This window comes from Emydura macquarii, unplaced genomic scaffold (assembly GCF_026122565.2).
Source record: "Emydura macquarii macquarii isolate MOO-44397 ecotype Brisbane River unplaced genomic scaffold, CSIRO-AGI_Emac_v2 contig_1348, whole genome shotgun sequence".
NCBI classification, from domain to species: domain Eukaryota; kingdom Metazoa; phylum Chordata; order Testudines; family Chelidae; genus Emydura; species Emydura macquarii.
This window is the reverse complement of record NW_027131485.1, coordinates 19,750,583-19,857,503: the sequence shown is the minus strand read 5'-3', so window position 1 is coordinate 19,857,503 and position 106,921 is coordinate 19,750,583. Positions and strand designations below refer to the sequence as shown.

Sequence of the window (106,921 nt, the reverse complement as noted above, 5' to 3'; positions counted from 1 at the left end):
ACCAGTAATTTCAAGGCTGAGTTCTCTTACTCTGGTTAGTACAGTAGGTACTACTGCATGATGGCAGCAGACTGGGAAATACATGTAAGACAGCCAAAGAAGGTGTGGCTAAAACCCATTTGAGTATAAACTCAGCTGTAGCCTTTGGGAGTTGAAGATCCTTTTGGCATGCAGTCTCATCTGGGAAGGGACGTATCTGTGCTTGCATGCCATGGTTTCTGACTTGAAAGAGAAATTCTTGTATATGGTTACACAGATGTTAATTAGAAATGTGGATACAGCACTTACTGTATCATTTCTTGGGCGAGAAGGGAAGAGAGATCACAAGAGTCTGGTCATACTTCTCATTTTTGTCTGATTGCAACAAAGCTGTCTGCCTCTCATTTTACATCTAACTCCACAAACCTGGTGTTCTCATTGTTTATCTTATACAGTGATACCACAAAGCCCAAATATATGGAAAACAAGATGAATGTTAAAGAAACATTCATGAGCTTGCGTTTCTTTGGCTGTTCCCTTTTGGGGGCATTTGTATCCTATACTTTAGAGGCCAGTTTCACAACCTAAGACTTTGACAAGCCAAGAACAAAGGCTTTGCCTTTCACCAGCTTCCTCCATTTCCTTGTACAACTTCACCCTTTTTTGTGCCAGAAGTGTTGTGTAAGTAAGTGTGCATCCCAGCTCTTGTAAGATTTCTTTCCCACTTTCTCAGACTCCTGTGTCCCTCAAGGCTGTCCCATTAAAATTAGTTTAAAAAAAGTCACATGGGTTTTAAACTTCCAATTTCATTTTCTGTGTGGATAGGTATTGCTGCAGGAAGCGTCTGTAACAGAGCTGGGAGACTGCAGATTCCTGGTTGTAAGGTTTGGTGACACAGTGCTACTACTTCTAAAAAGTGAAAGATTTAAGTCTGTATTACAGGTGACTATATTTTTACTACAAGTGAGTTTTTTAAAAAGGATGCTTTTGGAGACAGGCCCAAAACTGAAACACAAGGTCCCAACTTTCTGACTGGTGCCCAGCTCTGTAACAGACTGAACCAGAACCCTAGATACTGCTTCAGTTGTGGGGAAGTTCATATTTTAAATCCTGTTTCAAATTGAATGAATCAGGATCCTGTTTCTAAATTATATTTTTCTATTCGTCAAAGTATTGTAATGAGTTTATAAAGCCAAGTGCTGTGATCGGGTACCTACTGACTGAAATTAATAAATCAAGATTTTTAGTTTTGCCAGGTCTAGACTGTATCCTATGGCCATTTTAGGCCTGATCTATACTTACTGGGAAATTCAACGGCAGTCAAAGGGAGTTGCACAAGCTAAGTAGAGTAGCTTGCATAACTTACATCGACTTCCTAAATTCTTTTCTGCGCGCTGTCTTCATTACGCTGTGCCAACAGGAAATGTGTACCCATTGACGTAGCACTTCACTATTATTGGAGGTGGTTTTATTGAATTGACTTCCAGATCAATTACGTGGGTCTTCACTTCTGCTCAATTGATCCGGATAAATCGATCTCACGGTGGCGAATTTGCCACCATCAGTGAAGACGTTCCCTTAGAATTTGTGGAGAATCATGATTAGGTCATGGGAGTTAGAACTTCTGGGTTATATTCCTGGTTCTCCCATTGACTTGTGTATGAATTTCAATATTGCAGCATCACAGAACCTCTCTGTACCTCAGGTCCCCCTTCACAACTGTAAAATGGGTACAGTAATATCTACTTCACTGAGGTTATAAAGATTAACCTAATGTTTTTAAGTGCTTTGACATCCTTAAATTAGAGGTGCTATTAAAGATGTAGAAACGGAGAGAAAAACTCTCTGATAGGTTCAGTTTGGGATACAGGGGGTTAAGTGAGACAGTGATGATTCTGGGGGTTTGCTTAATCAATAAACCCTTTATTTTACAATAAACAATCCTATCCTTATAATAAAGGAGTTCTATTTCTATAATAAACAGTTTCACAGCAAGCAATTGCACAGCAAACAGTGATAGCAAAGGGCAGGAGAACTCCGTGCACGAAAGGACAAAATGTGCCACCCAAGAATTTAGCATTTTGTGATGTCTCCTGGATCAACGCATGGCTGCTAGCATGTGACACTAGGGTGCCCAGTTTTGGAGTTTCCCAAAGAAGTTACAAGACAAACACAACAGAAAACAGTTAATCCATACTCACAAACTTTATATACAGGTATACCATGCTGGCCAAATTCAATTGCCGTTTGCTTTAGATACTGCAGATGGGAGAGAGCCACTGTGAGTGATCAGTTCACAGCAAAGCAGGCTGGGGAAAATGTATCAGCCCACCACAGCCAAGAGATACACAGGGTGCTAAGTAGATTCAATTCCTCTCTACTACCTGGGTTTGAACTTTTATAGTTTCCCACGGTCAGCAGAGGCTGAGCCCCATTGGTTGCTATTTGCTGCATGACCTTCTAAGGTCATGGCTCGGAGTTTAGCCAACCAGGTGCTCCTGATTTCCCGGGCAGGTATGAACCAGCCAACCAGGTGATTACAATTATCCTGGGCAGTTGCTGACCATGCACCAGCAGGTGGGGTCACTTCATTTCCTTATAAGGAGACAGGTACATGCGGCTCATGCTGCTCATTCAACCCTTTCTAGGCTACCTCTTTATCCACATGGGGAGGCAGTGCATGTGGTGCTGCAGATGCCACTATGTGATTCAGTCTCCACAAAAGAGACAAGGTGGGTGAGGTAATATCTTTTATTGGACCAACTTCTGGTGGTGAGAGAGACAAGCTTTCGAGGCATCCAGAGCTCTTTTTCAGGTCTATAGGTGCTATTAAAATGCAGACTATGAAAAAAGGTCTAAATTTTGTTAACTTTAAAACTGCACTGTGAATGCATTCTGGCTGGGATGATTTAGCTGGGCTTGGTCCTGCTTTGAGCAGGGGGTTGGACTAGATGACTGCCTGAGGTCCCTTCCAACTCTAATGTTCTATGATGCCACATGCAGAGTCATACAAATCCATAATGATGAGTGGTTTCATTGTTTTCAGACTATGCACATAAAGTTGTGCAGGATCATGTCCTAGATATTACTTATTACTAATACCTTAGATTAACATTGAAATGTTTTTAAAATCAATTTTCTGTATTCTGTTTACATAATCTTTGTACTTCTCTTCCCTTGAATGAGAGGGACAGGCCAGTTACTTTCTAGTCTGATTCAGTTTGAAATTCGTATGCAGTTGCAGCAGTGCTACAATGTTTGGGCTGTAAACACTGCAAGAGAATGATTTGTGTTTTTTAAAAAGCTTTGGAATAAAAAGTAATAGAAATACTTCCATGTAGGTTTTTAGTGCTTGTTTGTAAAAAACAAACAAGCCACACCATCATTTGCACTAAATTTGATCTGACAGCCTTCCCTTGCTTATAAACAATATAGTGTAAGAAACGAAAACTATGTATTTTCTCTTTTACCCAGAGATGCTATTCAGCCAGAACCTAGACATACTGGTGACAGTTGTCCTTTGTTACTTCAGTTAAACACAGATGCCAACCAGACAAGTGAAACTAATAATGAATGAGCTGTAATTTCTGTAATGCTTTCACTCCTTCCACCATACGCATCAGTACAGAGTGCTTCCTAGAAACGCTAACAAAGTTAAGGACACACGTTTGCAAGCCCTATACTTCTCATTTCGGGCAGTTTATGGCTTTGTTTCTTCAGCTCTGCCAGGTAGCTTTTTCTTTAAAAAAATTAAAAAGTTGAAGGTAACAAAAAAACATGTTCAATCAAACCAATATGAAACATTGCTTTTGAGTTGGTCTCTAGTGGTTAGAGACTCAGGTACCTCTAGTATTTTTGATAAGTTCAAGCAGTTTTTTGACTGGGAAAGAACATTTCCTGGTAAAATGCGTGACTCAGCTACTGTACAGGACAGTTGTTTACTTATTCTGCTACAGAATGGCAATGAGGTGTGGGGAAATCAAGAGGACTCATGACTCCTTTTGCTGAGTTAAACTAATTTTGATTTGTCAAGATTAGTATTTGTGATATCATAATCCTACTAGTACTCCGGTGGTCCACAGAAAGAGAACTGAGTAGATGTGACCTGAATATCTAATATGAAAAACAAGCCAGGAGGGTGCAAAAAATTCCCTGAAGTTTAAAATAAGCTGCAGCCACCTGCCATCTCAAGTCTTTTTCTTATACCAGAAGGTGTAAACGAGGTTCCAGCTTTTTTAGAGGGGGCAGGTCATCTTTAAAAGCAAGGCCAGAATAAGACAGCATGGGCATTCAGGTCATAGCAGTTTAGTAACTGTCAGACTTAGCACCTGAGGAAAAGCTGCATACCTCTAGAACCCAGGGATTCTGGGACACAGTCCTCTAAGTTTCACTCTTTATCCATCTTTCCTTAATCTCTTTTTAGCTACTCAGATTGGATGTGTTATTCCCACTGATATTAAGCCTTGGTGGGTTTCTAGAAATACGGGCTGATACATACTGGACATTTCAGACTGGGATTAAGCCTTTTATCTTTTAAGTGTATGTTTGTTTTAAATAAAGATAAGTTTTAAAAAAGAATTTACCGGCTTTAGTATCCTGGCTTGATTTGTGCAAATAACCAAAGTGCAGTAATCTGAGCTATTAAAAACATACTTTAGTTTAAATGGTGTTGTCCTGACAGACCTGGAAGATGAAGTCCCCTCTTTAGATACAAAAAGAGAGGCTACATGTTGTGTAAGCCATTCCAGCACCCTCTAATTCTCTCTGCTTTGCTCCCTTCTATGGTGTTCAATAGAATAGGACATTTAGGCCCAGATCCCAAATGTCCTACTTAGGTCTGAACCGCAGACTTAAGCACCTAAGTCTGAAGTTTGGCTCTATTGAGATCCACAGAACTCCTGTAGGTGCCTAAACTCTCTCTGTGAGTATGTTTTGAAGATAAAAGTTACCTGGGTGCCTAAGTTTTGGCCTCTGGGCACGTACACTGCTGCCTCCTTCTAGCCATCTATCTGCCTAACTCCTGGGACATAGATCTCCAAATGCCTATCTGAGGCCAATCTGGTAAATGCCCTTTGAGAACAGATGGGTCCCATTCAAAATCTCACTCCTGCAAGAGGAGAAGGTGCCACCACTAGCCACCATATAAGTTTTAGCCCATTGTTTAGCGTACTCACCTGGAACATGAGAGACCCAGGTTCAATCCGCCCCTCTGAAGGGAGAAAGGATTTGACAAAGGCTTGGTCTACACTGGTGGCTTAATTTGAATTAAAGTCCCTTAATTCAAATTAATTACTCCCATGTCTACACTTGCGCATTGTTAATTTGAATTAATTCAATTTTAAAGGCTCCTTAATAAAACCACCTCTGCAAGTGGATTAGTGCCTGAAGCGCATCAGTTAATTTGTATTAGTGTGAGTGTGGATGCAATGGGACTTAATTCGAATTAATTGGCCTCCAGACTGTATCCCATGATGCCCCATTTCAGTACCCTCCCCCAAAGCAGCCCCAGGAAGATTTAAATCTTCATTTCCTGCGGTGAATGGGTTTAAAATCCAAGCTGTGATCACCTCCTCCACACACACACACACACACAAACAAGCCCTTTGCAGTTTGTCTCTTTAAGGATTTGAAAGATTTCACAACCCCCCTCCCTGCGGGGTGAATGAGTTTTAACTGCCCAGCAAGCCCTTTCTCCCTCTCAGAAGGCTGCCTGAAGTATAATCTAGACCTGTTTGGGGTAGGGTTAGACAATTTGCTGGTTAACACGCTAGCTCCTGGTCTACAGTAATAGTTCCACTAGTAGTAGCACTGGTAGATAGTTTTACTAAAAATTTTGTGTAGAAAACATACAGACAAGGCCAGGCCTTACGACACAGAACTTTGATTGTTAAAACATGGGATGGTGAAGGTAGTCATCTGTGGGAGCTGAAAATTATAACTAAAGGAGAAGGTCCTAGAGGAATTGTGAAGTGTGGCTTGGAAAGGGCCAAAGAATTTAGAGTGAGAACATGTACAGAATTGGTAGGGGACACAAAGAGAATGTTAGAAAGCCTGGAGGAGCAGGGAGGTGCTCAAAGAAGCTAAGGAGCACACAGCATTGGGGGACCATGACTCAGTACCAGCCTACCAGCCTTTGGGGTTTGATGAACGATGTCCAGAATCGATGATAATCCCTTTACATTTTAAGAGTCCGTTTGGCATAATAGTTTGTACTGCGCTCTCTAGATGCAGATGCAGTTGAGCTGTAAGCTACAAGAAGTGAAGAAATTCTGAATATAGATTGCTGGCAGTAAATAAATGATTCTGGAGCAGAAGAACATTTAGTGCTTGTCTGGACTATAAAATTAAGTCAACTTAAGATACATTGATGTACAGCCACCGCTGTCATTAAATTTACATGTCCACACTATGCTCCTTGTGTCGGTGGAGTGCATCCACAGTAGCAGCTCTTGAATTGACACAGCAGTGCACTGTGGGTAGCTATCCCACTGTGCAACTCACCACCATCTACTGCAGGGTGTTTTGGGAAGTGTTTGCAGTGCCCCATGGAGGCAGATTCAGTGTCCCATGATGCAGTTTTCTCTATCCCATCATTCTATGGGCATGCTAGTACGTTTCACATAGCTTTTCAACAGCCTCTGTGACCTGAACACCCACCATCTCTGTCAGAAAGCATGGATCCTGTACTGCTCTCCAGTATTGTGCTGAGCATTATGAACACAATGTGCCTGATCCTGCAGTATTTCCTGAGCTGCGAGTCTGATGGTGATGCCTTGGTGTCTGCCTTGCTGTGTGCCATGGAAAGAAACAATTCAAGATTGTTGTTGGCATTCATGGAGCAGCTGCATACTGTGGACTGTCAGTTCTGGGCTCGAGAAACATGTCCTGCTGATGGGATTGCATTGTCATGCAGGTATGAGATTAAGAGCAGTGGCTTCAGAACTTTTGGATGTGCAAGACCACCTTCCTGGAACTGTGCTTGGAGCTCCCCCCAGCTCTCCAGTGCAGCAACACCAAAATAAGAACTGCACTCACAGTGGAGAAGTTAGTGGTGATTGTTGTGTGGAAGCTGGCAGTACCAGACTGCTACTGATCAGTTGGGAATCAGTTTGGACTAAGGAAATCCACCATGGGGGTTGCTGTGAAGTTCCTGTGCCTGGAGTGGAGCTGTGCCTGCACAGCTTCATCTCCCCACAAACCCAGGAGATCCACCAGTTCCAGTGTACTCCAGGAAGGAGTGCACGTGTTTGCTGAAAGGAGCCAGCATGGTCAGCTGGGCAGTTGCTATTTTAGCTCTCCACACCAAGCAAACAGAAAGAGCAACTTCAAAAATTCCCAGGGCTCTAAAAGTGGAGGGGTGTATACCTGTGTACCTGGCTGCATGGCAGTGGAGTTCAAAATGGTTATGAGAGCAGTCATGGATGGCATTGTGGGACACCTCTTGGAGGCCACTTAGGTCGAGGTAAGTAACACAGTGTCTACAGTGACACTGCATTGCCCTAACTACATTGACCTAAGTGCTATGCCTCTTGTCAAGGTGGTTTTATTAGGTCGGTGTAGCAGTCGAGTTAAAGCGGCATGGGGAGCATTGTAACGTGTACACCTCCATAGTTAGATCGATGTAAGCTGCTTTATGTCAACCTAACTCTCTAGTGTAGACTAGTGCGTAACCTGTTCACTCTTCCTACTCTGAGGTACCCAAATTGGCAGGTTGCTAGTTTTTTTTTTTTTTTTTTTTTTTTTTTTTTTTTTTTGCGTTGTGTAGTGTGTGGTTTCCCATGTAGCTGATTTCTCGAGAGATGGCTGGGTGGGTTTGTGGTTGGTCCAGTGAACAGGAGTTGGTATTTGCATTTTTAGTAGCTTTAGGCTATATCTGTTTGCTGGGGGTGAAGCAATGTAGCCAGATCAGTAGATTTTTTCATTTTATGTTTTTAAGTTCCTAAATGGTCTCTTATCCTGGATCTATCAAATTACTCTTTGGTTGCTCAAATATAATATAATGTTGAGCAGCACACTTTGGTCCAGTGTTGCTCATCCATACATGCAGGCATGGATTTTAATCTTGCTATGATTCTTGGTGATGTAACTGACAAATCTAAATGAACTATTTTGATGGAGCAGGATTTACAGTGTACCACAGTGCGGTAGATATTTGCAGACAACTTAAACAGTTCTAGCTGGCTTGTTTCCATGGTGCTTTTGTGCAGGAAACATGTTGGTATGTTTTCTGACTATTCACAGTTACAATCATGAACAGAGCATTGCTTACTAAGCACCGGACACAAGTAGTAGCTGAGAGATCCAGAATGTCCATCAGAGTTGCTAGAAAACCAAGGTGGATGTGGTAATATCTTTTATTGGATCAACTTCTGCTGGTAAGAGACAAGCTTTTGAGCTTCAGATCTTGGAAGTCTACTCAGAGGCCTGGTCTACACTAGAAAATTAGGTCAATATAACTACATCGATCAGGGGTGTGAAAAATCCACACCCCTGAGTGATGCAGTTAAACCAACTGAATCCCCAGTGTAGACAGCGCTAGGTTGACGGGAGAATTTTCCCGTCAACCTAGCTCTCAGGGAGATAGATTACTTATGCTGATGGAAGAATCCCTCCTGTCAGCATAGGTAGTGTCTTCACGGAGGCTATGTACACACTACACTTTGTCAGTATAAATTATGTCGCTCAGGGATGTGAATAAGCCACCCCCTAAGTGACGTAAGTTACACTGACCTAAGTGCCGGTGTGGACAGTGCTGTGTTGGTGGGATAACTTCTCCCACCAACATAGTCACCCGTGCTCATGGGGGCTGGAATAATTAAGTCGATGGGAGACCTGTCCTGCTGTAAGCTCTAGTGTAGCCATAGCCTCAAGCACTACAGTGGCACAGCTGCAGTGGTCCAGTGGGGATGCAGTATTTTAAGGGTAAACAAGCCCAGAGTGTCAAGCTAAATACAAGGTGGAACAGATTGTTTAGCATATGAAGTTAACACACATTTCAAGGGACCATTTAAAATGAAGTGACCCATTAACACCTCTGCAGTCATAGGCTGGGAAATGGGGGGGAGGGAGGGAAACTGTGAAGGTGGTTTAAGTTGGTTATAAATTGTTGTAATAAGCCATACATACAGTATCTAGCAAAGTTATGAGTTTAACTTCTCATGCTTATCTTTTCAAGGTGTTATGCAAGTTTCCTTTGAGGATGAAGACTGAGACGTCAGCTATAGAGTGACTGCTTTCTGAAATTGTTCACCCACAGGTGATGTGGTGTTTTTTTTTATCATTTTTCTGTGTGAGTTTATTTGAGAACATAATGTTTGTCTCATTTCACCAACATAGTTGTTGTTGGGGCATTGAGTGCACTAGATGAGGCACAGATATAGGACCCATGGATCTTGAAAGATGAGTTGTGTTGATCATTGTAGCAATAGAGATATGTCTACAAGTTTTACCTCTGTTCTGGTGCTGCTTTGAGTTGGTGTGTGGGGTGCTTCCTTATGATGATGAGCTTGGAGGATTGTTTGAAGGTCAGAAAAGGGGGTTCAGGAAATATTTATTTCAGAGTGTGGTCCACATTGTGTATGGGTTGATACCGGATACGGGTTCTAAGTGACAGCTACAAGTGAGTGGTTTATTTCTGTATTGAAGCAGCTTCTCTCAGGGTATTTGGGTAGCCCATTCCATGGTGCAAGTGTCAGGAAATGTGGGTCTTGAACTCTGGTCTTCAGGGCGCTTTAGCACTAGCATGTTCTAACCTGCGACCACAGGACATGCTAATTAGTGTCAGAGTAGGAGTTAAACTCAGACAGAGAGCTCCAGTCCTGGGAGCTGATTGCCAGAACAATGGAGGCCCTGATTGATCCACAGCCCCTATTTAAACCCAGCACAGGAACAGGAAGTTGTCCATGAAACTGAGATCAACCTTGCTCTGGAGTATGTGCTTCCAGTGGCTTGAGCGCCTGGTATCCTGAGCTGACCTCATTCTGGTTACTGATCTGTGGTTCTGCTCTCAAGTTTGTCTCCTACTTCTAATTTCCTGGTAACTTGACTCTTAGTTTTGCCCTCTGGCCTGTTCTGGACTTAGGCCTCATTAGATACCAGGAGGTCAAACTTCTTCTTTGACCACATCCTGGTTGTGACCGCAATGTACTTCTCTGGTGATAGTGGTTTTAAGTGTGTTAAGGTGTATAACCCAGACTTTCTCCTTGGAGAATATTCTGTGGTATCTGAGTGCCTGGCTATAGATAACAGATTTCTTGGTGTATATGGGATGTTGTTCCATGGATTTCTTGTATATACTTGTTTGCAGGGACCCCTTGTTTAAGCTGATTGCTACCAATCTGACTTAGATCAGGGGTTCTCAAACTTTTTTTTTCCCTGAAAATATTTCAGTCTGTAGTGATGACCCCCCCATGCCATGCCACCCTTACTGGCGCATGTGGGGGCTGACAACTCGTGACTCCCTGTAATAACCTTATGACCCCTGGTTTGAGAACCCCTGACTTAGCTAAATGCAGGAAGTTGATCAAAATGACTTAGGAGCACTGAGTGGCCAGGGCTGGAGCATTTGAGGGAGAACCTGGACTGGTAAATTATACAATCATGGGTGTTTGCAAAGATAAAAGAAATCCAGTCCAGAATCCACATTATGCAAATTTGTCAATCTAAATTATATTAGGATTACTTTTTAAATAAATTGGCATTTCGAAATAGAAACTCATTCATTATCTTTAAGGTAGCAAGGAGACATGTGGCTCTGCAATTAGTTCTTAGGCTAGTGACAGAACAAGTTAGAACCTCCAGTTCTAAAAAAGATCAAATTGGAAAGGATAAGAGGGACACACAGCTTTTAGACCAGGGTTCTTACTACAGTCAGGACCCTACAAAGCCTCCCAGGCATTCCTCTTTAGAAATCTGGAAAGTAATGTAAATAGATCATTCTAACAGAGCCAGTTCCTGGCTTTTGGGTTAGTTCAAAGGATCTTGCAAGTGTAAATCTGACAGACTGTCACTTGCAGACATCTTTATAATAAATGTGCCAAGAATGGTAGTGTGTGTTCTGCCATAATAGGCATCAGACAAGGCAGCTAGTCAGTGCATATAAAATCCCAGATTATTAGGTATAGTAGGTACAAATTACCTTCTTCCTCATGGAGTGCAGATTTATGGCATATGGAGTGCTATTTAGCTCTATCAGTGTCTCTGGGAACTTGTGCTTATGGTAATGGGGAGCTGGGAATGCTGCAGTACCTAGCCCCACTTTTCTCATTTGTTGATGAGCCATTTCTCATCCCGTAGCATATAAAGACTTTTCTGTGCACATTCACTCAGGGAAGTTAAAATCAATTAACTACAGGTGTGAAATTAGAGCAGATTAACCCCCTCTGTGGACACTCTTATTCGGAAGCAAATGAAGGCCTCTTTACTTTAGCTCAATCCTCCTTTCATAAATGTTCTTGTGTAAATAAGACCTGAGTGTGTCAGGGCCGGTGGGAAAGGAGGAGTTATTTCCACTCCAAGTGGTAGGAATGCAAGATACTTAATGCATATTAACTTTCATTAGAGCTGGAAGGAAATATACCAAGTAGAATCCATGACTATGTCCTCTGTTTTGCCCTGGCCTCCTCTGACCCATCTACTGATCTCCTGTGTAGCATCAGCAGAGGGGGAAAAAAAGGCAATTATGCAGCGAAGGGTGAGCATGGGGAAACATAGTATGTAGCTTACCTTGCCCCTCTTGATGGACTCCTTCCTCCACCATGGGATTTGGGATTTTCATCTACCCTCTGCATTGAGTAAACTGAGAGGTAAATGTGGCTCATTCTTATCTGATGGTCTGGAGGATGCACATTGCTAGGAGCCGCAGTATCAGGTAGCAGAAGCTGACCCTCTTATGGTATCTACATCACAACTGTGATATTCTAACTGTCACCGTTCAGGGCACCTGCACTGGTATTTCCTCTCAGTGGTCCAGCAAGAGTACCCACTCTCAGACTGCCGGCCCCCAGCCTATGCCTCTCGAGTGGAGATACGTGTCTCTTCTGATTGGGGTATCTCCAGCTACACAGTTCCTTGCCATTAGTACTTTATTCCCAACAAAATACGACAGCCTGACCTAAGCAGCCTTGCTTGCTTTCTCTTTAGAGATTAACAGCAATGTAACTGCCCCCCAGTTAATTTATGTGCAAGTTTATTTGTGGGTAAAAGCAGTCCAGAGAAAACACATTAAAAATGATGATTTTTATTAATAATAAATAAATTATAATACAAATAATTTACATGCATGCTAATAAGTTTACCCGAGATCACCCAGCTCTGACCTGGGCTCTGGCAGGTGATTAGTTCTTCAGATCATGTAATGGGTTGTCTCTTATGGTCACAAGTTCACAGCCATCTCAGCTCAGAACCAACACACTGATGAAACGTTTGATCCATTCTTTATACAGTTCAGAGGTCTTTGAAATGGCATTTCCAGGAGTCTGTAACTAATAGACAAGGGGTTTTTCTAATCCTTTCCAGAGATTGCATTAATCAGTCTCCTAGAGAAGTTGCATGCAATAACATATGCCCAGTTGCATTTTTAATACAATAGACCCCAAAAGTATAAAATTTAATTCAATAAATTTAATCTTAATTTCACAAGGTTTGGCCAGGCTATTACAGGATATTGTCATAGTTGTCACACTAACCCTAATACCCCATTTTACATATTTCATCTTCTTTCACTATCGCACAGACAGTTCTAACCCTTTTATCAGTGACTTGCATACACAGGAAGCGTTCTTCAATTGCAGCAATAGGAAAATAATAGTTGCTGCCACTGTAATACTTCACTGCAGCTAATATGTCCATTTACCAGCATCTTCCTGTTTTGAGTTCTTAACCCTGATAATCTACCCTTGATCTTTATGTAACAATAGCACTCATTGTTCAAACACTGCAAACTCCCGTTAATAGGTGTTAATATATATTTTTAGCCTTCTGCAGTAATTCCAACAAATCTCATGTCACTTACAGTAGCATAGAGTATGAACAGAAGAAAACAAACATGTCATTTCATAAGCAGACAAATGCATTATTGTGCAATAACTTCAGAGCAAGACTTTGTGTGGTGCCAGCTTTGTTGTAGTGTGTTCTTAAACAGGTTTCCAAGGATAACCTAATGAAGACAAGAATTCCTCCCTTCCAGTTCTCAATGAGCAGAGAGCTTCTGGGTCACACGTGCAAATCTCATTTCTTTTGCACACAGAATGTGAATGTCAAAATTGGATGCTTGTCTGCTATTGCATTCTCTAACCTGCTGTACAGTGATCTTGGCTAGTTTCATTTTTAGTTGTTGCTGTTGTACTTCTTAGCCATGTGTACACATTCACACTCACAGCTTCTTTGCATGTTATTTTTTCTGAGAGAGAGCTTCCTGTATCTATTTGCTTTTAAAAAGCCTCTTACAAAAATCAGTCTATATATTGTAGGGGTCATTTCTATGCTCTGGTCACACGTGTGCATGGCCTGTAGCTATAATCAATGAAGTCAGACCTGACAGTTACCCAGTTTTAGATTATTTTATCTGGTTATGGATAGCTGATATCCTTCTCACTATCCAATTATTATAAAGCAATAATTCATACTTCTACAGTGTCTGTCATCCAAGGAGCTTAGCGTTTATCACCGTTATTGTTAAAAAGACAAGTATTATTACCTCCATTTTAGATGAGGGTATGGAGGAAGAGAGGATAAGACCCCCATTTTTAAGCATCCACTTATTTTGAGGTTCCACAGGTTTGTTTTGTTCCCAACTTGATAGCCAGGCACTGATTACCAGAGATACTGAGCACTCCAACATAAATATATCTGAGAGCTGTGGCTATGCAGTACCTCTGAAAAAAGAATCTGAGCTAGGTATCTCAAGCTCCCTGGAGCCACGATGTTAGATCATTCAAAGTCAGGGCAAGGTTCAACATTTTGGCCCTAGCTGCTTGTCCAAGGGGAAGTCCATGTCACAGCTGGGAAGAGAGCACAAATCCCCCAACTCCCACTCTTGTGCATAATACATAAGACCATTTTTTCCTTTGCTTTTTTTATTTGTGTGTTAAATATTTCAGAAAGCAATTTTTAGGCTTCTGTGATTCAGAACTATTAGAATCTTGAATAATGGGAAATGGACAATTCAAGAAATAAAGTGTTTATGCCAGCAAAAGGGTGATTAAAGAGTTTTAGCACATTTTCACTTTTTTCCCTAAGTATTTATTTATACAAGTTGCTGTAAGATTCAGGCTATGTCTACACTATGGAGCCTATGCCGCCATAGCCCCTTACTGTACATGGTCTAGGAACATCACCTCCTTGAATGACATTAGCCTTGTTGACAAAAGCACTCTTCTGTTGACATAGCTGCATCCATGTTGGGGTTTTTGTCAGCATAGCTATGTGGGTCTGCTGTCCCCAGTTATCTGCTACCTTATAGCACACAAGTATGTGACCCTTCTGCCTAGAACTTATTGTGGGAGCCAGGCTGCTGCCTGCCTGCTCCCCTATTACGGCCAGGAGTGCCTAGATCCTTTCCCCTGGATGTTCACTTCAGCCTCCTTTGTAGAAGGTTAACTATCTTCCTTCTCCCCACTCCCAATTAACTCCTGTGCTCTGCATACCAACCAGGCAATTTATTTCCCCTTTTATACGCTCACATTCTCATGTAATCACATCTCTCCAGGAGTGGATCTTCAAGAAAAAAGACAGCAAATATTGCAAAACTAACAATAAGATAGTGAGAGAATTGGCACCACGGGCATGGGGCACAATGTCTGAAACAAGATGGTTACCTAGGTCCAGATCCTCAAAGATGTTTAGGCACCTAACTCCCATTGGCTTTAATCAAAGTTAGAAGACTGACTACCTTTTGAGGATCTGGGCTTCAGCTACCACACTAAATATCCCAAAAGACCCCAGGTCAAATGTGGCTCTGTCCTCCACAGCATCTAGAAGCTCCAGGGAAGTTACGTAGTGGTTTCTCACATCTCATTGGCCAGACCATTGTATAGGCAAGCACAATTTAGAAAAACAAACAGTGAGACACAGGCACCTTTTTAACAATATCTATAAACCTTTGAGCTACACATCAACCTGCACAACCTGTTACATCACTTTATGATCAGCTCTTTGTTTACCCTTCCCCTGAAAAAACAAACTTTCTTTTCTGAGATCAAAGGAGAGAGCTATACTCCCTTTTAAAATTATCTTCCTCGCTAGAAGTTGAGACGTCTGTGTTTTAGGACATATCAAGAATTCAAGGGAAATGCAGAGAATGAACAAAAGTCATTCAGGGACTTTTTTTGGTCATATTCATTCTGCCATGTGATCCACTAGTTATTGGACGTAGTACTTAAAGGAAAAAATGAGGAAACAAAATTGTAACTAATTAGCAGATGTTTCCATGCCCCTGTTACCCTAAAAGCGTTCTTGTGCCAGAAGGCAAAGAACTCCCTGGTGTCTAGCAGTCAGTTTCACCTGACCTACAGCTCAGTGAACCCAACTCACTATTTGTATCTACAAGGTGTCCTGTAATATGTCATTGGAAAACTAATAACTGACTGATCATACTTATATCATGCAATAATAATACTGATCAAGTTACAAAGGATTATAGAGATGTGCTGGTATTATGATTAAAATATATTTAAACCAGGCATGTCAGAGTGATTTGATTAAACTCATTTTACCAGACACAGGAATGTGGTTCCACCAGCTTGAATGCATCTTCCATATAAACTGAGCAAGGTGTGACCAAAGATAAAGAAAAGCATATTTGCATGCCCGGCAAACAAGCCTCCAGGAAGAGCAAGTGGGGGATGGAAACTGCACCCTCAAGCTGCCTTTCTGCCTCTTGAAGCAGGATGAACTTTGAGAGACTTTTTCAAAGGTCTACTAGACAATAAAGAGAGGGGTAGAGACCCCCTAAATTATGTTTCACCTGAGAAGACACAGAAAAGCAGCACCTTGGACTCTGTGGGGATTTTGACTAAGAGCTAGTCAGCCATTCCTAGAAAAGGAAGATTAAACAGAGACTGTAGCTTGTTAAATTAGCCATAAGAGACTGTACTTTTACTTTTGTTTGCTTGTAATCCTTTCTATCTTTATCCATTGTACTTGAACTTACTTAAAATCTCTTTCTGATTGAATAAACATGTTTTACATCTTATCTAAACGCCAGTCAAGATAACAAGCTACTGTTTCTTAACTTCTTTGAGTAGGGTTGGACACTGCAGGGAGACAGTTTTGGGAAATTCAGGACTTGGGGGTGATGGGGTCACTCTGAAAACAGTTACTTGCTGGTGGAAGCCAGGGTGTGACCTGCATGCCTGTAGGCTGGCTGTTGGTGTCCGGACCGTGAGACACAGCAGCATAGTATTTAAGGAATCCAGAGTTGTAGGACAGGCAGTGACACAACCCTTTACTGGTTTGGGTTGACTCCCAGAATGTCACAGCTCCACATCCCTGTCTCTCACTCACCTCTCTTAACTGGCCCATGCAGTGGTATTTCCAGGCTCTCTGGTTTAGTGGGCCATCCTAGCTCTCTAGTGTATCCGCTCAAAGCCAACTAGAGAGAGCTCTTCTGTTGACTTAATCCAACCCCACAAGCAGCAACAGCTATGTCAGCAGAAGTTCTCTCACCAACATAGTGCTGTCCACACTGGCGCCTACGTCAATGTCACTTATGTTGCTCGGGGGTGGCTTAGTCACACCTCTGAGTGACAAATTATACCCACATAAGTGGTAGTGTAGACATAGCCTGAGTCAGACCTGGAAATGGGGCAGTGACATTTTTATTACAAGCAAAATCCCTGGCCTTAGTGAATTTCAACCAAACCCATTGATGGTTGCTTTAAAAATCCTCTCTTATCTTAGGTTAATGTTGACAATTGGTCGGTTGTAGTGAGACAGGGCTGTGGAAAAGTATGTTTGTATAGTTTTAGGAAGCTGATTTTTTTTTCTGCTTTCCTCCAAATATATCACTTCACTTAAGTAAAAAAACCCTTAAATTTGCTTTCCATTGCATAGATATTGAACCTTCACGGGGAAAAAAAAAAAAGGTGGACAGTTGCAGCAGGAGGGAACCTGACTCCAACTAAATTGCAGCAGCAGTGATGGGAACCCTAGCTGCAACTTCCATAGTACCTGATTTATTTCAGTGATGGGAATAACTTAGTCACATTGACAGTCAATGAAGTATGAACCAACAGAAGTCAGTAAATTTGGCCTGTTGTTTCTCTAGAGTTCTCTTTCTCTCTCTTTCCCCCCCCCCCCCCCCATGAGATCTCCCTCAGAATCCAAGAAACATTCCCAAGGAATTCTGCCTGACCCATCTCCAGAATTGTAAATCTTTGCAAAGAAATTGTCCCATGATGCCTGTAAAGACATGGAGTGTAAAAGGGGTTTTTAAAAAAAAAGTGTACTGAGTTATCCCATTTATTTGGCTGACGGTCCTGAAGAATGTGTGTCCTCTTCTCAGTGTGTGTGTCTCCCATTCTCTTAATTTAATGGGAGTTACCTGCTTTTATGGAGGGAGAATTTCATCATTTTGCAGTGAAGAAGGGCTACCCAGTCATTTTTGCTGTGACTGAGGGCTGCTCTATATGGAAAACTTACATTGCCATAGATATGTCTCTAAGGAGTGTGAAAAATCCACTCCCCTGAGAGACGTAGGTGTGCTGACCTAACCCCTGGTGTAGACAGTGCTAGGTCAGTGGAAAAATTCTTCCCTTCTGTTGGGGAGGTGGATTAATGACAGTGATGGGAGAACCCTTCCTGTCACTGTAGTGGGTGTCTACACTGAACTGTTACAGCGATGCAGCTGCAGGTCAGACAATCTGCAATACAACAACTGTAATTTACTAAAAATCTGAAAATAAAAGTCTCTGTTCCTTCCACCCCTGTTGCCAGACTTGCCCGTCATCTGGGGGCATGCTCATTTATTAGGGCTACCTTCCTGGAAGGGGTGTGTGTGATTCTATTAATGTACTGCTTGTGTTACTTGGGGTGTGTGATTCTATTAATGTACTGCTTGTGTTACTTGTGTGTTCGTATGGCTACAAGTCCCCTCCCAAAGGAGCTATCCTGCAGGACCTAAGGTTTTCAGAGCTGGGTTCCTCCAGCCCCAGATTCAAATAAACCTCCCAAAGATACACACACATATTCCAGATTAACCGAGTGTGTCTGAGTGGACTGGGCTATCAGCACTCTCAGCTGATCTCTTATATATCCCTGAACTCAATCAGGCTGGGTCAAACAGCACTTTCAGCTGCCACCCTTATATGCCCCTGGACTCCGTAGGCTAGGCAGAGCAGCACTTCTCAGCTGCCTCCCCCCTCACTCTACAATTATTCTAGCAGTAATCCCCTTGATGAGCAAACCCCATAGGATTTTTGGGCACTCCAGAGATCTTTGGCTTAGGTAAAAGAAGCATTGCTGCAGAACAAGATAGGGAAGCCAAGAACACAAAGGAGGAAATGCAGTTTGGAGAGAGAGAGAGAGAGAGAGGCAACCAGCTTGATTATAACAGTTATTTTATTGCCAGGTATATAAAACTTATGATACTAATAGTAATACCATACAAGGAGAGAAAAACAATTAAACACTTACAATACTACACAATTACAGTTGGGGTATTGGAGAAAGCTAGCCCAGGTTTGATTACAAAAGTAGAAAGTTATACCTGGACTGAGAGAGAGAGAGTGTTGGGGAAAGAAGGGGTGTGTGTCTCACTACTTGGTGCAGCTCAAAGGTTCCCAGGAGACAGGCTGTTCAGCTTATGGTCTGGTGTGCTTGAGACAGACAGAGCCTCCAACACGATCAGTCAGGAAGAGGGGAAGTTCTAGTGGAACTAATGCAGAATTTGGATCCAGGCATCAGAACAGAGGTTTGAACTTGGGTTGGGGGGTTTTGTAGACCACCAGGTTTGTTTAGGGTAAACAATGTCTCAAGGAAGTATCCCAGAGTGGTTTTCTTTATGCTGGACAAAAGGAGCTGATCATTCCTGGCTACGGGCAGTGCTCCTTGAGGGAGCTCACAATGCAACCAGGCAGATTCAGTGTTTTGCATATCAATAACTAAAATGGTCTGATAACTGTGGAGCTGGATGTGTGCAGGTGTGGGTTCATTTACATCAAGAGCAGAGATCTCCCATAATGCAGTGCATCCCTGCTTTGCCAATCCCAGAGTTCAGTGCGGTTCCTGCTTTGGAGGTTGGTTCTCCATTCAGTATGCTAATTCTTGTTCCATCTTTGATGTAGATGAGGCTTCTGTTCTCCATTCGATGTGCTAATTGAGATGCCTCCTTTTTACATCTTTGATGTAGATGAGGCTAGGGGAGTTGTATCACCCTTGTTGGGAGGGTTTTAGATGTGTTTCCACTGCCTTTTCGTATTGAGATGCCTTTGGTTTCTGGTTCAAGCAGGGGCTAGGGGGGTGGGGGGAGATTCATGTGAGCCACAGAGAATAGGAGTTTTGTGCCCTGGTTTCCCAAAAACACAGAGCTGCCAGGTAACACCCCCACATTCAGTATTTCTACAAGGACCACTCCTAGGAGCTGTATACACTGAAGAGAGAATTGGGTGTGCAAGCATGGTGTCAGTTATCTGCTCTACATCCTCTTTCTCTCATCCTCCAAGGAGCTAGCCATTTTTGTCTGGTCTAAACTGAAACTTTTTAACAACTTTCCCATGGTTTGGCTTACGTGTGGCAATGCTAGCCTCTCAGGGAGATAAGCACAGAGGGGAATTGGAAGAACCTTTGGTGGGGAAAATAAAGTATTCCATGGGGATTAATCTAGTTGAGATTACATATGGTTTTTTCCACACTTTTAGTTTTTCCTTAATACGGTCATTACCTGCTCCATATTAATGGAGAGGATGGGCATTAGGGAGGATTATTTGTGATGCTCTGAAATGTAATGAATTCCTGGATTTCTTATTTGTTAAAGTAGTTAAACAGACAGTACGCTGTTCCAGTGCCAATTACCACAACCTATATTTATAGAAAATCCATATATACAAAAAATCTCAGCTGTACAAAGAAGATAGACCCTGCTGTCTCCCAGCTGTGTTCCTCCACTCCCATCTAAGCAAGCTTGATTTGCTAGGAAAAATGGCTATTTCATGCACCGGTCCATACACTACGGCTCTGAGAGACACTGTCTGCCATCCAAGAGAAGTATCGTGATCTCCAGCTGGTTATCCTCTGATCTACACTTAGCATCATATGCTGTTTGGGACATATGCTGCTCCTGTTTAGAATAGCAGCATAGTTTTGTCTTACCACTTTTCCCCTACCATCCTACCTCTTGGAATCCTGTACTGTATTCCTGCAACAAAGGGCATATTGGACAGAGTAGTAGCATGTCAGGGCAGGAATTGGCTCTAAACCCATGTAGGAGTGCTGGCACCATGACATAAACACAGCTCAAGTAGTGTCTAGATCACATGAATAAACCAAGATTCAACTATATCCTAAGAGGCTGGATAGCCATCTGTCTTGGATGGTTTAGACACAACCAATCCTGCATCTTGGCAGGGAGTTAGACTAGACAACCCATGCGGTCCCTTCTAATCCTATGATTCCATCATTCTAAATCTGAGCCATACATGAACAACAACAATAAAAAATCAATTTTGATTATGCTGAAATGCCACGAGGCCCCTTGTGATTTCTGAGACTGTGCGCTCTCTAAAGCCATTAGACCTATCCAGTGGCCAGGTGCACCCCACTGGTGCTGCTGAAAGTTGTTATACATGTGGTCTTCTGCTCAAATTCCCCCATCAGTGTAAGTGATTTAATCAGGTCAATAACCCTAGTTAATACACTGAAATGCTATTTATGCATTACAAATATTCCCTTCCCCCAAATATTCTTCTCCCATCTCCCTTCAAGTGCTCAGAAAGAGCCTCTTAAAAAGAGGATGCAGCATAACTTGACACTGAAATAGCAATGCACTTTAAACAGAACCTCAAATCGGAAACTTTGCAGTGTTGGTCCACCTACTTTTATCTCTTCTCTGCTGACAGAAAGTCAATTATCTTGCAACACCACTTTACATTGGAATATGCATCCCCACTTTATTTGGAAGAAGCTAGTTTTGTAATAACTGAAGAACCAATAGAGGAGTTTTTGGAAGAATTGATAAACGGTACCAGGACCAGATAGTATTCACTCAAGAGTTCTGAAGGAACTCAAATATGAAATAGCAGAATTAAAAACTATGCTATGTGCCCTATCACATAAATCAGCTTCTGTATCAGATGACGGGAGGATAGCTAGTATAATGCCAATTTTTGAAAGAGTATAAAGGAATCCTGGCAATCTCAGGCCAGTAAACATAACTCCAGTACCAGGCAAATTGGTTTAAACCATAGTAAATGATCAGACACATAGGTGAACACGATATGTTGGAGAAGAGTCAACATGGCTTTTGTAAAGGGAAATCATGCCTCACCAATCTATCAGAATTCTTTGAGGGTATCAACAAGCCCATGGACAAGGGTGATCCAGTTGATCCAGTGTACTTGGACTTTCGGGGTATGTCTACATTGCAATTAAACATGTATGGCTGGCCCATGTCAGATGACTTGGGCTTGCAGGGTTTGGGGCTACAGAGCTGTTTAACTGCAGTGTAGATGTTTGGGCTCGGGCTGGAGCCTGGGCTATGGGATCTTCCCCTTTTGAGGGGTCCTAGAGCCCTGACTCCAGACCAAGCCCCAAAGCCTACACCACAATTAAACAGCCCCATAGCCAGAGTCAGCTGACATGGGCCAGCCCCGGGTGTTTAATTGCAGTGTAGACATAACCTCAGAAAGTCTTTAAGAAGGTTCCACATCAAAGGTTTTTAAGCATAGTAAGCAGTCATGGGATAAAAGGAAAGGTCCTCTCATGCATCAGTAACAGGTTAAAAGATAAGTAACAAAGGGTACTATTCCTTGCTCCACCTCTTGCAACTAGTCTCATTAGTTCAAGATGAATGGTTCTGCATGGGGATTAGCAGATGCACTGCTATCAGTCTGAATAGTGAGAATGGCACATGCACAAAACAACTGAACCAAGGGAAAGAGTCAGTTGGAAAAGTGTCCAGCAAAGAATAACAACATGGTGGCAAATGGCTGAAGATTTGAAAATATTCCAGCATGAGCCAGACATTTGTAATATGTCTGTAAACTATGGACCAAATCCTGCCTCTGCTGGCACAGTGAGGGGCCTATGTATTCTCTGCCCCAGGGATCTTGCTGGCCAGAACAGAATTGCAGTGAAAGGGCTTGGTAACCTCTCTAGATATGTGGTGTATGGAGCACTGCATCCTGTACCAGTGCTTGTTCTCTCTAGTGCTACGGTGAGATTTTGCTCTGTTATTGAGGGTGCGAGGGACAATACAAGCCAGATGGGTCTCATTTGCACAAATAAGGGCACAAATTGTAGTATTAATGTTTTGGAGCTCTTTTACACACACAAGGGCCAAAATTTGGCAGCCATAGGTGACTCACTGTCACTGTGAATGATGAAACAGTTTATCTAAAAAAGCAAAACGTTGTCATACTATTGTTAAAAAACATTTGCATTTTCAAGTAAAATGGTTTTCCCCTCTTTGAATGAAAGAGAAAACTAACAACTGCTCATTAGGCACGATCAGGAGCTGCTCAGTCCTTGCTTAAGCTTATTCTGTGCCTTAGGAGTGAACATTGGAACAGATGAATCAATAGAAATCGTACAAACTGTATTTTACTATTAGTGTTACATATTCAATGTTATATTTAGCATCTGAGAAATTTTGTCAACATTTCCATTGAAAGATTTAGGGTACAACAGGAGAAATTCTCTCCGAGGCAGTGCACTGAATACAGCCTCAGGCGTGAAAGGAACTTACAAATTTAGGATGCATATTGGATCTTATGTTCCCCCTTCAGTATCTAATGCTAGGGTAAACCCCCAGTGATACGAGTTTTATAGGAGCTAGATTATGCAGTATAACTTAATGCTATGACCTAGTAATCTTTATGAAAATCTACCGGAAAGATATAATTGATACTTCTTGAAAGCATTTTACATCCCTGCTTGTTATATTCTCTGCCATGCTGTCATTTCCTATCTGTATACAGTTTTTCAGAGCATGCATCTCCTCCTACTGTTGTTCTCATGATAGAGTGGGGTCTATGAGCCTGGAAAATGGAACACATTTATGAAGCTTTGTGAAGCTGAAACTGATGTTGCAAGGCTGGCCTAAATGGGATATATTCCTTGAAATAAGGAGCAGTTGTTAGGAGGTTGTTGTCAGAAGGATTTTATGAATCAGCAGCCAGGGAGGTGGTTTTGGACTGAATAGACTATGATACAAATAGCAACTTTCTGGCAAAATAAAGGATTATTTCATTTTACATCAGTGATCCTATGAACTGGCCAGTTTTATGCAAAGTAACCAAGTGGTCTTGCCTGCATAGCTGTAGTATTTCCTTCTACTTTCCTCTACTTGCTATGCTTAACCTCAGTATTTGCGAGGATAGTAATTTAAGTTCAGTTTAAGGGCCACCACTTTTTTTCTGCTGCTTAATAATGGAATAGTTTATTTGCTATGGATCCCCTTGCAGGATAACACTTTGCAGTCTAAGTGAACCTAGCACTCAGGCTAATAGCTGTTTATTTTGTGTGGAGATTGATCTTTTTTTATGCAAACCACACTTTAAAAAATGTCAAAAACATGTAACAAAGAAAATTTAACTCCCCTTCCGTCACTGTTCATGGCCAAGTCTTGTACCTCTGATAATCCACATTTATTTTAATTGACTCTATTTATATGAGACTCCTGGAAGCATAACAAATTAGACCAACTGCTCCCCTCCCCAAAACCAAAAAATAAGCCTCCCTAGGGATGCCCAGTCAAACAAATGCTTGACCAGAACAGAAGTGCCATGCAGTTGAGTGCAAGCATTTCTTTTTTCAGACTCCTAGCTCGATTGATATTTCTTTCTCCTCTGCTGCTTTCATTTTCCTTCATAAAATCTTTATGAAATGCTCACCATCATTATGTAAACTAAAGTTCTTCTGGGAGATGTTATATTCTAATGCCAGACAAATTATTTATTTAGCAACACTGATAGAAATGGAATTTGCCATATGTTAATGTGCTGAGAGGAATAAATCCTATTTCTTAGATTTACATGCCAGGAATACCAGCAATAGTGTGTTTTATAATCTCAGAATAAAATGTATAGGTTTAGGTTTTAATACATTTTTCTAGCTTCTATATAAACAGTTCATATGCTAGTGTCAGCTGTATAGTTCACCAGTTATTGAAGCAGAAACAGAGGTTTTACCATGCAAGATCAGTTCAAGCACTTTAGTTTGTATAAATAGAAATATAAGTGGCACAATTATCCAGCTATTTATCTTTTAAAGCTCTGCTCCTTTAAGTGTGACTAGAGGCAAGGATTGTGTAGGTTTGGGGTTTTTTGAGAGAGAGGATGTATTGTTTATGGACAAGGATGAGATGCATTGTGCATACAAGTCTGTGGAGAAGTCAAACACACAAGGAACTGTCTATTGTGTAATAACATTATATGGCCTCTTTTTTAATATGAGAGGAGTCATTCCATTTGTAGCTAGAGAATAAGAGCTGGCCATAAGCACACACAAATGAAGCATGTATATATGCTGCTTTGTAGCTACTAAAGAGGACAGCATTTACAATATCGTTATTGAAATAAAGTTACAGTCCTTGTTTATTTGGATTTATTGAGTTATTGGTTTTCATATCAGTAGAAGTGGTCACACTTTTTAATATAAAGTTCCATTTATAAAGGATTGTTATAAGCATGCTACAGATAGCTGTGTATGTTATTAACAGTTACAAGTCTATCATTAGTTGTTTATAAGCAACCTAGCGGGTGCTAATACTAAAAGTTGATTAGCCATTTATTAAACATATATTTATATTAAGGTTCTGTTTATAAAAGATTAAGCATATCTATAGAAATACTGAGTGTACTTCTTTCACCTGCAAAAAGAAAGATGGTCTAGTTGGCCTACACCAGTGGCTCTCAACCTGCGGCTCTTAGGCTGCTTGCAGCCCAATCAGCACACAGCTATGGCCCATGTGACATCCTCAGGGCCTTACAGGTAGTATATACATTATGTGGATATGGTCCACATAACACACAGAGAGCCGCATATGCTGCACACAATGGTAAATAGGTTAAGAACCACTGGCCTAGACTGTAGGGACCCAGATTCAATTCCCTGCTCTGCCACAGACTGTGACACTGCGGGTAAGTCATTTTGTGGCTCTTTGTGCTCCAGTTTCTATAATTATAACCTGGGAGTACTAGTACCACCTCCCAGGACTGTTGTAAGGCTAAATGAATTAGAGGTTTTGAGGCACTCACAAAATGCAGTGTGTGTGTGGGGGAGTGGTGGTTAATTTAGATGGAATATATAGGCTCAAAAAGCCAAATGTGTTAACATAACCCTGTCACTGTCCAGCATTAAACTGTATTAAACAAGGTTTAGGGTTTCATATACAGAGACCTAAGCCTGCTTAAAACCGTGGCAAATACACCATTAAACATTTTTTAGCCTTTTATTAAAGATACAGAAAAAAAGGAAATGCATTTGAAATGTAAGGCATTAAGGAAGGTATTTTAACAATATTCCTTGTTCGCTTTCCCTTTAGCTGGAGAGAATCTTTAGGAAGAAACCCTCTCTCCCCCCATTTGACAGTCTCTTCCATGATGTTAAAGATGGTGATAACTGTCATTTCTGGGGAAAAGAGAAGAAGTTAATTGTAATGGGCTGAAGCTGTAGTTAAAGTCTGTTTCTGAGAATACAAAACAAGACAAACATGAGGGAAAAGAAAAGATCAGTAAAGATAGAAAAGGTGTTGACTGTCACTTGCAACCTCATTGCTAGAAGAACAGAGGCATGTCATGTGGTCTTATCAGGCACTCCAAGACCTGGCAAACTTGTATCAGCGTTGGGCTGTTTGGGGCACTGTATTTAGGTGCTTCTCTCTGGTGACAGGCTTACAGCAGTGCTAAAAAATCTACTTGGCCAGCTGAGCAAGGCTCTCATTAGACAGAAGGCAAATGAGGCAGGGAAGGAAAAGGACACAGTGGCGTGTGTGTATGTTTATAATGCAGCCTCACATCCCAGGCGGTGTTTGGGGCTCAGCAGAAGCCAGTGGAGGTTGCGATGCCATCTGCCTCCCTCCCTCTGGCCTGGTCTAGTCAGGACATCTCTCAGGATTAGGATGAAGAAGGTTCAGTGTTGCCAGGGATCGTAGGGGTGGCATCCTTGATGGCGAAGCTCACTTCTTCCCCTTTCTCTCGTCTTTCAGTCTGCCAGTATTCATGCTAGCCAGCTTTTCACTCCGTCTCTTTTTGAGGACCCCCAAAGGGGCGTGGTTGGTGTAATAGTTAATTCCCTCATTATTTTGTCCACTAATTAGACCTAATTTCTGACACACCAATTTTGGTCCATTAATTCTGGTCCTATATTTCTCTTGTTTACCAAGGATGATCTTAACACAGTACTTAAGTTATATTAGTAAGCCTTCTTGTTTAAATGAATTCAATGTTTCCCTTTGGCACTTTTTCCCATCAACATTTATTGTTTTATGTTGTGACATTTTATAAACATTCACTCACTTTTTACAGTTGAGCTCACAATTAAGGTAAATGTATAGACCCAGTCATCATAACAGCTTCCTGACTGCCTCCTCCTATAACTTTGAGTCTGTTTGCCTGGCGGCGGCTTTCCCCCAATTTCACTTTCAGGTTTTTTAGCTGCTTTTACATTCCGGGGAGGAATCTAAGCAAACTGCTACTTGTGGATAGCACAGGCTACAGACAGTACTGCAGGGCTAGCTGTGAGGCACATCTAGAACATATGCATTGGATAGGATTAGAATCATGGAACACTTGCCAATTTTCCTGTGCACATGAAGAGTGGCCTGAGATACGAAGTGCTAGAGGTCTGCATAGACACAGTATAGGAGGAGGAATACTGCTCCCTAATAAGTGTGACTGTGAACTTGTAGTTGTCACCAGTTACATGATGCATCAAACTTAATGACAGGCGTATGACAGCTCAGAGAAGTGAGATACTTGTTTTAGCCAATAGTGCCTCAGGCTTTAGCACTTGAGTTCCAATAGCGCTTCATCATCTGCTTTGCACCTCCCACAGTTCCCAAGACACTCTCATTGACACACCTCTCCAATTGTCCCAAATCCTTCCCTTTCTGACAGTTTACAACGCTCCTCAGCAAGAGGGAAAGAGTACCGGCAGGCTTATCACACATTAATCAAGGCTTCATGCAGCCTCTATGCAGCTAAGTGGGGAGGATGGAAGAGAAAATGGAAAGAATCAGAAAAATAAACCAAGTACTCCTTAGGCTTTGCCTTATTTGAAAGAACCCGATAAGGCCTTGCATATGCTGAGTGGATGAGTAATCTTATAGCTAAGACTGTCTTCTCCCTCAGAAAAGCCCAGTGCACTTTTCCCTGCTTAGTACACTGTAACTCCTAGGACAACTGGTTAGAAAAAAACAAATATTTTTCACGAATTTTGTGAAAATCCATTTTTGGGTCAATTAAAAAATTTTTTTTTGCACATATGTAGCTCTCAGGCTACGGGCATTCATTGTTATTTCTATTACCACAGCATTTAGGAGCCCTAGTCATGAACCAGGACTTCATTGTACCAAGCTCTGTACACAGGCGGAACAAAAAGATGGTTCCTGCCTCAGGAAGCTTACAATCCAAGTATAAGACAAGAGACAACAAATGGATATAGATAGACAAGGGAGTACATGTGAACAATGAGATAATAGTGGTTCAAAGCTACCAGCACTCTCTGCTTTGCTTACTTCCTTTTAATTTCCTTTTCCCCTTCCTGGATCATCACTGCTAGCTGGAGCATTTCTGGCAGGTGTTAGAGGATAGACCAGGGTCATTAACCCCTTCTGGCACTGGTCAGTATTTCCAACTCATGTTATTTCATATTTTCTTAAAACCCCAGCCCGTGGAGGTATGTGATTATGTGAGAATCTCAGATTTCATTTTTTTAAAAGAGCAAGTTTTTTGCTCTTATGGTTGCAGAGAAAAGCTTGAAAATTTAAAATGAGTGCTAGCCTAAAGGCTCAGACCCAGATCTTCAAAAGTATTAGGTGCCTAATTCCAGTTGAAATCAATGAGATTCAGGCCTCTAAATACTTTGAGGATCTGGGCCTCAGAAACCAGAAGACAAAGAAAAATAACTCCTTTTCTGTAACTATTGTGATCTCATGAGTTTTAAACCAATCTTATGATTTTTGGGGGATAGAGGATGGGGGTAAGTTTGATTAAATGATTTTTGGACAGTGGAGTCATCAATCCTGAGTATATTTAGTCATGTTTCCCTCTAGTGATTTGCGCAATGATGATAGCATGTTATTTACAGGTACGTAACTTCTCTATCTTTAATGAGAGAGGTCTGCATTTTCATTGGTAAATGTCGGGCGGGTTGGATCCCCACTATTTATTATACATGGAAATGAATCAAAGTTTGTCTTTCTGCTTTTTTTGAGTGTATCAGTCCTTTATCCTTAATCTAAAAATAGTTTGCTGCAGTTTAAGCTGTGGGACTTTTTTTTTTTTAACACAACATGTCGACATGGATTAACAATTCCTTTAAAAAACTTTTTTTTTTTAAACTGTGAAGTAGTTTTAGTTAGTTGGTAACTTGGATTTTCCACAAGAGTGTAAGAAAATCATTTTAATAAAGCTATCTTGATTTAATGAATTGTTAATCTGACTCTGACCTACAGAGAAGGGATAATTGCTACAGGAGCTGCAGACAGACTTCTGTGGGAAATGGCGTTGTAACTCAATAAAATATACTTTGCTACAGAAAGTGTTTTTAAAATATAATTGTGATCTCCTTACATGAAAAGTGTGCCAGTTGTACTTTCTTTGGTACTGCTTTATCTAAACAAATGAAATTGTCAGTTACATGTGACTAATACTAGAGAGAAATTAAAAACCAGTATGTTAGACTATGAGAAGAGTGTATATTTTTATGTTTGGAATAAAGACATAAGAATGGCCATATTGGGTCAGACCAATGGTCCATCTAGCCCAGCATCCTGTCTTCTGGCAGTCGCCAGTGCCAGATACTTCAGAGAAAGTTAAAACAACAGGGCAATTTATCAAGTGATCCATCCCCTGTCATCTAGTCCCAATATGTGGGAGTCAGGGGCGTGGGGGGACACAGAGCATGGGATTGCATTCCTGACCATCTTGGCTAATAGCCACTGATGGACCTATTCTCCATTAACTTATCTGATGCTTTTTTTTTAACCTAGTTATACTTTTGGTCTTCACAACATACCCTGGCAATAAGTTCAACATGTTGACTGTGCGTCATGTGAAGAAATACTTCCTTCTGTTTGTTTTAAACCTGCTGCTTATTAGTTTCATTGGGTGACACGTGGTTCTTGTGTTATATTAAAGGGTAAATAACACTTCCTTAATTACTTTCTCCACACCATTCATGATTTTATAGACCTCTGTCATATCCCCTCTTACTCATCTCTTTTGTAAAATGAAAAGTCCCTGTCTTTTTAATCTCTCCCTGTATGGAAATTCCATACCCCTAATCATTTTTGTTACCCTTCTCTGTACTTTTTCCAATTCTAATAATTCTTTTTTGAGATAGGGTGACCAGAGCTGCATGCAATATTCAAGGTGTGTGAGTGCCATGGATTTATATAGTGTCATTTTGATATTTTCTGTCTTTTTATCTATCCCTTTCCTAATGGTTCCTAACATTCTGTTAGCTTTACTGCCACTGCAGATTGAGAGGATGTTTTCAGAGAGCTATCCACAATGACTCCAAGATCTGTTTGTTGAGTGATAACAACTAATTAGAATTTTCTATGTATAGTAGGATTATATTTTCCAGTGTTCATTAGTTTGCACTTAACACTGAATTTCATTTGCAATTTTGTTGCCCAATTATCTAGTTTTGTGAGATCCCTTTGTAATTCTTCAGTCAGCTATGAACTTCACTATCTTGAGTAATTTGATATTGTCTGTAAACTTTGCCACCTCACTGTTTATCCCTTTTTCCAGATCATTTATGAATATGTTAAACAGTACATGCCCTGGTATAGATCCTTGGGGGACCCCACTATTTACAACTCTCCACTGTGAAAATTGAGCATTTATTCCTACCCTTTGTCTCCTATCTTTTAACTAGCTACTGATCCACGAGAGGACCTTTCCTCTTATCCCATAACTGCCTACTTTGCTTAAGAGCCATTGATGAGGGATCTTGTGAAAGGCTTTCTGAAAGTCCACGTACATTATATTCACTGGATCACCGTCAGAACTCTTGAATGAATATCATCTGATCCTGGTGATTTGTTACTATTTAATTTATCAATTTGTTCCAAAGTCTCCTCTACTGACACCTTGATTTAGGACAGTTCCTCAGATTTGTCACCTAAAAAGAATGGCTTAGGTGTGGAAATCTCCCTCACATCTTTTGCAGTAAAGACCACTGCAAAGAATTCATTTAGCTTCTCTGCAATGGGTTTTCTTTGAATGCTCCTTTTGCATCCAGTGGCCCTCCTGATTGGTTGGCAGGATTCCTGCTTCTGATGTATTTAAATGAAAATCTTGCTGTTAGCAACTATCAAAAGACAAAAGCTCTTCAAATTCTGTTTTGTCCTATCTAATTATACTTTTACACTTGACTTACCAGTAGTTTATGTCCTTTCTATTTTCTTCAGTAGGATTTGACGTCTCATTTTTAAAAGATATCTTTTTGTCTCTACGCACTTCCTACATTCACTTGTTTAGCCATGGTGGCATTTTTTTGGTCCTCTTATTGCAGGCATTTCACTCTTGTGACTGTTCCTTTTCATTTCCATTTAACTAGCCTCCTTATTTTTGTGTAGTTCCCCTTTGTGAAGTTCAGTGCTACTGTGGTAGGTTTCTTTGGAATTTCCCCCCCATGAGGATGTTAAATTTAATTACATTATGGTTGCTATTCCTGAGTGGATCAGTTATATTCTCCTCATGGACCAAATCCTTTGCACCACTTAGGACTAAATCAAGAATTGCATCTCTCCTTGCTGTTTCCAGAACGAGCTGCTCCAAGAAGCAGTCATTAATGATGTCTAGAAATTTTATCTCTGCATCCCGACCTGAGGTGATATGTTCCCAGTCAAGATGGGGATAGTTGAAATCCCCCATTATTATTGGGGTTTTCTGTTTTTGTAGCTTCTCTCTTCTCCCTGAGCATTTCAGAGTCACCATCACCCCAGGATAGGAGGTCAGTAGTATATTCCTACTGCTATACTTTTATTATTCAAGCATGGAATTTCCATCCATAGGGATTTTATGGTACGGTTTGATTCATTTAAGGTTTTTACTGTATTGGACTCTATGCTTTCTTTCACATATAGTGCCACTTCCCCATCATTGCGACCTAATCTGTCATTCCTATATATTTTGTACCCTGGGTATTACTGTGTCCCTTTGATTATCATTGTTTCACCAAGTTTCTATGATGCCTATTAGATCAATATCATCTGTTAATACCAGGCATTCAAGTTTACCCATCTTAATATTTAGACTTCTTGCATTTTTATACAAGCACTTATAAAATTTGTCAATATTTAATTGTCTGCCTTCAAGAGATATAGCTGAAGAGGACTCTTTTTCGTTTGACTGTTTTTCTTTGTTCCTACCTGTACTTTATCAACTTCTAGTCTCTCCTCTTTACTAGGATATAGAATATCCCCTTTTAAAAATCCTCTCTTATGGGATGTCTCTGTCCGAATTGAGTGTTCCTCCAGCCCCATCAGCTGTCCTCCAGCTCTTCATTTAAAAACTCCTCTATGACCTTTTTTAACTTACATGCCAGCAATCTGGTTCCATTTTGGTTTAGGGATAGCCCATCTTTCCTGAACAGTCTCTTCCTTTCCCAAAAGGTTCCCCAGTTCCTAATAAACTTAAATCCCTCCTAACACCATTGTCTCATCCACTCATTGAGACCCTGCATTTCTGCCTGTCTAACTGGCCCTGCACATGGAACTGGAAGCATTTCAGAGAATGCTACCAGGGAGGTTTTGGACTTTAATCTTTTACCTAGCAGCCTAAATTTGGCCTCCAGGACCTCTCTTCTACCTTTCCCTGTGTCACTGATTTTTGCATGTACCATAACTACTGCTTCTCCCAAGCACTACACATAAGTCTAGTTAGATGTCTTGATAAGTCCACGATCTTCACATCCAGCCTGCAATTCAACATGCGCTTCTCCCAGTCATCAAAAACCCAACTATCTAATCCCCCATTACTCTTACCTGTTTTTCCTAGTGACAGGGGTTCCCTCTCCCAGAGAGGTATCCTCAGTGTGAGAGGATACCATGGCATCATCTGGACGGAAGTTCCCAACTACAGGATTGTTTCCCTTCACTCCATCTTGATGTTTTCTTTTCATGAGACTTTCATGCTCTTCAGCAGTACAAAGGCTATCAAACTGTGGGTGGGACCACCCTATTGTGTCCCTAAAAGTCTCATCTGTGTACCTTTCCATCTCCCTTAGCTACTCCAGTTCAGCCACTTTGGTCTCAAGAGCCCATGCTCAGACCCTGAGAGTCATGAGCTGTTTCCACTAAATGCGCAAATATGCCAGCAGCCCACAAGGCAGATAATCATACATGCTGCATTCAATGCAAAACTGGATAGCCTTGGATAAATGCCAGTGTAGTCTGCTACGTGAAAGCAACCAACCAACCTATGTTGTAACAAAGTCAGATTTTTCCATAGTTGTTAACTAGTATAACTAGGGAAATAATTACTCATTTATTATGGCAAAATAAGTTCCCTGGCTTTACACAATTTCATACTCATAGTGCAGTTTGCATGTGAACACTGAAGATATTAGTAATTCATTAAGATGGCTGATGAAATTTGTTTACAATTTTATCTAATACAGCAGAATTATAGGGCTGCCTGTGCAACTCCGTAAGGAGCTAAAGCACTGAATAGGTTATCAGAATACAACTACAGTTCGCTTTGCTACCTGCCTTCATGAACCCAATGTATAGGAGCTTCATTATCTTTTTGTGTGCACAAGTAAAAAGAAATATGAAGTTTTCTACTACTTTGTAGCATGACATTTTCATGTAAATGAATGAATGGTATAGCCTGAAATACCCACTTTATAAACTCTCTCCCTCCAAGACACTGAGAGATTGAATGGGGAATCAGCTGTGATATAGCTTTTGATTGAAAGGTGAGGTACCAAAACATGGCTCTGTTTTGGGAGGGCATTGTGCATATAGTGCTTGTCCCCAGGCTGTTCCTGTGTGCACTAATTGTGTGAGAAGGCATTTCCATTGTACATGTGTAAGCAGGGGAATGGTCCCGCTATTGTGGGGAACTTTCCTGGCTTCTACACTACCCCAGTGGAGTTGGTTAGCAAAAGGATCTAAGACCTTGCTCCCACTCCGTTTACCCAGAGGCCTGTCTGACCTCGAGGACCTCCCTCCCACTCTCCTGTGTGACAGGGTCCTTGTAACCCCAACAAGGCTGGGCCCAGGATTCCTGGGGGCTCGACCCCCAACCTTGTCACGGTCACTTAGGGCAGGGGCTAGGATGTCCCCATTCCGGGGTACCCTCTCTGCACTGGACACTTTCCTGACCCACTGATCGATGCATATGGTTCAAAGCAATACAATTTATTAAACAGTAGTCAATAAAAGGATTGGAAAGATTAAAGGAAAACACCTAATGCCGCCTCCTGGCATGGGGGCACCACACACAACATCTCTGTAAGGGTGTAAGGGACATTCACAGTCTGTTTCTCACATGTCGCAGGTCTCCTGCCCATGCCCTGGCTGTGCTGCTGGGATGCTGCGAGTCAGACACTTGCTCTGGCAGTGGCCACATGCCCCCAGGCTCTAGGTGGCAGGACCCTTCTCCCCAGTGTTGGCTCCCCATCAGGGTCACAATCCCCCTCACACTCCAGCCTGCGAGGCCTCTTGGCTGGTGGCATCTCCCTGGTCCGGGTCCTGCCCAGGGTCCCCCTTGCTCTCCCCAGCTGCTCAATGCACCCAGCTCCAGCCCCAGCTGCACTCTGCTTCAGTGTGGCTGCTGCTTTATGTTCCCAGCACAGCTCTGCTCCTTGGGCAGCTTCTCTGTCGCTGGCTGGCTGTGTCTCTTGGTGCTGCTCTGCTCAGCTCAGCTCCCTGGGCTGCTCCTTAGGCCCCTCTGGTTCTGCTGCTGTGGGTCTGCTTAGCTCAGCTCCCTGGCCTGGGCTTCTTCTCTGGCCTCCCAGCTGCTGGCTGCTTTGTCCTTAGCTAGGTTGCACTCTCTGCCCAGGCAGCTCCAGCTCACACAGAGGATTGGACTTCCCCTCCCTTGGTTCCCTCATTTGCCTGTCTGCCCTGTCAATCAGGCTGACCTGGAGTGTTGGCCTCTCCCAACTGGCCCTGGGCACTGTCCATCTTAGGGTCCTGCTTCCTCCTGGACTCTTCCCCTGTCCTTTGGTACTGAGAGATGCCAACCAAAAAGACCCACTGAGTTTCAGTAAGGGGCTAATAGTCTCCTTACACACACACAACTCCCACTGATTGCAGTGGAGCAAGAACAACTATTTAAGAAGAGCATAGTAAAGTATCAAAGCATTCCCATTACCTGACCTAAGTCTTGGGGAGCCATATGTAAGGAGGCCTATGAGGCCCCAATCAGCTAACTCCCAAGTTTTGATTACACCTCACCCCTGGCTGATGGTGCAATTAGGAGCATTGTAGCCAATGGTCAGGTGTGTGACTGTAACAAACAGAGTGTCCTGTGTAATAGTAGAAGGTTAAGGTTGCTGTTGGGCAGGTCTTTCCTTTGAAAGAAAGAAATGCTCCAAGGTCTTCTGAGATCAGGAGCATGTAAAAATATGGAGCATCTTTAAGGGACTGCAGATACATTTTCAGGCCTGACAATGTTCTAGTTAAGTTTTAAGACTGTTTGAAAGCATTTTTCAAAGCAGTTTCAAATTTGTCATGCTGGTAAAACTGCTGTACTAATTAATACCCTTCACCAAACCGCCCAAATAATGGAGGGTGCCCTAAACTGTGAACTTTTTGCAAATAGGCCATTTCTTGATGACATTTGTATTATTCAGAATGAATTTAATAAGTTATTTAATAAATGGGTGCAACTCAGTTGATTTCTGTAGAGCAGGTCTGAATTTGGCACTGCGTATCTAAGTTACATCTCCAAACTGTATTCACTAGGATGGCTGGTGGTTTTTTGGTAGTCTTGAGCAGTTAACATGCAATATATATAATCTTAGGTAACTGGAATAAGCACAAACCTAATGCCATAGTGATACATTAGTATAATTAACCAATGCAAGAGATTAGGAATGGTACCTAGCAGTTCATTGGCACATCTAGGAATAGAATTCCTACTCCAGTGCCCTATCAGCTACACCACGCACTGCCTCCTAATAACCCCTTCTCCCTCTGAGCTGAAAACGGTATCTTCAGATAGCAGACTAGTCACTGTTAGCCACCTTATTTATAGACAGAGGCTGTCTGAAGTCAGGGGGGAAATGACTTGGCTGTTTGAAGTTGTTCCATGGTAGCTGCACTCTGATCTGGAGGATATTTAATTAGAAAACATTCTTTAGAAAAAATTGTCAAAGCAAATACAAAGTATAAAAGCCAATCTGCCACTGAAAATTTGGATCTTGGGAGCTGTACAGTATAAGGTATAGTAGAACAGGTCTGTGGGAGTCAGTGAGTAGAGCCCTTAAGTCTGGGTAGTTGTAACCAGTGACTATTTTTATTTTTAGAAACTGTCTTATGCACACGTTTATCTTCAGAGAGAACTGTCATGCTCAGCACCTCTAGACCCCACAAACCAAGCTTTGCTGAAGAAACAAGGTTTTTTTTAAACATTAAAAATAAGAAAGCATTCTTAACAGTTCTAGTAATAGAGATCTATTTATAGTTTTCTTCTCGGTACATAGTTCCTGATCTAAAGAAACAAGTGGTGTTAAGTCGGTACATTCAAGAGGAACTACATTGTCACCCAATGCCTCCTTTTGGAAGTAGCATTAACTTCTGAGAAACTTTATACAAACTCTGCAAAATCGCCAAACAAGTTTGGGGGTAGGGGAAACCCCACAGCAAGTACCAAACTTCTGTAGCAAAAGGAAACAAGCTAATATATTTGTATCAAGCCACTTAGGGAAAAATCATTTCAAGAAGGATATGAACTTCCATGTTAACTTTGAAACTCAGCACAACAAACAACTCAGAGAGGATTATGAGGATACTCAGCTAGTTGGTTGGAGCCAAACAATTTCAGCCCAAACTTGGAAGGTCCTCCATCTCCACACAAAACAACTACTATAACACAAAGGAGGTGAAGACAGTCACAAATGAAGGCTTGTAATCAGTAAGCAAGCAAGTCTATTATAAAAGTGTCTGTACAAGAACAAAAACCTGGCTACTTAAGATACGGAGAAACTGGGTTTTATAGTACTTACGATATTATCCTTTTCAGTTTTCTCAGTGGAGTAAGATACAAGTTGCATCTTTAAAAATAATTTTAGCTAATTAATTTAGAGAAATCAGGATCTTTTGCTATGTCTGAATGTCATGTGGTTTACAGGGAAATCAGCTTTGAAAGGTATGGTTATTTAACAACCAAGTCATTGTACGAGGCACAGAATGTGAATGAAACAAGTTACGGGGAGTGAGGGAGATAAAGGCAGGAGGAAGGAGTAACATAGGATGTTTTAGCATAGGTGAGCTGTGAAGGTAGTTCTTAGCCGGTTAGTAGCAGTAATCAAAAGCAATAGTGCAAAAGGACAGTGGCATAGACATAGTAGCCTAATTCTGGATTCCACTCCAGCTTCTTTGTGTAGGGCCTGTAAAGGTGACCCCTTGGAACATCTGTTCACTCACCCTGCAGAAAGACTGATTCAGAACTAACATTCAGTTCTGTCTCAGACCAATTTTATTATGGATATTTACTGGTGTTGGAATTGATAATTAGCATTATTCCAGATTGTTGTGTGCTGAAGTAGTGTCTGCAAGGAAGAGCTGAATAGTGTGTAAGAAAATATTAGTAATGTACCTTTATTTTCACTTCATCTATTGTGACTATAATGAACACTTCAGCTTTATAAGCAGGGCTTTAATAATTCTGAAGTATGCCTACCACATCTGGTTAGCCTCTCCTAACACATCAATTACTTTACATGCCGTCAACCATTTTCTTTTAGTTTTATCTGTAGTCTTTGTGGCAGGGCTTGGAGGTATTTTTGCAGCTTCTCAGTCCCAGTTCACCTAGGTAATCTTGACCAAAACAAAACTTGGAACACCAATAGAGTTTCACAGTCCTCACTGGGGGAGGAAGGGGGGAAGGGGGGGGGGGAATCTCCCCAAAAGCATGAGCCAGACTTTAAACAATCTTTAGCTAGAATAGAAAGATGAGCTTTAATAAAAACGTACAAGCAATCCTGGGCAGTTCCTAAAAACTTCAGTCTGATATTAACACTTCTGATGCTTTCTCTAGTGTTCTCAGCCTTGGAATGGGTAATTTTGTACTGTGTTCAGTGTAAGTACACTGTATTAGAAGCAGAGGAGGAATGTAACTTGCTTGGACAAGGAGTCTGAATTTGATGTAGTGCAAAACAGGAATATATCTATGTATGGTGTAATGTTCCAGGGGACTAGACCTGGGTCTGCAGAGCCTGGGACAACTGCTAATTCCCACAGTACCCTGGAGGCTATGCAGAGCCATATCCAAGGTGCCCTCTGATTGACCTATGAGCACTATTTATCCCTGGAATGTGCCCCAGGAAGCTGTCTGGGCAGCCACACACATTTCTGGCCTGCATTCTGGCTACACCTTGCTTTCTGATTTCCAGTCTCCGACCCTAATCTGACTCTGACCCTGACTCTTGCCTCCAGATTCCAGCCTAGTAATTATCTTTGTTCTACATCCCCACTCTGACTCTGACCCTGAGTCTTGCTTATTGATCCCTGCTATAGCGATTACTCCAATCCTTGCTTGCTGACTACCACCTCGTGGCCATCCTTGACTTGTAGGCACCAGCCCAGCCATGAAAACTAGATCAGACCAGCTATCCTCAATCCCTTACATGTTCTGGGATGTGCAGCTGAGCACCCACAGCCCTCATTGGCTTCAACTGGATTTGTGAGCGCTGACACCTTGGAAAATCAGGCTCTATGTCTATAACAGGCACATTTTAACCCCCTGGGATCAACTTTGGCAGCACTTGAATCTGGATCCAAATGTGTTTCAGGCTCATCTCCAGTTTATGGCTGTTAATATTCCATGAAAATCACTTTGACCTTCATGGTATGCAGCAGTGCCTGTCTGCAGGGAATGAATAGTGACATAGGTGTTCTCCAAGGCCTGCCAATTATTGTTCTGATCAAGATTAATGATGCATTTCAGTGCTGTTTGTGTTAAGTCAAAATTGCATGATTGTATAAGAAGGCGTGAAACCACCCTATGAGTCACTGTAAGTGCAACACATCCTCTTAGTGTCATGGTGTGCCCTTGAAAATTGGTTCATAAATAAAAACTAGCTTAAATCGACTGACACACAAAATGGCTGGCAAGATGATTAGTCTTAAAATGTCATGTAATATAGTAAAACATTGAAGATACTTTGTCTAACCTATAATTGTTCCCCTCCATGACTGTTTTCACAAGCTAGTCACAAGGAGGGGCTGTATGAGTTGTCAGAAACCCCTGTAACATGTTTGCACCTTGTCTGAATTACTAGCTGACTTTGCAATGCCTCATCTTTAGCAAATACAACAGTTATGCACTAGAGAATTTAACAGAACATTTGCGGGTGGGGTTGATTTAATACCACAGTTGAGAAATCCCCTCACTTCTGCTCTGCAAAAACACTTCAATAGTGATGAAATATTGCTACTATCAGTAGGTTAAATGCACGTTGATAAGCAGTGTAAGGGGTTCAATTTGCCTAGGACCTGCATCAGATTCTGGGACATCCCAATAGAGGGGTTGATTCAAGGCACCCATAATCCCTACTCTGCTAAAGGCCTCCAGACAGCTGTCAACCCCAATTGAGTGCAGCAATGGCTGGGAAGGGGACCTTACAGGTCAACTGGGGGGGATGGGCTAGTTCAGCATATTCCATCAAGAGAGGACCAGTGGCTGCAAATGAAAGCTACCTTCTCCTAGCAGGATGGATGGTGATGCAGCGAACAGTGCTGGTGATAAACCTCCCTGTGGGGGTGTAGCTGTCCCCATTAGCTCAGCTGGAGGGTGCAGTTTGCAGACATACCCTATATCAGTGGTGGGTGACTCAAACCCAGGGAGTATGTCATTTACAGATTGAATTGGCAGTGTTATAGCATTGTAGCACAAAAACCAGGCTTGCTTTAGGAGGGTGTACCAAAGTAGCACTAAGAAGGAGGCTTCATGCTTTGTCTTATATACCCTCTAGCAGTTGGATACCTTTTCTGTGACAACCTCTACCCACTGGGCATATATATTACTCAATTTCTTAGTCTCATTGACTATAATGGACACCACCATTTATTACCTCATTCTGGCCCATACATTCTAGCAGCATTGTATAAAAGAATAGCCTGGACTGGAATTGAAATGAATTATTTGCTGGGATTATGCACTTACCTATTTAATTATTTAAAGATTTAATTTTGACTGTATTGAGAACTCAGGGTTTGGAATATTGTAACAGGGTGGTCTGCTCCTTTATGGAATGATTACATGGGCAACTGATAGTCTGCTATTTCCTTCCTAACTTTCAAATGCTTGACTTTGCTGTTGAAATAATATTCTTTTAAACTTCTTTTGTACATAATTTAATTTGTACTACATTATGAAGAATGCTCGTGTCAGTCTACTTTGGTTCCAACTCTTGCCAATCTTGAGACAATAAGTATGGAATTATAAACCATTATCTAATCGCTGTACCCAAAATAATCCAAACTGTAGGTGGATTTTCTTTTAACTTCAAAGCCATTTGTAACAGGGTGGCAGACTAAGACCATTCACAGAAATTCAAGGCTCTCCTGTTGAGTCATTCTCATGCTACAGCTGTAACATGGAATTGTGTAAGCCTATTTTAAAATCAGTTAGAGGAAAGCCAGAAAAGTCAGTTCATTATGGATACAAAAGAATAAAAGAGGGTATTTTAACTTGAAGCCCTAAAAATTGACTTAAAAATTAAGGGACCAAAATAAAGGATGGTCTGGTGGGTAAGTCAATGGTCTGTGAGTCAGGAGATTTGTGCTAAAGTCCTAGCTCTGCCACAGACTTCCTGTGTGACTTTCAGCAAATTAGATAACCTCTCTGTACCTCAGCTCCTCACCTGATAAATGGGGCTAATTCTTCCCTTCTTTACATGGGTATAGTGAGGCTAAATCCATAAGTATTCAATGGCACAACACTACATTAACACAGAGTTCAGGTTGCTTGGTGGTATGTTGTCCCCTTGCAGAAAGATGAGTAAGCAAAACTCAAAACTTCTTAAAATCAGGAAATGCAGAGTCAAAAGTTGCCTTAACTCTGCCCTCTTTCAGCAGGGCCCCAGCTCTCCCTTAACACACACACCTTTACTCTGCCAACCTCACAGTTGCTGAAATATACAAGCTCTTCACCTCCTTTTGCAGCCCATTCACTCTCACCCACAGCATTCTGTCTACAACTGTGAAAAGACAATAAGTAAATACATATAAATTGCACGTCACCTTCCCTCCATTCCCCTGGAACTAGCAGTAGCCAGTGGGAATTATTTGCATACTGTCCTGGTGTAGTCAGTGTGTTAGGTGTGTCCCTACATTACATGGTGGAGGCAACAGTTGGGCCTGCTTGGTAAAGGTGTGTGTGAGATAAGCGGACATTTGTGGATTAGGTTGAGGTATGTGATAGAGCTGTGATTATGATATGAGGAAATCTGTTTTGCATCCTCCAATGTGTGGGAGCAAAGGGAATAGCTGCACGTGTATCTTTTAGCATCCAGTATGCATCATTCAGTGCAGAATTGTGTAAGTTATATAATTAGCAGGGCCATAGGGGTTTTATTACAAAGGGTATTGTCAGTAGTGACCTGGGCTATGAGAGCAGTCTAAGCATATATTATCTGCATCCACTCCTGGTAAAATGAGTATGGTTGGTGTCAGGTGTAGTTGTACTGAACAGTGGAGGCAGTAGTTAGCTCTGTTTAGTAGAAGTGTGTGTGTCTGAGAAGTGTGTAGATTACTCTGAGGTGTGTGACAGAAATATGATATGAGGAGATCTATGTTTTGCACCCTCTCATGGGGGTGAAGAAAGGGAAGAGGTATACATGTATCCTTCAGGATGCAGTATTGTATAGGTTATGCAGGGCACAAGGCTTTTATTACAAAGGATATTGTCAGCAGTGAGGTGGAATATGAGAGGATTTTAATGCTTTAATGATAGTTAAGCAAAAGTGTAGGTTGATATGGTGTCCTGTGAGTAATGGTACATCTACATTTGATCATCTGATCCTCTAGAGCAGGGGACTCTGCATCATTGGTTGGGATTACTGATAAAGCCTTTTTGATGTTGCAGGCAGAACAGAGATTCTCCATTTTAAGTAGCTCTGACACAGCCATCAACAGATTTCACAACGTTTAGTTTCTGGGCGCTTTTTGGAAGTGATGGATGCCTTTCTCCCACCTCTCAAGAGAACGCTCTAACCACAGGGCTATGAGTTATTCTGGTGTGGGGCTCCCTCAGTCTCTCTTGTTGAACCTGTTCCACTATGAATAAATAAATAATGATTGGGCCAGAGAGAGGCATGGGGGGAGAAGATAGGGGGCGGATTTTGTAGTCCAGTGTTAATGGCACCCATCTGGGGGGCAGGAGACCATGGGACAAGTTCTCCTGCTTCATTAATTCTTGATTTATCCACAATGGAACGGTTTCAGCAGAGCATTTTCCTGAAAGGTTGAAGATCCCAGCTCAAATGATTTCTTCCTTTCTACTAGTGAGGGACTGAGTTCTTCTCCCCCACATCCCAGATGAACATTCTAACTGCTGGGCTAAAAATTAAAAGGTTGTTGAACCACTACCAGCATGATGTTTCTGAATGAAGCCCAATCTGGTAAGCATACTCAGAGGGCACCAACTGGATTGGGCCCCTTGGGGAGATAGGCGGCTGAATGCCTGTCTTCTCCTGGTTCATGTATTGCCCTGTGGCTTAGGTGGGAGATAGGCACCCGGATGCCTAAAGGAAGGCAGCAATGTGCATTACGCCACTGTAACAGTTCTTGGAGTGCCTCGGGCTTCAAACCACTTTGTTTCTGCCTGCATCCAGTATGAGGGAGTCTTGCCTGTGCCTAGCTGGGTGTCAGCTCCCTAACATGACCAGCGTTTCAGCCACTCAAGCACTCTCCTCTGGTGTGACGCTGAGGCAAAAAGTCCTCTGTTCTTTGCAAATGACTCTCATCTCAGACTTGAACAAACCTCATTACACCAAACACATGTCTTTCTGGATATTTAGCCATAAAGAGTAGCATGTAAAGCAGTGATACTCAGACTTCAGTAGTCCAGGAGCCAAATTAGCAATCAACATTACCTAAAAGAGCCACAGTCGTGTGAATTCATTGTTTCATATACTATTTTTATTTATTTATATATTACTCTCACAGCAAAATGAGTGACCAAGTATTATGTTATCAACTGCACTTGGTTAATAACATAGTAAAAACATCCTGATTGGTTAATAATTACATCACACAGTGTTTCAATATAATGTGCTGCAAAGAGCCACAGGAGACACAATAAAGAGCCACGTGGGGATCGCGAGCCTCAGTCTGAGTATTGCTGATGTAAGGTGTCTACAGATTGCTTGTAACTAGTCAAGATTCAGAATCATTGTGAGATGTATATACAGGTGAACTTCAGGAACAATGTAATGATATTGAGAGTGTTCTTTATGGATTTGGAGTAAAAGTTAGTCACCAGGGGATAATATGTCTCAGTGACAGCCCGTTCAAGTAAAAGGGAATTGTTACCCTGCCCAGGTTAGCTGGTGTTGCAATGCAAGCCTCAGTCGCCACCCTAGCCCTTGCCCTGTCCCAAGACTTGCAGTAGAAAACTCAGACAACTGAAAACAATCAAAACCACTTGGAGGTAAAAAAAAAAAAAAAAAGTACATTACAGCTGGCAGGGGATCACCCAACCTATGCACAAGGACAAGATTGTTTCATTGTAGTAGAGGGTAGTGAAAGACACTGTATCCTTTCACTGAGAAGACATCTTGAGGACAGGGATGTTCTCATGAAAAATGGGATCCTGGTTCCTATGAAGCTAGCCAGCTCTACCACAGACTGAACTTTGGGGGGAAAACCTACTTTATTAGATAGGAAAGGTCACTATGAAGTGTAGTTACAGATTCACATTTTATATTTTTGTTTTGTATTGTAACCATTTGTTTCTACCTCTCGTTTCTAATGAACTCTCCATTCTTTCTTAAATAAAACTACTTTTATGTTGTTATAAGAGCTCACAAGTACTATGTGATTTTACAGGAGCAGTGGTTTAAGATAAGGGGCAGAAGAGTTGGAATTTCTGTGACTAGCCAATATCAGGGCTGGATATCACAGGGAAACAATTCAGAGGGATGTGCAGGCTGGGGTCCACCTCTTGTTAACTTGCAAGGCAAAGGCAGGGTAGACCTAGCCTAGAGGTGAGTGCTTGAGTGACTGAAAGGCTGGTGGTGGTAGAGAGCAGACCCCAGCCATCATGGACAAAGCTACTTCTCTCTAGAGACAGAGGGTAACAAGTGACTTCCAGTCCTGGGTACCCAGAGAACCATCATAGGCAAAACCTTAGGTGCCTAGGGAATTTTTACTCTGGAAAAACTTGGGTACTGAGTGAATTTAGGTGCCTACAGCAACAGCAGTTTTGTGGATCACAGTAGAGGATTTAGGCACCTAAATCTGGGTTTAGGTGCCTACGTAGCTTTGTGGATTCTACTCCTTGAACATTTCAGCAACTGGCAGATTAAAGATTTGTGTGTTAATGGGGTGTATTGGGACATGGTTCGCAGAGGTAAGATTGCATGGGCAACCTCAACTGTACATTTCCTGGTTTTCAGAAATGTGAGTGTTGCTTAGTTTAGCATCTGCATGGGGACAACATACTGCCAAACAACCTTAACTCTGCACTAACGCAGAATTTTTCCATTTACTATTCTAGGTTTTTGAACAGGAAAATCTGTTGTTAGTCGTCATTTAGGCAGTTGTACACATCATCTCCTACAATTAGCATACTGAGCCAGTCACCCCTGTCACTCCCATCAGCTGTGCCCCACCTACCCTGTTTTGGCCCATCTCCTCAGTCATTCTCCGACACAATCAAACCATCCCCCCCAACCTGGCCACCCTCCACTACTGTATCTAGGCCTCCCCGTTGCTAACAGGGAATGTCTCCCCCTAGTCTTCACTCCCTCATATACAGATGTTTCTACTGCTGTTACTTTCTCCTCTTACTCAACTCACAGGGAGTGTCTGAAATGGACAACTATGTTACAGTGGAATAGGGCTCCTGGTTATGTTTCACAGTGGTTGGAGGGTGGAAATTGTGCCAGCCAGTAAGAGAGATTACAAGCAGGGTTTCTGTTCCAAAATACTGGCAGTTTTATGTCTGAGAAGAAAATCTTCTGACCCCTATGCAATAGGTGTATCCCATCTCTGGGGAACTCAGAGGTGTCAGATGTAATATTCCTATGCCATACAGTACACATTTTCTGATCAGCCAGGAACCTGCCAATTTCCCAACTTAATGTTCTTCCAACACTTAATAGCTTTCATGCAGTGTTGGGTGCACTGGCAGAATTGTGGGGTGCAGAGTGCTTGGGGTGCACTGCAGAGCTGTGGATTGCAGTTAGCAGGGCTAGGGCTTCAAGGTGGTTGGGGTGTAGGAAGGCTGGGGATGCACTGGCAGAGTTTTGGGATGTAGGGGGTTGGAGTAACTGGCAGAGCTGGGGGTACCATGCTTCCCTCACTTGAGCCTCCAACCCCTCTTGCCTTCCCTTCCCCCATTTATCCACCTCCCCATAACACCCCTCCTCTCACTGCAGGCCCAAACCCTCTCTGAAAGCATTCATACATCTAATTCCCTCCCCCCAAATACATGGATTACATTCTCCCCAAAATAAAATTGCCACCCAAGAGTCACAAATTACATCAACCTCGAGCCACTCAGTCCAAACCTCCTTTTGTTTTATGTGGGGGCTTGTGATTAATTTATCCTTAGTTATGGTAATTGAAGGGTGAGCTCGCAGCTATCAATAGGTCTGTGATTCATCCAGTCATCTACCTTTCAGTTTGACAGTAAAAAGACATTAGAAGGAAACTTTTTTGGGGGAGGCTGTAATTTGGGAATCCCTTAGCCAAATTACTGCAAATTTGGATTACCAATGCTACCCATGTCGCCATGAGGCACACCAACTTTCAGAGTAATCTGACTAACTATTTGAAGTTTAGAGCCCTTACAAGAATTGAGCTGAAGTATATAAAATGGCAGGAATGGAAACCCTATTGATGTTTGTTGTACTGGAACATGCGCATGTAAAAATTCCCATTCTCAAACAAACACCATTATCCAAAGACTTAGTGGGTATCATATACTACCTTGCATAAAACTCAACAGACCATTTTGACCTGTACCACATCAGTAATTTGATCTCTAGCTCTGGGCAAACCCCGCCAAAAAACCTACCTAGAAGCTTTTTTAAAATGGTTATTTTTTTCCAGGGCTTATATCTCCAGAAATCCTGGCTCAGATGACCCAAAATTTGGGTGATCAACCCTATCCTGTGTCCTCCTGAGGCACACCAAATTTCAGAGCAATCTGGCTATGATTTTAGGGGATTTAGAAGGTCCATCTTTAAAGAGATGTCATGATGTCATCACCTTGGCTATAATGACACTCCCTCACCACAGTAATATGAGAGGCACTCAGTTACTGAGGGTAACTCAGTGAAAGGGGTCAGAGACAGAACTATATGAATAAATACCTGTTCCAAAGAGCCAATTTTACGGTATTAGGCCCTGATCCTGCAACTGACTGTGCATGGGTGCCCCAACAGTCAACTGGAAGATCAGGGTCTCAGACTAATAGTAGGAGTGCTCTCTAAATTGTGCCCTGGATCAACATGCGTCCACTCCGGAGACTAATTTGGCTCCAGCCTCTTGTGGTGTCAGCCAATAAACCCCTTCCACTTTTCCGTGCTGGATTTTTCCTTATAGTTTTTGTATTTTTTGTTTTGTTTTTAACCACTATAAATTCCTTTCTACGAAACACCTACCTAAACAGACAACAAACAAGAATGAGAACAAACCAACTAAAACCACAACTATGTGGCCGTTTCCCACTACTCAACAGGAAGCAGTTGTACTGCATTCCTATCAATTGGTGGTACTCTGTGGGGATATAAACAGCAGCTCTCATATGACTCCAAATGATGTCCACCTGTACTTCTGCTCCTTACAGAGGAAACCTAAAGTGTTTAAAAATACCCTTGAAATAAGATTGCCTGGTCTCTGCTCTTTGTCATAAGGTTAGGAGGAAGGGAGAAACCAGCTCTACTGGGAGCACCCTGTAGTTGGTTTCTCCTATCTTGGGGCTTGATATTAGTTTAACTCCCTCAATAGTTCTTCCCTGCCAATGTGGGGTATGGACTCAGACTCCAGAGGCTCAGGTGCTAAAGTCCTGCACTAAAATGCAGGGCAATTTCTGCTGAGTCATATTAGCTTATGAGTCCAATTAGCTTGAAATCAAGATACAAAGGGAGTGTGAGGAACCTTTTCAGGTAAAACTCTAGAAAAGCCAAGATCAGGGATGAAGCTTAGGTGCTAGTGGTGGGGGAGGGGGTATGTAGGTTTATTGGTAACACAGCGAGGCAGGAAGGGAGTGACTGTGGTAGTGATTCAGGATCTGTCTCCTGGTGTTGGGAAGAGTCTAGTGTTACTTCCCTTTTGCTCTCTAAAGTGTGGCCTAATTACAGGTTTTAAAAACAGCCTCTGTGACCATATTTGGGTTTCAGGTTATAGTCTAGCTGTGTGTGTTTTGTAATTTGTGTTGCTAACCAACACAACCATCTGTGACCTACTATTGTGTTGTAACTATCTATCTAGATACTGTTGGTGTGCTAGTTTTTCCCCTGCTAAAGATGGATCATCTAGTTCATCAAGTGCAACAAATCTATTGGGACATGTAACCTGGAATAAATCTACCACTGGATGCAGCACAACTAATAGTCTCGGTTCTATAAGGAGAAAAATAGGAAGGATCAGAAATGAGATTGGTATAGACTCTGGGTATGTGTACACTGCAGAGTGAAGTCGACTTACTTAAAGTCGACTATCACCTACCAATTTTTAGAAGTTGCTGGATTGTGTCCACACCATGCTCCTTGCGCTGGGCTCGTGCATCCACTCTTGCCACGGTTGTTTCAGCAGTCAAAGCAGTGCACTGTGGGTAGCTATCCCACAGTGCAACTAGCTGCGGTGGCTGTTGGGACGAGATTCATCGTCCCGTGATGCAATGCTCCTTCTCCCTCCCTTCTTTCCCTAAACAAACAGGAAACTAATTTTCACACCGTTTGTTTATGTCACGTGCTCGCCATTGCTGCGGAGACATGGAGCCAGCTCAGCTCTGCACTATTATTGTGAGTGTCACAAATAATCTCATCTTATCATGGAGTATTTTCAAAGAAGAATGGGAACCTGAAGCACAGGCAACCACTATGCCACCGAGGCTGCCCTGCTACAAGCCATGGAGCGGAACTATTCCCGATTGCTGCAGGCCATAATGCATCATCTGGAGTCCATGGAGCGCTGGTTCTGGTCCCGGGAAACAAGCACAGATTGGTGGGACTGCATCGTTATGCAGTTGTGGGATGATGACCAGTGGCTGCAAAACTTTTGTATGCGAAAGGCTGCTTTCCTTGAACTTTGCTCAGAGCTGGCCCCGTTCCTGAAGCGCATGAATACTCGCTTGAGACAAGCTGTAATGGTGGAGAAGTGAGTGGCCATCGCTCTGTGGAAGCTGGCGATCCCTGACTGTTACCACTTGGTTGGGAATCACTTCGGAGTTGGTAAATCTACAGTGGGAGCTGCCGTGATTCAAGTGTGCAAGGCCATTAATAGATTTCTGCTACGAAGGCTAGTGACTTTGGGAAACATGCAGGACATAGTGGACAGGTTTGCCGTGATGGGATTCCCAAACTTGGGGGGGCCACTGATGGTACACACATCCCTATCTTAGCACCTGCCCACCTCTTGACCGAGTACATAAACTGCAAAGGGTACTTTTTCATGGTCCTGCAGGCCCTTGTGGATCACAGGGGTTGTTTTACAGATATCTGTGTGGGGTGGTCTGAAAAGGTGCATGACACGTGCGTATTTCGGAACTCGGGGCTGTTCTCTAACATGCAGGTGGGCACTTTCTTCCCAGACCAAAAAATCCACATCGGGGGTGTTGAAACGTCAATAGTGATCCTGGGGGATCCTGCTTACCCCTTGATCCCTTGGCTAATGAAGCTGTGCACTGGGCACCTTGACAGCAACAAGGAGCATTTTAATAACAGGCTAAGCAGTTGCAGAATGGTTGTTGAATGTGCATTTGGGCGTTTAAAGGCCAGATGGAGAAGTCTCCTCACTAGGCTGGACATGAGTGAAAAGAACATCCCGTCAGTGATATCTGTGTGCTGTGTTCTTCATAATGTGTGTGAAGTGAAAGGGGAAAGGTTCCCCCAGGGTTGGACTGTGGAGGCAGAAAGACTGGCCGCCAATTATGAGCAGCCAGATGCCAGCAATACTCTGAGAGCTAACCGCATATCGCTTTGCATTAGGGAAGCACTGAAAACCGGGTTCTGGATTGAGATGCAGTAATGATTTCTGTTCCTGTATGTTATGTGCCTTTGCTTAAAATCCCCTGTACCATGGATGTCAGTACCCTCCAAATCCCTCCCAAGCAAGATATGATTTAATAAAGAAATGTGTTGAAACAATGCAAACTTTTATTTATGAACATTCAAGTCGATGGGGGGGCTAGTGTTCAAATGGTAGTGTGGCTGCTTGCAGGCCAGCTGTTAGTGGGGCCGTCGCTGCTTTCTACTCGCCTCCACTGGGGTGGAGTGCACCACATACTGCAGCCTGGCCATTCTCCTCCGAGACTGCTTATGGGTGGGGGAGAGGGAGGGCAGCAAAGCCATAGGCTGAGGAGCGTTATGGAGGGGCTGCAGTGAGACTCTGTCTGGCTACTGCTCCTCCTGAAGTTCCACAAGCCGCCGGAGCATGTCTACTTGGTTGTGCATGATTCGCAGCATCTCATGCATGGTACTGTGATCATGCTCCTGCATCGCTCTTTGACTCTCCCGGTCCATGTCCATGTTCTGGGAAAAGGTCATCCGCCATGCTTGGAGCTCTGTCTCTGTGGCTGCGGAGGCGTTCATGAGCTCCCCAAACATGTCATCTCTTGGTTTTTTTTTTTTTTTCCTCTTCCTAATCTGCGATAGTCTTTCCGCAGCAGTTTGAGCAGGCTGGGCCAAGGCCGAGATGTCTACAGAACTAAAAGAAATGCACAATGTTGCCATTGTTAGCATACTCAGGGAAATGAAAGAAATGCAACAATGTATAAAAAACTCCCCTTGCTGTGCACAAGGGTAAAACAGACCCTTATTTCATTCCGCACATCCCAGAAGGGTTGGCTCACTCTGCCTGCCATTGCTGAGATAGTAAGCTTAGGGGGACTTTACTCTGCTTTAGAGAGGATTAAAACTCATTTCAAATGCCCTGTGTGATTGGAGTGCCTGGGCACCATGGTTTAATTAAGATGACCATTTTGTCATGAGGTGGCCACCGGGGATCTGGGGACAGTTCATGGGGGGTTAATAGCGTCCTCTGAAACCATAGCCAAATAAATCAAGTGACTTTATTGGGACAATACAATGGGGAATAAACATGCACTGTTTTCCCTAGGTGACCGTGAGCGATATCAGTCTCCTGAGGGTGACGCACGAGGAAAGGGAAGATTCGCTGCACACAGCGGGGTGTCAGTCTGGCCCTTAGGCCACTATGCTGTGTTCCGCCATGATTCTGGCTCCCTTGATTGCAGCGTGGTGTGGAAAAGTATCCTACCAGGGAGGCAGGAACAAGGCTGCCCTGCCCAGAAACCTTTTGCAAAGAATAACAGATTATCTACATGAAAGTTTCCTTGAGATATCAACTAATGATTCTCGGAGTATATCTCTGCACATAAATAATCTGTTCTGGGAGTAGCCACCCAAGACAGTACGCTAAACCCCTGAAATCCCCTTTCTTCCTCCTTCACCCCCCCTTAAAAAAGAACATAACTGCTAAGAAGAAAAAAAAAAAAAAAACCTCACCAGATGTGCCTTCCCCCTGGGATCATTAGTGCTGTCCTGCATGCTGCTGGACTGCTCTGGGGTCAGGAATAGGTCCTGACTGTCTGGGAGAAGGGACACCCCACTCTCCTGCACCCTGCTTTCCTCCTCTTCCTCCTCCTTCTCTTCCACGGAGTTCTCATAATTGTCCCTGGAGTGGGATGGAGCGGAGGTATTGATGCTGTGTGGCGGCACCGTGGTGGGGTCCCCGCCGAGAATGGCATGCAGCTTCTCGTAGAAGTGGCATTTTTTGGGCAAGGAGCCAGAACGTCTGTTAGCTTCCCTAGCCTTTTGATATGCCTGCCGTAGCTCCTTGATCTTCACGAGGCTCTGCTGCGCATCCCTATTGTGCCCCTTCTCCAACATCCCTGAGATATCTTTCCGTAAATGTCTAAATTTCTTTTGCTGGCTCTGAGCTGAGCCATAATGGACTCCTCACCCCACAGACCAATGAGATCTAAGACCTCTGGCCAACTCCATGCTGGACTGTGTTTGGGCCTTTCAGTAGCCATGAGGAATTCAGCTACAAGCTCCCTCCACACTGGCTGGACAGGAAATGAAAATTGAAATTTTCCTGGCGAATGGGGGAAGGGGCCATTTCCAGTGATCATGACCACGTAACAGCAGAGTGCGAATGTCCAGAGAGGTCACAATGGAGAATTGTGGGATACGTTGAATTACATTACGCTCTGTCTACACTGACGCAAAATCAAACCAATAAAATCGAATTAGTTGCTACGCCACTTGCGGAGGTGGTTTTATTACGTCGACTTTTGCCGCGTGTTAAGTCGACAGGACTGCCGTGCCAGTGTAGATGCAGGCTTGTAGAGATCGATGTGAGTGACGTTATGTCGATCTCCGTCGCCAGTGTAGACCAGGCCACAGCCTACACTTTGGATGGATCATCGCGCTCGTTTTGTTGCTTATAAATACTAGATTTGAATCAAAATTTAAATATCTTCCTACAGAGTCTTGCTAGCTGTTTGCCCTGGTAACAGGTCTATTAAACATCTATCCCATAACAGAAAAAGTCACACAACAAGCTCAGTAATGGCTATTTAAGCAACAGCCCCGAACTGTAGAACATACCCTGTGTTTGATGCCGGGATGATCTGTGGGTCATAAATATCTAAGATGAGAGAGATCAATATCTTTATAAAGGCAATATGCAAATATATATAATAGTGTTCATGTGTATTTTATTATGTATAAGATCCTGATGCTGCAGTGAAAGATCTGACAATTTTTTTTGCCTATATAAGGCATTTTTAAAATGACTTTGGGCCCTTCACATCTATCCTCCTTCTCTTTCCAAATAAGCATTTTAGAAATTAATACAGTTTGAGTCAGCAAGTTCAAAGCAATAATGTGGTAGATCTACAAGAAAAACATGTTTATAAGGCAAAGAGTCAAATGACACATGCTGGTGAGATATGCTTTAAAATGTTTTTTCAAGGGCATAAACTGAAGGAAATGTTGAAGTTTTTGTCTGAATGAGCGTAGTGTAGTACACTGATTAGAGTAGTTACAAAGGAATCATTCATAAATAACTTCTTATGTATTCTGACTGACATGACCCTAGCAGATGTGCTAACACTACATTAAAATTCCATCTTTACAAAATCTCTGCAAAGATACTTCAGTATAGTAGACAATAGATAAAAGAATGCAGTATTTAAAAAATTTGTACAAATTCAATGCACCTGGCCTTTTTACAGAACCAAATTATTTTAATGTCTGTCCTTTTAACACTGTCTCCATTGTTTTATGATCATATTTTAGACTTGTGATAATTTAATCTTCAGTTTTCTTCCCTTTTCAGGTCACTTCAGTTTTAGTACATAGGAAATGCATTCATTTAGCTGATTTCTTTGTGATAGAAAATGGAAGCAGTGTCTCATATAGTAAATGTTGATTAAATGTTTGCATCATAACTTTCCCAAATCCTTTCAGTCTTAATCTTCCAAGATGGGTATTTGCCTGAAGGTGAACTATTTTTGGAAAGCTCAAGCAAAGACAGTTCAGCTGTTCATTGTGAATGACACTAGGAAAAAAAACACTTCACCCATTATAGTCTTGCAACTGTTCAATGAGAAGTTCTACAACTTAAATGGCTGACAGTGGAAAGTTGAAAATTGGTGGGGAAATACCCCCCACTAAGCAAATTTGAGTATTCCTGGGGAAAATTTTCAAGTGTGTGTAAGTGACTTTAGGGATTTAGCACTCTATAAAATTTTACCCCAGAGGTAAATTGATTTGACAAAATCAGTCTCAGGTATGGAAAGCCAGGCTGCACATTTGTGCAGAGCTAATTTAGCTGGGCACTGAAAATTGAACTGAAGGCTTTCGTAAAAAGATGGCCAATCCAGTGGAGCTCTGGCAAAATAAATGAAAAGAATGTTAAAGTTCCTCTTTCACTTGCACTTGCTCTGACCTTTCACCAGGAAACTGAGTTAACGTAATTGATATGCTTAGTTCAGAGATGTGGTTCTACACTCTGCGTATTGGTGGTAGAAGTGGGGAAAACACAGACATTTCCATCAATGGTCTGAATTTTGTGAGCATGTTTGTTTTAATTTATTTGGTGTTTTTGTTTGTACCATGGTAGTGTCCAAGAGTCCCACCCAGGAACCAAGACTAGGTTCTGAACAAACAGGGAACAAAATGACAATATCATTTAAGTAATATCCGACTTGTATTCACTTTCCACAAACAGAAGTGTTTGCAGAAACAACTAACTTAGTAAATGTTACCGAATTGTAGCTGGAACTGAATTTTGAAAAGGTAAATGTGATCATACCAGAAGCCTGAGTCTGTGATTTTCATCCATTCAAGAAACAGAAACATACTATCTAACCTATGTGTTCAGTCAAAACAGTTTGAATTTTGAAAATTGAATGTTCACTCTCATCTGTTAACGAACAATTTAGACACTAAGAATTATTCAGATATTTGGCAAATAATTTTTATTTATGAATAAGTTAAAGAAAATGGCAACTTTTCAGAAGCTTGCTAGCATGATTTAAAGTTAGCTTTCCTGATCAGCATAAACCAAGCATATTTGTTTTAAAGCATGAACATAATCTAGTCTAGAACAAGGTGTTTGCCTTTATTATAGAATACTGTAGTACTTTTTTATAATAGCCACAAACATTCTGCTTACAATAGTGAATACTTATGTTTTTATAAAGGTAAACATGATTTATAAACAGTTATTCCTTGCCTAAACTGGCCAATGAATATTTAAACTATATCAACACTATTTAACCTATTTAAAAATGGTAGTGCTAGCACACTTTATCAATGTAGATGGGATCTTACTGGTTTTTAACCAGAGATGAAAGTTTGGGCAAGGAGATAATTGCTTCTGAACATCAAAAGAGTCGGATGAGCCAATTAGATTATGCAGAGTTATTTTCAGTGTCTGTCTGTAGATGAATGTCGGAATCACATTGATTAGCCTCCTTAGTCATGGATTCCAAGAGTTTGTCGTTTCAGTTTAAATGTATAACTAACACAACACACTAAATATATAGCTTTCATCACACAATGAAAAGTAATGGCCAAATGTTGAAGTAAAGGCTGATGCTCAGAGCCCTGCTTGGTATACTCTCTGGAATTCCTTAGAGTGGTGTTTGTTAAGGAGAAACATAACTACCAAGCAGGGGTGTGCACAGGAATAAAAATTCGGCCACTTTTGGAGGGGCATGTTCTGTGTCCCCTGCAGACAGAGAAGTTGGCTTACTCCCCCACCTCTCAAACCCTGGGGCTGGTGGAGCTGGCTCTCCCCCACCTTCCCCTGCAGCCCTGGGGCTGGAGTAGGTGGCTCTCCCCTTGCAACTAGAGGAACTGTCATCTCCTGCCCTGGTCCTGGACCAGAGGAGCTCACTCTCCCCGCCCTGACCCTGGAGGAGTTCTGTGCCCTGGCCCATTGGGAGGGAGCATACCCCTGCTTGCCCCTCCCCCTTCTTTATGCCCCTGCTACCAAGGATGTCTAGTGAAATAAAAATAATCATTGGGTGCACAGTTCACTTGTACTGATAAAATTATATTTGGGGTACCTACGAGGTTTGGAAAAGAAATTGCTGTTGAAAAGGTGTCAGGCTTTCTAGAGGCAGTTTTCCTACTGGGGCTATGCTTGAGGATAACACTATGTTACAGGGGCCTCTTGATGTTAAGTGAAAGAGGGCAAAGGAGGTGTATAGAGTTTTACAGGAATCCCCTGGGTCAGATATATGTATAATTGTTCATTAAAGAGTGGCATGTGAAGTGTCTACCGAGAGCCGGTAGCCCACTGGTCATCATCAATCGCTGAGAAATGTCTGTACGGATAATATTTAAGGAGTTGTCTACATTGAAAGTTTTGTTGTTAAGGTAGGTGAGGTAAGACTAGTCACCAGAAGGCAGAAGATGCTTATCTCTCTGTCTGGTCATGTGTATTGTATTTCTTACAGTGGATGCCTATTTGCATCACAAGCCTGATACCAGGCATAAGATTGAGAAATCTACAGGAGAGAAAACCTTTAGGGTTAGGGTTAGGGTGACTGCATCGGGATGTTTAAGATCAAAGGATTAGACTAGTGTATAAGGTAATGCAGGTAAACACCCAGTATCCTTCACCTAGGAGACAAACTGACAGTGTGTTTTGTCTCATGAAACAGGAATAAAAGCCTGCCAAGCTGGCAAGTGCTAGCTAGCAATACTTTGTTAAATCTGAGAATATCTTGTTAATTAAGCCTGGACTCTAGAATGAGTTTGGTTTTTATATGTAACCATTTGTTTCCAATATTTCTACTTGCTATCAGTGGAATCTCTGTACTTCAGAAAGTAAACTTTTACTTATTTTCACGATCAACATATATCTAAGTGCTGTGTGTTACGTGGAGTGGTGATCTGAGGTGCAATTGGGAAGCTGGGTGTATGGCTTCTTTGGCAGCAGCAAATCTGTAAATACTGTGAGTGTCCAGTGGAAAAGGGGCTGGATACTCCAGAGAGATCTCAGCAGTCTTGGGGATTGGAGTGTACTTATCGCTAACCTGTAGAGAGAGCGAGAGAGACTGGGGCCTGAGTTCCCAGGCTCCCCACCCATCCCCCCAATGTGCCCAGGCCCCACTGCCTCCCCTCCATTGTACTGAGTTCCCTTCTGCACACCCTAGGTGGACTCCAAACCCTTACTGGAGGCTGTGGATGAGGAAGGGACGGGACTCAGCAGGCTTCCCTGTGCCCCATCTGACAGAATTGTGCTGCTAGCCCTGCTTCCCTGCTCCGGGCACCATTTAGGGGGGCTCAGCAGAGCTTTAGCTGCGATGCCTTTCTCAGGCATGTCCCTTCAGCTGTGCTCAGCCCGACTCCCACCCTGGCTCAGGGGAGGGAATCCTGGGGCAGAGGGCTGGGGTAGAAGCTGGGGGTGGTGGCAGAGATGATGCCCTATGCCCCACCTCACACACACCCCTGGTATTATCAATAAAATTATAAAAATCTAATTCTGCCAAGTCTATTTATAAGCTGTTACTGCTAACAGGAGCCTCACGTGGCACCTTGACCAGAGCTGAGGTGAGAATGGTATGGTAAAACCATGGTATTTGTGTGCTAGGCTAAGTATGCTAGACTTCTGCTGGCATAGCTATGTTGGTCAGGAGTGTGAAGAGGGGTGATCTGACATAACTGTGCCAGTAGAAACCTCTAGTCCGGATTTGCACCGTTTATACCAGCAAAACTGCACTTTTACCCGGGTAGCTTCTTTTGTTCGAGGTGGTGGAATAAGCTATACTGGTAAAAGTGCATCTTGCTAGTCTCAGTTTCATCCACAGTAGGAATGATTTCCTGGTGTAGTTTGCCAGTAAAGCACTCCTAATGTAGATTTGACCTTAGACTAGTATGGTTCCCAGAGTTAAAAAAATCCTGCTCATTCTGGATAGGCTACCTGGTGAGAATCCTGCTAACAATAACATTTAAACAAGATGTAGCTAGCCAGCATGAGCAGCCCCATCACCAGGGCTGCTTTGGAGAGGGCTGTGGGCAGAGGTCCTCGCTGATGTCTGAGAGCTTGTCCTCACTCGTTGGAACTCTAATTTTTTGTTTCAGGTTGTTTAGGGACAACTTTAATTTCTGATTTTTAATAAAAGCAAAGGAAATGAAGTGTTAGATTCACAAAAAGCGAGGAGGAGAAGGGGTTGGTACCCCCATATAACATGTAGCCCAATGGTTAGAGCGCTCACCTGGGATGCAGGAGACCCAGATTTGAATCCCAACTCTAGAGCAGGGATTTGAACAAAGATCTCCTGCTTTCCTCAGGAGTGTCCTAGCCATTAGCCTAGTGAGTATTCTGGGATGGGTCTCTTTCATTCTCTGTTGGAGCTGTGGCCCTTTGTATAAAAAACGTGAATAGTCATTTGGACAGAAGGACAGCATGTGACTGATTCTATAAGCCAGCAGTTAGGGCACTCACCTGCCAAAAAATGGTTTCATCTGAAAAATTTTGCCCAGTTCTATTTAGAATGCACAGACTGTTGTAGCCAGTGCATACTGTCCATCTGGTTCCAGTCCTGCTCTCTGGGTGGATGCCAGTATGTTGAGATGGATCCAATTGCTTTTAAGCACACTGGGTGTGGATAGTGACTTCTTACTGTTCCCAGCTCTGGGTCTCTTGGGTGCAGACCCCATTACTGACATCCTCCTTGGACAGTGAGACTCTGCAGTTTAGCCAGAGTCAATGCCATGGCCCTGTAGGTAGCAAACACATTGTTTCACAGGGCAGAACCATTTAATGTTGATGGCTGTTGATTGCTGTGTTGCAGCTTCCCATTCATAGGCCTGCTCCACACTAGAAAATTAGGTCCATATAACTACGTCACTCATGGGTGTGAAAAATCCACACCCCCTGAGCAGTGTAGTTTAGCCAACCTGAGTCCCTGTGTAGACAATGGTAGGCTGATGGAAGAATTCTTCAGTCAACTTAGCTACTGCCTGTTGGGAGGTGGATTACCTATGCTGAAGGGAGAATCCCTTCCATTCGCAGAGGTGGTATCTACAGTGAAGCACTACAGTGGCACAGCTGTGCTGCAGTAGCATTTTAAGTGTAGAGAAGCCCATAGTCAAGTTCCTGCTACAGAATATTCCCCAAACTGTCATAGCTACTTTCCCAAATCTTTAGGGGAAAAAGGAGCTGGATCTAGTGTCCCTCACTGACATATCTTCAACTTTGTCTGGTTGTGCAATACTTGTTTTCAGTCTCTCTTTCATGTTCATGTAGTAATAGCTGACAAACAAGAAAGAAGTGCTGATCTGCAGTATGTCTAAAGGTATGGCATCAAGTACATGCCTCTTGGGATTGTGTTTAGTTTATAAGTGGGATTCTTTTGTGATCTGAGGCTAATGGATGAAAACCAAAATAATCCAAATAGCTTAGGTTTAAAAAGATTCTGTTAAGTATACATGCTCTTTTCCAAGAGTGGTGTGGTGCAGGAAGATGTTCTGCCGTGCAGCGATAAGCAGTCATGGTGACTTACTGTCACAGTGTAATATCTGGTACAGTAACAAAATGACAGGTTTAAAAAGATCTTCATGTCTAGAGCTTGGTCTAAAAAGAGTGGATCTGTTTTCAGATAAAGAAAGCAGCAGAGCAATAAGGTAACTTGTAAGTGTCAGCTGTAGTTTGCACTCTCTTCTTCAAGATCAGCTCAGATTTCTCACCTCTACTGCATGTTTACCTTGGAATGAGGTAACTGTGACAGGGTGTAAGTGCACTACTTAGTCTCTGGAGAGAAAACCACACAGGGTTGTTGTGAGGATTGTTTAGTCAACACAGGTAAAGCCCTCTTAAGAGGGAAAGCATGACACAAAATGCTACATGTTATTCTCTTTCCTCTTCCTGTCTGTTCATTTTTCATCCCAATGTCCTGTCACATTGCTCTTTCTCTGTTCCTTGTCTTTCTTCCCTCAATTCATTTGTTTTTGCCTTCAATAGCATCTCATGAAACCACTCTGCTCTTGTAACTGACACCTGTCTGAACTGGTGTGGAAATGAGTTAAAAGAAAAATTCTCCTGCAGGTCTCAATGTGCATACATAAGTGACACCAAGCAAAAGAAGATTATACCTCTGAATCTGGCATGAATTTTTAGGAGAGTTATAAACCTCTCAAAATAAGAGTTTAGAATGGAAATGCTGACACAAATGTTATAGTACCTGAACTTAGACTGGGAAAATGAGGAGGGCGGTGGCTGTTGCTACAGTAACACAGCCTTGAGGTTTTCATATTAAATGCCATAACTTAAGCAGCCTGAAATAACTTACGTGATTTCCCTGTTATTACACCATTTGCTTCTCTTAAGTCACTTAGCCCATAGGGCATTTGCAACGATTCACAGCTGCTTAGGTTAACCACATAGGACAACAGAAACAAACATCATGGGCATGGACTGAAATCAGAAGTTTCTGCCCATTGCACCAAAGGAAGCAGCTCCTTTGTCTGCCATTTGAGTTAACTGACATTGTGATGGTGTGCACCTACCTCTCGTGAGCACCTCCTGTTGCTGGGGTGCACTCTCTTCTCTGCTCCTGGATCCGCAGCAGCTGTTGCCCTCATCAGGTGGGTCTGCAGTGATTCAGCCCTCTGGCTAAGTCACACATAGTGAAAAATGGACAAACCCCTTGCAGGGTAACAAAGGTCCAACAAGGACTACCATCGTGCCCTTGTTGGTGTCTGTCTGCAGCCTGTCTTGGGGGTTAGTTCTCAGGCCCTTCTGTGCTAGCTTTGTCTGTTTTAAGCCTGCCTGTTCATCTCTTAATAATTTTGTGTGCCTTGGCATTAATAAATCCGGTTGGTTTCTGCATGTTAACTTATTCTTCTATACCTGTGTCTGTGGCTAGAACAGGCTAGAAGACCTGATTATAAGGTCATAAATTGATAACATTCTGACATTGCCTACTAATCTTCCAAGATGTCTGTCTTATTGTATTGGGGCTTTACAATATACCTGGGGCTTTACAAAACAGTTCCAAACTCAAAGCGTAGAGTGTAAGGTCTCATCCCAGGAGGCTGACCAGATAGCAAGTGTGGAAAATTGAGACAGGGTTGAGGGGTAATAGGTGCCTATATAAGACAAAGTACCAAATACCGGGACTGTCCCTATAAAATCCCAGTCCTGCCAGATGCTTCATGCAGACAGAGGCCCATTGAAGATGGAACTCCACGTGGGTACAGGGGTTCACACACTTGGACTCTCCTTGTTTCTAGCTATTGGGAGGATGTTAGACCCTTGTGCATGGGAGTGCTGGAACAGTTTTTATAGTGGAGGTGCTGAGAGCCATTGAACCAAACTGGAAACCCTGTATATAATGGAAACTACTTCCAGCCTGCCCCCGCACTCCTAGTTCCAGCACCTCTGATTGTGTAACCCCTTTCCTTTTTTGGTCTTTGATTTTGGGTTATCAGTAGTATTGAGACCTTATTAATATATTTACCCATCACATCATTTCTTCCTTCCAAGTCTCCATGAAAAAGGTCTGAGGGCTGAGAGGATAAACTGGGGTCAGTGGAATGGCTATGCAGCTCCACCAGACAAGTAGCTAGGCGTGGGAGGGGGTAGCTGCTGCCATGGAGACCAGAGAGGAGCTGTAGTAGTGTGGTATGGGACTGGGAGGTCCCAGTACTGTAGACCTCTCCCATGCAAAGCACAGTTGCTTTTTACTTTCCCACTGGCAGTACAGATATTCTGGCAGTACAGATATTCTGGCACTACTGAGGAGAGGTGGCAGATGGATCTTATTTCCTGTATAATTTTAGATTAAATATGCTGACGCCATTAAACTCACTAAGGCAATATGACCCTCCAGAGTTTCAAATGACAAGCCTGAAAGTCTATAGGAAGGAACCATTCATGCAGAGGCATTTTGATCCTCCATACTTTGTTGTAGTAAATGCCAAGTTACAGGTTTAAAAAAAAAAAAAAAAATCTTTCGGTGAAAAGAGGCACGTGCTAGTGCAAAGAGAGCAGGGTTTGAAAATCTAAATACCCAAATGAGGACAAAATAGCCATTTTAATCATAAAGTTTAAGAAACTGAAATCAAATCTGCATATAAATCTATGTGGTCATCATTGCTATTCTCTGCAGAGCTTCCGACTAGGACTCCTGTGTGAGACCCGTGGTTAGTAAGATGGTCTTTACGTTACATTTCTGTGAGCTCATCGCTGGCAATCACATCTATTATCCACCATCCACTTCCCTGTTCCCTTAAAGGCTTTAGAATTAAACAATATTCCTAACTACAATGCTTTTTGCACACTAAAGGATTAAACACCCTGTTTGACATTTAATTCACTTCTCATGGTCCCTGCATTGTGGTAACTTTCTGTTCTGAGGGCTCCAGACAGACACCCTCAGATACTTTGGTGAGGAGAGCTTTCTAATGGGAAACTTTGACATTTGTGTAGTTTATAATAGAATACTGAATGATGCTACAACATCATACTGCCAGATTGCCAAGGATTTGACTTCTCTGTGCCACCTCTTTATTCAATATTAAGAGGGCCATGTGAACAAGTTGTTGGCAGAAATAAATAAACAGGATAAAGTTGTTTTATAATTACATGTATATATCAGCTGTTGGCACAAACACAGGGTTCTAATGCTAAGTAAGCCACTAACTTGCTGTGAACCTTAGGCAAGTCACTTTGCATCCTTGTGTCTTAATCACACCATTTGTGAAACTGGATAAAATAGCAGGACGGTGCTAAATAAACCATCCTTTGCATTTAATCTGAGCTTTTTTGGGGACATAGATTACAAATGATACTTCAAAATCAACTGACATGTCCAATTCCAAATTCCTATGCTGAACTTTCTATCCACTCATCTGTATTCTACAAGGCAGAAAAGCCACCATGAATTCAAACACCTGAGCCCCTTCTGTCTGTTCTATAGCAAACAAGTGCACTGGCTGGTGGATGCAGGATAGTATCTCACTGTAATGTAGCACAGAGAAGAATAGAGTTGGATCATCTCAAACCTCCTTTCACGAGGACTCTAATTCAAAGGAAAAAGAAACCTTGGTGCTAACTAAAAATCCCATATTGAAAAATATAAAAATATTGAAAACTCTTTCCATTTGTGCTAAGTATGTACTGGCTCCTGGCATCTTATAAACTGCATAGCAGTTCCCTTGCAACAGGGCTAGTTGGGTAATCTTAATACTGTTGAAACTGCTCCATAATCTGTTATTCCTGATATTTTTTCTCTTCCTCTAAAAACTATTAGTACCATGGACAAGAAGTGCAATGGAAAAGAAAACACACCATGTTCTACAATGGCAAATTGGCCCTTTGGTGATATATTTGTTCTGATCATGGAACTAATAAAGCCAAAGAATGTATAAAGTTTATGTACTTGACTTCGGGAAAAATTGTACCTCTTTTGGCTTTTTTCCCCATCAAGTTAAAAATGGGGATATTTTTCTCAGAGGGATGCTGTGAAGTTTAGTTAATATTTATGAAGCACTTCAGCGGGAAGGTGCCATAGAAGTGCAAAGTAAAGAGTTATGGAAAATATTTGTTCTCACAACATACCTGATTATCTAATGATATAGTCTTAAATTCCAAGTAAAACTAACCGTAGTGACATTTTTGTCACTTGTGGTTGGAATAAAGCACGTTGCTGCCAAAGAAACTGGCAATCTTTTAGTATTTCTATACTTAAATGTGAGATTTTTTCTTAAGGAATGGACCAGATTCAGCAACCAATTACACCTGTCCAACACTATTGTTTTTAATGGGGTTGCACATGTGTTACTGAGAGTAACATCTGGCTCAATGTTTCCAGTCCCCCATGATCCATTCGTGAACACCATTGTGACAGGCACTTTAGAAACCAAAATGGATGGTATCTTTAATCATATAATTATTCTTCTACATGTGACTTGGTTACCTACCAGCTATTAGAAATGATAGACCTTGCTTGGTCTTGTTGCATTTTAATATGAGTTTAATCTACATTCCACTGCTGTGTTCCACTGACATGGCTCTCCCCAATGCTTTAACGACCATTTTCTGACTAAAGCTCAGAACCACTACTCCCTCCTCTTCTGCTACTTGTTGGCTGCCTTCAGCAGTATTGTCCATGATCTTTTTGAAATCTTGATCTCCTCCTGCTTTCATGACTATCTCTCTCTCTCATTTGATTATCATTCACAAACACAAATTCAACCATGATTTCCCAGAATTAAAGAATGATAGCATAATTAATGGAAATCAACATGATTTTATGGAAAATTGGTCTTGTTAAAGATATTGTTTTGTATGAAAACACAGGTTTGATTGATAAAAAGTAACTGTGACATATTCTGTAAGGCATTTGACTTAGTCCTGCATAGCATTCTGATAAAATAATTAACACTAAACAATATCAATGTATTCCATATTAAATAGATTAAAGAATGGCTAACTGATAGATATAAAAAAGTGTTTCAAATTGGGAAACATCCAATGGGGATGTTATTAGTAGGGTCCTGTGTGGATTTGGTTTTGGTCCAATGCTATTTCTTTATCAATGATCCAGAAGCAACAAGTAAAACAGTTACTACTAAAATCTGCAGATGACACAAAATGATGGAATGGTAAATGATAGACACGGGTCAGTTATACAGATTGATTTGGGTCACTTGATAAAGTGATCCTTTGTTCTAATATTGCCAAATGCAAGATCATGCATCTAGTAGCAATAAATGTAAGCCACACTTAGAAGATGGGGGAACTTCATCCTGGAAATCAGTGATACTTCAAAAGGCCTTAGAGTTCATTGTAGATAACCAATTGAAAATGAGCTCCTATTATGATTCTGTAATGAAGAGGCTGGATGTGATCTTTGGATGCATAAACAGGAGACTATAAGATAGAACTAGGGAAGAGGTGTATCTTTTTATACAGCATTAATGAAACTATGACTGGAATATAGTCCAGTTTTTGTGTCCACACTTCCCCAAGGATGCTGGAAAACTTGAAAGGGTTCAGAGAATAATGATTAGAAGACTGGAAAACATGCCTTATAATGAGAGACCTAAGAAGCTCAATCTACTTAGTTTATTGAAGAGAAGGATAAGTGGTGACTTGATCATAGTCTACAAGTACCTAAATGCTGAAGAAATTTTGTGTGGTAGAACTTAATCTAACAAAAAAAGGCATAATGAAATACAATGGCTAAAAGCTTAAATTAGATATTTTCAGACTAGAAATGAGGTGCATATTTTTAGCAGTGAAGTAATTAACCATTGGGACAACTTACCTAGGGACATGGTGGATTCTCCATCACTTGGAATAATATCAAGACTGGATGTCTTTCTAAAAGATACACTGCAGCTCATATGGAAGTTATGGGCTTGATGCAGAAATTATTGGGTAACATTCTTTTACCTGTTTATGCATATGGTAAATCTAGTTGATTGTAGTGTTCCCTTCTGGCTGTAATATCTATGAATTTACCTGTCTACACTGGACCGGTCTCTTTCTGTCCAAACTAAAATCTTGCCCTGTCTTCCTGAGATTTCTTTTTGGATGGACAGCCATCAGTGTAAGCTCAAAACAAAGCTCTTAATCTTCTCTCCCCAACCCCTCCTTTCTTAGTCACTATGGACACCACCACCATTTTCCTTGTTACTCAGACCCATAACCTGGATGCCATCCTTGACTCTGCCCTTTCTCTAGATCCTTGCATCTAGGCTATGTTTCTGATTCTTCCTGCTTAACATCTCTAAGATACAGCTATCTGCACATCTAAAACTTTCATCTCAGTTACTGCAATAGCCTCTTCTTTGGCCTTGATAAATACAATCTTGCCCCAGATAGCCATGCAGAATTCTGCTGCATAGATCATTTTCCAGCCTTGTGGCTTTGACCACATGATCCTTCCTTTGACTCCTCCTCCTGCATTGTATCAAACACGAACATCTCGTCTTCACTTTCAATGTCCTTTGCAGCCTAACCCTACTTCATCTCTCATGATGTCAAGATATCAACTCACACCTCTCTCCTGCCAATGCCACTAGTCTTCATTGCTCACTTGTTACATTTGCTTCCTCTTCATGCATGGGAGAAGCTCACTGCAAACATCTGCAAAGCTACCTCATTGTCCTCCTCCAAATTCCTTCTTGTGATGCCTACAAAAAAAAAAAAAAATCCCAAACCAAAACAAACAAAAAAGCAACAAAACCCATCCAACACCAACCCGCCCAAAACCCCACAAACTTGGCCTTTCGTCCCATCATGCAGTTACAGCAGGATACAATCACTTTACTAGGGACAGAGCCATGGACCAGCAAACTGTAAAAGGGTATAGCAGCACTCAATGTTATATGTGCCTCTGGGGTGTACTTCAGTTTTGCAGATCCTCTTCACATATCTTCTCACCATGGACAGAGGCATAAAGCCAGAGGGCCAGATTCAGTCACAGGGACACAGTCTCATAGACTTTAAAGCCAGAAGGGACTATCATGCTCATCTAGTCTGACCTGCAGATCACATGCCACAGTACCTTACCCACCACTTCTGCACTAGGCCTATAACCTCTGGCTGAGCTCCTGAAGTCCTCAGATCTTAACCAAAAGACACCAGTTTTCAAGGTCATCCAAATCTTCTTGTATGATATTCCAGTCCTCCCCTGTATTGTATCCCCTCTTAACTTTGGGTCATCTGCAAATTTTATTAACAGTGTCACATTTTTGTACTATGGTCATTAATGAAAATATTAAATAAGATTGATCTCTAGACCAGTCCTCGAGGAACTCCACTAGTAACCTCCCTCCAGTCTGACAATTCACCTTTCAGTCTGACCTGTTGTAATCTCCCATTTAACCAGTTCCTTACCCCCCTTTCAGTTCCCATATTAATCCCCATCTTCTGCAATTTAACAATTCTAGTCTAGGCCCAAAGCTACATTCTTGGTACCTCTGAGCCTGCTAGCAATGATATACATGTACTAAAAAGAGCATTCTTGCTCATGCAATAGTGTATAATAAAACTATCTTTATTTCTGTGAGTGTTGGAGTTACCAAAGACTGAATGGAGAAGAGTGAACTAGAGATGGTGTGTTAAGGGAAGATTGCACTGCTACGTGAAATACTGTGCTTATTTTGTGGCTAAACAGAGGCACTTAATCTCTGAGGCTCCTTTCCTGAGTAATAATATCACATACATGGTATTGGGGGGGGGGGGAAGCCCCCAAAGTGTAATGGAATTACAATATGTATATTGTTATAAGGTAGGAAACAATCTTCTTAAATTACCCACCAGCATGGTGCTATTCAGGCTCAAGCAGTACTATTTTTTTTCTCATCATGAACAAATTTCTGTTGCAGCAAGAAAAGTTTGTCTTACAGAATATAAAATGCTCTCAAAGGTGAAGGTGACTCTGTCAATGTTTGTTTGGGATGAGGAGAGATTCTGCTTTGTAGAAGAAAGAAATGACTAATGTGGTAATGCAAAATGCAATAGTTTGCAGTCTAGCCAACTGCAGTTTCTTCAGTTTCAAGAGGAATTTTGCTCTGTGTTTTGCTGACAACAAGGCTTTTCTTCCTGAGGTGGATGTGCAGCTCAGCATGGGTTGGAACTGTTATTTTACACAAGCATGCAGGTATTAGAAATGGTGTTCTAAGTGACTAGTCTACCATGATTTTGACTTTGTTTTATGAAAACATATGCAATGATCTGGGTCAGTTATTACTGCAGTATCCTGAACACAAAGGGTGGAACCACTAATAATTTAATACACAGCAAACTATAACATTATGGCTTCCAAGTGAGATTTGTAAAGTACTTGAGTCATTACTTTTTGATGATGGAGCAGTTCATCCAAAGAGTTAAGTATATTGAATGCAAATAAGTCAAAACTTTAGGACCTATTCTTGTAAACACTTACCATGAAGGATAGTGTTTACTAATTATGAGTTATTTTATTACAATATTGTTCAAAGGCCTTCATAAGGATCAGGGCCCAATTGTTCTGCGGGGTTGTACCAACACAGAGGAAGACTTGGCCTCTTGTTACCAGAGTTTTTTCCAGCTATACAGTATATCCGTTCTCACTCACTATAAATGTACGGAAAAGCACCTTTGAAATGACTTGTCAAGATTTGTGTGTGCATGTATATAAATAAAACCAAGACAGGATACATGATCCAGTGATGTGGTTATAAACATTTTATTGCCATAAGTTTGAGATGGTTGCATTATGCACAAGTGGAGAAGACACGGTTGATTTCTTCAGGTGATTGGAAGAGCACCAATAAATCTTCATTTCTCATGGTCATGTATGCAGTATGTGCAACTTTTCATGGAAAATCAACTTTAGAAATATTTTTAGAGTGACTTTTAAATAGTTTACTTCCCAGTTTTCTGCCTTCTCTTACCTGGGTGTCCTATTTTGTGGTTGCGTTTTCCTAAGCACAAGTATTTATGGGCTCAACTAAGGCCATTTTTATGTCTATATCTGATGATGCTCCCCAGATGAAGAATTGAGAACTTATTTGCCATGATGGATGCAAAACTGGGTTTGAAATTTGCCTCAAAAAATTGCAGGAGTAAAAACAGCAGTCACTGTTTCAGAAATCTGGCAATTGATACTGCTTGTGTTTATACCTTTACCCCTTAAATTCCAGGCATCTTAGTAATGAATCCAAGTGTATAGACCTCACAGGAGCAGAAATAATTAAAGTTTAACAACCCATGAAGTAAGCCGGTTTCCATACCTAATGCTGTAATGTCTGATACATTGGGACTTTCTAGGTCTAGAATCAAGGGGGTGTTCTATTGGAAAACCGGAAATATCCCCTTTCTGGTGAGAAAGCTGCCATTGCTAGCCCTCATTGGTCACAAGAGATCAACCTCTAGTCCAGGACAGAATGAAGGAGATACCTTTGTACTGTGAATGAGCTAAGATCCAGTGCTGCTTGCCTTACTCACAGCAATAGTTATACTGATGTCAGTGAGAATATACACTTGAGTCCAGGGAATGGGATTTGACTATTAGTGTTTTCATTGTTTTTAATGAACCTGGTTACATTATCAAAAGATTGGAGATACTGTTCATGAAAGCTTCTTGTACAGGGAAATAAAGGAAATCTTGTTGGAAATTCCACCTGCTATAGGTGAATGATTTGACCATTCTTAAGACAACTCTGGGCTCTGTTTCTGAATTGCACTTTCATTTTATTTATGACAGAGTTTGCTCTGGGACTATTAAATCTGGTGGAGGCTGAATTGCATTTTACTATTCTAATTATCTCTCTGACAAGCCCCTTTATTGTCTTTCCCGTTAATAGCAGTAAGTTCTTAATATAATGCCATTAGTGATTTTTTTTACACAGTTACTAGTGCATTATGGCTGCCTTCACAGGTTCTGTCTGATTCAAACTGAAGGACTGGACTTTTTTTAGATTCATGAATCTTTTTTGTGTAGAATAATATGAAATATTCAATGTTATTGGAACCACTCTGATATAGTCTGAAAAGTAAAGCTTCCACAGATTTTCACTTAAAAAACAAAACAAAAAAAACCCCAAATAAAAAACAAACAAAAATAACTTTTGTGCAGATCCATTTCTGGTTTGTGGTATGTTTTGTAAAGACATTAGAGTTAATTCACTTAACTATCAGTAGCTCAATGGTATTTTGCATGAATTCATCCTTGTTGTCTAGTTATTCCAATCACTTTCATTAGGCAGTAAAGCATCCAGGGTTAGTTTATACTGTTGCTTCTCTCGTCTATTATGCATCTTGTTGAAGATTTACTTTATTATTTTCTCACTGGTGGGCAGAGCCGCCTGGTGGTGGGGCAAGGCAAAACAGCAATTTGTCCCAGACTCCTGTTTGAGAGGGTTCCCAGAATGATGGAGCGGTGTCTGAACCAAATATGAGCGAATGCTGTCGCAACCTGGTGCCAGCAGGTCTCTGCACCCATCAGGTTTGGTGCCCACCATCGATAGTGCAGGAAGCGACCTGCCAGCTGTGGTTGGGTCCAGATCCTCCCACAGACATCGCTGGCATCCCTCCATTCTATGTGTATAGAAGCAATTGAACACAATCTAGTAATCTGTCATAATTTATCTCTAGGTTTGGCTTGCTTGATTTTACTTGTTCACATGCTGTTGAAATCTATTATTTGTAAGAGATGCATTGTTACATACATATCTACTCTATGTATGACAGAGAACCGGTTAGAGCTAGGTTGATTCTGTTGCTTTGCTTTAGTTTTGTGCAGATCAGTACTATAAGGAAATGTATTAAAATAGTGGTCCCAGTGCATTTCTGGTGTTGTTCCACTGAGTCAGTGGGATTGCACCACAGATGAATGCGGCCCAGTTTGAGAGTCAAATCTTTAAAAGGTAAATTTAACCATCTCTGTCTCTCACAATGATTTGTATAAAGTACTTTAGGGAGCACTATTTATTAAATGGATATCTCCTGTAAAGAGTTGAGATGATCTGGCCTAATAAAGAGCTTCATCTGTTGAAAATGTAGTTGAATTTTTGTGCTGTGTCTAACACTTTCAGGGCATTTCATATCCTTATGAATAAATTAAATCAATTTTCTCCTAGAAAACAAGTGCCTAGTAGCTAAAACTGATCACGGCTTCTAGACAGTGTCCTGGGTACACTTTTCCCTTTCAGCGAGCATTCAGGTGTGAGTTCTCATTTATTCTGAAAATGAATAATTGCTCTCTAGCTGCTCTAAGAGAGGCTGCTGCTTTAAGAAAAATTAAATCCTTACTAGGCACCTTAATTCTGTTCTATTTCTTGCTGCAAGCTTAATTTTGTTGCCTGTTCAATTATAGCATGACACACAGGGTGCTGATTTCAGCAAATGACTCTGACTCATTCCTCCTCATTTGCACTGACCAAATTAAGAGCAAGATAAACAGAGAGGGATGTGTTCGTGTGTGTGTGTGGGGGGGGGGGACAACAATAACAAAATAACCAAATTGGGGTTTACAAATTTTGTACCTCCTTTGCCACTGATTTTGCGTGGCTTTGATCTTAATAGGAGATGTGTTCTTAATAAGAATATGGTCCTGATCCGTGGCACCTTTTTTTATCCTGTTATTTCAAAGGCAGCCTCTCTTTTCTTATCTCACTGCCTCAATATCATTACATCCCTACTGAATTCAGCTTCCTCACTTTTTTCATCTCCCTAAAATACAGCCTTTGTACTGCTTATTTCAGTTAGTCTGGTTTTTATTTTTATTTAGCAGTCAGCTGTACTCATTTCTCTGGCTATCATCATTCTTCAATTAGTTAAATTAGTTTCACTTTTAACTCCACATGTTCTGAATCTTGCTGAGCATGCAAAAAATGAAGTGAAGTGATACACCAAGTTGCAGCTTCTTCTAACAGAATGCTTAATACAAAATTAAAATGAGGCTTTCAAACAGAAAACTGTGTACAGATGTGTCATTCTGCAACAGAATGCATAAAAATGCTTTAACAGCTAAGGACCTAATCATGATACAGTGCCTTCTTCCTCTTCAATCACTGGCTAATTTGATTCATACCTTTAGAACCAAATAATTAGTATCTATCTATAGTCATTAAGGAAGTGTAAATCCTCAGGGTCCTACTAGACATCAATAATCTTGGTAGGAGCAGTAGCGAGTAACAAATTATTTGCCCTCCAGCGTGCTGGGTAATTATGCCTTTTCCTTCTGGCCATAGTGATCTGGTCTTTCTTCAGTTTCATAGTGGACTATTGTAATTCACCATATCTGAAATTGAAAGTAGAGGCAACACTACTCCAGGCTGTGCAGAATGCAGCAGACCTACCCCTTAGCAGAACTGGCCACAGATAATCTGTCACACCAGGTGCTCCCTGTAGGGGTCTGTTTAAGACCCTTACAGGTTTGGGCTCAGCTATATAAGAGATTACCGCTCCATTTATGACCGAGTGAGGCAGCTGCAATTCTATGGGACCATGCAAGCAATTGTCTAGGATGAAGGTTCTGAGAGCCAGAGATAGGGGTGACCGGCATTCACTCTGAATCTGCCAGCAGTGCTTCTGACTGTGGAAACTGATCTTCTGTTCTCTGACAGAGCACTAAGGCAACAGCTGAGACAGTATGTACATTAAAGGAAACTGCTTTACAATATGTGCAGGATTCTTAAGACTACATCTGTACTGGCTTTTGGGGCTAAAGGAAGAGACCACAGTCCAATACTGAAGGTTTGGCAGATCAATTAATCAATAAAATGATCTGTGCTGGATATAGACAGTGTGGGCACTATTCCCAGCTTTACTAACTTTGGTAAATAGATACTTAAGCGGCATCTCCAAATCAGATGAAATCCTATTGTGAAGCTATGATAATGTCCTGTTTTTTTGAAGGTAAAGGTCCTGAGCTGATCTGATCTGCCTGTGCTCGATAATGTCAGTGCATCATTATTGCAGCCTTATTGCTTGTATGCACTGTAGTCAGCTCTAGTTTGTTATACAATGAAGTGGAAGAGGGGAGGTGGGGTGAGGCAATACAAAGTGTCTAATATTTGCAGATAGAATACATGCCCAACTCAGCTAATGTTTAGCCAGTATTCCAATTTTGACCTCTGTTTCATGAAAGGGAAGAAAACTTATTCTTTATCCCTGCCTCCCCACTGAGGTCATTGGAGCATTATTAACTTGGGTATCTTTTTATATCAGCAATTAAAGGGTTAGACTAGAATAAAACAAGGATGCATCTGTCAAGATAACAATTGCAGTAACTGTCCTTTGAAATGAATTACCAGCTTTCTGAAGCCTAATGAGTCAATAATTGCACACTATACTGCGTTCTCATGACATAGCTTATAAAAAGATTTGACAAAGTTAAATGTGCAGCAGACATGCTAACAAGGCTTCTGGAGACAGGCAGCTGCTTTGGGAGAATGTAGCATATGGTAAAGGAGATGTTGAATTAAAGCACTTATAATTGGGAGTGGCAGAACAAAGCAAAGAATTTTTCTTTGACAGCAACTTGAGAAAATATTGTGTGTGTGGGTTTTATTTTCAGTAGCATCTTTTCCAAGTAGAAAGCGTGATTCCTGCCCTGAGGAGCTCATAATCTTGGTGTAATCTCATGTCACTGAAAATGTATAAAAACAAGAACCTCAGTAGTTTCCCTCAATACTCTGATTTACCGTCTCAGGAATGACATTGAACACAATGTGTGAAACAAATCGAATTAAAAATTTTGATGTATTTGCAAATCTTATTCATAACAGTTCATGTCATCTTTACAGTCTAGTCTATCTTTGCTATCTTTCTGGTGTATCAAGAAGAACTAGCAAGCCTTTATCATGCTCTGTTAGCTATAGGGATAAGAAGTTAAGTGAATCTTGTGATCCAGAAATGTCCTAAAGACAGTGGAAAGCATTCAGGGAATCTGATTGGAATTTTCTTTTAATAACATATTATAGGAATAAAATATCCCAAGCAATTGCAAGAATTATGTTTTCTTCCTATTACCAGAGGAAAGAAAAAAAGTTGCTCAAGTTATACTACCCATATCAGAACACAAGTAGATATTTTGGCCTTCAAGAGAGATGTGAAAAAAGAACTAAGAGAAAGGTTGCAGCTGCATACAAATAAAACATGGATAGAAGAGAAGCATAAAAGTCCCATTAGGCTTCATAAAGCTATAAACAGGGATACTTCTAGATCAGAGGCTAGATCCTTCCCCTGCATTAGGGCAGACTCTTGTCACTACACTGGACAAAGCTATCTTTAATCTGGGTTAGCTAGCCCATGGAGGAGCTCTCACGTGCAGAGGGATTCCTGAGTGAGTGGTATAGTGGTATAGTGCTTCTTTCACACAGCCAGTGCACAGTATATGGGTGGGGTGGGGGAAGGGGTAGGATGGGGCCATTCTGGTGATCCAGTGATCAATCTATTTGCCATAAATCCTTTACAGCCATCTCATATGTAAACACAAATCTAACTATTTCTTTATGCTGATGACTCTCAGATCTACCTGTCTACTTTGGACCTATTTATCTGTACAAATTAAAATCTTGGCCTGTCTTTCTGACAGATCCTTCTGAAAGTCCAGCCATCAGTTTAAGCTCAACATGGACAAAGTCTCCATATTCCCTGTTGCTTAGGCCTGTAACCTGCATGTCACTCTCCATTTTTTAATCTTTCTCTAGATCCTCACCCATACTGTGTCTGAGGGAGGTCTACATTGCAGATGAAGGTTTTATTGCAGTGCTGGTAGGCAGACCCACACTGGCTTTAATCTCACTGATGCTTATAATGGTGGTAATGAGACGATGGTGTTATGGGCATTGGTGTTGTCTACCATCCCAGTACAGCACATCAAGGACTCTGGGTATTTAATTGGGTTACTGGCCTGTGCTGGGTCTATGCTGCCACATCTTCACTGCTATTGTTACTTCAATCTAGCCATGGTGGGTAAGCTCTGCTATGCCTACCAACACTGTAATTGTACCTTCATTTGTGGTGTAGACATTCCCTAAATCTTGCCAGTTCTTCCTGTCTAATATCTAATATATAGCCTTTCCTCTCCATCCACACAGCTAAATCTCATCCAGGTGCTTATCTTCTCACATCTTGACTACTGCAATAGCCTCCTCTTTGGCCTTGAGAAATGCAATCTTTCCCCACTTGCATCCATTTATAACTCTGTTGCAAATATCATTTTCCTGCCTTATTGCATTGAACATGTCACCCCTCTCTTTGTGACCTTCCACTGGCTCCCCTTCTGCATTGCATCAAACACAAACTATTCGTCTTCACTTTCAAGGCCCTTTGCAACCTAACCTTACCTGACGTCTCTTATGTTATCACTATGGCAACTCCCACATCTAACCTGCCAGTGCTGCCAGTCTTCATTGCTCTCTTGTTGTACTTTCCAACAAGCACCACTATGCTCTCTCCTATACTACTCTTCACACATGGGAGGAGCTCATCTCACTGTTCTCCTTCAAGTGCCCCCTTACAACTCTCCATTACTGTGATGCCTACAAAAACCTTGACAACCGACCTTAGAGAGACAAGGTGGTGAGGTAATATATTTTATTGGAATACTTCTGTTGGTGAAAGAGACAAGCTTTCAAGATACACAGAATTCTTTTTGACAACTAATAGGCAGTTGATGTGCTGAGACTACTACCTGTCATGCTGACCAGTATTATCTCATTGTTTACTTGTGCCTCTCCTATTGGATGTATCTACTTATTGTCTCTTATGGATTTTAGAGTGTAAGGTCTTGGGGACATGGACTGTCATCTTTGTTGTTGTACAGTGCTTAGCACAACAGGGTCCTGATTTGACTGGGGCTCTAAAGTTCCTACTGAATGCAAATAACATTGTCAGCTTGTTCAAGTTACAGCACCATGAAGGGACCAGACTGGAGCAATGCAGGATTGGTAGGAGATAAGGTGGCCCATGGACCATTTTTTTCTCAAATTACTTTAGAATTTTCCTTGATGTTAGATAAGAATAGAATTTGGCCCAATGTTGGAAAAACTGCCTGTTAGTTTATGTCTCCTATAGTGTTTATCCAGGACCAGGCTGGTCATTTTATAAAATCTTGTGTGTGGTAAAATAGGTTTTGTAAAACACCTAATCTCAGTAGCAAATGCTAGTTTTTCATTTTGTAAGAATCATCCTTGATGTCTAGGTGACTCATCAGTTTTCCTGTAATTTTTAATCAGATGATTTGCATGCTGTAAGTAAGGCTTTTAGTTATTTCCCTTTCAGATTTTAAATTCACCCTATACTTTTCAAATGGCTTTAGTGAAGTGATGGATCATGGTTCTGATGTGTGAGTAGACCATCTGAGACAAAATACTTGTCGCTTGCTGCCAGAGTCTGCTTGATTGCATGACAAGATCATAATGCATGGATTATGTCTTGTTCAAACACTCAGCAATGCCAGGAAGGGTCATCGAGGGACAATCCTGTTTGAAGACAGTCTGATTAGGGTCAAAGAGAATTGATTTATTTAAACAGTAGAAATTGAAAGTTTGATTTTTCCAGCAGAGACTGACTATAAGATTCTTGATAAAACAAAGAATATCTTGGCAATGCGGTTATAATCTCACCTTTCTGTTCATGGCTTTACAATAGTTGGTAGTGCAGAATTTTAATCCGTGTTTATCTTTCCTATTTGTTAGCAACCAACTAAGCCATGTCACTTTAAGGGCTTGGTGCGATGCTTGAGAATAAAAAGTGAAAAGACACAGTTAAGGCATTTGAGGGTCCTTGGTTATATTCCACTGAATAATATACATTTTCCCTTTAAGGATATTGAATAAGAGAATTAGCTACTCTAAAATTTGAGATAGGGATTAGATATTTAATGCCACAGGCATGTGAAATTATTAGCATCCATTCCTTCTGTCATCACTAAAATCCTTAAATATGGTTTACATCAATAAATTAGAAATGGTCACAATAGTTTTTCCAGGAGTTATGAAAAATATTTTACAGCTACCTGTTATGGGAAAAACAGTTAGGAGGGACTGATGTTGTAGTTGCTAAGAAGGTAGAGAAGCTAATCAAGTACGTATAGATTTAAGTGAGATACATAATTTCTTTAATTTAGGAGTTAAAGTAGGAGTAAAATCATGGCCACCTTGTTATATATAATCTTTCTTCCCTGATTTTTCTCTTGAGGCATGGTTGCTGATAGGCAAAAAATCTGCAATGAAAAGCTAACACTGTTTGAGAAAGACCCAGGGTTACATTCTGATTGATTGCAAGGCATATACACAAAAGAGAGAGATGCCTTTGTAAGAGTTAGAAAATGACTATGCACTGAGTAATTGTGTGGGCATTCTAGCTAAAATGAACCTTGTAAATCCAAGTTCAAGTGCATTATAGGGAAAAAATGGTGTGGTTTCTCTGAAAGTGTAGAGGGTATGTATAAACCAGCTTAACTGGACCCTCGTTGACTGGGTAGTATGTATACTGTTGCAAGACACATCTTTTTGTAAAGTAAATCCTGCAGGATCACACACTTCAGGTGAAATCCAGGCAAATCCAGACTTCACTGTGGCCTTGCTTTCATCCCTGCTATTTTTGTGAATGGCAAGGAATTGCTAGGCTGTTTCAGAAGGATTCTATAAGGTTAGATGTTTGCAAAATTAGACAGAGGTTCTACCTGCTGTCTACATTACTATGACTGGGGTTGGAGCTTAATGATATGCATATGCCAGGAACATAAGATGTATGTCTAGAGAGCATTTTGATCATAACTATATGGAAGATATTTAGCGCAGTGTTTCTTTTAAAAAAGACAATATGCAGCCATGAAAAGCAAGTGATAAAGTTTAGGAAGTACATTGGTTTGCATTGTGCTACTTCATGCTTCATGATGTGGCATAAAGTTATATGATACACATTTGCTATTGTTTAGAGACGGAGGCAAGATCTGTAGCATACATTCTGTCAATAGCAGCATATCTCTGTAAATAACCTCTCAATAACTATGTTTGACTTGAGGTAATTATTGGTATTTATTAATTGCATGAATACTAATGGCAACTACATAACCTCTTATATTCTAAAGCTGTTTATAATATGTCCCATCAGTTTCCTACAGATGTCTTAATGTCTTTAATCCAACATGCACTAAATTTTAGCTTTAAATCTTTGTGCCTTATAGATAATCTATTTAACTTGTAGGAATTCTCTATTTATCAAAAACCTCAGAAACTGGCATCGCTGTCAGAAGACAAAGTTAACTCCCCTTAGTTCTTTTCAATTTTGAGATTTTGAAGGGTTTTTCTCCTGTATATGCTTCACTTATGAGATATACCTTGTCACCGTTGATGTGGGCCCTGAATCTCTTTGGTCTGTGAAATTCCAGTCCTTCTGTGGAGCTCAGCCACTCTTGCCATTTATGAATACAGTCTTTCCTTTAATGAAATGTCCTTTGTTTAATGAAGTGTCCATTGTGTGGTATAGAAGCACTGCCAAACCTCTTTCTGGAGTGCAGTGAAAGCAGTTTTACCTACATTAATAACACATTATTGGTTTTTGTGGGAACTTGATTTCTGAGCTTTACCTTTCTGCTTTCTTAAACACTAGAAAAGGCTGAACTATATTACATTTCCATGTTAAGTTTCACAAATGGGTGCCTCTGACCAGTGCTGTTTTACTCAGGTATGACGCACAACTGGAAGTAACAGCACCTAGAGGAAAAAATATATTTTCTAATTTAAAAACCCACTTTTCTGATAAGCAGACCTGGGAATCTTCTATACTTTCTTGGTCCTTCACTCTATGTTGTATCCTTTTTAGTAAGCTCCAGTTGGGTTAACCTGCTGGCAAAAAGATTTTTCAAACTTCAGTACTATGATCAACTGCAGTGTAGCATTTTAAACTCAGGTGAAGCAAATCTCTCCTTGTAGTTGATTTGGAGAAGGCAGAAGGTCAAATACAGTCCTGGTGTAACTTCAACCTTGATGGGTGTATGAATGTCCTTATTTTACAGTAATGGTCCTCGAGTTCCACCATGTTTGAGATCTTTTAGCTGTAATTGTTTAATTTAGATACAAGGGTTTTACCAAGGCCAGACCTGAAGACAGAACTCAAGCCGTGTAAGAAGCTTACTTGGGGCCTGTAAACAAAAGGAACTGATTTGAAAATAATTCTTCAAGGGAACTCTTTGGTCTAACAACTTATTCTAATATTCTATTTGAAGGAGATACTCTTTCCCATATGTTCTGTGCTATTGGCAATTGTATTTATACCCTTTAACTGACAAAATGGAGTATCTATTACCCATTAAAATGACAGGCCTCCCAAGAAAGAGAGCTGTAACTATTTTTGGCTTTACAGTCCTGTTTCCTGTGTTGCTCCAAATGCTGGCCCTTCTTATCCATTCTTTGTAGGTAATGTGAGTATTAAAGACTTCCAGACCTAAACTCTCATCAGCTAGATGGGACCACAACAGGAGGCTATTGCAATGTGTCATCTTGGATTTCTCAGCTTGTCACTTGCCCCGAAGGAGAACAGGATCGTCTATCTTTCTGTTGGTTAATTCAAGGACCGTTGAAGCAGTTTCAATGGATGCATACTTTCCACCCATTATAAAAGAATCTAATGATTGAATTCAATAAATAAAGTGTTGAACTGGACTTGGAAGATAAATTCTGTTGCTGGAACAAATCCATTACCTAAGAGAACAATTTTAATAGATACCACTGAAAGAAACTTTCCTCTAGCCCAATTACTTTCAAAGGGAGGTATCCACTACTCTATCAGCAATGTGTTAGTGGTAATTTACCAGGATGTAATTAACAAGGTCCAGATGTCACAATCAGTGAAACTTCTCCAGCTTTATGCAGAATCTTAACACTAGGTAGGTCTAACTAGGTAGGTCAGTAAATGAAATTCTGCCACTTTGTACCAAGATTATTAACTCTCTGCCAGTAAAATGCTGTGGGTATTGTGTATTCATTGAAAGACATTTTTTCTATTTTTTTGCATGCACAGCATACAAAATAACTTGTCTTTGTCATAATGTTCATGAAGGTTAAAGAATTTATAGCTGTGGCTACCAACAGACAGAACAAATGGGGACGCTATGCAAACATTATCACATGGCTTTACATATGCACCTGCACCATTCTTCCTGTCCAGTCCTGAACCTCTCCTGGCCATATTGGCAAATTTAGCTACAACATATTGTATGATATGAACAAATAACTAGGAAATGGTTGAGACCAGGAAACCACTGGGGATTACACTAGCCTTTTATTCTGGGAGAAACAATTTTAAACTGGGCTTAGATACAAATACCTATGCCAAATTTAAAATTCTTTCTCACAGAATAAACGGCTAACCCCCACTGCAACATCTTTCATTTCCCATCCACATCCTGGGATAACCAATTACTGCATAGTGCAGCCTATGTTTTCTCATGGATCATAGGGTTAAGAGAAACCTTCATCAGGTCAGTTAGTAATTATATTTATTGTAAACTTTTGTGCTTAGGATTTGAATGTTAAGCACGTGTGTTGATTGTGCTGTAGAATACAATGCAGCCTTTGCCTATTCAGCAATGTCATTAATTGGAGTGGGAAGGAATGGCAATTTGCCAGTTTTATGAAGAATGAAGCATAAATAATTTAAATGTTAGGCTGACCATTAATCAGTTCAAAAATGAATTCTCCTGAAAATAAAAGCACCAAAAATTCAGAAACTACTCTGCAAAATTGGACTTTAGATGGTGCACAGAACTTAAAGACCAAACTGTATTGGTTTTTAGTCTTTGATAAACTTTAAGTAACCAGTCTCACTCCAAGATTTTCAAAAGTGACTAATGTTTTTCGGGTGCCCAATCTGAGATGCCTTAAAGGGGCCAGACTTTCACAAAGTGCCTGCTTCTGCAAATGAATCTCAGGTGGGCCACCCAAAGTCACAAGGCGTTTCAGAAAATCTTGGCTATATTTTCTGTCTTCTTTGCCAAACGTACAAATCTATATTCTTTGGAAACTAAGCATAACTTCATTAATCCTTACTGTTTACTGGGTAATCATTACATGTTTTTAGCTTTCCATTTTATTTGATGGCAAGGACAGAAAGCAAGGTACAGAGCAAATATATGATAGGAGTACACTGGTCCCTCAATACCTAGGGAATAAGATTGCCATTGTAGGACTTGGCTGCTGTCCATCTGGTAGGGCTCTCCTTAAGAGGTTCCCTCCTGAGTTTTGATGTAGTCCCAAAACACTGTCCAATGATCCAGTTCCATTCCCTTTCCCTTTCCTTGGGAGTTGGCAGTCGGTTTCTCCAAATTTCAGTGTCTGAATTAGTGAATCTATTGGGATTGGCCCAAATTCATTTTAGTGCAACTCTATTTGATTTTTTGAAATTGGAGTCAATAGAGTTCCACTGGGCATGAATTTGGGCCATTGTCTTTCAAAACAGAGCAGTTCTGTCTCTGTCAGCATTGTAAATGTTGGGTGGTGAATTCTCTTTTTGTATTTAATTGAACTCGCTCTCTCTTCTGTGCATTAGCCCAGCAGCAAAACCTTTGTTTTACTTTCAGTTATCGTTGTAATGATCTTTGGGATGTGGTTCGCAAATCTTGAATTGCAATGGCAGTGTAAGTGCATACCTATATGTTGCTCTCCCTTTCACATGCACACAACTAGCACTCAGCTGGGTAGACTGTAGACTGGGTAGACTAGAAAATGGAACTTTGTAACTCTGCACTCCTCGTTGAGCCTAAGTTTTTAGTATGGACACATTGCTATTGATTTTATACAGTTAAGGCTGTGTCGGGCACAATCAAACTTGCGGAGGAGGCCCTTAGAAATTTCCCCCACAGCCTCTCTGCTATCCCCTAATCTTTTCCTCTGATATTTCGTTGGGGGTTGACCAACCTGCAGTTTAAGACCTGGAAAGCCTCTACTCCAGCACAAGGATTAGCAGTTCTCTCCTCTTATGTGCAGAATAAAAACCCTGAGCATGCTCAGGACAGTTTCTCTTCATCCCTATAGGTGCCTCTGAGCTAGGGTTCATTGCTGGTGGTTGATATAACCAGCCCATTACCCCTGGACATTTGGGATGAACAGTGGTAACTGTCAGTTGTAAGCCTAATAATCATAGTGAATAATAACTGATGTAAAGAAAACCTGCACATGCTTCAGTTTTAATAAGGTGTCAGGGAAAAGTGTCTGAATTAATCTCCTATCTACATGAGGCTTTTGTTGGTCTGTGAACTCCATGGTACAGGATATTTCAACAAAAAGTCCATTGCCAGAAATCCATTTGGGGCACCACTAGATTAGGTTCAGTGCCCATCAGCTATATCATCAGTATATCCCTGTGAGTAATTCAACATATTATATAATTACACAGTTATATAATAAAAACAGGTTACATCAACAGATGTTTTGATTTTTAATGAAGGAAGAAAATCAATTTGATAATCTACTTCGCTTCAGGTTTTTGGAGCTTCCCTTGAAAATTTCAGATTCCAGTGGGTCCCTTGTTTACTGCTGTATGACATGAGATTGGTGAGTTCTGTTTATGAAGACATTTTCTTTGCTATAACCCTCATACTCTTTACATTGAAAGACTGTCAAACCTGCTGACAGATGTCTATTTTTAGTGATCCTTTTATAGGCACAAACTTGTCAATCATTTATCCATTAAAATACTGATGCTAGACTATTTTAAGTCAGTTATGAAAAATGTCTACTCTGTCTCCACCTCCACAAAGCTGAACTACCAAGAGGCTATTTTTACAGTGTTCTAGTATTTTGTAAAAAGAGTAATGCACTTTCCCTATCATTGTGGCAGATGTCAGCCCTGTTATTCTGATATTTCCACAATGTATAGGGTGATATTGGGCTTCAATGAGCCTGGGATAGGGCAGAGCATTTCTATTGACTTCATTGAAGTTACACCATTTTACAACAGGGCTCAGTTTTCCCTGCTTCTTTATCTTAAAAGACCAGGCTTGGAAAATGTCTATTTTTAAGCACCCTGGCAAACATTGGGACAATTGTGTTTAAAACACTCACTGTTTAAATCACCCATCTTCAGCTGCTAAAAATTCATTTCCTGTTGTTTATAAAAAATGTTCATTGCAAGACAGGTTAGTTTTGGCGGATGTGTCAGTTCTGGAGTCTTCTAGACCATTAGGCTACCTGAGAAATCTACCCCTCTTTACTAGACAGTTTTGTGATAGTCTTTGTCCTGAAGGCTAAAGGACTGACTTCTCCTCTCAGGTCTCTGTCAATCAGGAATACCTCCATTTAATTCATGTCTGTAGGAGTGAGGAAAAATCAGACCCAAGGTATTTTAAAAAAAACAAACAATCCTTCATGACTTAGATCTAAGTGTAAGCCAGTTCAGGATCCAAACAAAGTTTGAGAAAGGAGAGGGATGTGACTCTAGATTCATCTTAATGCACAAATCTTTCTAAATACTGCTGGAATATAAATCCCACAAGATCTGTTCTTTAGCGTGGACATGCATTAGCTGTTAGTTTGTAAATAGGGCCTTGAGTATCTTATATGAAAGTAAAATCTATTGAATGAAAAAGAGCCTATATTTCTTTTCTCTTTTCTCTCTGCCTGCACTACCATTAATCAACCAACCTGTTTTGAGATATGGATGCAAGTTAATGTAAACGTTAGTACGTGCAGCTTGTAGCTCTTGCAAACCAAATCTGTCTGGCATTTTGTGTGGATTGGATATACCATAGTAGGAGGCGATCTCAAATGAAATAGCACATTAAGAGGAATTAATATTTATTTTTAAAGCAGCATGACATCATAAAAAGCTAAAGGTATTAGGCCTCTGCCCCAGAGGAATATTGTGTGGAAATGGTACATCACAACAGCAGCATTACAGGGAACTATTTCTATGGCGGTGGTGCTGGTTTGGGTTTAGAACTTATATAGTGCCTTTCATCTCTTCTATTCAGGTTCTTATACGGACTTCACCACTATGGTGTTTGAGTATCATCCAGAAACACATTAAGTACTAGCAGCTCTTACATCAACACTGGAATAAATTGCCTAGGGAGGCCATGGAATCTCTGTCATTGGAGGTTTTAAAGAGCTGGTTAGGGATGGTCTAGATAATACTTAATCCAGCCTCTAGAGGTCCCTTCCAGTCCTATGATTGTGGTTCGTTCTTTCTTCCCTCCCCTTTGCACTGGAAAACTGTAGGGGTTTTTTTTCAACACATGTGCATGCTGTGTTGTGTTATATTTGCAAAGGCAAGGCTGAAGTGTGTCTTGCACTTGAAATGAGCTGAGGCGCTCAAAGTGCTTTATAATTGCCAATGCGGGTGGGTGGTATTCCTCTTTTATGGTTTGGAACAGTAAGGCACAGAAAATTTTACTTTCCCAAGGTCACAGTGAGTCAGTGGCAGTGGGGAAATAGCATTTAGATCTCCTGACAGCAGTGCTGGTCTAACCACTAATGAATGCTGCGTAATGTATTTCCCCAAGGAAGTTACTGTAAGAGCTCTCCGTTGTTGCTAAGGAAGCTATCCCTTGAAAAGCAGCTTGGACCAATGAATAGGTTTTTCAGCAGTTAGGGCTCACACTTCAAAATTTCTGTACAGTTGAGCACACTTAGCAGTGAGCCCTCGGCCCAGGAGACTCTTATTGCCAATCATACAAAAGGTTATTTCAGAGCAGAGCTCAATTTCACTGGCAGAGCTGTGTGCAATTAATGGGTTACAGGCTGTGGCGGTTGTTAGCTTCTTACTTTAGACAATAAAATATGGTGGTGTCTTTTTTTTTTCTTTTTTCTTTTTTTTTTTTGTAAATTGAGTAGATCTACAAATGAGTTTTGGGGAATTAAGAGGGAATTTAAGAGCAGACCTTGATACTGCAAGTAAAATATTTAAGGTTAGGGGGAGTGATGAGCAAGGAGACAGGAAACATGGCTGAGCTGGTGTGGAGGAAGTGTTAAGCAGAAAGGAGTTCTTAAACAATTAAGCCTTTATTTGTAACATGTGGGACAGAATACATCTGAACAGATATTAAATTACTCTATAGTGTAGAGGGAGGGATGCAAACTGAGATTTGATATAAGCTCCATTTAATTGATTAAGTTGCATTTACTTATAGCAGGTGTTAAATTTGGCCCAGGATGTGGGGAGAGTTTAATGACAGGCATCTGGGTTGCGGAAGGGACAAGCATATTGGGGTGTCTGTACAGAGGCCTTTAAAGAGAAGAAAAAGCAGCTGAAATGAAGTGTATTTCAAGCAAAGCCAGGAAAACCTAGTTGAGGAATGATTCCATAAAGTCTAAGGGGAAGAAACAGATTTAAGGAAAATTCAGGAAATAAACCAGGAAACATCCGGCAAGTAATTAGACCATCACATAGGGGAAACTTCCATGGTGTCTGTATGCAAGAGGCATGAAAAAAACCTGGAGAAATGGAAACATATGCATAGAGGGGATTTCAGTATGAAGGGCTTAACTGGAAGAGTTAGAGTCAAATAATCTGAATACCAATCTAGCGTAGGGGAGTTTTAGAAACCACAATAGCAATGAAATAATTACTACAAGAAATTTAAAAATGAAATCAGTCACACGGAACAAAATATATGAGTGCAACTCAGTCCAGAGAAAACTACTTAGAAATGGAGGAGACTGGGGGGGGTGGGGGGAGGAGAACTCTACAAAATTCCCTAAAATCTCATTGATCATTTTTAGTTGTTAGTCAGATGGAAAACATTCTACATCTTGTTACAGGAATTAAAGGCTGGACTGTGACTTGGCCTACATAGTTCTTCACATGAGCAAAGGGGGATGAAAGGGATTCTGTGACACGCTATACCCCATGTACACCGTTATAGTGGTTTGTGTATCATTCATGTTCACCCGTACAGTGTAACGGTGTATTGTCTGATGCAAAGTATGCCATGTAAGGCGTTTCTGGAATGCTCATTATGTACTGAACATTATTGTTATGGTAGCATGTTTCCTGCAATGTCATACATATGTACAGATATGAAACTCTGCTAGGTCATATCCCCAAATGTGTCTCTCTCATGGCTTGAACAGATGCAGACAAACACAAAGCTGAAAGTACATGCCCTGCAGAAGCATGCATACAGGAACAATGGACTGGCCTAAGCACATTTGAGCACTTTGGCTCAAGAGGGAAAAATCATGCCGAACATGGACCATCATCTGACCCCAGGGGGTGTCGAGGAAACTTCTTAAAAAGAAGAGGCATCTTGGTCTCAGGGCTCTCCCCTGGAATCTATCTTCCAAGCAACATCAAACACTGGCAATTACCCCCGGGGCGTGGAGGGGGTGGGGGGAGAGCCTGGTTGCTAGATGCATCACAACCAGCCTGTGTGGTAAACTAATGTCATAGATTGAAAGAGACTGAAATATTATTCTTAGTTTAGGATACGAGTTATCTTTTAGTTAATTGCGATTAACTCTTTGACTCATTATTAATCTTTTTATTTATATTAATTTGACTTAGATTCACTTAAAATATTGCTGTAGTCAATAAACTTGTTTGTTTTATCTGAAACAGTGCATGTGGATTGAGTGTGTGCAAAGACTCAGAGTGACAGAGCTGGTGCATATCAATTTCTTTGATAAATTGATGGACAAATGTAAATTAACTTGCACGGTGCAGTGTGCAGCAACCCTGCAAGATGGCAGTTTCCGGGACTAGGACTGGAGGTATCTAGGACTGGGGGTCTATCCCATGAGTGGCTGACCAGAAGCACTCCTTCACTAGGCCAGGTACTGATTACTCGCAGGAGGCTGGGTATGGACTGACCCAGGAGTGGGTGGTTCACACAGCAAAGCGGAGTAAGTTGGGGCCCAGGAGTGAGGAATTGGGGTGACACAGCTACACACCAGTCCAGATTGCAGAGGGGGAACGTCATAGACTCCCCTTGTATTCCTGCTTGGACTACTTACATGTTGGGCCAATGGCAAGTAGGTGTAAGTATGCTGCAAGCTGTTTGTTGGCTGACTTCCTATCTATCTAGAAATAGGTGGGTGGGGAATGGGCATAGCCTTGACTCAACCCTTCTTGCTCACTGTCTAGCTGAGCTGATCCACCATAGTGGGGGTACTGTGTATGTGGTAATTTGCTGTTGGTAATAGGCCAGCAGCAAATAACTACGCCACTTCTTTGAGCAAGGAAGAAGTGGGAAAAGAATTTGGACAGAAGTGTGAATTGTGTTGCCCAGCAACTGCTCTGAGAGTGGTGCACATGGGATGTATCTAAAGTCACAATCTAGCCTTAAAGCTCTGTGGTGCACACCATGGATTTGATGAGATGGAAGAAGAACCTCTCAGATTTATAAACAATAGTGCAGGCCGACTGATTTTACAAGTATCAAAATAAGTTACTTCTAACAAAAACCAAGCACTATCCTGCAACAAATTAAACATTCTCTTTAAAGCTAAACATTTTTCCTCTGTATTTTATATTCCTTGATGCCTTATTTTGTACTTAACCTACTGGATTCTGTTTATTATGATCAAAGTTTCTGATGAAAAGGAGAATAAAAAAGGAATAACAATAATAAAAAATATACTCCTTTTGACAAAACTGTTCTACCCTTCTCTTTTTTTAAAAAGGTACTCTCAAAAATAGTCCTTATCACATGTAATTGTTGTGTCTTCACATCTGTATTTTTTCCCCTCTTATACAGATTTCTCTACTCTGAAGGATTTTTCTCCACTGGAAGCTAAAGCAAAGGTAAAAATTAGAATTAAAAAAAAATCTGAGTTCAGGTACAGCTGCTTTGCCTAAGGAAAAGCAAGATGCTTTGCAACTCACAGGCTACCATCAGCAAGGTTCTTGTGCAAATTATACAAGGTACAAAATCATGGAGGGGGAAGGAGGGTTTTGGGACTAAAGTATCGGACCAGATGTCAGAGGGTCTGGGTTCAATTCCTGGTTTCACTATTGGTTCCTGTGACCTTTGTCAAGTCAATATTTCTCTCTGCCACAGTTTTCCTATCTCAAAATGTGGGGATGTGAGGTGTTATTCTGTTTTGTAAGGCATTTTTAGGCTGGCATTTGCCATAGAAAGTAATTTTAGGATTGGGGCTTGATGAGCTAGTTTGGAAAAAATCAGAATTGTTGCCCGGAACTGAGTTCAGAGTTGTATGGAGGTTCAAAAAGCTGGTTAACACTTCAACTAAGGCCTTATCTACACTATCCAGTTTTGTCAACAAAATTCAGCTTTCGTCGACAAAGCAGTGGAGGTGTACACATTGATATAACTTCCCTGCTATGCCGACAAAATAAAACCGCCTTGATGAGTGGCATAGAGCTTTTTGTGACATAGTTAGAATTACACAATGTCAGTGTAGACATCACACTTAGTCATGTTGCCCTAATTGACCTCCAGGAGGTGTCCCATAATGCCCATCATGACTGCTCTGGTCAGCAGTTTGAACTCTGCTATCCTGAAGGTACACAAGTATACGCCCATCCCCCATTTAAAGGCCTGGGAATGTTTTTAATTCCTCTTCCTGTTTGTTCTGTGTTCACACAATATCTTCCCAGCTGACCATGCTGGCTTTACACACCAGAACCTCTCCTGCGTGGAGCACAGCAGAGCTGTTGGATCTGCTGAGTATATGGAGAAGAGAAGGCTGTGCAGTTGCAGCTTTGCACCAGCCATAAGAATTTCTATACCTATAGGCTGATTGCAAATGACATGCACGACAAATGGCTCAAGAGAGACACTCAGTAGTGTTGTACTAAAATCAAGGAGCCAAGGCAGTTGTACAAGAAGGCAAGGGAGGTCAATTGTGGCTGTGGTGTGGTGTGGTGCCGAAGACATGCTCCTTCCATAAGGAGCTGCATGCCATCCTTGTTGGTGACCTCACCTCCACCACCATGAGCCCTCTGGATACTTCAGGCAGACTAGAGGTAGTGGCCAGCAGACTCAATCCAGACGAGGAAGTGGAGCTGGAGGACGGTGGGGCACACACGACAGGGTTGTATGGTGGTGTGGTGAGTCAGGACCTCTTCTCCACTCTGGAGGGGTCTAACCAGTCCCAGCACTCTGGCTCTGGCCCCTCAGGATGCAAGAGAGGGAAGCTCCGGCAAGTGTTCATTTTGCTTTGATACTGCAAGGTGAAAGGAGACTGAGCTTTCATGTACTTTGTTATATGGTACAGGAGGGATAAGGGGCAGAAATGAAGAACAGAGCCTGTCAATCTACACAGTGGAGTCATGGTGTAAACATTTGTTAATGTACATGGGGATGTCCCAGGAATCCTCCATAGAACTCTCTAGGAAACTTTCCTGTAGCTATTATGCAATCTTCTGCCAAAGGTTGCTTGGGAGAGCTGCCTTGTTTCTTCCCCCACTGGAGGAAACTTTGATGTGCCACCCAGCAGGGACCAGAGCAGCACGTAGGCGAGCAGCATACGGAGCTGGCCAGAATCCACACGCATGCAGGAGATGCACCCTTGCATCTTGGGTTACCCTTAGGAGTGAGATATTGGGTTCAATTGCCCTAGCTTGTGGAAGAGGGTACCAATATTCAGAATAGGCTCCCAAACCCCACAAAGCACCTTTTGTCCCTTCTTGCCCATTCCCCCTTGCCCACCCCACCCTCCCTGTGAACTCACCATATTTGGGACTCACATGGACCTGTGTGCTGGCCAAGGGACACTGAGAAATAGATGTGTGTAATAGATGTGTGATTCATTGTTGTGACTGCACTCACAATAATGTCTCTGTTCATTGTTTTACTTTGCCTTCTGCAGATGTGCCATTAAAGACCCACTCCTCCACACCGCCAGAGCACCTCCAACAGATAAGATACAGATCTAAGAGGAATAAGGAGGATGTGTTTTGCGAAGTGCTGCAGTCAACAGATGCAGCACATAGCAGAACAAGAACGTGGAGGGAGACAATCAACGAGAGACTCTGGCTGGATAGCTAGGAGAGGACATGGGCTGGAATGGATGATAAAGTTCCTGGAGGGCTAGACAGAGATGTTGCAGTCCCTCATTAACCTTCAATCCGAGCACATCCGTTCCAGACCACCCCTCCAGCCACTACAGAACTGTGGTCCATACCTTCCCCAAATTCCCCCACCGCATTCCTCACATGTTCCCAGTCCCTCACAGTACTGCCATTCACTCCATGCCTGGGGAGTGGTTTCTCAATGAAATCTGGAGTTACACCCAGCTGTGAGAGCCTTGACAGCAAGACTGTTTTTCTTTGTCATGTCCCCTGTTTGACTAAAAGTTTGTGTTTAATCCTGTTGTTAAACTTGAGTCTTTGAAATTAAACAAATCTTTACTTGTGAAATTCATCTGTACATACATTGCCCCATGCTAACATTTAAACACAGTGGCTATAGATAGGAATATTTGCTCCTTGCAATTAACAATCAGGAAGCAAGCATTCCAAGAGTAATTCAAGGCAGCAAGTAAACATTGCCTGGCCCACTGCATCACATAAAGACACATTACTGGGAATTACTGTCAAAATGCTCCTTCAAGGCCTCCCTTATTCGAATAGCCTCCCACTGCACCCCTCTAATTGCCCTCGTATCTGGCAGCTCAAAATCAGCAGCCAGCTGATCCGCCTCAGCGGTTCACCTTTGATTGATTTGCAAATATTATGGAGAGTGCAGCAAGCCACAATGACCATGGGAATATTTTCCTCACTGAGGTCTAACTGGCCAAAAAGACAGCGCCAGTGCCCTTTTAATTGGCCAAAGGCACATTCAACTATCATTTGGCATCTGCTCAACCTGTTGTTGAAGCTCTGCTGCTGATGTCCAGGTTCCTGGTGTAAGGCTTCATGAGCCATGGGAGCAAGGGGTAGGCAGGATCTCCAAGGAATTCTATGGGCATTTCCACATTCGCCATTGGAATCTTCTGGTATGGAAACAAAGTTCCAGTGTGCAGCTTTCTATATGGTCCAGTGTTCTGAAAGGTGCGTGCATCATGCACCTTCCCTGAGCACCCCACATCAGTGGCATACCGAGGAGGGATGGGGGGGTCCAGGCCTCTGGGCACCAGCCTGCAGGGGGGCCGCGCCGGCCCTTCATGACACACAGGAGGCAGGGGGTGCAGGAGGCTCTGAGAGGTGCAGGGCCTCCTCCGCCCCCCGCCCTCCGTGAAGGGCTGGCTTGGAGCACACTTCCCTGCTGCTCCAGACCCGCAGCCCAGTACTGGCTTGGATGTAATCTTGAATTATTTGTCTCCATGGCAGAGAGCAGGGCAGGCATCACCAATTCACTCTCGGTCTCTCAGCTCTCGAAATACTGCAGGACCAGCCACATTGCATTCATAATGGTCATCGCCACAATAGTGAGCAGCTCAAGATCTATGATGTCAGGCAGAGATGCCGGGTTCACAATCTACAGGAGCTGTTGAAAAACAGTGTGAAACAAAGTTGGAAGCCTATGGAATGATAGGACGGAAAGAACTGTATCACAAGACAGTGAGCATGTCCCCATGATGCACTGCAATCCTTTCCTACAGCTCACAGTCGCAGAGGATGACAGAGGGTGTTGAGTTGCACACTGGGATAGCTACCCATGATGCAATGCTCTCTCTGTTGATGCAAGAGCAATGACAGTGGACACACTCAGCTGATAAAAGGAGCGATGTGTGGACGTGCTCAACCAATGTTATGAAAGTGATTTATGATCGTCGACATAACGTAAGTCAGCTTAACTCTGTAGCGTACGCATGGCCTAACTCTCTCCTGTTTTCACAATGCCATCTAGGTGCCTGCTGAGGAGAAAGGAAAATGACAAAATATCAAGAGAAACAACGATCCCTGTATTTCTGTACTTACCAGAAGGAGGAAACACTGGAAATCTAAAAAGTGTCTGTTCTTATCCAAATCAAACAGAAGCTTTGAATTTTGTGTGGTTCAGCAATTGCTTTGTGTGAACCAACAGGAGTATATGCCACTTCACACCTGTCCTCTTTAAGAGCTTACTTGTAAATTCAAATAAATGAAAAAAATTAATCCATGTTGTGGCTTTAGTAATTCATCAGCTTCACACCATGGATGGGTTTGGCCTCATTCAAAAAGACTCCTTAGAATACACTATCAATAGCAGTTAAAACTGGGTGTTTCAAATGAGTTTAAGGGCAAGAAATTCCCTTAAACTCCTTAGAAAATCCCAGTCTAAACCCTTACATGTGAAGTAACCTTAATTACAGTAATAATTGATGGAAGGGCTAAAATTGTATGGATTGAGATTTCCAGAAATATAATGGAATGGACAGCTGTTGTGTACATTAGTGTAACTGAGTTGGTAATATATTTTCAAAAGGTGGAGGTGAACGGAAGTACTTATATTACAGTAAATCTAGAGGCCCCAATACAGATAGAGGCCTCAAACAAACTCTCAGGAGCTGTCCCCTGGCCCAAAAAACCTTTGGTCCAGATTTTTTAAGGTACTGAGGCATTGCTTTGCTTGGCATTGCAATGCCTAACTGACTGACTTAGGCACCTAAGTGTCTAAATCACTTTTGAAAATGAGACTTGGTCTCCTAAATCAGTTAGTGCAGAGAAAAGAAATTTTGAAAAACCTGGGGCTTTGTCTATGTAAACAACACCAAGGATAGGATATAGGAAGAATATTTGACAGATGGGGAACTGACCCGCCCAGGGTTGTGCAGGAAGTCTGTGGTGGATCAAGGAACTAAATGATCGGAGTGCCATAATACCAAAACCATTATTCCTTTCAGTGTATGCGCATGGTGACAGCAATACGGCTAAATATCTTTGTTAGACTGAAAATGATTTTGCATGTAACAGATTCCCTCCACTGCCTCTTACTTTTAGGCTCCATAGTTTGGTTTTGGATTTTTGAGATCTGTATAATGCTTGAGTTCAGCTGAACCGGCATCCCAATATTAATGGAGATGAAGTATGGCCGCCCTTAGCATTCTGTTGCTAGAGCATCACAAATCCTACCTTGGGGCCTAAAGTACATTCTAAACTAGGTCACTTCTCTTCATTTGAGTGGTATGTTTAAGTAATTTTATTGCACACTAGCCAATCAAATGACTTCTTTTTTATTTCCAGGAGATGTGACCTAATTTAGGATCGTTCATAAATAATTGTCAAAATGGCTTTTGATATGTCAATGAAGTTTAGAATTTGTTCCTTTACAATGTATAACTTCAAACAAGTAAACAGCTACATTACATAAAAAGCAGTGTGATCTGAAGGCTAAACAGAGCACTAAGTCAGGGCTATGCCTGACTCGCTATGTGATGCTGGGCATGTCACTTAACCCAGTTTACCCACTTGAGCCCAGCCACTTATGGGGCGTGTTTGAGATTTAATTAACTGATGTATTTATTTCCTATTTATTTGTTAAAATAAGTGTTTGGTGCTTTCCAGGCACCTACAATATGGTTTCTGAAAATACACTAAAATAATTTTGCAATTCTCAGATGAAAAGGTGCAGTCTAAATGCAAAGTATTATTCTGGTGCTATTGAATTGTCAATCAAATTGCATATCTACAATAAAGTGAATACAAACTGCCTTTTTAAAGACACTCTTGGAATGTTCTGTCAGGTACTGAGAAAAGGATGTTTTGTCTGTACCTGATGTGCGTAGTACATATTAGCTATATACCTTTAAAATGAACTGCTGGCTTCATAGCAGTTGTAAAAGAACTTGCTGTTACAGCAAGGGTAAACCGAGTTATGTGATTTGCCCAAGGTCACATATCAAGTCATGTGAGTCAGGAATAGGATCCAGGAGTCCTGATTTAGTGCTCTGCTTTAGCCTTTGGAGCATGTAATATAGCTGTTTTGCTTGTTATTTGCTTTAAGTTATATATTGTAAAGGAGCAAATTCAAAACCTCTTTGGCATAGCAAAAATAACTTTTGACAGTTATTTGTGATTCTCCGAAATTAAGTCATATCACCTGGAAATAAAAACATTACGCTGTTGCTTATCTTAAATTATTCTGAACTTAAAAACACTCACATTCCTTTAGTGCCTAGTAAATCCAAAGAAAAGTGTTATATTGATCTTTTCATCATTACAGCCCTGCTTGCAATAATTCTAAAAAAGGATAACTACATGAGCGGTAACTGTCCTATGTACATGAAGATTATAGATGTGAAATTCAATGGATTGGATTTAAAAATATTTATTCCTCTTTACATTACATCATTACATTTGATTTTAAACCATTATATTAAAAAAAATTACAGGGGAAGAAAAATCAGTTGAGTTCCTGTTTTGCTGGACTACTCATGAGTAAGGGTTGTTCGACTGGGCTTTGATTTGAAATCTGAATGTTGTTGAGCTGATTTGGCTTGATGGCCTGTTTGGTTGCACACCATCTATTTAACATTCTCTCTCTCTCTAGATTGTAGGTGAAAAGGTCTTGTTTTGTACCAGTACACCGCACACACTTAAATCAAGGGATAGATTTTTAATTAAATCACTCTTACAGTGATTCATAGCCCTTTGGAAACTTATACATTATTGAAGATAAACCAATAATAACTAGTGTGAATTCAAGCTTTGAAATTCCATGAACAGCTTTATAGGAGAAAAATACTTATAATCCTACCTTCCAGCTAAAGCTATGCAGGTCCTGAATTGTTGACTTGTGAATTAAATATCTGGTAAATTAATTGAGTTTTCCCTGTCCCCCAGTATTTTCATGTTCAAGTTTAATCCAGAGTGCAAATACTTGTATAAAAACTTTAGGCAGATAGTCCCAGAATGTCTAATTCTGCAGTTGCTAGAGAGGACATACATGGCTTCTGTGGGCCTTTAGTTATAAAGGTTTATTCTATTTGGATCAGGTCCTAGCAGGATGGAGTCTAATCTTCCAACACATACTCCTCTAAGTAAGATCTATGAGAAGGCAGACTGGCCACTATCATCACCTTGATTAAGTGGGTGTATGGTGTTTGACAGATATAGCAGTTTCCTGCAGTGTCCTTGGAAAAGCCTTACTGCAGTACATTTATATATTATTGTGAGCTGGGATAGTATGTAATCTCTCTAATGGGGGAGATGTGCTTTAAGGTCTGAGAATTCAAAGGACTATATTGAAAATGTGCCAGATCAGAATTAATTTTTGAAACAGAGAGTGTTAAATAGATATCCAGGGAAATATCTAGCAGGAAGTTAATTAAATTTCCCCTCTGGTTATGCAAAAACCAGCCTTTTGAAGCTACCCCTGAGGAGTGGGTCATTATCCTCTGATTACTTAGACCCAGGGATGAGATCAAAGGACTGAGCTGTATAAAGAAAAAGCTAAACTGCCCAGTCTGGGTTCTGGTTCTGAATCTGAGATGGTAATGAACTTGTAAGTGTTAGAAATAACCAAACAGGTTGTCCCTTGGGCAGATTGGGGAGACAGAATCCTTTATTGCCTGCTCGTTCCACCTCGACGCCGTGATTGAGCAACGAGGGGGTTACTTTACAATTCTTTTATCCATAACAGTATGTAAATGTATACATTTTCAGCATTTGGTTACATTGACACCTATAAAATGAATATTAACAACTACATAATGAATATAATTATACCCGACCCTGTTTGTTGTTTACAGGATTACCATACGGATATCAGGCACATCATCTGAAAACCTATACATTTTAAACTAACATTCTTTGAAGTAAAGGCATGCCAGGGAGAGAAGGAAGATAATGCTTTCTTCCCACCAAAAAGCCTTGCACAGGAATGGCGATAGACTCGTCCCCCGTGCAGATGGCCAGGAAGGGAGGAGAAGAAGAGAGATAACAGACTCTAACTAAAATTCACACCAATTAACAGAAACAAGGTATGCCCTTGCTTTGACCCCGTTCCCTGTAATTTAGGCCTGACTACTTGTCCAGCTTTTAACTCTTTACTCTCCTACAGTAAGCATGGAGAAACCCCTGTTGTGGGTTTTGAAGTATTGACACCTACCAGAGCCCCAGGTTGGAGTTGGTATGACCTTTGGTAAGATTGTTAGCATGTATATGGGTTCTTTTATTGTTCTTAATGTTTTATTTATGATACTTTCACCTTTGAAAAAATGTGCTTGCTTAGAAAGAGCTGTAGAGAGGAAGCAAACTGCACATTTTGGCCTGTTTAGGCCATCTGTCTTTCTGGGAATATCACAGTATAGGCAGGGAATTGTGCAGCTTGAAAAAATCCCGGCCAGGAGAGAGAGAGAGAGAGAGAAAGGCAAGTCTCTGCCCAAGAGAGGTAAGTGGGTGCCCTTGGTGGACCACAGAGCAGGAATTCAGGTGCAGTTGCCTTGAACTGTAACACAGAGCATAGAAACCACTGCATACATGTTGCCCCTCTGTGGCAGGAAAGTGAGACCTGCCTCCAGGCCCGCCGATAGTAATTCTGGGCCCCAGCGCAGAACAGTCAATACCCCCCCCCCTAGAAAGGGATGGCTGAGGTTTACAACACTACTTTTTATCCTATTGATAACACATTATGCATAAATTGTAGTGTTGCTTGATCTAGTTAACTTTCCCCCTGCCCCAGTTACAGCACCAGTATTAAACAAATTGGAGTGGGCTTCTGCTGGAAGTTTATGCTTATTTATTACGCGCATGCAGGTTCCCTGGTGGCTGAGGAGGCGGTATCTGCTACTCAGCTTCCCAGCTCCTTTGCACTCTTCAGGGAGATGACTGATGAATACGGGAAGCTGAGTAGCAGATACCTCCTCAGCCTCCCAGGAATCTTCATGGCACATAATAAATAAGCTGGCTCAAGAAGGGGCAGCGTGTGCTATCTGTGGGGTCCTTGGGAGGGGTGGGGGGAGTGTGGAAGAGAGGAGGGAGCTGAATGAGAGGGGGAGAAGAGGGACACAGCAAGTGGCAGTGGGAAGGAGGGAGGGATGCACGCTGAGAGTGGGGAGGGGGCCAAACAAGGGAGGGGGCGGGGTTTGGGGCGGAATGGAGTGTGTGGGGGGTCACAGGCAGAAGAGGCAGAACAGGGAGCTAGCTGCCCTGAAGGGAAGCTTCAACCACCGCCCATGGCCTGGCCCCTTTTAAAATTACTGGCCCCTGGGCAATTACCCCCTTTGCTCTCCCCATCAGCGGGCCTGCCTGCTTCTTCTTCCCTTCTCATGAACTCCATGGAACTCCCCAGCCCAAATACCATCTGGCCTCTACAAGTCTAAAGGATATGGCTTTGCTGCAAATGGTTCCATTTCCCAGACTAGTATACATCTTAAAATACTGTGAGGAAAGCAAAGAGCAGCAAGTGCTCTCCTTAGAAAAAATTACCTAAATTATAGGTGCCAATGAGAAAACGGTTAATGTTTTCAGGTTAGGTAGAGAACACTTTCAGGGCTATTGTGTGTCACTTTAGCCTTTCAAGGGCCATGATGATAAACCTATTTTCACTCTCTTCTTCGTCCTCCTGACCCACTGCTTAAAATATCCTAGTTAAGAGAATGGGCTTACGTTTGATATTAAGTGGAACGTGATAAATATGTGTCCAATCCTGTGAGGGTGCACAGCACCTTAACTCCCACAGACATTAAATAGGAATTAAGGAAGCTTGGCACCTCACAGGATAAGGTCCTGGAATCTACATATATTATCTACCATCTATTTTTGTCTTGCTAAATAAGAGCCTATAAGACTTTAAATTAAAAGACTGTAATACATTTCTGGTGTTATCACAGTTTTGTTTTCCTGCTATAAAAATAATTTCAGTCTTGAGTTCTATTTATTATCTAAATAATGCAGGACCCTAAGGGATAATGCCTTGATTTGTTACTTGAAATATATGATGTGAGTGAGGAAAATTAACTCTCTTATAAGCAACTTGATAATTTTGTAACTAAAGCCTGGTCTTATGTACCTAAAAATTAGATTGACCTAGCTACATCACTCAGGGCTGTGAAAACTTTTGTGCCCAGTGTGACATCATTAAGTCAACCCAATTCCCATTGTAGACATAGCAAGGTCTATAGAAGAATTATTTCACTGACCTAGCTACTGCCTCAGAGACTTGGATTTACCTATCCCTTCCGTTGATATAGGAAGTGTCAGCTGCCATGCCATAGCTGGGCCACACTGGCCGCTGTAGTGTAGACATACCCTAAAGGTCACAAAAGTTCTGCTAAGCCTAGTGAAGCTTCATTTGAGGTCTATTTTTTCTGTATGTTGACGGAAAATTAAAAATGAGGCCTGCTTTTGTGTGCTTAGAGCTATGTAACATCAATCTAGGCTTTCCAAATAACCGAAGTAATGGATCACTTAGAAAACTATTTGCATTTCATTCTGTCACCATAACTTAAAATTTCATTTTAAATTAAATTAGGTCTGGATTTTTTAAAGGGAGTACACAGGCCCCCAAGCATGATTCACCCTCGAACAGGTTATGTTTATAGAACAGAACATAAGACCCCCTGAAGGCTTCTGGCACAAGTGTGTTCATAGCAAGATGCTTCCAAGATTGCACTTTGAATTGCAAACCATGAGCTTGAGATATTTAAACTACCATGGGAGACAGACACTGGGCATATGCTTTGTATAGCTGTCTGAATCATTATGCTAAACTTACATAGTTACTTTATTTTATTATAGAGGCCCTTGTAGTCTTAACTCTGATCAGAATACTATAATATACTGCCTTACATATGATTCTGCTTTACTAGTGCACTGAATCCCGAACTGCCCCATCATATATTGTACAGCAGTCACATTCTGGGAAAACTATGTGATCCATGATCTTAGATCTAACCATCCCAGATCAGTGTGCAAAGCCATGTTTAATTTGTTTTAGATTTCATACAAAGCAAAATTTGTTGGGTAGGTATCAAATCTTTTTGGTGCGCATTGCTGTCATGACCTGATTGATAGTAGCAAGGATTATGACTAGAGCTGTGATAGTTAAGTTTTCATTCATAAAGCAACAGTATTGCAATTTTTACTCATCTTACTTGGCAATTTTGTCAAAGCTGTAGATTCCCATGCTTACCTGTCAATTCTGAATTGCCCTGCACCAAAAACACTTTGCTAAGTATTTGGATGCCAATTTTTGTCTATAAGCAGAACTAGTTTTGCACTTTGGGGCCAGACCCTTGGTGTAGCTCTATTGAAGTTGCACATTCAACATAGTTGTGAAAGATGGCTAAGTTTCTAACAGAAACAAGATCTGATCATTTCTTGCATTCAAATAAGGGATTGTTAACACTAGCAAAGCAATGTTGACAGACTGGTAATTGTGGGGTTAATGAATGTTGGATTTTGTGTTGCTTCAAGATGGGAATAGCATTACATCATCTTCTGGGAGAGAGCAGATTCTACTACGTGAATCATCTCAAAGCAGGTAAATTTAAACCATCAGCAAGATCCTTAGATGGCAAAAATCAACATAACTCCATTTGGCTTTATCATACTAAAACCAATGATGTTTCATTTTGGTCCTTGGAAAGCATCTAAATTTAATGTGTTGGGAAACAGATATAATGTTCTCTCTCCATCTCTTAAGATGGAAATGCTAGTTGAAGAGAACAACATTTGTTTTCCCAAACTAGAATTACCAGCTTTTCAGCATTGCGTTGCTAGTGTGGATAATCCCTCATTGGAATGCAGCATCAGATCAGATCATCTTGGCAGATTCTCTCTGAAACATTTTTCACAGCTACCTTGAATATATTAATTAATAAGTACTCTCCTGTTGAGCATATGTATCCCCTATAATTGAATGGGTCCATGTGTATACACACTGATGGGATAACATATCCAATATTGTAAATATCAGATTTGTGCAATGGATGTTTCCTACTGTTTTCCCCAAAAATAATACCTAAAGATTCTAAATTCTCACTATAGCCATAGTAAAGCAGCAGCGGTGCTTAACCAGTGACAGTTCACCCATCCAGTACTGATAGCAAAGACACTTAGGCCTGGTCTACGCTTACCGCAAAATTCGGCGGCAGTCGACAGGAGATACGCAAGCTACATAACGTAGTTTGCATATCTCCTGACGACTTCCTACATTCAACTTACTGTGGCGTCCCCACTATGCTGCGCTGAAGGGCAATGCCCTCCCGTCGACGCAGTGTTACTCTTTTTCCAGGGGTGGATTTATTAAGTTGATTTTTGGATTGATTGACCAAGTCTCCACTTCTGCTCAATCAATCCCGAGGAATCGATCTGACAGCGGCAAGTTTGCCGTGAAGAAATATCCTTAGTTATTTACTGCTTTTGACTGTTTTGCAGATAAACATGCTGAACCATATTCAGTGTTTTGCCTTTGAAAGAAATTTGTATGCTCAGAGTTAACTGTGTTGGGAAAACGTGATTTCAAATTGAGGGAAACAATTGCTTTCAATTATATTGCCTAAAATAGTGTTTTCTTAATGTCTTGGCCTGACTGTAACATTTTTCTTTTGAATTGTAACTAGTTTTCCCCCCATTCTTTTCTAATGTCCTTGTTCTGTATTACACAGAGGGACTTACTGTACATTTTAAAAGTTTAAGAGAGCTAATATAAAAATCAGACTTTCCAACAAAATATTTTTCTGTGCCAAAGTTACAGTTTAATAACTAGCTTAGTGCAATCTACCAAAACTTGCCCGAATTCTGTATTAAGCTTGAAGCACATGTTCTCCTGTATGCACGGCACTCCCTATGCAACTTAGTGTTACGTGCCTAGTTACCAGCTTGATCCTTTGCTCTTCTTTCTCCTGCTCCACTGTTCATTGAGCATTCATTTGAGAGATGAGGTGGGTGAGGTAGTATCTTTTATTAGGCCAACTTCTGTTGGTGAGAGAGATGAGCTTTTGAGCCACACAGAGCTGTTCTTGAAGAGATAAAAGATATTATCTCACCCACCTTGTCCCTTCAATATCCTGGGACCGACATGGCTACAATGACAGAGCATTCATTTGTCATCTAGCTCTTTTCTTACTTCCCCTTACAACAGTACAAGCCATGTTATGCTACAAAATGCAGGAAACAAAACCAGTTACTTATGTTGGTGCTCCAGACACCAAGGCTTTGGCTCTCTGAAAGTATTTTGCTGTCTGTGCATGTGTGAGACATTCTCCCCTCACTTCCACAAACACTGAAGGGGATATTGCAGAGTATTAGGACCCACCAATAGCTGCCTCCTCAACACAGGACAGATCATGCAGCCAGAAAGTCCATGAACTAGGGGATTGTTTGCCAGGCTTCACAGCAGTTCCTAGAGTACCAAGCATGGAAACTGAGGCATGGTTAAACTTCGAACAATAAAATCCTTGTTTTGCAGAAATTAAATTGGTGTGTTGCAGAAGGGTGAGCTTCCCTATGAATTATACAAAACTCTACCCAAGTGTAACACATGCTTATTCCAAACCAGAGCTAAAGCTTTTTTTTTTTTCTTTGTGGTTGACAAATACTGAACAGATTGGCAGTAGTCAGTTGCCTTAAGGGATATATACCTTGAACTATAACAAATGGCAATTTGCAGTGTCATTGATTTCTATAATGTACACATGATGTGATGCACTGGGGAGCCTTGCAAAATGAAAAGGATGAAGCATGTAATCTGTTAAGAACAACCCAGTCTCATTGCCCATTTAGCAACCTGCTAAATGGGATGGTCAAATCAATTTAACATTCATTAAAATGCTTATTTGCCCCTTTCATTCAATACCTTTTATTTAGACACTTATTTCATGGATTAAAATATAAGTAATTCAATTCAAGATGAGTAAACACATGCTGATCAAATGGTTATGCATCAACAAATGTAGTGCTAAGAGGCCAGGTTGGGAGTGAGTAGTTTCTGATTTCCATTCCTGTGTGATTCCTCTGTTACCTTTGACCAACTCATATTAAACCTATTTGCTTGGTTACCTCAACTGTGTAATAGAGATAATGCTTGACATAACTCCCAAAGGGGTGTTGAGGGTAAATCTCCATAACATATATAGCCAACTTGAACATCTATAACCAAACACTTTGCAGCTGTTGGTTTCAGTGGAGTTATGCTAGCAGAAAAATCTGGCCCACAAAATGCAGTGTCAGTGCTTACTACTCTTAAAACAAGTGGAATGTTTGTAATTATGCTGTAAACAGTGCAAATAGTTTTCCATGTATTGTACAAGAGTTCTTCTATTAAGCCTGTTTAACAGAGCCGTTATTCGGAATAACTGATAATATCCCACTTATACAACTTCAATACAACTACATGGAATGAGTGTGATCAGTTTTGCATTTCTATTTAAAATATCCATGATGAACAGACCATTTGAAAACAGTTTAGTGTTTCCCCATATCAACTTCAGTAGCTGCTAGGCAGGGTTAGTGACTCTAGCGCTGTATTGGATAAGAATCTTCTGAGGAGAAAGATATACCTTAATGTAATCAAGATGGACTTGGTGACTGTTGTGCTTCCCTAATAAAACTGAGGAATTGGACACAGACATCAGAGCTACTTTGTAATTTTAACTGATTGGTTGTCCACAAAATTCTTGGAATAGTCATGGATGCTGATGCTGTTGTAATGGAGGTTGTTGATGCAGAAGATGCTGTAACAGTATTCTCGTAATCTGTAGGGAAAACTATGAATGATAGCAGGTTTGAGAGAAAAAAACCCCAATTGCTGTGAGAACATAGGTGTGACTCATGGATCAGACTGATTTTGAAAACTCAGTTCAAGGAGGCTGAGTGATGTTTATCAGGGCCTTTAGGTTTGACTGCATACAGAACTCATTATACTTGCCTATCTGGGGTGGTTATGAATATATAGGGATAACCTGTCACATCTCAGGGTTTGTTTTGTATTTTTTGCCAAAAAAGTATCTCCTTTTGGGAGAACACATGACAACACATTGATGCTGTGAGGTACGGTCTAACTTCAGAGCAGCAGGAATTAAACACGCCAAGCTATGCAGTCTGTTTCGGAGCTTGTCATGTTTTAACTCCTTTCATGAAGAATTCCATTAACGTTCTGATTCAAGCTTTTGTTTTCAGATGCAAAATGAAATGAAAGCCTCAATCCTATTGCTTAGGCTAATAATAGCTAGTGTCTTTACTTTCTATTAATCTTAAACCAATCTGAAATCCAAATGACCTGCCTTAATATAGCTTTCAGTGGTAAACAATTAAAATACAAAATCAGAACATGTAATTTGGAACAGTTTAACGTGATTGAAATTTTTACCCCATGAGAGAGAGCTTTGATTGCAGTGCCTCTTATCCTAGGTGACGCATGGTTCTGATTAACCTGATGCTCCGAGGAAGATGCTGAGTAAAACAAACTTTTTGTGCAGTTACAGAAAGACCTGGCAGCATTCTTTCCTAACTCCTATTATTGCATTAATGCCAACTTTTCTTATATCAAAAGAAGAAGGAAATTTTGTAAATATATTATTGGAGTAATTCTTGGAATAAACAGCCATATTCTACCTTCCTGCAATAAAGATGCACAAAAGTAAATGAGGACATACTCAGCCCAATATGTTATAAACAGTTGATAATTTTATGGTAAATAATCTGTAGTTTTTAAGTTTAGCTGAACTTTGGCTTGTACCCTAAATTTTGATTCTTAAGTGAAGACCAAACACTGATTGAAAGTGAATTATAAGATAAATTTATAACCTTGACTAGAGGGAAGATGGGTTATTTGATTAATTTAAAACATACCAGTTTAATATTTTATTTTCATGTTTGTTTTAATCCATGTTTTGTGAAAGGAAATACGTATAACTATCTCTTGACTAATTCAGGCTTCTGTTAGGAGATATGCTCCATGTTTCTTCATTTCTTAACTGGAACATCACACTAATTTCACTTTATTTTGTGCCCCTTTTGGCTGATTATGCCATTAGATTGCCATGCTAATCTAACGTGAACTGACATGGCCTAACACTGGTTTTAGCATAACCAAAAATTGGTATAGAAGTGGGTGCAAATGAAGACACATCAGTTGTCATAAATGTCATCTGCACATACTTCTACTTGCGTATGTCACTTACTTGTTTTAAAGCTTAATTCATATAAGTACTGTGACGGGGCCAGCCCTGACGGCTATAGGAGGGTGTGCCCGCCCACCACTAAAGGCCCCTCCCGCAGTCTAAGGGGAGGAGCCACCAGATCCAGGACTCAACTGAATATGGGGGATAACAAATGAGAAAACAGGAAGGGGTGTGATGGTCAAAGGGTCAAACGGAGGGAACCAGAAGGGGACACCGAGCAGAGAGCCCCAGACAGTGCCCACTGCTCCCAGAAGGTGTCAAGGTAGCCAGCAGACGCCGCCCAGAGGAACTCTGCCCAGATGCGGGAGTGCACAAGGGAACAGAAGTACGCCCCACAGTCGCAGAGCGCCCCCCCTGCCAACCTCCTCTCCCTGGTGTTATAGATGGCCATTTTCACCAGGGCCAAGAGGAGGTTGACGAGGAAGTCCCGCGACTTCATGGGGCCACGGATGGGGTGCACGTAAATAAACAGGTGAGGGTGCTTGAAGGCATATATATCAGCCCCAGGCTTACCAAATCCCTGTTCCCTGGGTAACACAGCCAGGGTTACTCCAGGTTAATTGGGTCACCTGAAGCCAATTAAAGAGCTTGCCACAGCAGGTAAAAGTCTCTGTTTCAGGCAGGCAGGGGCAGCTGAGAGGGAGTTGAGTGGAGGCACGGAGCAGAGTGGAGTAGAGCTGCTACAAGGCTTGGAGCTAGTGTGGGTGTTGTGACAGCACCCAGCCACGGGAGTTAAGGAGAAGCCCATCCAGGCAAGGCCGGGGGATGCTGACCCCCAAAATCCTGAAGGAGGACCACAAGCAGGGGTCTGCAGACAAGCGACCCAGGGAAGGTAGTAGCCCATGGACTAAGCTGTTTGAGGCTACTCCTCACAGGTTCCCTGGGTCAGGGCCCGGGGTAGAGGGTGGGACCGGGCTCCCCTCCCTGCTCCCACCCAGCCACACCACCGGCATAGCTGAAGGGAGTGCAGACCCACAGGGCCAAACAGGCCTACCTCGCCACAACTGGTGTCAGGAGGGATTTGTGCGCAGCGGCTAGAGAGAGGGAGAGAGAGAGAGAGAGAAACCCTCCCGCCATAATGGAGGACGTAGTCAAGGCACTCATACAAGCCATGGTGGCCCAGCAGGAGGCCACCAGTGCTCAGATAGCCACCCAGCAGGAATCAATGCTGCTCCAGCAAGAGACCAACCACTTGCTGATCAGCCAGGCCAACTAGGACTGGGTCCTCTTGCGAGAAGTGATGGCCCACCTGAAGACCCTGACCTCCCACACTCCTGGGCTGGATGGGATGCGAACACTACGGGCCACCAGCTATCTGCAGAAGATGACTGCGGAGGATGACGTAGAGGTATACCTCCTCACATTTGAGAGGGTTGCCACATGTGAGGCTTGGCCTCAGGCCCAGTGGGCTGGTATTCTCGCCCCCTTTTTGTATGGAGAAGCCCCAAAAGCCTATTATGACCTGCCCGCAGTAGCTGCAGTAGACTACCACCAGTTAAAAACAGAGATCCTGGCTCAGGTGGGAGTAACGACGGCTGTGCAGGCCCAGAGATACCATGGAGGTACCAGGAGGGCAAGGCTCCGCGGTCACAACTATTCAATCTCGCCCATCTTGCATAGAAGTGGCTGCAGCCGGAGATCCATTGGCCAGAGAAGGTCCTTGAGATTCTTGTTATTGACCGGTACATGAGGGGGCTACTGCCAGACCTCCGCGCTTGGGTAGGCCAGAATGACCCGTCCTCCTACAATGAACTAATTTCCCTTGTAGAGAGATGGGTAACGGCCAGGGGTCGTACCCGAACTGCCAGAGAGGACTTGCCCCGGGTCAGAAGGTCTACCTCAGTTCCTGGGATCTGGACACCCGAGAACCCAGGGAAGACCGGGCGGAAGATGAGGGAAACAGAGGGCCACTGGAGGCCACCAAAGGACGGGGAGTACAGGGTCAGACCCCTTAGCTCAAAGGATAAAGGGGTGCCTAGGGCCTCCTACCGATGCTATGCATGCGGGGAGTGGGGACACATAGCTGCCCAATGCCCCAACATGGAGGAACCCATGCAATGTAACCTGGGGACCTGGGCAGACTCCTGCAGCCTAAGCCACCTCGTGGGGGTCGCCCTAACCCCACATAGGTATACGAGGCCTGTGAAGCTAAATGGAGTCAAGACCCTGGCACTCAGCGAATGCGGCAAATGAAATAAGATTGTGGTGATTAAAGAAACATTCAGTGGCTAGCAAATGTAATGTTAAAGAAATAGTTACATTTTATTTAGCACTCTAAGTAAAATCCACTTCATCTGCATAAATTACCGTTGAAATACAGGTAAATCAGACTCTGAAAGAGATAATTACTCAAAAAAGTGTTGGTTCTTATTGAGAGACCAGTATGATTTAAGCTTTTTTGCCATCATTAGATTGTTCTAAGAAACTCAACAGTGTGAGCTAGTCGAGTGAATGGTGCTGCAGTCTCCTACATCTACTGGGATAACTACTGATTTAGTTCTGAATCCCAAGGTAACAGTTTGAGACTTTCACAATGAATCCTAAACCTCCTCTTATCCTGATATTGTCTCTAATTCAAACCCAGGGTCTCAAACCTAATTTATGTCCAAATAAACCATTTCTAGATATGACTGCAAAGGATTGTCAGTGCACCTCTAGCTATGACCTGCTAACATAGATAGTACTGGATATAGTGACCTTCATTTCAGGTTCTCTAAATGCTTTATGTACACTAATAAAAGGAACTTCCCAACACCACTGTGGTTGTGCATATCACCACTTTAAATATGCATAAACTGAGGCGCACAGGGAGGTTGAAACTTGCTTGCTATCAGGCATCCAGATTCCCAGTCCTTAGTTCTAGCCAAAAGATCTAGCACCTACATGCTCCAGGTTGCCTTTAAAAGATAAACAATGGGGCAAACTCATTACATGTTAGAGCATTTTTTAAACAGCCCATAAAGTTAGTGGCTCATGTTCTCAAAGATTTTCTGAAAAATCAGTCTAATTGAATTTACTCTTGTTCTTTAATATGGCTGCCTGCAAAATGATTCTCTACTTACTTACGGTATCTCACTGTGATGGTGATGTAAGTTACACAAGTCTTTTTATGGAAACTGAAAAGTAATAAAATACAGCTCTATTCTGAAACTGAGATTAAACAAAACTCCAGCAGCAGACAGTGGTGCTGGGAATCACTAATTAGCACTGAGTCCATAGGCAGAGGCAGATTTCAAGTGAGAAAAGGGGAATTAACTGTATCTCTCTTATATTAATATGCAATGATCAGTATGTGCTAGACAAATTGGCTGTACTACCACAGTTCAGAGGTTGTAGATGTCATATTTTTATTTGGCCAGGATTCTTGGAAAGGCGTTAGAGTAGAAAATATTCAGTTTTATTAACTTCTAACAGTTTTGGCCAAATTTTGCAGAGTTCTGCATTGCGAAGGAGACTTTTCCCTTTGTGAAATCTTCTGTGGGTGACATTCAGATAATCTCTTAAGAATTAGTGTCTCTGCCAACCTGGCAGTTCTTTAATCAGTGATCCTGTCTAGTGATCTCCTCAATAAAATTAATGTGAGTACATTGCTTGTCAACAGCATAGTTGATGCAGAGGATTGTGTGTGCATATACAATTTATATTTCCTGCTGTTAAGGGGTCCTCTGTGTCCAATGTATTTCCGAAGGGACTTCCAAAGATTCCTCAAAATTTTCTTCTTAAACCCCTCACATGAAGGCTCATGGGCTTATAGGTGAGCGATGCTTGTCTCTAGAGCCCTATACATAGTTGTTAGTAGGAACCATGGATTCATGGACTTTGACAGTTTTTGTATATAACCTCAGCTCAGTGCTAAAGCCCTTTCACCCAGGAGTGAAGTTGCATTGAAGTTCACGCTCTGGGCAACATTTCTGCCCAAAACACTTTTTTTTTTTTTTTTTTGAAAGCAGGTCTTAAGAGGACACAGCCTTTCATTTGCATTTGACAGACTGCTGCCAAGTTCAAGTTTAGATGGCTAGATCTGAAGAGTAGATGGTGTTTTCCCACTTTCTCACTCACTTGGGACACTAATTTGTTGGCTTTCAGATTTAAAAACCCACTCATGTTTAGCTGTTTTCTATGCATACCCAAATCTCCAGTTCTATGTACTCCTAGGAAATATGGTAAACTGATTCAAAAGCAACAAAAGACACCAGATGAATTGTTTTCTTTTTTGAAGTAGTTTCTTCAGCCGGGATAAAGTTAAAGTCCATAATTGCACACAACCCAGGATATTTATATTGCATTGTGTGATCTGCTGGGTTGAGCATGAACTTGGGTTAGAGATTTGGCTCTTATGATTATGCAGTTTGTGGCCTTGAGCAAATCACTTTACTCCTCTGGGTCTGAGTTTCTCCACCTATAAATTGGGGTTATTGCCTTGCAGGGGTGTTATGAGGATTAAGTGTCTGGGAAGTCCTCTGAGCATGGGAAATGCATTATAGGTGCTGTGCCTTTATGAAGGGGTGCCTGAGGCTGCCTTGCACTCTGTGTCCATGACCTTCCACGCTGTGCAGCAAAATTTCATTTTCCTTGTTCACTGTAGCTAACATTCTCTGGAAACTCATTCTACTTTCCACACCACTTGGTGCTGATGCGCCTAAAACAGTGCCCTAAGAGCAGTAAAATGTCAATTGTTCCCCAAAGCTTGTGATTCTTTGCTTTGAACCATTTAATCCACAAGAGCCTCTGTATATGATTGAACTTCAGGATGGAGCAAAGGGGAAATCTGCTTTTCAGAGCAATACACAGTCAGAGGTAAATCCTGCCTACCTCTTTCAGGGGCATGACTGTGGCGAAAGGAGGAGGTATGGGAATGTTTCAAAGGGGTATGCATCTCCTGGACTTTGCAGTGCTCAGCTCTCTAATGGCTGCTTGCTGTGCCAGCCACTAGGCTGCTACTCTGCAGCTTAGAGATGAGGAGGGAATTCTACATTCTCCCCCTAGGGAGCACCCCAGTATCCAATGCAGATGCTACAGCTTGAGCCCT

The 106,921-nt window shown here is 41.6% G+C and overlaps 1 long non-coding RNA gene across 3 annotated transcripts; it reads left to right on the top strand.

The window, feature by feature from the left end:
• The first annotated feature begins 2,614 nt into the window (after positions 1-2,614).
• LOC137155341 (uncharacterized) lies at positions 2,615-88,255 on the top strand. 3 transcript variants are annotated; one of them, XR_010920433.1, is made up of 4 exons: positions 2,615-2,711; positions 9,155-9,235; positions 85,635-85,681; positions 87,712-88,255. It is a non-coding gene; the product is annotated as an uncharacterized lncRNA (long non-coding RNA). The 3 variants fall into 3 exon arrangements; XR_010920432.1 differs by lacking the exons at positions 85,635-85,681; positions 87,712-88,255 and adding an exon at positions 15,696-15,921; XR_010920434.1 differs by lacking the exons at positions 2,615-2,711; positions 9,155-9,235 and adding an exon at positions 70,263-70,575.
• Positions 88,256-106,921: the final 18,666 nt, after the last annotated feature.